This window comes from Panthera tigris, chromosome D4 (assembly GCF_018350195.1).
Source record: "Panthera tigris isolate Pti1 chromosome D4, P.tigris_Pti1_mat1.1, whole genome shotgun sequence".
NCBI lineage: Eukaryota > Metazoa > Chordata > Mammalia > Carnivora > Felidae > Panthera > Panthera tigris.
In genome coordinates, this window is record NC_056672.1 from 22,554,090 (window position 1) to 22,698,268 (window position 144,179).

Below are 144,179 nucleotides of genomic sequence, written 5' to 3' on the forward strand. Positions count from 1 at the left end.
CCATTTCTAACAGACCACCTGCTTCGGTTACCTGTTGCTGTGTGATGAACCAGCCCAAACTTAGTGGTTTGAAGCAATGATTTATCAGTTTTCAAAATTCTGTTGGTTGGAAGTCTGGGCCATTGTTCTGCTGGTCTCATGCAGGTATGGTAGTCTGGTGATTTGACTGGGGCTATTGGTGCTGGCTGTCAGCGGAGCCCCTCATCCTCCGTGTGAACAGTCAGCCTCCAGAAGGCTGGATTCTGAATTCTTCATAGATGATGATCGTGGGCTTCTCAGACTGTGAATGGAAGCTGAAAGGCCTGCAGAGAAACTAGCTCAATGTCACTTCTGTCATGTGCTATATATTGGTCAAGGGGAGTGAGTCCCAAGACCACCTCAAATTCAAGGGCACAGAAAAATAGACGCTGACACTCGATGGGACTAGCAGCAACATCACAGTGCAAAGAGGTCACAGGGAGCAATAAAGCATGGGGCCATTATGATAATGACCTGCTCCCCCATTGGTTATGTGGGGGTGGGGTGGGGGACAAAGAACTCCCATGTACTCCCACCTTGAATCATTTAACACAAGAACGCAGCACATGAGGTTAAGGCACATCCTTAACCAGAGTAGATGTTAACCTCTCTCTTCAAAGAGTCTTCTTGTTAATTTTGAATTTTCCTTCTGGACAAACTTCTTGTGAGATTCCCCCTCTTTTTTTTTAATCTCATAATTTATCTGACGAAGAGTTCAAAATATTCCAAGCAGAAAAAGGGTCAGCACAGACATTTTGGGTTGTGCATGTTTGTATCACTAATATTATTTTCAACCTCCAGCTCCACTGCTGAAAGGTTGTAAAGTCACCTCTACAACTGGTAAGAGTGAGTTGGCTAAAATTAGGTGCATTTGTACAGAAATCTATTTCACCTGAACATGGAATTTGCAACACATTGCAATTTGCTATGAGGACACCACGGTCAACCCACACTCCACTGGCCCTGCCATTTCTTGACGCATCTTCTCATTAACTGAACGGGACACACGGCCTGCTGACATAGATGGACTCAGTAGGGATTATAATGTTAAACCTGCTTTTAGAACCTACTTTTAAATATCAGTAAGCTTTATTATTCTATAAGTAAATAAATACTACTTCAATTAATATCTCTATTTAAATTTATAAAGAATATATATCAAAGTAGTAATATTTGTATATACACCCATGTATGTATGTAAATAGTAAATCTATGTTTATAATTGACGCTATATTTCCTTCCCGTGCCTCTGGCGGAACATCTTTCATACCTCTCTTTGGCGACTATAACAATTACCTTAATGGAATATATCATTTATTACCTTATTTTATAATTAGCTGTGTGTATGACATCTGTCATACTCAGGGCTGAAATTAGGGTGAGAGGCATTCACCGTGGCTACAAAATTTAAAGGGGTGTCGGGAAACTCTGTAATCAAAAGAAATGTTTTAAAGCAGTACTTTTAAAATATTGATGCAAAAAATCCATAATGAACAGTGTCAAAATTTTAAGCAAAGCCAGGATCCAATATGATCAAATGTAGGGTAAGGTGAGGGGTAGGGGGCAATATTATGCAAGGATAGGGTTAGATATGCTTTGATTTAAAATCTTCATATTGTATTGATTATGGATTTTTTAAGGAGACTTTATTTTTTAGAACAGTGTTAGGTTCACCATGAAATTGAGTGGAAAGTACACACTTTCCATACACCTGCTGCCCCCACACAAACATACCTCCCCACTACCACCATCCCACACCCAAGTGGTACATTTGTTACAATTGGTGAATCTATTGCTTCACTTATTCATCCCTCCCTCTCCACTACCACCTTGGCAACCACAATCTTTCTACTGTCTTCATTGTTTTGCCTTTTCCAGAATGTCATATAGTTGGAATCCTAGGGTACACAGGCTTTTCAGATTGGCTTCTTTCACTTAGTAATGTGCATTTAAGTTTCTTCCATGACTTTTCATGGCCTGACGGTTCACCTCTTTTTACTGCTGAGTAATACTCCTTTGCCTGGATATGCCAGTGTTTATTCATCTACCATATTGGTCCAGGTTCTTCAAGGAAACAAAATCAATAGGTAATATATACATCTATGGATATATGTAAACACACACACACACACACAGAGAGAGAGAGAGAGAGAGAGAGAGAGAGAGAGAGAGATTTATTTTATGGAATTAGCTCATGTGATTATGGAGATGGAGAAGTCCCAAGTTCTGTAGTCAGTAAGCTGGAGACCCAGGGGAGCCAGTGATGTAATGCCAATCCAAGTCGGAGGCTGAAGGCAGAAGACAGTCCCAGTTTGAAGATAGGCAGAGAGTGAATTCTCTCTTACTAGTCTTTTTGTTCTATTTGGGCCTTCAAATATTGAATGAGACCCACTCATTAGGGAGGGCAATCTGCTTTATTCAGCTTATTCAACTCAAACACTAATCTCATCCAGAGATGCCATCACACACACACCAGAATAACATTTTAGCAAATATATGGGCACACCAGGGGTTAGTCAAGTTGACACATAAAATTAATCACCATATCCACTCACTTAATGAAGGACATCATGGTTGCTTCCAAATTTTGACAATATTGAAGGAAGCTGCTATAAACATCTCTGTGTGGGTTTTTGTGTGGACATAAGTTTTCAACTCCTTTGGATAAATACCAAGGAGCATTGATTGCTGGACTATATGGTAAGAGTATGTTTGGTTTTCTAACAAACTGCCAACTGCCTTCCAAAGTGGCTGTAGCATTTTGCATTCCCACCAGCAATGAATGAGAGTCCCTCTTGTTTCAGATCATCACAGTTTTTTTTGCACTAATTTTGATATTTTAAAAATTAAAGCAAAACCTTATTTATCTTGATCACTGAGTTTTTTGGTGCCACCTTAAACTTGGGAGCCCAAGAATAGTTCTTCCTCAACTACCCTAGTGCTGGCCCCAACTCAGCTCCTTTAGGGCAGAAACCATGTCTTATTTTTAATGTTTATTTATTTTTCAAACACACACACACACACACACACACACACAGAATCCGAAGAAGCCTCCAGGCTCTGAGCTGTCAGCGCTGAGCCCGACATGGAGCTTGAAATCATGAGCCACAAGATCATGACCTGAGCTGAAGTCAGAGACTTAACCGACTGAGCCACCCATGTGCCCCACCAGGTCTTATTTTTAAATGAAATTTGGCAAATAGAGTACTTAGTGAAGTACCTGATATACAGTAAGTATTCAATAAATGTTAACCATAGTATTATGTCCCTCAAATAGCCTTTCAGAGTTACCTGAACATAGTAAATGTTTATTGAATGAAGTATGGCTTTTCATACAATTGAAGTATCCTCTAAACTTTCATGTATTTTAAAAGTATGCTATTGTCTGCTTTGTCAGGCTGGGCAGATTTGGTGTTTGGGGCCTGTCCACATCTTTATGTTTACTTCTAACATTTCAAACACTGGAAATCAAATCTACTGCTTTTAGGTAGTAAATGCTTCCACTGGGTTCTGGATGGAAAAAAGAAAATATTTTCTATCCAGGCTGTAAAAAAAAAAACCTGGTTTCCTTTGCCTTTCTTGTTATGGAGTGCAAAGTGGATAGGTATTTGCTCTGGGATTCTACTGGTGATTAAAATAACATTATGATTCAATAAAAAGTGCTCCAGGCAGTGTCACTTACACATGGCTACATGTCACTGTGGTTATTTTCTATTTAAAGTTCAAAAACTGAAGTGTAATTCAGCACTGACTTTAGGGTTTGCTCTAATGATTTTATCAACTCTAGTTTTACTTGATCAGCGTTTACTTCTTCTATGATTTTCCTCACATTCTAGAATCATTGAAATGTTGATCCAAAGGACGTAGAAGCTTTCAATTACTGGCAAAGTACAGAATTACAATTCCTAAAACTGAAATCGCCATAAACCAAAGTAGCTCAGAATATAAAATAATGACGAGAGAATCTTGTGAAATAGTCTATGGAAATGCCAGGAGAAACATTTCCCATTCAAACTGGATAGTCACTGATATTTTTGTGATTGTGCCAAGAAGTTATTCCAAAGGTTCTCACAACTGCACAAGGCAAGCTATTTAATAACCTGCTTTGAACAGCTGTTGATTGACAACATAAGGAACCATGGCATTACAGACAATGAAATTTCTGTTCAAATCAAATGCACATTTTTTTTGTTTATACGCATTTCTATATCTCCCAACCTAACTCAAAGAAATCATGTGTGTGTCAAGGGCTTCAGTCAAGCCCAGGTGGGATGTCAGCCTTGCCCATGACACAACGTGAAGAAAGATAGAGGAGGAGAACAGAGAAAGTGGCAAGCTTAATTTTTTTTTAGCTTGTGAAAATATCAGCTCACTGGTGTCTTATCCTAATGTTTCTCTGTCCCCAGGAGTGGGGAGAAAGGCCAACACCAAAATCCATGTCAGCACTTTTCCTGTGTGAGTCACTGAACCAACTCAACTAACTCTCTGTCACCTCGCCCCCAGAAAACGTGTTGAGTTGTCTAATGGGAAAGCTTCCCTCAGCTATGAATGTTAAGAGGAACGTGGCTGACAAGGGCAGCACGGACCCAGGGCTGAGCTTGGCATACGTTGGGACTGCTCTACAGATGTGTTTCATCAGACAGGCAGGTATGTGCTAAAAAATTTAAGAGTTTTATATATTTCATACCACCATTAACAGCAATTGATATTTACTAAGTGCAAATAATCCATTGATTTAAAACTTAGTGAACATCTAATTGATTCAGTCTAAATAATTTAAGTCTAATATTACTAGAGGAGCCCAGAGAAGATGGGATGCGAAACTAGAGGAGCCCAGAGAAGATGGGATGGGAGCCCAGAGAAGATGGGATGGGATTTTAGCAAAAGCCAACGGAAAAGGCAAAAATTCATAATGTAAGTGATCCAGCATCTCTACACAATGGTAAGGGCTGAAATCCTTTTGAAGCCCTCTATTCCTTTTATTTATTTATTTATTTATTTATTTATTTATTTATTTATTTATTTTTTAACGTTTATTTATTTTTGAGACAGAGAGACACAAAGCATGAATGGGGGAGGGTCAGAGAGAGGGAGACACAGAATCTGAAACAGGCTCCAGGCTCTGAGCTGTCAGCACAGAGCCCGACGCGGGGCTCGAACCCACAGACCGCGAGATCATGACCTGAGCCGAAGTTAGCCGCTTAACCGACTGAGCCACCCAGGCGCCCCCCTCTATTCCTTTTAAAGAGTCCCTTCTGCTACTACTTTGCCCATGTTAAGAAATAGCCATCTTGTGTTGAAATGTTCAGTTGGATTATGGCCATGACAAAGCATTCTTGAATAGTATGTTGCTTACCTGTGAGGGATTCAGCCCCTCATATGCTAGTGACCACCTAGAGCTTTTTAACTATTTAGATGTGTACATTAATTTCCAACTATTTCATCCTGAGAGTCCATGTCTTCGAGAAGGCAAAACATCCACAATGGATATACATTAGTAGACAATATGACCAAATGTTTAGGCACCACTGCAGAGATTAAAATCAACACTAACATTTACATTCTATATGCTAACAGTCCAGAAAGTCCACACATATTGAGGGTCAGAATATCCAATCTAACCAAGTACAGCCCGGAGGAGATGCTCATCATGCTGTTACATGTTAGTCCAGAAATTAGAAAGACAAACACGGTAGACGCAAACAAGGTTTGCACATTGACAAAGTGGCTATCACGAAAGCAACAGTAATCACCTGAACAGTATGCCTGATTTATTTTTTGTCTGAGAGAAGTTAGAAGGACAGACATCTTGGCTAGGTGGATTCTATTTTATTCACTCTTCAAATAAGAGTCTTTCCAGCCCAATGATATGTCATGGGATTGAACAAATTGGCATTTACGGTTATCAAAAGGATGCCTGCCACCTAGAGAGACACGTGAGTTTACTGTCAGTTGCTGGCTGTCAGGGGCCTTTCTGATCTTGTTGCCATGGAAATTGACATTAGATAGTTGGCGAGAGGGGGAGTTATAGGTTGCATTCTTATTTCATTATTTCAAATAAGATGTTTGAACCTTTTGCCTTCTTTGCACCCATCTGAAACTGGTTTCCCTGGTAACAGAAACAGGGATGCCGCCCCCTAAGAGCTGAGAGCAAGAACTCTTTCTTTGCTGATCTCAGAAGACAGCACTGAAGGGGAAAGCCAGCAAGGCGAGGATTCCTGGGATCAGCTGAGGGAGTGGAAAGAATTGGAAGTCACCTGTAACTTCCTAAGGTTAAAAAAAAAAAGAATACAAGGTTTTCTTTAATTAAGGATCTAGTCATTCAAGCAAAACAAATATACAGGTAGTGGTCTGCCATTGACCTTAGAAACTGCCGCCACGCGAGGTAACTACCTAAACCCCACTGGTCTACACAACTCCTCTCCCTGTAGCTCAGATAGCCTGCTCATGCATTTTCATACACATCATGCTCATTTTTCTCAGAGGGGAAAAAAACAAAAAGGGAGGAAAATTCCAGACAAGGACTCACTGGATCATTTTCCCCCACAGATCAATGTTTTCTCATCCTAAGTGATTTGCTTTCCAAGCGACTATAAGTTGTTTTTAAAAGGATTTTCACCGCAGAGGGTATGTTCAGTGGAGAATGTGGTGGCACTGAAATGGCTGTCTGCTTAAAAAAAAATAATACACAAGAAACCATAGGGGAAAGAAAAGAGTGGCCATTAAACTAAACTATTAAGAATGGTTGCACTTTACATTCCAAATGTGAAGTTATGTATTGGGGCTATTACAATTGCAGAGTGCTGTGCAGGGATTCAGTAGAATGGCCATGTAAATTGAAAAGCAAACTAATGTCTCTTCAAGCTCTGGAAACCACAGAAGGAATTTGCTCCCAAGTGGAAAACTCTAGGCAATCAACCAATGAATCACTCACCCAAAGAACAAGAGCTTTGTCTTTCTCATCAACTGTCTTTTATGCACAAGTAGGATATGGGTCACTTCATACAGTATCAGAAAGAAAAGCCGAAGGGCCTAGGTTTCAGCACGTAGACCTTATATGAGTGCTTGATGGTTTGTATTATGGGAAAGGAAACAGTGTGTTCCTTTCTTTAATTTTGCCATCGAAAACATTCCCGTGAAATATTATACCCGAAATGCTTGATAAAAATAAAACTCTTGATTGAGATGCTTGTGTTGGGTGGAGGTAACAGATTTTACTTTTGTGCAAACAGGAAAGCCAACTGCAGAAATGAAAAATGGGCTTCTAATACATTCACACCCTACGATCCAGCAATCCCATTCCTGAGATGATTCCAAGGAAATAGTTCAAAGGAAGAAGAAAGCAGTTCTATCTGTGAAGCTGCTTAATGCAGTAGTTATTAGAGTTAAAATGTGGTAAAAAAAAAAATAGTCATGAAACATTGTAGGAGGAGTCTAATAAAATGGTGGTGTATCATTTGATGGAACCAATAAAAAGAACTGAAGACTACCCAGAAATATGGGGAAAGGACTCGTGATAGCTTAATGAGAAGAGCAGAATATGAAATGGGAGGAGCGTTGTGCTCGCATATGAATGAATGCATGGGAAACACATCAAAAATAGAAACATTAGGATGGAGGGGTTTGGGGTTTTTTTGATGCTTTGTAGCCCCTTCCCTCGATGATACATATATATGTAAGGCAGTAATTGATTTTTGGACCCTTCCCACCTCACTTTTGCAAGTGGCTTTGCACATTGGCTGTTGCTTATGGCTTCAGCTTCACAGCATACAGTAAAGCTGGGTGTTACACTGGTTACTTTCCTAACCAGACACAGACTGAGGAAAGTAGGGAAATAATAGCATGCTCTGCTTACAGCAAGGGCAATGGCCACATGCATCAAAACATTGCTGACACACTGACAATTCATGGGGCAGGTAGAGTGGTGGGGATATATATAACTCAGTGGAACAGCATTTGACGGCATGGGGCAGGTGGAAATTATGCAAGCCTCATAGCTCACTCCTTTTGGGTGAAATGCATAATAGAGCCTTTAAAATGGCAAGAGGTACATACCACCCAAACTCTAACGGACATGGAAACACACATTCACCTCCTAGAGAGCATGGTCTGAATGATCAGTGTTCCAAAAACATGAAGAGAACCCTCCCAAACTAACCCATTAAGCTAAAGTTCATTCATCAGCACCATCAACATCTTTTTCCAGAGCACAGAGTGAACAAACACCCACAGCATGGCCCCCTCCCGCCCCGGCCCCCCAGTCCGAGCATGCTGCAAAACAATTCCAAGTTTCTTTACAAATTGCCTTTTCAGAAGGTGACATTTGAGTGGGGTTATTTCTAGGGGAATCTTCTAGGGAAAGATGCCAGTTCAGAGGGTCCTGGACACAGAGGCGTGACTTGACAAGATACACACATGTACCTGAACAGACTGAACTGGAGCCTCCAGTTACTGTTGTGGTTACTGATGTACAAGCTTTTGTTAAAGTCCACCCCAAGACCATCAACTCTCTGCTCAAGGCATTCACAATTAAAAGCCAGCTGATGAGTTCAATGGTCAGCTAAACTGGACCTAAAGCAGCAACTAAAAGAAAAACACAGCTAGTACTGTTAAATTCTCAGAACTGTTAAAATCTCAAAAAACAAAACAAAAAAAGATACAAATCCTTTAAAACTGTTCAGAAACTCTCAAATTTGTTAAAATTGTTAAATTCTCAGAAAATGGTATCTTGTTTAATCCCTTCAACAGCCCTGGTAAGATAGGTATTTTTATTTCCATTTTCATAGTTGTCGAAAAGTCCTGAGAGGGGCTAAGGAAGTTGCCCAGGGCCATACACAAATGATAAACACATATCGCGCCCGGGATCTGTGCCAGATTCCAAACTTGGTGTCCTTCTAGCACATCGCCATGCCCGGTGGGCTACTTCCAGTTCACATTCTCCTTACAAGTAGGGTATCACACCTGCAACTACAAAAGAGCCTTTCATTTCAAACAACAAAAACAATATAGAAGCAAGTTATAGTTCCCTACTTTTAACTCATTACTAAGGTTTACCATCATTGGGGTTTGTAAATTACCTCTTTGAAGCAAGCAAAGGAACACGGTGAAAAATAATGAACACACTTTCTTAATACTGAAAATAGAACACATAAGTTTATATAATAGAAACCTATCCTGAGAAAATTGGACATCCACTTTAGGTGTCTAAAAGAAGCTATCAAGGCTCTAGGAAAGGTTTCCTAGGAACCGTTAATGGACAGATATCTTAAGTATGAGGCTCGGATGGTCAATGAGCTGACCTCGTCACGATCCTTTCAAAGAACAAATCCAAGCTAGAGCAAAACTAAATGGGAAAATGAGGTATCACTTATTGCCTATCATTAGCAAATACTTTTCAGAGTAAGAACAATGTGTCTGACCTGAGGCAAGCCAGCATTACCATGCTCTGCTGGGAGTAACATAAATAGGCCCAGGATTTCTGGAAAGCAATTTGACAGTGTATATCAAAGATCTGAAATAACATTTTATCTTTTGATGTCATAATTCCATTCCTCGGGATTAATCCTAAGGAAAAGGACAGAAATAAGGAGAGAAAATTATATATGAACATTTTCTTTCCAAGGATTATAGTAATATCTCAATGTTTGAGATAGCCTACCTACCTAACAAATGAGAAATGAGCAAATTATAGTAAATGCAACATTGTAAGTTGTTTGTGAATAAATTTTAATGAAGAAAAATAAAGTCAACCAACTAGCAAAAACGAGAACAAAGGGACAAAGGACACAAGTAGATGTTTTTCCAAAGAAGACATACAAGTGGCCAACAGATACATGGGAAGGTGCTTAGCATCACTAATCATTAAAAGAAATCGAAAACAAAACCACACGGTGATACCACCTCACACCTGTTAAGACATCTATTATCAAAAACACAAGAGATAACAAATTCTGGCAAGAATGTGGAGAAAAGGGGTCCCTTGTGCACTGTTGGTAGGAATGTTAACTGGTAGAGACACTAAGGAAAACAGTACGGAGGCTCCTCAAAAAATTTAAAATAGAACTATCATGTGATCCAGTCACCCCGATTCTGGGTTTATATCCAAAGGAAATGAAATTATCTCAAAAGAGATATCTACACCCCATATCAATGCTGCATTGTTCACAACAGCTAAGGTATGGAAACAACCTAAGGGTCCATAAGTAGATGAACAGATAAAGGAAATGTCACACACACACACACACACACACACACACACACACACACACACACACACAGAGTGATTATTCAGCCTTTAAAAAGAATGAAATGCTGGCATTTGTGACAACATAGATGAATCCAGAGGTCATTATACTAAACAAAATAAGTCGAGAAAGATAAATATTACATGGTATCAACTATCACCTATGTGCAATTAACAAAAAGAAGGTTGAACTTCTAGAAACAGAGTAGAACGGTGATTGCCAGGGGCTGGTTAGTGGGGGGTAATAGGCAGAGGTTGGTGAAGGGTACCAGCTTTCCGTTTTAAGGTGAATAAGGTCTGAGGATAATGATACCGTACTGTATAAGTTAAATTTGCTAAGTAGAACTTAAGTGTTCTCACTAAGCCCCCAAAAATAAATATTTGAGGTAACGGATATGTTAATTAACTTGGAGGGAATCCTTTCATAATATATTCTTATATCAAATCATTACACTGTACACTTTAAATACCTACAATTTTTAATATGTCCATTACACTTCAAGCTAAAAACAAGAAAAGTGAGAAACACATTATAAAACCATGTGGACAAGGAGGTAGAACAGATTTATTTTTAATTTTTTTTAATGTTTATCTTTAAGACAGAGAGAGAGCATGAGCAGGGGAGAGGCAGAGAGAGAGGGAGACACAGAATCTGAAGCAGGCTCCAGGCTCTGAGCTGTCAGCACAGAGCCCGACGCAGAGCTCAAACTCACAGACCATGAGATCATGACCTGAGCTGAAGTCAGACGCTCAACCGACTGAGCCATCCAGATGTCCCCGAACAGATTTAAAACAATTGGCTTTAGAGTCTGACCAAATGGGTTAAAATCTGACTCAACTAACAATTAGCCTTGAGCCTCCAGCCAGTTACTGCATCTCTGTGCCTCAGTTTCCTTATCTGTTAAATGAGCATGAACCCAGTAACTACCTCATTGGGCTTTTTTGAAGATTAAGTGGGATAACACAAATTGCTCAAATGTCCTTGGTATGTAGTAAATACCCAACAAATGTCTGTTATTCTGAATCATCTGTATTATATTGAACATATTTGGTAGGAAAATGGTAAAATATTGTTTCTAAGTGGCACAATTATGGGGCTTATTTTTCTTCTTTGTACCTTGCTATATTTTCCAAATTGAAATCAGAGGTATATGATACTTTTGTGAATAAAAAAAAAAAATTATCATGTGAGAACATCTGGAAGCCCTTGGCCCTGTGCCTGGCACACAACAGTTCCAAACACTTGCTGGAAGGGCACAATTGGTTGTCCCAGACAGCTGATGTCAAATGAGTAATTTACATCCAAGACTGTTAAGAGCTGCCTGTCCATCTGTTACTGCTGGGTTTCCTTAAGGCAGCGCCTCACCCATATCCCTCTCCGTTACCATCAGCAGATTCTTCCCCAGTCAACCCTCATTAAAAAAACTGCACCTTAGCCACCAGCCCCAGTGGCCACCTTGCCCCGTGCCGACTTCACATCCTTAGTAGATGCTGGCTGATTGACTGAATCTAATAGGATAATTTGAAGAACAAAAACATTCTATAAAGTCAGCAGTTTATTGTTCTACACACACCAAGTATTCCAATTTTCAAAGAACAATTTCTAACTTTTAATTATGCATCACCACTCCAATTAAGCATGGCTTCCACTACATTAGGTCATTCTGGTAGGTTTTCTAACCCTGATGGGAGACTCACATAACTCAGATTAAGTTATGACTAAGTAAAAAAAAGCAACTTTTTAAAGAACTCAATTTGCATTTAGATGGGTTGTAATAGTCAGCTTTAAAAGTTAGTTTGGCGAACAAAGACTAATGCAAGAACAGCCACTTCAAAACAGTATGTCTTGCACTTTGTTATCATTTTACTTTTTATCCTCACCAACAAAGATGGGAGAGTTCCAGTCTTAAGAGAATATGAATATATTCTAATAGTTTTTGAAAACACTGATAGTTCTATTGTAAAGATTATTGCTCTACATTAGCAGCTCTCAAAGTGTGGTCTCCAGACCAGCAGCCTCATGACGAAGTGGGAACTTGGGAAAAATACAAATTCTCAGGTCCCACCCTGATCTACTGACTCAAAAACTCACAGACTGGGACCCAGAAATCTGAATCTGATCCTCCTGGTGATTCTGATGCAGCCTGAAGTTTGAGAACAACTCTTTCTAGAAACAGGAACCCAACTAACAAACATTTAACTAAGTGCCAGCCCAGAACTGTGGTGACCTGACCATTTCGTTGCTGAGAGAGGAATGAAGATATCAGAGAAGAAAACAATCCATGGATCCACAGTAGAGTGGAGGGTTTGAAATGTCATCACTTGATTTCAAGCTGATGACAGAGGCAGCAGTCTCCTGATGGCATGAAACAGCATGCTGAAAAATTTGATCTCTCTCTCTGATTTGTTGGAAAACTTTTGGGAAAGTCACCACCTCTGTGTACCATTAGCAAAAGTACAATTTGAAAATCCCTGTATGAATGCTCTACGGCTTTAGAACCAGATGCTACTTACAGTCATGAAATCTTAAAAAAACAAAACAAAACAAAAAAACCCGGGCCATCAAAAATCCTATCTCTCGGGGCAACCTGAGTGGTTCAGCCGGTTGAGCGTCCAACTTCTGCTCAGGCCATATCTCGTGGTTTTTGAGTTCAAGCCCCACAGTGTGGAGCCCACTCAGATCCTCTGTCCCCCCCCCCCCCCACCATGTTGACCCCCCCCCCAAATAAATAAAACATTTTAAAAAATCCGCTCGGGTGCCCAGGTGGTACAGTTGGTTAACTGTCTGACTCAATTTTGGCTCAGGTCATAATCTCACGGGTTTGTGAGTTCAAGCCCCACATGAGGCTCTGCGCTAGAGCATACAGCCTGCTTGGGATTCTCTCCCCTTCTCTCTGTCCCTCCCCTGCTTGTTCTCTTTCTCAAAATAAATTTATGAAAAAGGCATTCCAAACCTAATCTTACCAGGATTTCAATTTTTACCCAGTGAACTTCATTCCATGGGAGAGCTACATGGCAGAAATCTGCATTACAGGATGCAAAGACTGTGAGTGATAAAAAACCAAGATTAAATACATCTAGGGATAATAACAATCATTTCCTAACATTTTGTAGGTGAAACCACCAGCACAGGTCTTGGCAAATACAGATGATCAATGAATGTCTAGTTGAATCCGAATTCACTGAACCCAAATTTGTAATCCATATGCAAGGCAAGGGGTACACTAACATTTGGTTCACCAGGGTTTCAACAATCCCAGGATTCCAGTCTCCTTGGAGGCAAGACTGTGACTCCTAATCTCAGTTTAGGAAAAAATTGTTTTCCCACTCACATCCTCCAATTGTGAAACAGTTGCTACTCAGTCCCGCTTCACATACCTGCTTCTGACAGGACTCTGAGAGGCAGGCGTGACTACGGTATTGTTCCCATTTTACAAGTAGGGAAGTACTTGTCTCCACAATTCCCCAAGATTCCAAACACCCTGACTCGAGGAGCAGAACTAGCTCTGGAATGTCTCTTCCAGCACCAAACTAGCAAATACAAGTGGTTTCTTCAGATCCAAGATAATCGAGGAGTTGACAAAGTCTAAATCCTCAGAAAATCTCATTAGAGAAACAATATCAGAAACTTGGGAAACAAGAAAACATGGAAGGAAAAAAATACACCAACAGAAAACGGGGCTATTTCTTTAACCCAGAATCCTTTGACATGTGCCCCCCTCTTTTTTTTTTTAAGTTTATTTATTTATCCTGAGAGAGACAGAGAGAGCATGAGTAGGAGAGGGGCAGAGAGAGAATCTCAAGCAGGCTCCGCACTGTCAGTGCAGAGCCCAGCGTGGGGCTCAAGCTCACAAAACCATGAGATCATGACCTGACCTGAAACCAAGAGTTGGATGCTGAACCGACTGAGCCACCCAGATGCCCCTGTGCCCCGCTCTTCTTAATGGGCACAGAGCTGCACAGCAAGCAAGAGACCTCATTGCCCAGTCTCCCACGTGACTAAGTCCCAGCCAATGGAAATAATGGCCAAATTATTAAGTCATCTGCTGGAAAGCACATCTGTCCCCCTGGACTTTCACTATCCCCACTCGTGGCTGGAAGTGGTGATGACTGAAGAAGCAGGAGAGCATAGAGCTGTACTGCTGGCCTGGGCCTCTAAGTGAGACACAAGCCCCTGTGGTTTCTGAGCCACTGTATTGTTGGGTCTCTGTTCTAGCAACTTGACTTCTCCCCTTCTATTACAGAATATAGGGAAGTAAGGCAGGAAAGGAAAGAGAGAACAGAAAAGATAGATACTACAGTAATAAGTCATCAGCGTCTATAATACAGAAACCTACTTCATTAGATTAGGAAAGGATGAGAGAGAAATCAGCTTCAGTAATTAGGGCTTTGCCATTCACTCAACGAGAAGAGAAAATATTTAACAAACTGTACAAACAAATATTTTGGTAAAAAGCAAACAAAATACTGTTAAATGTATAAAAACAAGAAGGTCTGGGTAACAAACGAAAAATATTAAGACAAACTGCCAACAACTTGCTGGATCATAAGAAAACAAGAACATTAAAAATTCCTTAGGTTCTATTTTTAAACAGCCAGGAAACTTGGTTTAAAAATTTTCACCATTATTTCCTAAAACCTAACAGTAAATAATAGGTATATGAAGAGTGAGACATGGAGCATTTTGGGGAAGAAACATGCATAATCAACTTATTAAAAGCCTGGGGTTACAGATTTCATCTAATCAAATCAATGAAAGCTTGTCCACAAAGAGGAAGACCACACTAATGAGAGATCGAAATGCCTAGAAGCTTCAGGGAAAGCCTTAAGGAAAAGAACGGGGCTCAGTGCTAGGTGTGGTTGGCTAAGTCATTCCATATAATAGATCAAATTATAATGAGTATTATAATGAGTATTAATGAGACAAAACCAGTTGGCATCCCAACCTTTCTTTTACAGGTTAACGAATTCCATAGCTTTGTGAATATCGTCAGTCTTAACACTAAACCCAAGTCACCCACATGTCATGAGATGTGATGCTTGCCAAGGGAGAAAATAAAAATTTGAAGATGCTGGGCTTTCATTCAGAAGACAATGTTCTGTCTCCCAAGGATTCGCCAAGAAAAAGGAGAGCTTTAATCTGTGACCTCCAATCACAAGAGTATCTTAGCAAAAACATGAATCCTGATGAAGTCACTTTAGCTTCCCAGATAAAACTGCCATTAGTAAACCTTCAATTACTGAGGATTCCTAGTCTTGAGTTCCCCATAACTCAGGCGTGTTGATTAGGTTCCAGTGTGATGCAAGGCGACGTCCAAATATATTTATAAATTAAGAGGTGCATTCATTTTAAACTTCTTCTGCAAATGTGTGAACTTTGCTTATAAAACCCCCATCAATGATCCCAAAGCTTTGATTAAAAATAACAAAGAAGGAAAAGGAAAACCACTTATTGGTACTAAAGCCTTTACTGTAATAAACCAAATATATTTACAATTTATACAAATGTTTAACCTTCAACAAAAATACAAAAAAACATTTCACAAGATGCAAAACCAAGAAACAAGTTCATTGGAGACACCACTGCTCTACCAAGCACAGAACATTGAGGGGAACTGCAAGGAACAGAAAGGTAATCTCGGCAGATCACACAGAAAGAAAAAAAAACAAAACAGGCTCTGCCTACCCCTTGGCCCCTCTGCCCACTTTGCTTCGGTGCTCCATTTGGTCTAGGTAGATAGGTGACCTTCAGTTGATGGACTCGTCGCCTCCTCTTTATAGACTCAAAGTAGTTTTGTGTCAAAGTTTGGAAATAGGTTTTCATGTTGTTTTTTTTTCCTTTTAAAATTACAACTTTTCTATTTCTACAAATTCAAAACATTTTGGCCCAATTCAACTATAAATGTGAAACCACATAATGTTTTCAGTAGATGACTTCGTAGACTGTAGCCTTCTTGTCCCCTGAGCCAGTGACTATGTACTTATCATCCACAGAGATGTCACAGCTAAGCACGGACGAGGACTCTTTGGACTGGAAGAGAAAACAACAGGCTCACGTTTAATGTGAATAGAGATACTCAGGGGCCCTGCTCCCCCCCCAGGCTTCTGAAGGCACCTTCGCTCCTGGAGTCACGGCGAATGCCGTGATCAAATTGTCATTCTTGGTAAGGAGAGCTGACTTACCTGGAATATACTAGCTCCGTAGGGGGTCCGCCAAGCATTGAGGAGGTTGTCTTTGCCAGTACTCACAAACCATTTACCTAGAATTAGCAAAGGAACATGTAGTTCAACAATATTAAAATTCCTGCTATACTATTAGCAACCTGGACTTAACTGAACTCCACGCATTTCTAATCACGAACTATCATGTCCAACGGGTTAGGCTAGAACTTGAGAGAGCAGGTTTTGAATCTGGGCTCCACTATGAACCATCTGTGGTCTTGGGTTTTGTCAAAGCAGTGGCAGGGACCGTGTCAGCCCCATTAGCCACTAGAAGGATACGCTTCGGGTAGCATCACACCCAGCACACAGCGGGTCCTCAAATAGTGAATCAGTGAAGCTGCTGTTCTTTCAGTCAGTCTCCTCTTGATGAAATGGGACTAGGAAGGAATAAATGATGAACTTAAGTAAAATGCCAGACATGACGCATGGCACATAGAATGGGCTCAGTGACTAATGGCTACACATCTCTCCATCCATCCTGAGAACAAATATTTGACCCTACGTGAACTTCTTCATCTTCACTGCAGAGTATAATGGTCTGGGGGGAGCTAAAAATATTCTCTTCTCTGACCCTACTTCCCTCTCCTCCTCAGTCCATAATGACTTCCAACGTGGCTGCCCCAGGCTTCTATAAATCCTGCCCCCCTTCAGAGTGGTAACTACTTGTCCTCCACCTCTGCCTCAGACTCCCCCGCTAAAAAAAAAAAAGAAAAAAAAAAAATCTGTGTCAAAACATCATATTAGGCAACTGCATCACCTGCTGACCTTTCTCCCATTACGAAAACAGGCCGAAACGGACATCACTATGCTCTGAGGGACATATTAAGACAATAGAATGATTGCATCCAGCTGCTCAGAGAACATTTTTTCCAGACATGATCTCTACTGTAATTTTTTTTTTAGAAGTATTTTCCATTGAGGCCATCGGTGTCCTCCCGTTTCCTTTCCGCTAAACTCACCACAATAAGCAAATTTGAGGGACAGCACACAGCTCTCATGGAGATGCAGCTGGTACTTGTCGGGTTTGTTTACGTGAAGAACTTCCACATTGCTACTCTCCATGCCCACGGCCAGCCACTCCCCAGTTGGGCAGTATCCAAGGGAGAATATCTGTAGGAAGCAGAACAGGCTCACTAGTGATTTTGCCCAATGAACTGAGAAGTGATAAACAAGAAATGGGGAAAATAGCAAGAAGAGGGGGATGTAATCAGCAAACTCCAGATTGTAGCATAGTCCACAGCACAAGAGACGGAACCCAGACAAGCCGAGTGTGGAAAACCTTTATGAAACAATCGGAAAACTTGGAACACTTATCACATGTGATTAAGAAATTATTCTTAATAATAATGGCATTTGTGTATATGGCATTTTAAAGTGGTCCCTGTCTTTTGCAGATACTAACTGAAACACTTGCAGATAGTGTCTGAGATTTACTTTAAAATAATCCAGTGCAGGGGTGCCTCAGTGGCTCAGTCAGTTAAGTGTCTGACTCTTGATTTCAGCTCAGGTCATGATCTCATGGTTCATGAGTTTGAGCCCCGCATCGGGCTCTGCACCCTCAGTGCGGATTCTGTCTCTCTCCTTCTCTCTCTCTGCCCCACTTGCACTCTCTCTCTCAAAATGAATAATAAAAATAAACTTAAAAAAAACCCCCAATATTTAAAATAATCCAGTGTTTGGAGGCAGGGATGATACATGAGACCAGACTGGTCATGGGTTAGAAACTATAAAGCTGGGTGATGGGCATTTTAAGAAGCTTTAAAAAAAAAAGGCAGACCAAAAATAGTACCCTCCATATATTTGGAAAAAGACTGGAATGAGGAAGACTATAAGAAACTCAACAAAAGATTAACAGGGACATGAAATTTAGTAAAACACATGCTTGTAAACAAGTCGTAATCAAAAGAACAATTCTACCAACAGAAGGCACTTAACAAGGCAATGTCTTTCCCAAAGCAGGTCTAGATTCAGATTCAGATACTCCACATCCAGATAGTCTTCACAAGCCATAAAGTTGCCATTTTATATCACTTCAAACTTCCATAAATCTAGTCAGCCATTGAGTCCATTTTCTAAGGGTTGAATAATAAAATGGGCCTCCAGTGAGATACTGCTGTCTTTTTTAAGCTCCCTGATGCAAGGGAAATGAATTAACTCCAGAGCTGTTGTGATTGTTCTCTACTCCTTATAATAACCCTGCATATTTTTCAAGCTCTATTTATATGTGAATCAAATAATCTTCTCTCACCCCCACATTAGATGGTGGGAACATGTACAACAGGTCCAACCGTCTATTCTTCACTGAACAAATTCCTTCAATGAACTCCTGTAGAAGTAAACAACTAGCAGGTCTTAACCAGTAGGGTTTTAGAAACCACTCTAAGCATTTCAGGGGTTCTGCTTGTCTGTGGGTTGTTGTTTTTAATCAGTATCTCAAATTTAAGCCTGGTCCGTTGGCCCAGTTGTTATTACCATGAGATGTGAAGGGAGGGAGCAGGACGCCCCACACAGAGATTCCTGGTGGGGAAAAGCCCGTCACCTGTGAGGTGAAGTCATGCTGCTGTAGCTGCCGCCCTTCGCGCAGGTCCCAGGACCTGACCGTGTTGTCCAGGCCGCCCGTCCAGAGCTTGGTGCCATCATTAGAAATGTCAATACAGCTGGCCCCATCTGTGTGGCCCTGGAATTGCCTGATAAAACAAACCAGATTGAATAATGATTTCCTGCCAGAGCTCAAGGTAAACACTGTTGTGTTGTTAGTTTTGGACTCAGTGTGTGTGTGTGTGTGTGTGTGTGTGTGTGTGTGTGTGTGTGATCTCCTCAGTGTCTTCTGATGTGCAAGATCAAACTAACATCCCCCACCCCGAGGAGGAAACAGCACTCGTGGATTTTCTTTTTTCGCAATCCAAGCGTTAAAGAAATGGAATGCCACTTTAGGTCATCATACGGGAGAAGCTAAATACACTCTTACAGCTCTTCTTACAAATCCGTCTGGAAGGGAAAATTCCTCCCAGGTCTGGAAAAAGTGTTTGAGTGTTAAAAGAAAAAAAAGAAAAGAAAGAAAAGAAAAGAAAAGAAAAAGGACAAACACACAAAATCCCACGTGTATTCTGTAAGGAAAGAGGTAGGCCTCCATCACTACATTATAAGCTCAGGGTCCAGAAGCACTCCTTTTCCATGAGTGAATCAACACAGCAATGCCCTTCATGCCAACAAAGCATGAGCTCACGTATTTACTCAACCTTGCTTTCTGTATTAGAAAGAGCCCTGCATTAGGAAATCTGGACTCCCAGAGACAAAGGGTCATGCTGGCCTCCTGACTTAGGGGCGCTGAACAGAGTCAGAGCTAATTGCTGAGGCGGCCCCGTGGGCACCTCTGCAGGACCCTGCCTGGAAGCTGAGCACATGCTTGTTCTCTGAAAGGGAAACCTTGTGCTTTGGAAAACACTACCAAAACCAATCAACCAACAGGGACTCACTGAGCACAGATGCTTTGCCAGGCCAAAGCAGGGTTTGCTGAGGGGTAGGCAAAAGTGAGCTACCGCAGGGTTGGTGATCTGTGGGTCCCGGACCTGGTTTTGCATGCCAACAGGGAACCGGCAGGGAAGTGACCAGAACAGGCCCAATCACTATGGTGAACTAGGCGGGATGCATTCGAGTGGCTTGGGAATTCCAACACTCAGAGGAAGGTTTCTATGTCTGTCCTTCCTCTAGGTGCCCTTCCCCCCCTTATTCTTTTTCCCACAGATCTCCAAACTTTTAAACTGGGCTTGGAATTTAAAGAGCATGGAAGATAAGACAAAAGCACCACTTGCTGTGAATTCTGAGACAAGGTGAGAGCTATCATTTCAAAAATTGTTCCTCCAAAAGCTATTCCGAATGTCCATCTTAGTTCTCTGCCCCCACCCCTGTCCCATGCACACACACGTTCCCCCAACCACCCCAGCTTGCCTCCAAGACTCCCCCGCGGGTCACGCCAGTCCCAGATGCAGCTTTTGAAAGCTGATTTGCTCTTCTTTCCATCAAACTGCTCTGGAAACCCAGTGACCTCCCTCTGCATCCTCTAGAGGTCATAAAATACTTTCTCGCCTTGACTACAAATGCTGTTCTCTTCTGACTTCAGGTGCTTGGTGGTGGCTCCTCCACCCCCCTGTCCGCACATCGCAGCACTACCTCAGCCTCCTAGAAGGCAGATACCAGGACTGTCCAGGCTGTGGTGGGTCTCAGTAGATACTGAGATGCTCAGCAGACTCTGTGCTACCCTCTCACACAGAGTAGCCACTAGCTGCATGTGGTCAGCCCACACTGAGCAAGACATTTGTAAAGCACTACCCCATTGTATCCAGCAGGTGCTTACTCCCGGGAGCCGGCACAGAGCAGGGGTTCAGGGCACAGACAGGAGAGCAGCACGCCTGCACCCCATCACATCTCCCCCACGCCCGAATGTGTGAGCAGACAAGCTGACTTTTACCTTCTCTGTACCTCGGGTTCCGCATCTATAAAATTAGGATAATTACAATGCAGACATTATGAGGATTAAAAGGATTAGTGTTTAAAAAGCACTTAGAATTAAAATTTTGAAAGTGCTATTTATTAAGATTTTTTTCAAAAAAAGAAGAGGAAGAGGGGCACCTAGGTGGCTCAGTCATTCAGCTTCTGGCTCTTGGATTTGGCTCAGGTCATGATCTCATGGTTCGTGGGTTTCAGCCCTGCATCAGGCTCTGTGCTGGCAGTGTGGAGCCTGTTTGGGATTCTCTCTCTCCATCTCTCTCTGCCCCTCCCCTGCACGCTCTCTCTCTCTCTCAAACTAAATAAACTTAAAAAAGAAGAAGAAGAAAAGAAAAACAACAAACACTTGCTAGGCTAAAAAAATCTGAAGTGGCTGTCAGCTCCAGCTACGTTTGTCAATTTTGCTCATTCTGAGTTGCCCAGTGCCCTACAAGGGAAAAATTACTACCAGAGTGCCACCCGTACGCAGGGACAGAGCCTGGTTTGGTGACACTGGATTTCTACAGAAGAGGTCTGAAGGGAGACGAAGCTGCTATAATGACTCCTAAAGTCTGTCCCCTTCACTGTGGCACTTGGGCCCAAAGCATGAGAAGAGCCCTGCTAAATAATCTACACGCCTAAAATCACAATATCAACAAAGACCATTTCCGAGTGAAGATGAAATAGAAAACAAAAAAGCAAATGATGACAGGTTTTCCCTGGGATGTTTAGCTAGCGCTTCCCTTCACAAAGACTTTGCTGTAAGTGTGGACTTCGACTTCGGCAGAGGGAATGAGGTGGCCAGAGCCGAGGAGAGACACAGAGATGGCAGGACTGCAGCTGTCAACAGTTCAGAGGAATGATTCCAGGAAGCCAGGCCCATTCCTGGGTGGAGTAACCCCTGGAAAGGGCTGATTTAGTTACTGAGAAACATGTATACTTTAATATAATTTTTGTGGGAGCACCTGGGTGGCTCAGTCAGTTAAACGTCAGACTTTGGCTCAGGTCATGATCTCACGGTTCGTGGTTTTGAGCCCCACGTTGAGCTGTCTGCTGTCAGGGCAGAGCCAGCTTCTCTGTCTCCCTCTCTCTCTGCCTCTCCCCTGCTCACGCTCTCTCTCTCAAAACTGAATAAACATTTAGAAAAAAATAAATAAAATCATTTTGCGAGTAAAGTTCATGGAATCTCCTCTTCTCATGTCCTTTTGTTGGTTTTCTGTTCTCCTTTATCACTCGGCTCCTGTTTGCACAAAGTTCTAGCCAAAGCCAAAAACATCGAGTATTAAGGACCCTTGATACTGCCAGGTAATCCATGGTGCACGTGCTGCCCCTTGGCAAAAATCAGGAATACTTTTTGGACAGGTCTGGCATCTGTAAGTGGCTGAAGAATGGGGACATAAGGGAGGTAAATATAAATTGTGGGGGACACTGAGCATAGCAGCCAGACTGTAAACCCCCCAGAGGGCAACTGCCACAGTTTTGTCTTCATACTCCCAATACCTGGAACTCCCAGCCTGGCACACAAGAGGCTCTGAACATGGGCCGAGAGCCTGGGTGCAGCCAGAGAAACAGAGGGGACAGGAGGCCTTCAGGCCCAGGTAGCTAAGGAGGGAACCCCCACCATAGACAACCATGTCTGCTCACCTCACCAGCGTCTGGTTGTGCAGGTCCCAGACCGCGATGTTGCCGTCACTGCAGCACGAGAAGCAGACCTTGGAGTCGGGGCTGATGGCCAGGGCGTAGCACGCAGGGGCCGAGGACGTCAGCTCCGCCTTGATGCGCGGGGTCGGAGCCGCCAGGTCCCAGATGGACAGAGTGCTGGCTTCCCCTCCCACGATGAGGGTGCAACCATCAGGGAGCAATTTGCAGGAACGGATGTAGTTATCTCTGTTCTGTGAAATAAATGTAATTCAATTGCTATGATGCATTAGCCAGCACTAACAATACCATGTTCTCTAACTGCTATCTTGGCTTTTGACTTGAAAAATAGTATTTCATGGACACTATTTAATAAAGCAAGAGTTCTGTTGTAAAAATTGGGATCGAGTTGTAACTGTTCCCTTTGAAACGGTAAATAAAACAAACTCCTGGGCTTGCTCGGGCATGTGCAAACATTTGGATAGAACTGTTCCCGACGTCCAGTTTCCTGCTGAGTAGAAAGAACTGAAATGATCAGTGGATGCAAGATAGGTGTACATGTACCCCTCTATGAAGAAACCACTTTTCAAAGCTAGCTTATAAATGTCCGACCTCATCACCCTCCATTATTTACTATTTGGAAACTGCAGACCTACTGCCTAGGTTTTGATTTTCGTTACTGTTAAATCTCTACCTAAGGCTTGCACTAGTCATGTGGATCCTTATTAAGAATTTAACAGAGCTGCTTTCTCAAGCGATAACATGGCTGCTACCATATTCAAGCCTCTCAGTCCAAAGAAATCGATAAAAGATGGCATCTTCCTATCGAAAGCAACACACATCAAAAAAGTAAGGTGAGACCTAAAATAACCCTCCCCTCCCTGAAAGAAGTAATTGCTATTCTTCAACCCAAATAGACCGAGCTGAAGTTTTCACTATGCTTTGACCTATCATTCATAAATTTCAAAAGAGACGATGAACATTACAAAACACTCCTACTATTTTAGAATGTCCGGCTATGTTTCAGCGTGTTTCAATTTCATTAATGGAGATTTTTTAAAGTTATTTGATTTGGGGAGCCTGGTGGTTTAGTCAGTTGAGCATCGGACTTCAGCTCAGGTCACGATCTCATAGTTTGTGAGTTCTAGCCTCACATCCGATTCGCAGAGCCTGCTTCAGATCCTGTGTCTCCCTCTCTCTGCCCCCCCCGCCCCCGCTTGCGCTTGCTCTCTCATGAATAAACATTAAAATAAAAATAAAGTTATCTGATTAAAAAATAAATCAATGGGGCGCCTGGGTGGCTCAGATGGTTAAGTGTCTGACTTTAGCTCAGGCCACGATCTCTCGGTTCATGGGTTCAAGTCCCATGTCAAGCTCTGCTGACAGCTCGGAGCCTGGAGCCTGCTTCAGATTCTGTCTCCCTCTCTCTCTGCCTCTCCCCCACTTGCACTCTGTCTCTCTCTCTCTCAAAAATATAAACATTAAAAAATAAAATTGAAAATAAAATAAATCAATAACTACTCCAAAAAAGGCTTTTGTATCTCAAAAACACCGTTCTTCTTTCTGAACACTGTCTCTGGAATCCTCACCAGTCACTAGGCACGCAGTGGGTGAACTGTTCCACCCATCACGGCGAAGTGCAAGCAAACACCACATCAGGGGCAAGGTGGCCTTTAGTCTGCTTAGGGCCAATGGTACGTGGTCTGTAAATTCTGGGGTTACAGTTCAGAGAAGAGAACATGTCCCAACATGGCGTATGGGTCCTGAAAAATGCAAAATGGCATTCTCATACTCTGGGAGGAGGTGGCTTCGGGTGCCTTGGGAAAGCGTTCTCACCGTTCCAGTTTTGCGGATGGCCACCCTGTTTCCTTGCAGTGTGATCTATTAACCTTTCCCGAAGTTAAGGTAATAAAACCCAGCCAGCCCTCCCAGGTCTCCCTGAAAACACAGGCCCTGTTCAGAACGGTTTTTATGCCACATTATGAAATGTTTACTATTCAATATTTATGCAAAGGCTGTAGGGAAATCACAAGTTAAGTGGACCGCAGGGCTCAGAGTCCAGGCCTAGTTCAATGGGAAACCCCCTTCTGAGTACACGTTCAAACAAGGACAGCTTCTGTAAACCACTGTAAAATATTTTGTGAAAGAAATCCATCAACTCTGGGATTTAACCACTGAAACAGCAACAAATGAAACCTTCACATTTCGGGCAGGGTGGTGGTGGTGCAGGGGCTAAATAGCTAACGCAGGAAACAGAAAGGGCTTCCATTTCCTCATAATGGGAATAAAACCCAGGCCCAAACAGCTATTTCCTTATTGAGTCTCCAGGGAGACATTACCCTTGTGCACCAGTTCCTGTTCGCTCACCAGACAGTCGAGCTGAGACACGGGGCTCTTGTTGCCGGGGTGGCTGATGTCCCAGACCTTGACGCAGCCCTTCCCGCCCGTGTACACGTGTCTCGTGGGGTTGCTGATGGTCACCGCGCACACCACCTCCCCGTGGTTCAGGGTGTTGATCTGGCGCGCGTGGCGGGGGATGCCGGGTCCGATGAGGGCGTCGGGGGGGAAAGGGACGGGCTGCATCTGACCGTCCGCGGTGACGTGGAAGGAGTATGCACTTTTGGGGAAGGGAACAGTTAGAGAGAGAGAGAGAGAGACAGGAGAGGAGACAGAGAAAACACGGATCATAAAGCAGTTAGTCATCACCTCAGCAGTCTCTGTGAGGAAGAAGAGGAAAGAACGATTCTCCTCATGATTCTCTGAAATCAACAGAAGCTGAAGTATTTACCGAAGGAACAAATTTAAAATACATAATAGCAGAAGTCTAGGGTGTACGTATATTAAACTGTATTTTTTAAATATTTAGAAATTTCTCAATTGTGCCTAACCATTCCAGAAAGCATCCCTTCAAATCCCATCTACGACGCTAACTACGCTTCCTAATTAACATAAAATACCTCCTTCCCAACACCCCTGTATAATTGTATGATTTCTTACCATAATTTTAAATGATTATTTTTTATGCTTCAGATGAAGCCCTCAAGAACTCATAATAATTTCACACAGTAAACACTCTATTCCAACACTAACATATGAAAACAGTTCTAAACGTACCAGTTTCAGGCTTGAAGTTACTCTTTTGCATAATCAAGAAAAAATAATAAAAGATTCTCTCTTTTTTTTAATGTTTATCTATTTTTGAGACAGAGCGTGAGCAGAGGAGGGGCAGAGAGACAGGGGGACAGAGGATCTGAAGCAGGCTCTGCACTGACAGCAGGGAGCCCGGCGCAGGGCTCGAACCCACAAACCACAAGGTCATGACCTGAGCCGAAGTCAGATGCTCAATTGACTGAGCCACCCAGGTGCCCCAATAAAAGATTGGCTTTATGATAGATTTTTTTTTTGATGTATATTTTTATTTTGGGGGAGGCTGGGGCAGAGAGAGAGAGAGAGAGAGACAGAGAGAGAGACAGAGAATCTGAAGTAGGCTCCAGGCTCTGAGCTGTCAGCACAGAGCTCGACACGGGGCTAGAACCCACGAACCGTGAGATCATGACCTGAGCCGAAGTTGGTGGCCTAACCAACTGAGCCACCCAGGCACTCCAACTTTATGACAGATTTCAAGTTTTCTCCTCAACAATCTCCCTACCTTGGCCACGAACCCCAGTTTTATCTAAGGCAGCAAAGTACTCTTTGGTACCCTCCCCAGCTTCCCTTTGGCTAGGTATGCCACGTTTTCAGCAGTAAGAGGTACATGCTCAACATACATGCGCTGCTGGGGACATGTGGTTCATAACTTCAAAGAGAGGGACGCCAGGGGATCCAGAAGCTCTCTGTACTTTTGGCTCAATTTTGCTATGAACCTAAAACTGCTCTAAAAAACAAAGGCGATTAATTAAAAGAAAAAAAAATTTTTTAAGTGAGGAAGATCAGGATTCCTGTCCTCTTTTCTTCCTCCTTCCACTGCCTCAACTATGAGCAAGATGCCTTGCTCAGCCAGCCTTTTGGGGTCACCTTCAAGGTGACTCTGAAGATGGAAATCAATTGCGGAAGGAAGTAGAACACAAAGATAGGATGCAGAGGCCCTGTGACACTGTGGGGCTGTGAGACCTGACCTAGGCTACTGACAGCCAGTATCTTTTATGGGAGAGAGAAATAAACCTTCATGTTGCTTAAGCTATTGTTTTCCTCTCCTGTAAAATACAAACCTAATCCCAGTACATATTTATTTCCACCTCAAAATCTTAAGGCATATTTTATGTTTTGTGATCTAATGATTTAAACTCCAAGCAATAATATATTACAGATATAAAACATGCACAAAGAAAAGACACTTTAGAAGGTGGAAAATGCAGGGGCACCTGGGTGGCTCAGTTAAGCGTCCAACTTCAGCTCAGGTCATGATCTCATGGTTCGTGGGTTCGAGCCCTGCATCGGGCTCTGTACTGACAAGCTCAGACCCTGGAGTCTGCTTCGAATTCTGTATCTCCCTCTCTCTGCCCCTACCCCTCTCGTGCTCTCTCTCTCTCTCTCAAAAAAAGAAATAAACATTAAAAAAAAAGAAGGTGGAAGGTACAGAAGTGCTAATACCCGCCCCCAGCATCCAAGCAGATGGAATTATGCACATGACACTTTTGAAGAGACCACTACATTCACTTTCTTCTTATCTGAAACATCACTAGGCAGTCTAGAAGTTCAACATTAAGCCTTTTCTATAGGTCTGCATATATAATAAATAAAGGATGTAGAGTTTCCATAACCCTCTGGGATAAGTCTGGGGCACTTTCTGGAACTTGTCATTGGCACCTTACATTCCCTTTACAGATCTAAAGACCATGGGTATTACCACAGAACTCAAATTTTCATTTAAACGTTCACTCAAATTTTGTAAAATAACTTAGCACGCACAAAATTGAAAACTGATACAAGGTTATTAGGTTTCCAACATGCCTGCACATAAAACCCACATAATTCCCTAAGCTTGAGAAGAAAATTAGGCTATTATTTTCTTTATGAACGCAAAATATCATATACGTGGAAGGCTTGAAAAAGAACTGCCTTGACCCCAAACCAAACAACACAATCTTAGATATATGTTATTTCCTGACAGACTGGTTCCAGTAACTAATCTTAAATGGCTAGATGAACCAAATCCTTAACATTACTCTTAATTTGAATAATTGAGCACACATAATGGGAGCCCTACAGAATGTCCTAGAAAATAAATATGCATACAAAACAACTACAGCTCCAAGCCCTTACAACACCACACGACTAAATTCCCTGTTTTTTACCCAACGGTATCCTTTGGTGTCCTTAGTAACACATCAAGCCCACGTGATATTCTAATTCTAATACAAGCACACTGTAGTTAATTGAACCTATGCTATTTATTACAAGATATTTGGGGTTGGAATCAAATAACATTCACTGTATTGCCCTGAAGACAGGACCACAAGAACTGGAGATTAACTCTATTCATGTTCTGGAAGAATTCTTCAAGGTCCAGTAGTAAGTTGTGTGACCCAGACATCAGGTACCATGAGTTGAGTCTGAAAATAACAAACAGCCAGGTGAAGCTTAGAGAAATGACCAGAGCGTTTTCATAAAACAATTGAACTGAACGTATTTGGTTAGAACAATGGCTGACGTGGGGAGAGAACTTGCCTCTTAAAGCTTTCTATGCTGTGAGAATAATGGCGCTGTGTGAAGGTTAGTTTCTTGGTCTGCCATAAATCAAGGTGGGTGCCCCCAGGTGGGCAAACTTTCCATCAGGCACCATTATAGCATTTCTAGATTTTTAGGGGAAGACAATTTTACCTTGTTTCAACTGGAAGCCCACTTATTATAGAGTTAAATGATCCAGATTAAAATCGATGCACAAAGTGTAGACAGAGAGCTGTACATTCATTTTTGGAAGATACCCGCCTCTCTCCCAGGTGTACCCTTCTTTAAACCACACAGGTGGGCTGTGATATCATACTGAGGCAATTTAAAATGGATTCACAGAGTAGTGAACTGCAGCCAGAAGCTGTAAACACTGCTTGGTCCCAGGAGAAACCCATATGGATGTTAATACATCAGTCACAGGGGGCCTTGCAGGAAGCTGGTGCTGCCCGCTGTGCTGGAAAGCCTAATCAAATGAACAAACCAGACCGATGCAAAGGGCTGATAGGTCTCAAAGAGGGATCAACTGGAAGGAAAAATGAGGGGAGCAAATGAGAGCCTGGAATTAGTTATTCACCTACAGGAAGAACAAGAATCTTGTTGAGAAAAGGCCACATTGATGGCATATCATGGCAACGTTAAAGACTTCCCAGAAGGAAACTTAGATTTCCTACTTATTGAAGAACCAGGAAAAGTAAAATCAACCAGGAAGGGGAATTTATAGAGAGTGAGGATTTAATAAATACCTCGCAAGCCTGAATTCAGAAAGAGGCCAGCCACCAAAGAATGTACATGGAATGACTGGATTTATAGAGTTTCAAATACAGGCAGAATTCATCTGTAATATTAATCCAGAGTGGTGACTCCCCACAGCTACTGCAAGGAACGTGAGAGGGGCTTTGTCAGTGTCCCTGGTGAAAAGTCACTGAGCTATACACATATGATTCATGCACTCTTCTATAGGTATATCTCAATTTTAATATTTTGTAGTTTTTTTTTTTTAAGTTTATGTATTTATTTTGAGAGAGAGCACGAGCGGGGGAAGGGATGAGAGAGAGGGAGACAGAGAGAATCCCAAGCAGGCTCCACGCTGTCAGCATGGAGCCCAACTCAGGGCTCAAACCCATGAACAATGAGATTATGACCTGAGTTTGGATGCTTAACCAACTAAGCCACCCAGGCACCCTTATGTATATATCTCAATTTTAAGATAAAGGTGAGATTTATTTGTTTATTCAAGAAAAAGTCAAGAGGGCTCCTGACCCATGATCAAGTAGACTGAGTCCACAGCCAAGTCGAGAGCCCTGACTCTACTGTTAAATATACAGGAAATGCCTGGCTCGCTGACCTCACTAACTGTGGTCGTCCTTACCAGCCTAACTATCTGCAGCCTATAATGTGTCCATTCCTGATCCACAAGATAGTTAACAAAACAGAAGGGTTGCAAGGATTGCTATAAGGATGAAAGGAGCTACAAAACCATAAAACATCGAACACCACACTCCACACCTGCAGGGGCCTTCAGAAAATGGGAGCATTGGTATTAAAAAGAGGAAAGTGAGGGTATGCTCCATCAAGGGCTCTTTTATCAGTGGACAAGTGTACGAGCCAGGAATGCACAATGGGAGGAAGGTGCGGATGGGAGTCGAGAAAGCATACAGCAGTGACTAGGCAAAGAAAACCAGGAAATCCATAAATCCCTAAGGACAAGAATGGGGAGACAGTATTTGGCAAAGAGGAGAGGAAAATGTTTAGCTAGGACTGGGGCAAACTGTGAAGTGGAAAGAATAAGTCCCTGGTGCTCTTGTTAGAGGCCACACTGCTGGGGCCACCCACCTGCACAGAACTGAGCACCCCCCTCAACCCAGCTTTCTGAACAAACACCTGTTGATGAGGGCCTAATCCTGTGATCTAGTCGGGAGAACTGAAAAGAATAAAGCCCCCTGGACAGCACAAATGTAAAAACGGAATAAAATCAAACTCTTCCAGAGCGGATGACTCTTCCTTTATTGGACACACAGCAGAGGTGCGGGAACTCAAACTCAGAGTCCCCACTGGGAATCCTCACAGGGAGTGGCAGGCTAGAAAACAAGACTGTGTTTTGGAGAAGCAGGTTTTTTCCTAGCAGACAGACTCCTGCTAATAAAACTATGCTGTGTTCTGAGACCAAAGGAAAACAGGTGTTTACAGAGTTGCTGGTTTGCTGGAAATAGGAACAGCAGCATGATCCGGTCAACAGTGATGGAGAACCATGGACCCCGGAGGTAATGGCTGTGGCCAAGACCTTGCTGCCTGTGGACTTGGCGCTCTCAGCGGGGACTCTCTTGCTGTATTACCAGGTTTAGTGTCACTGGGCCTCAGTTCACATGACTGTCCTGTATCCTAAATTCCCTGCCATGTGGAATGATGGGCCAGTCCCCTAAAATATCATATGCCGTCACATCTCTGAGTTGTGCACAAACTGTTCCCTCCTGCTTAGAATAGCACCGCCTCCCTCCGACGTGCTCGGGCACTTGTTCTCTCTCCTCCTCGGTGGGCCACAACTTCTGCAGGCAGGAGGGTTCTTTTCCAGGGTCCTAGCTCTTCCTGTAAATCTCAACTATGGCACGTATCAGAACTGTGGACCACTGCACGTGTTGACACTTCTCATTCATTGTTTTTCTCAGTGGACTTTGCCAGCTCGCATACAGCTGGCACTCAGTACATGAATCTCAATTCCCCAGGTCATTTATCGCTACCCTAATCACTTATTAAACTGAGGCACGAGAGGTCGCTCTGGCAAGGAGAGAAAGCTACAAGAAAGTGGAGGAGGGTCTTCTAGCCACTTGGGTTATGCCAACCAACCTTCCCTAAGAATTTTCCAGTAGTCGTACCAAATGTCGCTGGGAGATGCTATCAACATTCCTGGGGAGGGGAAAAGTGGTCCCTAGAGAGGTATTCTGGACCAAAACAAAGAACAATGAAAGCAACTATAGTAACGGAGTAAAGTCCATGGCCCTTCCCTAAGTCAGCAGAGCCCAGTGGATGCAGGACCCTTCCTTCCAAAGCAAGACATGGCAGAAGCTGCCATAGGTCACATGCAAAAAAGCGCAATCCTGTGTCTGGCCACTGAAAAGCATAGCTTTAAGTAGGGGCACCTGGGTGGCTCAGTTGGTTGAGTGTCCAATGCTTGGTTTCAGCTCAGGTCATGATTGCATAGTTCATGGGTTTGAGCCGCGAGTCAGGCTCTCTGCTGACAGAGTGGGGATTCTCTCTCCTTCCCTCTCTGCCCTCCCCCACTTGTGCACACAAGCACGTGCGTGCTCTCTCACTCTCTCTCTCTCTCAAAATAAATAAACTTAAAAAGTAAATGGAAAAGCCAAGATCCAAGTCCAGGACACCCAGGGAAGGCCTGCCACAAACGTAGAACTTTTAATCTTCGACCTAGCTTCACATTGGCACTACCTTGGACACCTTCCCCTGAAGGGGGAGAACACATGCCCATCAGGATAGAAACATGTAACTTACACAAAAGAGACCTTCATGTCAATGCCACCAGTGCAATTTCATTATAGAGTCCTGGCACTGGAGGCTTTGAGGGCTGGAGCATGTGGGTCATTCTAAGGTAGATGAGAATAATTAATTTATGATGGTGGAGATACTCTTAGCCTCAAGAATGAGTGCAATGAAGGTGGTGACTGGGGGGATTGTAATGTGAGGTCATAAGGAAATCAGAGCCATATTATTCTAAGATTTCAGGGGAAAAAAAACAGGTCCTTGGGAATATAATTCATCTATTTATGTTAAAATCTCCTTCACCGCCAATATAACAAGGTGGATCTTTAACTCTTCTTAGGGTCTGCATCTCTCACCCATAACATCTATAAAATGCAGAATTTTTCCAGCTTGGCCTCCTGGCCTCCTCCCAAACAGCAAATATGCAGATCAGGGTACAATTCGTACCCTATTTGGAAGACAGCATTTCTACATGAATGGAGGGCTTTGCTAACAATTCAATTACACGGTGTGAACTTAAAGCATTAAGATGAGAGCCTTTTTTTGTCTGTTTCCTTATTTACTTTAACACATGGCCATTCTCGTTTCTTGAAAAGGCAAATGCAGAACTTCTTAGAATGGACATGATAAGGAAAATCACTAGACAGAGAAAACAGGAGACTGGCTACTTGATAAAACTAGGAGATTCTCTAGCAAAGTTAGCATTCATGATTCTGAATTCCAGGCCCTACTTCTTCCACCAACTAAATGTTTCAAAATGTGTAAATGTGTTAGGGGAGCAACGAGGCTTCCATGCAGGGCAAAGATTCAAACCGAGAGATTCCTGGATGAAAAATAAGACAAAGAAAAGTTTAAAATACAGTCATTTCTAAGCTGAATTTGAAAAGTCTAGCAGAGGAACCAACTACTATGGGCAAAGAAGCATTATCTGAGCAAGAAATAAACTACATTTCTATCTGATAAACTGAAAGGCATTTCTGAGGAGGTGAGGAGGGAGAAGGGAGATATGTGCAGGGAGGACAACTGTCTAGAAACTAAACATAACACACATCAAAATAAAGGGCCTCACATTTCAACAGATTCTCAAGAAATTAACTCTGCAATCCCAGAAGATCAAATAGTATAAAAATAGAAATTAAACCAAAACCCAAATGTGGCATCTGGGTGGCTCTGTTGGTTAAGTGTCCGACTCTTGATTTCGGCTAAGGTCATGATCTGGGAGTTCATGAGATGGAGCCCCATGAAGGGCTCCTTGCTGACAGTGCAGAGGCTGCTTGGAATTCTCTCTCTCTCTCTCTATGTCCCTCCCCCCTGCTTACGCATGCTTACGTGCTCTCTCTCTCCAAATAAATAAATAAACTTTAAAAATAAATACGTGGGGCGCCTGGGTGGCTCAGTCGGTTAAGCGGCCGACTTCGGCTCGGGTCATGATCTCGCGGTCCGTGAGTTCGAGCCCCGCGTCGGGCTCTGTGCTGACAGCTCAGAGCCTGGAGCCTGTTTCAGATTCTGTGTCTCCCTCTCTCTCTGTTCCTCCCCCGTTCATGCTCTGTCTCTTTCTGTCTCAAAAATAAATAAACGTTACAAAAAAAATTAAAAAAAAAATAAAATAAATACGTAAAATAAACCAAAACCCAATGGTGATAATATGGCACAAAACAGGCAAGTTACTTTCAGCATTTAATAGACAAAAAATACCCAAAAACCATGCCAAGTAAAAAGAGGGCTGAATTAATTTTCAAATCCACTAAACAAGCCAGTTGTGGATTCTAGACATCTAGACATCGTCAACAGAGGAACCAGAAGCAAGATCAAGAATGGAAAACGGAGTTGGGGAGGGAGGGGGGACTGACCACGGAAATGTCTCCTTGGCTAGCAGCAGGGATGGCCTCTATTCACTGCTGCAAAACATGTTTTCCTAAGAGGCAATTTTACCCCATATGTAGTTAAGATTTTCTTTCCTCTTTAGGCTCCAACTCCAAAAAGGTACTTTAAAGATTTATTTAAACACTAAACGAGTGGGTGTAAGATTTCTCAATTACATGTCTAGCATTAAAACACAGGGTGAAGGAACTTGGAACTAAGCTGGAATCTTAAGCCAAACTATTATTAGTCTGAGTTATTACTGACCTCTAGGTGCTACTACATGAGGCAGGTAGAGCCCAGCTCCCAAGTATTTATGGGGAGGAAGCCAGTACATCAGGGCCAAAATGACGTCCTGGGGGTAGTGCAGTGGGAAGCATAGCAAAGAGATGTTGACCTGACTAACCTTGAGAATTTCTCTTACCGGGGATCTCCACAAAGCTCAGGGGAGCACATTTCCTAAAACTAAAAGTGAGTTCACATAAAGCTGACCAAATAATACCAATTAAATCTCGCCTCAAGGGTTTGAAAACACAGTCGGGGTTACCTCTTATAAATCAACAGTGCTGAACTCTAAAATGCAAAATGTGAATCTCCTTTGGAAAGGATGAATCATAGAGTCTTACACAATCCTGGACTCATCTCCCACCTACTCAATGCACCAAATATGTGTTTACTGGGTATATGAGCTCAGAGGGACAGAGGGACTTCAGAAGCTTCAATTCTACTGGGGAAGAAGCAGGTACAAGTATGACATGCACACATGATGATAACTCAAGGCCATGGTGTGCAACATGTCACAAGATGTTACAAGGTGCTCCTGGAGAGGGCTCACATTTAACAAGGCACCAGTGAAGGCTTCGAGTTAAGGCCGCAACAGAAGTTGCTAGACAGGAAGGACAAGAAGTATTCCCACAGGAAGAGGTAAGACTGGTAGAAGGGTCACTGCTCCAGAGAAAAAGGAAAGGCTTTCAGGGAATGGAACGTTATCTCTTTCATCCCAAGCACAAGATGCAAGGAACACATGACATGAGGCTAGAAAAGCAGGTGGGGGTAATACTACCAGAAGGGCCTTGAATGTCCCCCATCATGAGTTTATGTGCAACTCCTGAAGATCTCTGAAGCAAGAAAAGACCTAACCAGGTAAGCACTTTAAAAGGGGGAAAACTTGGGGTGCCTGGGTGGCTCAATCAGTTAAATGTCCAACTCGTGGTTTCAGCTCAGGTCATGATCCCAGGGTTGTAGGATCAAGCCCTGCCTCAGGCTCTTTGCTGAGCATGGAATCTGTTTGGGACTCTCTCCCTCTCTCTGCCCGTTCCCTGCCTGTGCTCACTTTCTCTCTCTTTCAATCTCTCTCAAAATAAATAAATAAACATTTAAAAAAATAAAAAGGGGGCGCACTCACCTAGGATCTTACTGACAAAAGTGAGTAGGAAATAAGTGGGGATTTTAACGAATAAAATTGGTAAAATGTGACTTAAAAAAGGAAGAATTACAGGCTACAGTTTGTGCCAGATGTCAGAGAGAATGGGGAAGATGCCTTTAACAAACTGAAGTTCGGAGACACTGTTATGGGGGTGAGGGAGACAGGGAAAATGACCAGGTTGGCTGGGAAACCCTACTGAGATCTTACATCACTGTGACACCAACAACAAGTACAGAACAGTGGCAACACAAGACACCTACCTTGCTCTATTCCACTTTGATTAAAAAAAAATAAAAGTAAGGCCACAGGGCCTTTGCATATACAGGTTCCTCAGCCTAGAGGTTTAAGTCCAGCCCCTATGGAGTTAAAGCAGCTCAGAACACTCTTTCTTGACCCTCTCAGAAAGGATCAGCCTGTCACATGCTTTGATGGGATAGTGTTCCTCTCAGTCATAGCTCTTCTCTCAATTATGATTATGCACTTATTTTTGTGATTATTTGATTAATGTAGTCTCTCCATCACTAAGCTGTGAGCTTCCAATAGGGGCCCCCATGCCTATGTAGCAGGTCTCAATGAAATCTATGAAAGAGGGGACAAGAGAGAGGTGACTGTTAGATTTTAGTGAGCAGATGGTGTGGGGACCTGAAATCACATCCCACAAGAGAGGGCTGAAGCAACGGACATATTCAGCCAGAAGAGAAGCCTCATGGCAAGCTGGTGGTCTCCAAATATCTGAAGGGCTATTGTGGGGACGATGGATTAATGGTGCACTGTGTGGTCTCCAGGGGTAGAAAAGGACCAGGACTGATGGATAAAGGTTCCAAGGAGACAGATCTCAGCTCAAGGGCTGGAGCAATTTTGACGGAGCCAGGGAAAATGGCTTCCTTCAGGCACCCGCAAGTCCCTGTCACTAGACATGCTCGGTCAGAGGCACACAGCCACCTGGAGAGGCTATATAGGTGACTTGATGCACGGGTAGACATTTACGCTAGAGGCACTTTGAAGGTCCCTCCAGCCCCAACTGAACTCTTCTGGCTGTACTGCCCGCTCTCGGGAGGCACCCATGCATTTGCACATGAATCCCTAGGAACAGGTCATGGGCTGTCCCCTCTACCTACAATGGCCCACCTTTTCCACTTTCTCTGCCCTGTGGGCTTGTTTCTCTTGCACAAGCCTCAGCTTTCTGTGTATCTCCCTCACCCCAAGGAAGCCCTTCCCGTCCTAACTGTGGTCACTCTTTACACTGCTCTGCCTTCACAGCACCTCTCACAAGTGTAATCACAGCATTTGTCCCTTTAATGTTTCCACATCAGTAGGCCCCCAAAGGCAGGGAAGATGAACATTCTCTTTCCTAGAGCCTGCCCAGCATCTAGCACAGAGTCTGACACGTGGATCTTGCTTAAATGTCCACGGACAGCCATCCATCACCCTACCCAAATATTACTTCAATTGGTATTTCTCAGAGGGTGACACCTACAAACTTTTACCACACCTTGTCCACCCTCACCCTGGCCATGCTGGTTTTTCCACCATTTCTCTTAAGTGCTTCACACCAAAGCTGCTCAAAGTGTGGTCTGCAAACATCTGCTACTCTCTGCACTGACATCAGCTCACTCATGGAGAGTAGGTGTTGAAAACGTTTCTACAGCAGCTTGACAAAGTCAGTTCCTGACAGCTGACTCTTGTAATAAAAAACTTGGGCTTGTATTTTCTAGCTTTCTTCCCCTATTCATCTGTACTTGTCTGTTACCAGAGTACCAATCTTGGTCACATTGGGAAAAAACTGGAGAAGCACTGCCTCAAGAAGTATTCCTTTACTCAACAATGAGGACAGGAAGTCCTCTCACGCTAATTAATGGACCAAAACAAGGGGAGTAATATGTATAGCCCAGACCCCAAAGACAATGGTGAACTCCCATTTTTCCCTCTGATATTAACTCGATCATCCTCACATAATATAGCTCCCCTCAAACTTAAAAGAAAATCCTAAAAAATGTATTTTCACTGTGTTGGAGAGCAGTGACCACTCTGACCCAGAGACTCGCCCTCACAACTCTGCTGCTGAACCCACTGTCATTGTCCCTGAACACGTCGTATCTTATAATGGAGCTGTGAACACAAAGAAATCCAAGGTGCTCACAAGCCAAGGACGTGAATATTTTGGCTTTCGTAAATGACACCAGTATTACCATTCACACAAGGTTTAAACTTGGTGTCTAATTGCATTATGAACACACACACCACTGTAAGGACCTAGTTAGGTCTGAGTTAATAGTCCTCTGCACAGCAACCTCCAACACCATCATGACAGCTCATTGCTCTTGTCACCCCACCCCAACTGCCTCACATATCCCATTCAGGGTGGGGTCCTGGCAGCCAGACGTACCCCCACACCTCCAACTCTTGAAACCGGCTTTCCCTACTGGTCAGTTGAACTTGGCATTACTTGTGGATTATTCCCCTGAAGATTCATCAGTTACTATTAATTATTGCCTCTTATTCACATTACTCATTTGCCCTTTATCCTCTCACCAGTTTGTAGGACACACAACAGCCACACTGCCAGAGACGACAGATAAATACCCATTACGTGCCCTGGGGCATCTCAGGCTGGATGCAGAGGGGCATACCCAACAAAATACATGACATAGCAGTTCATGGTTATTCAATCAGAAGAGATCTACCAGGTAAGAAAGCATTTGCAACACTCCTCCCCCTGCCCCAGTCCTGCTCTTCCCTGGGCCTAGATGTCACTGTAAATTCCTAACATCTCTACCAGTTCCTACTGTAGACAAAACTCTCATTTCGTCATGAATCAAATTACCATGAAACAGACATTACAATGCATGTGAAGTACAGCCATGGAAATCTGCTTTCCAAAATGCAGGTGATGGGAGTAAGGAATTCCATTCTTCCTCACGCTGCTGGTTAATTTGAAGAAAGGCTCCAATCAAAATCACACAAAGATGAGCAGGTGGTTGAATGGACCACTCAGAATAATGTAATATACAATACACAGTGGACACATAAATAAAAGCTAAAAGCAACCACACAAAGGTAGAGAGTATAAGAAAAATAAACTGGGGGCGCCTGGGGGGCTCAGTCAGTTAAGCATATGACTCTTGATTTCAGCTCAGGTCATGACCTCACGGTCTGTGAGTTCAAGCCTCACATTAGGCTCTGAGCTGACAGCGCAGAGCCTGCTTGGGATTCTCTCGCTCTCTCTTTCTGTCCCTCCCCCGCTCATGCTCACTCTCTCTTAAAGTAAATAAACATTAAAAAAAAAAGAAAGAAAAAGAAAAAGAACTGAAGGCCTATGACACACAACCCTATTTGGAAAAACCAAAATTGTAAAAGGTCCTAGAAAGGCAGAGTGCACGATGGCAGATAAGACAGACACCCGTAGTTTACTCTGCTTTGTACAAAAACTGAGAACTTTCGGAATTCTTTAAAATCACATTTCTAATTACTAACATATGGAAGCAAGTGATTTTAAGTGACCCTGGGAGAATAACCAACAGGGTTTTCCAAATTCTGAATGCTCTTTTGCCCCTTTAATCTATCTTTCTTGTTTTCTGTCAAAGCCATTCTGTGTTTTGTAGTTCTGGACCTCTCAGAGTAAAGCACGCACCAAACTTCAGTGGGCGGGCGGAGAGGTCCAATAACAGATGCCCAGATGCCACAACTACCCTTTGCACAACTCTAGTTTCCACCAAAATAACAAAAAGGTAGCGCTGAGCTGGGTAAAAAGACAACTCGTTTCAAGTTTGAGATTTCAAGAGTTTGTGACAGCTTACTGCTCACAACACAGTCCTGTTGGAAATCTCCAGCAGCTACCCTCTGACCAAAGGCAAAGCAGGGCAGCTTTCTGAAGAAGGGTCAAGCAAGGAGGGCCAACCACCCCCGGTTCTTGCCTTCCTCCTGGTCCCTGTCTACAACAGCTTCTCTCCAGAAATAACTAAATGCATGAGATCACCCATAGTGAGAAGACAGAGGCATGACACCTACAAGGTGCCTATTTATAGAAAGTGTTAACACTCCTCAGGAAAAGGCACTAGAAATCTCCTTGGAAACGCCCAAGCCTGTGCTCCCTTTGGAATTCTAGTCTGCTAATACCCATGACTAAGTAATTGCCTTTAAAACAAAACTGAGGAGTTAGAGGTACTTACGGTTTCCCCCCAGGGATTCCTGCCAGGTTGGGAGGGATTGTAGGTACTCTCATGTGAGGGGGAGGATCAAACCCAACCTGGAAACAAAATAAGGCATTGAAGACTCAGTTTATATAGCGTACGTACTTTGTGAACATCTATAAAGACTTTTCACTAGAAACTCCTAGATCTCCAAAGCAACATAAACAGGAACAGGAACATGTGCTAACATTTTTCAAAAGAAAAATTATAATGCAAGAAGTAATACAAGCACCTCTAGATGACAAGCTACGCATCTTTTTGGGGAGGTGGGCTGGAGCATGGTCTACTTGTACGTGGAGATCCAGCTTCCCACAGTAAATACTTCCTGTGGACTTAGGATGGCCTGCCTTGCCCAAACAAGTGCAGAGAGCAGTATGCTGCCTGAGTCAGGACTCCTTGACCTTGGCACGATCAATGTTTTGGGGCCGGATAGTTTGGGGCTGTCCTGGGCATGGCAGGACGTTTAGCAGCACCCCTGGCTTCTACACAATACGTACCAAAAGTATCAGTGCTACTGATCGTAAAAAGTGTCTCCACATATTACCAAATGTCCCAAGGGGGCAAAATAACCTCCCAGTTTCACAGTTACTGCTTAAACATTCATAGGTTCCCTAGTTTGTGCGCCCTAACGAAGATACCTAGCCCCTTGGCTGCCCACTTTGCTTTAAACTATCTTGCCCTCGGGGTACCTGGGTGGCTCAGCTGGTTAAGCGTCCGACTTCGGCTTAGGTCACGATCTCACAATTCGTGGGTTCAAGACCCACACTGGGCTCTGTGCTGACAGCTCTGAGCCTAGAGCCTGCTTCAGATTCTGTGTCTACCTCTCTCTCGGCCCCTCCCCTGCCCGTCAAAAGTAATTTTAAAAAAAGCCAAAAAAAAACTATCTTGCCCTCTACTGCACAGCCGTTCCTACTAGTGCAATGTAAGAGAAAAAAACACAAACTTCACTCTCAGCCCCAACTACTGGAGGTAACGCTATCTGAAGAGGGGAGAGGAGAAATATGAACACAACATATTCCGGTCAAGAGAATATATCGGGACTTCTATTCGGTATAATCTATTCCCTTTCTCCGATGCAGTCAAGGATTACAGTTGATTTTACCCTTTACATGCAGTTTTGTATCTTCTGGATCAAAAAGGAGGTGGTTTACACAGTGGCAAAAGGCAGGGCAAGAACACGGCAACATGCATGAAGGCTTCAGTCATCCCTGTTTTCTCCCTGTTGCTCTGAGAGATCCCTGCTTATACCTGAGCCACACTGTTGGGTTTAAAGAATAATAAAGGCACAGAAAGAACAAGTTACAGCTTCTCAAATATTTTTTCCTAATAATTAAAGAGGGGGGGAAAAAAAACCTCAAGAAAATGCATGAAAAGGCGTCTGTAAGCTATTTGAGTCATTCCATCACCTTCCAAAAAATAAACAAATAAAAAAAATCTACCTTGGGGGAGAAAATCGGACATCCCTGGAGCCATCAAAGCAGCTCCTTAACACTGCCTCATTTCATCCACAAAAACAGTGATCCAAGACGCGGTGGGCCCTAACGTCACGAAGCGGCATGCTGAGGGCAGCAGGCGCGGGGACACTGGGGCTCTGTTCCGCAGGCGTGGGCGGGGACACCTACCATCGGGGAGCGCCCGTAGGCCACCACGGCGGCGGCGGCGGCGGCCGCGCTCATCTGCGGGGACATGTTGTGCAGGCTGGCGTAGGCAGCGCCGGGGCTGGTCAGCTCCCCGTTCATGCCGGCGTGGGGCACCATCCCGAACGGGGCAGGGTACGGGCCGGGCACCGCCAGCGGCGTCCTCAGGCCGGCCGCTGCAAGGAAGCACAAGCCGCGCGCGTGACGTGACTCAGCCGGCCGCTGTGGTCCAGCCTGACTGTCAGCTCCGGGGTCCCTTCTAGCGCCGTTCACGAGAGGCGAGGACAAGCCGGGAAAGCTTGGGTGGGTGGTTTGATCACCACCAACTTGGCTGAAGTCCTCTCCAGGGAAAAAGAGACCCCAAGGAAAGCACTGCCCATGCACTTCCTCCTTGGTATAGGCTTGGCACCACTGAGAAATCAGGGAATTAAAATGAAGCAGCAGTATCGTACCCAATTCATAGATGGCAAACCAAGGCCCACACACTACCTGTCTACTTGACTTAATCCCAAAAGAAGGTTTGGATAAAATCCAAGATTTCTCCTTCAGTTCAAACTTTCCGCTCCTTGGTACCAATTCCAAACAAAAACCTGACCCTGGGTTTAGTAAGCCAAAGCATAGGTTCAGGAGGAATATTCTGGGGCCTACTTTCCTCTGGGCCCAAGATGTTAAGGAAGATAAAGTCAAAAGTTACCAATTTATTCGCTCGACTCTCAGCGAAACCCTCCCAATTTCTCCTGCCAGAGAGACCAGTGATTCCTGAGGGATGAGCCGGCAGAAAACCCGCCAAGTAACGTGAGCAAGCAGCACACTTGGGCCACCCGTTTCAGTCAGAGTTAGGGAACTCAGACACACAGTGACAGTTCGGGAAGGAGCTTACATGTGGAATTATTATCGGAAACTTCATCGAAGTTCCTAGGATTTGGATTATTTGGAAATAAATTTTTTAAAAACGCCAAATGTAAACAGTCGGAGACCGAACAGGGTGCAGCTGCTGAACCTCTCAGGACAAACATCTGTTTCTTATCATGGCTTTTCAGGGATAGGAAGGAGGCAGGCAGGCAGTAAGTGCATTTCATATTCATGGGGAAATGGCGTCAGGAGTGCACAGACAACGAACCAAGCCGGGAAAGGGAAAAAACAAAACAAAGCACAATAAGAGGCAATGCTCTACCGGCTTGGTTAACGAGGGGGTCCATGGCTGGAGGCTTGCCGAGGCCTGGACGGAGTCCTGGAGTGGCGCTGGTGCCCGGCGTTGGCATGTCGCTCCGAGGCGTCGGTGTGCTGGATTTCAGAACAGGCGTGCTGGCTTTTTCATGCTGGTATCATTAAACAAATTAAATGAGTATTATTTTTAATCCAAGCCATATTACACAATTTATCACAACAGCAGCTGGGACACTGGGCACCTTCTAGCTACTCCCTCAGCCAATTTCCATAAATCCACACAATGTTGACAGCATTAACTTGTGAGCGAGAAATGTTGACCTTTCCTCTTCCTGCCAGAATTAAAACTCTAGCTAGAGACACAGAACATGATCACACTTCTTCCTCCGCAGATTTTATTTTAAAAAGTATTTTTCCATCAGGCGTGTGGACTTTGGAACTGGGCCAAGTTAGAATGATGACCACCCAGAGAAAAATTCCCAGTCACTCAGAAACAAATGGCCCGGTCACCAAGAATGTCAGAGGGAGGATCTCTATTTTCTAATCTTGCCTTTTAGTAGCAGTGGAATTGAGATGAATGGTGAGAGGCAGCAGGGCCACTGATCTGATGAGAAGCAAACCGGCATCTCAAAGGCAAAAGCCCGAGAAGGAGTCTTATCAGTTTGAGAGATGTGTGTGGAGTTTCACACGGCCACCCGCTTGCCTACATAACCGGTGTGGACCCGCGAGCACAGAGGCCTTCAGGAGTCAGTAACGGGGTTACAGGGCATCATCCTCGTCATCTCAACCTTTCATTCTTTAAATCCAGGCCTGAGAAGTGCTGTGGGGTAGCAAAGAGCATGCACGGGCTAGGGAGAGACCCCAGCCCCCTCTGGCCATGGATCTGATGGGCTGTGTAAACTTGGCAAGCTCCTCAGGCTTTCCTCCCCATCAGTGAAATGGGATAATGCCTAGGAAGACTGTGTAGGAATCAAACACAGGGTTGTTATGGCTCGGTTTTTGTGAGTTATGAGATGACACACTCCCCAGTATTTGCTGAACGGTTGAAAGCATGAACAGGCTCCAAGGCTCTGCCCTCCCCATGCCAGTTCCAGGCTTCCCCTGGGCCCCGGGGCCATTTGAGTACCTCCCCACTCTGACCCCAACCCAATTCCAACATGCCCTGACACAATGGGTCAGTTTAATACAAGGCAAAATGGACAGCTTAAGAAAATGAGGATTTCTCAGGACCTATGAGGTTGCCCAGTAAAAGGGTAATGGACGTGGAAGCTCTCTAATCATGGCCCAAAAGAGCCTACTGAGAGGGAGAAAGGAAAACACTGTGTGGGACAAAGAGTACGAGGAGCAGACTCACTTTAAACACTTAAAAACAGGACTCTCACTCAGTAAAAAAAAAAAAAAAAAAAAAATCCCCACGTTTCAAATACTTGAGGGTCCTCTGAACCACAAAGGATAAGTAAACTGCTAAATGGGCAAGTGATGGCTCTTATGACCTACCAAGCTCATTTCTTTGGATTTCAAAGAAGTGGAGCTTCCCGAGGAGGCTGTGGATGCTGGGCTGCTAGAAGCATCTTTCTTCAGCAGACGGTTTTTGTCGATCCCGTTTTCCCTGGGTGAATGGGCAGGGCTTGCTCGCGGAGAAGAAGGGTCCTCAACAAGCATAAGTAAAGTTTTCGTGATTTCATTTACAATGGACGGACCTTGCGCTTTACAGACTCTATTTCCACACCAATTCTCTAAATTAAAGGAGGGCGCTCTAAGTCCTTTAGATCTGGGGGACTTGGGGGTGTGCAATGTTGTTATCATTACCAGGATGGTATTTGCAAACACACCCATGAAGACAGCACAGAGGAAGTTTTCTAGGAACTATCATATCCTCCCCTCATGCTCATACTTTGCCCAGAGGGCACAGGAAAGAAAGGAGCACCAGATATCCAGCATACAAATCCAAAATGATAGGGAAAACAGATTTTTCTTTTTAAAGGAAACAAAAGTTCTCATCAGGTAGACCACTGTCGTTCCACCCGTGAACAGCCACTAAGTTTTTAACGTGTAAAGTTGTAAGAAACCAAACACCATGGCTCCACCGTTCTGTTTTCTCAAAAGTCACTCTGAACATAAACTCTGAGAAAATGAATGGTTACCTCGTTAGACACATCCACAACTAAGTTGTCATCGCTTTTGTCACCATCGCTGTCCTGGAAAAAGACATTTTAATGCCATTTATTAAAGGGTTGGAGGCCCAGTTAAATTTCAAGAGTTCTTGGTAGCAGACAGACTAAAAAATGGCCTAGGACATGCCTACAGGTTCCATTCCAGATTGCCAGCCCCTTGTCATTAACACCACCTCCCCGCTACTTATCTGACCTGGGGCTACGCAAAGCTCCAGCGAGGAACTGTTGCAGTTGCATACCTGCTACATATCATACTGGTGAGCGCAAGTTGCAAACACTGGGTACCTAGTAAGAGCTCAATAAATGCTTGTAACAGCTGAATCTCTTTTATAATCTAAAATCCGCCATGTCTTTATAAGTATAAGAGGACTCTTTCCCACTGGATGTTAAGAATACAATTTCATGTCATTGCTTTGTGTGTATCATTCTTGAAGACAGCCAACAAATCTCGTGTTCATAGACAATTTGTAATTACAAAGACAAACTTAAACCATGTTCCCATTGGGTTACTAATTACTGAGGAAAAAAAACAGCAAAAAACTAAAAACAACAAAGCTATCCACTCAACTGGAATAACGTTAGGACATGTTAAGAATAAATCTTGTTGGCAATGAGTTTGGAATATTTTTGGAGAGATGGAAGGAACACAGGACAGCAAAATCTGGAGGCGCTAGAGTCCTGCCCTTGGGCTTTTATTTTCTCTTCATAAAGCCATAAAATTTGCTAATCAAGGAAAACTGCAAGGTTGCACTAAGTTTGAAAAAACTTCAGAAAGGCTATTCAATTATGTTATCATTCCTACATCAAGTTTAGGGCAGACTGAAAAAGTCTACTTTCTTAGCCAAAAGGCTTTGCGTCCTTTAGTACAGAGTAATACAATGGGTACATGAAAGAAGTATGATGTCGCCATGGGTCCCGGTTCTCAAAAAGTAGTAGGTGACGAATTTATTTTTAAATTTTTTTTTCAACGTTTTTTATTTATTTTTGGGACAGAGAGAGACAGAGCATGAACTGGGGAGGGGCAGAGAGAGAGGGAGACACAGAATCGGAAACAGGCTCCAGGCTCTGAGCCATCAGCCCAGAGCCTGACGCGGGGCTCGAACTCACGGACCGCGAGATCGTGACCTGGCTGAAGTCGGACGCTTAACCGACTGCGCCACCCAGGCGCCCCTGGTGACGAATTTATGATCTAAACAATCCTTTTCCTGATGTCACTGTTAATTACGAATACACAAGTGTCTGACAATTTGTACTAATAAGTACGAGGGCGAATATTAGCCACAATGGCTTTCTAAGGGGCTTCTATGTTCAACTAGAAAGTTATCTTCAACTTTAAATTCATACCTTTTAAATGTTTTCTTCTTTTTAAAATGTTTATTTATTTTTAGAAAGAGAGGGAAGAGAGAGAGCAGAAGCTGGGGAGGGGCAGAGAGAGAGAGGGAGGGGCAGAGAGAGAGAGGGAGACACAGACTCCGAAGCAGGCTCCAGGCTCTGAGCTGTCAGCACAGAGCCCCACACAGGGCTTGAACTCACGAACCGTGAGATCATGACCTGAGCTGAAGTCAGCTGTTTAACCAACTGAGCCACCCAGGAGCCCCTTAAATGTTTTTTTCTAACTGTACCTAGAATGTTACATGTGGAAGACCCAATTTACTTTCTTCCAACAGTGTGTTACTAGATTTACTTTAATCATTGTTGTTAAAGCACCATGCAATTCACTGTAACAACATAAAATTATAACCAGTGAGGAAGCCTGGGTAATTCAAAATAACAGCCTATTGAAAGAAATATTTTTATGTAATAAAAAAAAAAAAAAGTTAATACTAAAGAAAATTTGCTTTCTCTCTTAGTAAAAGACTTCAGAAAAGCACAAATGTTTTTCAGGCGTTAAGAACCCAAAGACAGCGGCAGTGAAAAATAGAAGCCAAAAGGTTTTCCCTTTTAGAAAAACAATTACAAAAATGGTTCACATATTGTACAAACTGGCAAAAAGTAGCAAATAACTCATTTACTACAATGAGCCTGTGAAGTCCTTAAGGAGTCTGTAATTTCAATCAGCTTTGCACTGGACGCTTCCGCCAATGTTAAGCCTTCACAGTACAGTGTGAAGGTCATCAAAGAGCTAAGGTCTGAGGACTTCGCCCCAGACTCTCCAACATCATGTCAACACATCACCCTGAACTACCTATACAACTGGCCATACCTAATATAAGCAGGTTATAAAACAGTAAGGCACAGCTATGGATTCTGTTCTCGATCACTTGCTACTAAATATCTACACAAGCCTCATGCAGAACTCAAAACTGTATTATCGGCAACCTCCAAATTTCTGCATGTCATGTCCTGGGAATGTTATCATAGTGCAAAGTGTGGACCAATACAAGGACCTCTGGCAAAATATCCATTCCTAGACCCTCAGTTTGGGAATCTTAGCCTGGTGAAGACAATGCATTCTGGAGTTAGACTGCCTCCAGGCTCTGCCACTAACTCTGACCTTGGGCAAATCACTTACAAGCTCTGTGCCTCAGTTTCTTCCTCTAAAATGGAAGTCATGGCACTGAACTCACAGAGTTAAGAGCCCAATGAAACAATCCATGTAAAAGCACACAGTACCTGATACTAACAAGCTGTTGCTCAGGAAATATTACCCACTGTTGGCTCTTGGCTTGAGCCGGCCAGAAGGAGGCCGAGAGGCCTAGCGTGTAAACCCCCATATAACCTGCATGCCAGCCAGAGGCGGACACTTCTTCCACAAGCAACAGGAAGTGGCCTAATACAGCATTCTGGTCTCATGCTGTTCCCAGGAATGTGTCCATCTTGAAATAGACACACTCAGGGACACACAGAAAACGCCAAGTCATCTATCAGCTGCAGTTTATGACCCTCGGACCTGAGCCAATCGCCATGTGGCTTGGTTTGCTCTCCTTGTGAATGTGGTTGCAGCTAGATCTGAGTCAAGTGCCCTCCCTACACAGGCCTGTGTTCTCAGTCTGCAGGGTCTGATTTAGATGCCTTCAGAGTTTTTCCCATTTTCACCAACGGACTTACATCGCTAAACTGCTTGCTGTTCAAGAGGATGAACTATACCTCAAGACCGAATATGAGTCTGAATACATCAACAGAACAGCATCCCAAAAGGTATTCTGTAACAGTGAAATTCTTACCCTGATTATTTTAGCAGGACAGGCTACCGTATTTGTAGGGCCGAGGACAGAAAGATGCAGGCCCTTGTTCAAAAATTGAGAATTTGAAGATGATGAGAGCAGAGCATTAAACCAAGGGCAAGGTCCCTTTAAGAGCAGGGCCCTATGCAAATGCACAGGCTTCAAGTCCACAAAGGTAGTCCTGCATGCTTAAATCCCCTCTTAGGAGGAACTTAGGCAGAAAGCCTAAAATGTAATAGTGAGCCTGACAGAGCATAATTTACAGCTCTAGAGGGAAATAGTACCTTATAATGTAAGAATCTATTCTCTTTATAGTATTAGAAATTTAAAGGATGTGAGATTATCACTAAAATCTTAGAGTACGCTTGTATGTTCACTTAGAAGTAAGCAAACAAATACTGTTTCAAGTCCTTTATTTACTTACATAGTGGCTGGAGTCCTTGTCATCCACCTTTCTTTTTTTGATGTCATTGGAAAATTCAGGCCCATTTCTGCGTTTATCTGTGCCCCTTAGACTGTCTGGGACCAAGAGGGAATTACTCTGCAAGACAAAAAAAAAAAAAAAAAATCAAGGATTCCTTCCCAGGTCTCTTTGTACACATGAAAACCCAACCTGGATGTGACAGCTATATTAGAAAGGTGATACCTACACAGCCTTTCATTCCATTTAATTCATCTTGGCTGAAGACTTTGATGGCAAACATTTATGGAGGTTCAAGCACTTAAAAGAGAGACCCTGACTATGCAATCAAACCATCTGAAGCCTGGTGGATCCTTCAGGCCCTACTCACTTAAAATGTTCTTCCGTTCTTTTTACTGTTAGAGAAATGGGAGCTTGCTGTTTACATGAGGATGTGTTTTTTATTCTTTCCCACTGCAATTTCCTGGTCAGGAATATAAATGGCCTATGAGCAGAACCTGAGATTATTCTATTAGACGTATTCTGTGACTGTAACAGTCAATGTGTGCCCCTCAAAAAACACACACCGAGAGAGCAGGTGAGATTAACAGCGTGGCTTCCTAAAAGGCAAATCACATTCTCCACAGCAACAATGAAGGACTCTTTTGAATTCTTTTAATTTACTGTTGAAAATAAGATTTGGTGTTCCTTGCCAATAGCACTGAAATTTAAGACCCAAAGCGGGCATTTCAGCCAGTGAATCTTCAACAGCTAGGCCAGCTCCCCCACACAAAAGCAGGAGCAAGGACTAATCTTTTCTACCAACCACACAGGAGACTTTCATTCGCAAGTGCCAAGTAGGAACTGTTGACCCAAAGAAAACAAGCATTTTAGGTATTTGGGGGTCACATGACACGATCTGCCATCCCTTCAATTCCCATCTCCCCTCAGGCTAAAGCATCAGAACAAGTTACAATGAGTCCTTTTAAGTACGGGATTAGCATATGCAAGGGGGCAATTTGTTCAGTGATGTGTTACTGCCTTGAACAATACTGAAGGAGCTGTGCAAAAATCTCCTTCACAAAGCCCAGATAACCCCAATTTCTGCAAGATGTAGGAGAACTAACAAGAGGATGTCCAGGGCCAACAGACAATTATGTAACCTTTCTCTGCCACAATGTAAAATGGAAGGGGCTGGGGAAAACCGTTAAGTTAGACCACCCCTAATGCAATGGCATGTACCAGAAACAAATTTTTAAAAGCCGGGGTCGGGGATTGGGGGGGGGGGGGTCTTCACTCCTAACCAGTCCAAGATGATAGCCAGGTGGCTGGCTCTCAAAGCCTCCTCGTGAAAACTGTGGACTTCACCATGGGAGCATTCCCAGCTCAACCACACACAGGAGGAAATCAAAACTGGGGACCAGGAGGCAATCTGAAGCCTCTTTGCCCACTGCAGGGGCTGACACCAAAGTGAGCTGAGCTTTGATTCATGACCATTCAAGCTATACAAATGCAGGAGGCTTTCATAAAAGCAGAAGGAGGGACCCATGCAATTCAATACAGAGTAGCTCCGAGTACTGTCTTTAGCACAGTGTGTGGGGCTGAAAGGTGAGCTGGCTGGATCCCTAAACTAATTACCTTAGTAAATGTCTGCTAAAAACTAACCCTTCCGACCCAGACTCACCGCCACCCCCCCTCCCCCGCCGCCCCCAATAGGACACAGGAGACTTAAGAAAACTCCTGAAAGTGTTAATGCGTATTCCTAAAAGCTGAGCCATGGAGGGGAGGAGCAGCTTGTGCTCAGGTGTAAACAGCGTCCAATAAATGCACCTGCCTGTGTTTTCGATGTTATCAGCTCTGAAGTCTCCTTGTCCAGACACTGACCAGATAGATGCATTAAGGGCAGTGCCACAGCGCACTCAACTTTACAGCTGCCCCAGTGCCCTGAAGAATGCAGCATAGGCTTGGTGTCCACATGTAATTTTAAAGTTAAGTCTCTCCATAGCCTTCCTGCTATAACCAGCACTGGACATCCAAACCGCTCAGCCATTCATAGACAGTTTTTTAAGGATCCTATTATTTTTTTTAATGATGTCAAGTGGTATTGTAAACATAAAAGTAAACTACACTTCTGTTAGCAACAATGCAATTTGTCAGAAACAGTGACATTTCTATAGCCGGACCCATAAGCCTGTCAAGCTTTGACACCTCTGCTTCTCTACACGTTAGAAGTTACTACTGTAATTCCCGCATGAAGGGCTTCAATGAGGTCTATAATCTGAATAGGTTTTGAAAAGCTCTGGAAGTTCCTCTAAATTTGGACACAGCTAGTAATTAGCACCCCTACTTATGTGAAAATTGGCTCCATTCAAAATGGCAGACTCAGACAAGTTACGAAACACAATGTCTCATGGTACCTTTGATGCCATAAAATGGATTCAAAACAAGGCCCCAAAGACTGTGGGTGGAAAGGCCTGGGAGAGCCACAGTCAGGAGCCAGGGGGTAGCTGGTTCATGCCGCAACCCCACCAAAAACAGACCACTTCCTTTACCCTTGTTCCCATGAACCCAGTCTCCTTTGTGTAACTGTCCCCGACATCTTCCAGCTCTGACACTGCTTTCCTTGTTTTTCCTGATTTCAGCAAACAGTTCCAGCCTAATGAACTTCACTGTCGGCAACAACAGCTGTTTTGGTTAAACTACTGCCTAGGTGACCCTAATCTTCATGGTCCCCTTGTGCACTCCCCAGAAACCCAAAAGTGACTTCACAGGTATTAGTGGCTGTCTGGTGATACCATAAGCTCCCCCTACCCCCCAGAGCTCTGTGCTTTCCTCACACACCAGCTTCTGTTCCTCACAGCTCAAGGGTGAGTAATAGTCATTAGGAGCCATTTTATACACACTGTAAGAATAAAAAGATTATTCCTGGGTAGTGACTGAGTATCATTTGGATTTTCAAAATTTAGAGTTCTATCTTGATTTGTTAGATCTGGACTTGGATAAGATAGTATCACATTCAACATTAACATTTAACATTTAATCAACATTGAAAAAGGCCAAAGAACGAAACTTAAGGCTGCTTCACTGTTTTTTTAAACTTGTACATGGGAAATACAGATGGTAATTAGATCAAACCTTTGAAGAGGCCAAAGCAACCTTAAACAGACTTACTATTCATCTTCTTCATCCCCCTCCTTTTATCTGGAGGCTGACCAGAGAGGGGAGGCAATTTATCTAAAGTCACAAAGCTCTTCCTATTAAGTCAGTGTCTCCACTCCCAGAGGAGTGATTCTTATATGTAACTTATGTACATTGAATACTTCCCCCCACATACTTATCACTTAAAAGTCACACTGGCTCTGTTAACCATTAACATTTAACCATTTAACATTCTTTTTTTTTTTTTAACGTTTATTTATTTTTGAGAGACAGAGAGAGATAGGGTGCAAGCAAAGGAGGATCAGAGAGAGAGGAGGAGACAGAATCTGAGGCAGGCTCCAGGCTCTGAGCTGTCAGCACAGAGCCCAAAGTGGGGCTCAAACCCATGAACCTTCAGATCATGACCGGAGCCAAAGTCGTTGCTTAACTGACTGAGCCACCCAGGCGCCCCTACCCATTTAACATTCTAATATGACAGAACAATACCTAATGCAAGCTGCATGCTTTCTCTGACAACCCCCCCGCCCACACTCAGATTCCTTAACAGTCTCTGTCTCTGTCTCTCTCTCTCACACACACACAAACACACACTTGGTTTTATGCCACCATACAAAAACTGTGAACATGTTTTAAAAAATTACATTCTATATTAAAATGACCCCAAGACAGTCCCAAATTCCTGCCTTTCCACTCCCGAATCCTGCCATTTGCAACCCAAGATGCAAACTAAAACAGGCGTCGGCAGAGGGCAACTCAAAGTAGTCCAGGGACCCACAGCATCACTTCACGCGATGTCAACCACGGCCACTAGCCGCTGTGCAGACTTAGTTGCCACCAGACTTCTCCCAGCGTTCATATTTTGAAAGGCTTTAATCTATTAAACAGCATTCATCACGTAAAGTTCATTTTCAAACATTTAATCTGCCAAATAAATATTTAATTGCGAATCAGAGTTTTTTTAATCCGCATGAGAACTAGGGTTATCACACGGACTGATATACTCTAATTCTAGCCAAGAAACTCAGTGTTTTATTTCACCTTGCAGCTGGTAAAATTTAAACATCTGCCAGAAATTTTCAAAAATGATAATTACTGGGCAAATTTCTATTACAAATGTCCTGAGGTCTGGGATTTTTGAGACTGCATGTAAGTTTCCCTTTGTTTTTAAAATTCTGTTTTAACTAAACAAAATCATCTTATTTACTCTGTATCTTCCACAAGAGCTCGAAATTGGGAGATTTACACAGCCACAGGGGAGATTACAAATCTGAGCAAATCAAGGTCGAAAAACACATTATGACTTCAAAACAAACTGAAATTCTAAAACCATGGGGTGCCTGGGTGGCTCAGCTAGTTATGTGTCGGACTTTTTGTTTGTTTGTTTATTTTGAGAGAGAGAGAGAGAGAGAGCTAGCATGTGGGGGGGAGGGGCAGAGAGACAGAGAGAGAGAGAGAGAGAGAGAGGGAGAATGAGAATCCGAAGCAGACTCCAGGCTGTCAGCCCGGAGCCCGATGCAATGCAGGACTCAAACTCACAAACTGTGAGATCTGACGTGAGCTGGACACTTAACCAAATGACACACCCAGGCACCCTGGTTAAGTGTCTGACTCTTGATTTCAGCTCAGGTAGAGATCTCACCTGAGCTTGTGAGATCGAGCCCCGCATCGGGCTCCCATGTGAGCACGGAGCCTGCTCAGGATTCTCCCTCTTTCTGCCCCTCTCCCCAGTCTCTCTCTCAAAATGGATAAATAAACTTTAAAAAAACCATTAAAAATAAAAAAAAAATTCTAAAACCGCGATGATTTTCTGTACATGTGGCACACACTTATGAGAAGAGAGCCAAGGAAAACAGTAAAGGGAGAGGTACATCTGACAGGTCTCTAGAGAAAAAAAAAAGATCCCCCTCCAATGCTGACCACCAGTCAGAAGAAAGAGGGTCCACAAGACCTGTCAGCCCCATGGCATACGGTTCTCTCCATCTGCAGGTAGAAAACTACACATGAAATAAATAGATGAGGTGCAGGGACAAAGAAAACATGTGCCCCAAGGGAACTCTCCCTCTTAAAAAATCTGGAGAACATAAAATCTCAGTGTGCACCTTCCCTGACAACAGGCGAGTTGTTCACTACAATTAATATACACTCCCTGAGGGTCGTTTCTCCTCCCATTCAGTGATGTGATGGTTAAGAACAGTCACAAGAGTAAAAGAGCTACTCAGAGAAGAAAAGAAAAAAAGTGGCAGATCTATTACAAGTGGTATACACTCCCTTGAGCTGCTGGAGCCTGATCCCATCATCCCAACTGGGTGAAACACGTTTTCTAAAAACACATACCAGGACTCTTCCCTGCTGTAGCTCTCTGGGTGCAAGTTGGCACCTAGAGAGTTGGCAGAGTGTTTGAACCTCGTGGGGAGAAGTGGACAATGTATTATTCTCGTAAATCAAAAATAAACATCCACATGCAATTATTAAACCATGCCTTCATTCAAGAACTTTTGATGTTAAGCATTAAGAGCCTGCTGACCTGGAGACTGTTCATTCAGTTGAATCAAACAAGTACATCAAGATTTGGACTTTGTGTGACCTTTATTCTCACCACCCTGGACAATGACGTTTCTATTTCATGCTCTAAATATCTACTCAAAAATGAGACAGAGACCCAGATCCTTCAATACAGATGAAAACCAGTCTTTATACCCTTTGTTCCAAAACTTGCACTTTTCTTTAGCAATTTAACAGTAATGGCTGTTCATGTCGGTGGATATTCTGGAAGGTAAACTCCAGAAAATATGAGAGAAAGCGAGTTTAATGGAATGTTACACTGTCAGTGTTACCAGAACACTTGTTACAGAGCCTTCATGTATCCTTCATCGATTCTGAGACCTCAAAGCAACTCTTCTGCCAACCGTGTCTAAACCTTGAAGCCACCAGCAGCAAATCTGAAAGGAAAACTCACTCGTGGAGAAAGCAAAAGCTAGACAGCTTTCCCTAATGTGAAAATAATGCACATTATTCAAATGGATTTCTTGAGCTGCCATGCTGATTCCCCTTGGGAACTTTCTCCTCCCCGCAGGAAAAGTGTTTGTGTCAGAGGTACAGATTGGAAACTCATGACACCTCATTTATCCTCAGTTACACTAAGGCATTGGGAACCTAATTTGCTAGCACACTCTACACTGACAATTAACTTCTCGGTGAATATTAAAACAATTAGGTAGTGACGCACCCCCATCACATCTGTGTGCCTTCTCCAGCTACACCTGGTGCCAATTAAGCCATCACCCTGCCGCTGTACTTTTTGCGGCAGTCCAACGGGTCATTCACAGATTGTGCCTGACATTTCAACAAATGCATTTTTAACCCCTAAAACTAACAGGATCCCCGCTTGTCAACGGCGAGAAGTGTAAGAAAGTGAAGATGTGTGGAAATGTGTCCACTTGGCACCCTCATCGCGCCCTAGGAGCGCTGGAGGGTCTGAAGGGTATGCGTCCATTTTTCATAGGGTTTGAATGCAAAATGTGGGAAAGAAGCCGCGTGTTCTCGCACCTCGATCTAGGAACTCAGCGCTGTCGGAGGCAGATGAGCGCTTCAGTCAGGAGAACTCTCAGAAAGGAAGGTGGCCAGGTAGAAGACCCACACACCCAGTAAATACGTGGTCTGGAGGAGGCACTATATAGTCACCCTTGGCCTCTCTTGCTAAGTCCCCGGGTTGCCCTTCCACTACTGCGTTCTCCAGGTAAAGCAAAATAAAACACACCACGCGTACACAACAAATACGATTATTTCAAAGTAACTTTTAAATGCCCTCATGACAACTTCATTCCCCCTGATCAGGACCCTGGTGACAGCAAAAATCAAATCCATATTTCAAATCATTTTTAAAAACACTTTTTGTACAGCCACTTAGCTCTGCTTAGCTGTTAATGTCCCCCTTCCTTCTCCAGTCCCAGATGAGGTACTTTCTAATATAAGAAATTAGAAAGCACTGGGTCAGGACTTGCCTGTGAGTTACCTAAATATCTGATGGCACTCACATCCACCTCTTCTCATCTGAAAGACGGACACACAGTTTGTTGCTTACTACGTTTCAGAAGGAATGGTAAAAATGATCATGGGGCCAAAAGGAAAATAAAATTTTCAAAAACCTACTCGAAATGATGGGCATTAAGTTTCCTACTTGCAGAGCACAAACTGAAGTCTGAAAACAGCTTTGGAGGGAGGAAATATTCTCCATCTGCTTTTTGGTTTTTTAGAGTAAAGATGCCTGATGGCCGATCTTCACTGTAAGCACAGTGAGATAAAACCTGAACATTTCTCTAGTTACACACAGGCTCTAGTACCCACTCAGTGAGTTATGGCATCCACGGTAGACAGACCCCTCCGCCCGGTACAGGGATGGACCACTCCCCACCACCTAGAAACTGCTGGAGCCTTCCATTCTTCAGGGTTCACCCTTCCCACAGCAGTGATGCAGTGAGCAGTTTTCCCAGAGGATTTTTTAAGCACATAGTTTTCAATTTTGCCAAAAAGGAAATCTGCTGAGACAACTGCTTAAGAAAACTTAAGTGTTTTCCACAGTGCCTAAATATTGAGATTTTAGGTGACTCATCTCAGTTTTATCCTTAGTTTCCAGGCAATCCCTTGAAATATGCCAGGACATAAATTCATAAACGTTTAGGTGGAAACACCTCCTCCTTTCATGAACTGAATAGCATGAAACCAATCAAGTTCATAATAGTCTCAGGTCAGTCTTATCTCGACACTGAGAAACATCAGTAACGGCCCACATCTTCACAACTGCCTTACATTTTTTAAAGTTTATTTATTTAAGGGGCGCCTGGGTGGCTCAGTTGGTCAGATGTCCCACTTCAGCTCAGGTCATGATCTCATGGTTGGTGAGTTTGAGCCCCGTGTCAGGCTCTGTGCTGACAGCTCAGAGCCTAGAGTCTGCTTTGCATTCTGTGTCTCCTTCTCTCTACACCTCCCCAGCTTGCACTCTCTCTTTCTCAAAAAAGAAGTAAACATTAGAAAAAAAAATTAAATAAAGTTTATTTATTTGAGAGAGAGTCAGCCCACATGTGTGGGGGAGGGGCAGAGGCAGGGGGCTGGGGGAGGGGAGGAGAGGGAGGGTGGGGGAGAGAGAATCTCAAGCAGGCTCCACCCTGTCAGCACAAAGCCCAATGCAGAGCTTGATCTCTCCTGAGATCATGACCCTGACCCAAAGAAATCAAGAGTTAGCTGCTTAACCGACTGAGCCACCCAGGAGCCCCATGCCTCACACATTTTAAAAAAGGAAAAGAAACCAATAGTCACTACATTGAGCATGACTAATAATGCATTTATTGCTGTCCTGCTACTCTGCAGGTAGGGAGGACAGGGAGAACATTCTTAAAGGCTATGCTATGTCTGATGACTTTGCATTTGTGGTCCCTAAAACCCCTCACCCTGTGAGGCAGACTCCATCACCAATTCACAGATGAGGCTAGGGGAATGTTCAAAAGGATGAAAAACCTTGCCTGTGCAGTGACAATTCCACTGAGATCTACTTAAGTGCAACAGCCACAGAAGAAACACAAAGACACCACCTCATAGGAGATAAAGTGATGGCTGTCATCATTATTTTTAAGTAAGTTCTAAAGATGAACTTGGTAATTCCAGAAGTCAGTTATGGGAGAGTGACAAAACAGTCCCTTGGGCAAGAAGACATAATCTTAATCTCTACCTCCATTAATTAACTACACGATTAGAGGCACCTAGCCTCCTTGAGCTTGGTGTCTTACCGGTAAGATGATGGTGTTGCACCGTTATGACCTCTAAACAGATCCACAATGATTACGCTTTTCTGGACCAGGAGCCCCTTTTGAGAATTTGATGAAAGTAGAGCACGAACCCAGAACAATGTGGACACAACTGGAGAGGGATTCAAGGACCTTCTGAAGCCCATCTGTGTGCCCCACCTAAGTCCAAGACTCTGCTTCTGCTCTGGAGTCTCTCCCAGACACCTATCACCATCGTCTTCTCCCTTCCCCAAATGTTCCAAATAGTGATCACATGTGTGAGGTATCCCAGTGTTTTTCATTCAACAGATATTTGACTGTGACATTAAAAGGCATCACTGCAAAATGGCAGCAGGTACAGGTGACGCATGAACAGTGTGGGGATTTGGGGAGCCCCCATCTCAGTAAAAAATCCATGCCTAACTTTTGACTCCCCCAGAACTTAAGTACTAATAGTCTAATGCTGACTAGAAGTCTTACTGATCACAGTTGATTAACACATACGTTGTATATGTGTTATATACTGTATTCTTAAAGGTAAGCCAAAGAGAATGTTAATAATGAGGAAGAAGAAAATATAAAGTACTATATTGTGTTTATCAACAAAAATCCATTGTTCAAACCCATGTTGTTAACTGTACATGCAGTGCCTTACACAGTGCCTGGCACATAGAAAGTGCTCAATGAATGTTTGTTAAAAAAAAATAAACACATGTTCTATCATACTTTTTCAAAAGCCATACAACGTTTTGTCAATTCTCTGATTCCAGATCTTTCAAGCAGACTTATTAAATACTTCCTTCAACCAAAATTGAACACAATTCACCTTTAAATTAATTGAAATATCTCAAGTTTTTATTACTACGTAAGAAATAAAGTCCTTTTTGTTAGGTCATATTTCTTTGCTCAACTGTAGCATTCGGAGAAGCAGCCTTATGTTTAAAAAAAAAAAAAAAGCAAACAAGTTTTGCAAATTAATAAAAACAGTAGTCAAATCTTAATTTAAAATCAATAGCCAAATAGCAAACCCTCTTAAAAGTTACCACCTTTATCATTCATCCCTGTCAAAAAGAAGAAACTTAAAAAATAGTGTCCATATTTTCACTGTCCTTAGTACCTTCATTTCCTAGGTTTTACATTCAAACAGGCCACAGTAGGGCTCATTTGTTTTCCTACCAACAAAACTTTAAACTAGGGAATGAAATAATTTTGTCACTAACAATAAACAAACAAACTATCTACAAACCAGTTTTAGACTCACAGATGAAAATCCATACATACTCACATCCCCTCTGGATCTATAGAAGTCCCTGACTTCTGCACTTGACACATATAATTATCGTATTTGTTCAATACAGAAAGAACAGCAGGAAAAAAATAAGACTATATACCAGCGTGGGATGTTTCAGAACTCCTTAGCCTTATTTATGACAGAGGTTCTCAGGTTGGTCCAAGGGCCCCCTGAGGTTCCCAGAGACTGTTACAAATCTCTATGGGGGCAGATTTTCTTCCTTATACTTCAGCCAAAACAATGTCTTGCAAAAGATTGGATGCAGATGTGGACGAGAATATATCTATCCTCTTTTTAGTCAAGCACTGAAGATGTCTGCAATCGTGCAAAACAAAGCCATTCTTCCCACTATAATTTTTTGTTTTGGAAAATAGTTTTCACTAATCATGTTATTTACGGTAACCCAAATTAAGTAGCTCTTTACCTGTTAAAGTGATTTTTAATTTTTTTTATTTCCAGAAAATTTTCAAAATATATGATCCACATAAACAAAAATTCTCTGGGGTCATCAATAATTTTACTTTAAGATGTAAAGATCCTGAGACCATAAGGTTTGAAAACCAGTGCCCTGTAGCAACTGCCCTTAACCCTTCACTGGTTGGGGCAAAAAAACAAAAAATAAAAAACAAACCACAGCCACCATATGGTGATCAACTGACTTTTTCTGCCAAGTAAAATACTTCATAATTCAAACCACTTTATTAAATAAGTAAGTACTACAATATTTTAGGCAACTAATAGTACACATCATCTCATTATCCATTGCTTTTCATATTCAATTTTACACAAAGTTTAAAGAGCTACTTCATTTTATACAACTGCAGCGAAATCCCACTTATGTGGACAGTGAACAATTTCATTCCTCTCTACAGACTGAATTAAATGTTTAGGTTACAAATTAGTGTCGTTTTCTCATTTTATATCATCATCACCAAGAGATGCTTGTAGGAATTAGGCAGGAAACACAGTACCTATACTTATTCTGAAAATACCCATTAAAATTATCATTAAGAAACTTGTGTAAAATTTGTTGTGAAAGAAATATGCAAACAACACATTAACCATTTATTTTGTGTTATTGCATAGATTAGTTTATGCAATGTATCCACCATATTTTGACTTAACAGTCCAGACTGTGAACTCAACATGAGGACCTAGAAACAATCCACAGCTGTCTGAAATTCAAGAACTGTTTTGTATTTGGAGGGTAGAACTCCTTACCCTTCCTCCACCCACCCTCACTTCCCCAATGAATTAAGTTCTTGCTTACATTTGTCAGCCAAAAATATAAATAGGAAGTTATTCGATACACTCAAAAATACACACGCAGCGGTATGGAAAACACCAGTCTTGCGACGGCATCTCAGATACATACCATGGTACCCCTTTGACAATTGTCTAGAACTCCTGCTGAAACTTTCTACAGGCTTAAATCTTGTAGTATTTTTGTCACATTTCCTCAGTTCTTTGAGAAAAGGCTTGTAATATGTGTGCCTACATATCTCTAACTATAGCTGCATTTCCCATGTAGCCTTACATATATAGTAAGTACTCAATAAATATATATTGGTTTTTAGATGAAACAGTCCTGAGAACAGAAAGCTAAATTAGAAATATAGTTCTAAACGTAGCATAAGCTCAATAAATTAAAACCTGCAGCAGACTACAGGACAGGAGCTTTCTCAACATTTCCTGCCATCTCTGTTCTTTGGTCTAGGATTAGGGTTTTTAATCTGACACTCTACTAAAAGAACATGGTATAAAAAACTATAACAATGACAACCTACAGTGACACTGAACCAGCAACAAACATAAAGGTCACCTCCATCAAAGTCAGTTTACTTAGGTTTGTACTTTGGGAGTAGGATATTTTATTCCCTAGCTGTAATTTTTCCTCCCCTCTTTCCTTCCCAACGTTTTCCAGAGAAAACTTATAGTACAAGGATTTTAAAACTAGCTACCCCACCCTTTCACCCTTACCCAATGCCCCCAATGCATCCTGATACATAAAGTACACTGAGATCAGTCTCAAAGAGAATTTTAAAAGTGCCACTATTCTACACAGAAGAGGTAAGGGGAACTTTTCAAACTCAAATGACTTACATATCTTCCCCCAAACTCATTAAAAAAAAAAAAAAAAAAAAAGGATCAGAATGATTTAAAAGTTCAGTATCCCAATTTTGCTACCTTATTTAGATTTAACATGGCCAAAATACTGCCGTGTTTAGAAGGAAAAAGGAAAGGGGGCAAAAAACTGTAGGTCATCCCAGCTGAAAGGGGCCAATTTCTCACTCCATTTGCTCCACAACATTTGAGAGATGCATTTTAGGTACAGATCTCCCCACAGCTAACTGGCAAGTGCATGTACAGATTGAACGTGCAGTATGTAAAATGGCTAAGGTTTAGGCTGGTGAAAAAATGGAACCGTAGAAGCCCAGAACCTCCGTCCACTGAATTTCCTTGTTTTTAAGAACTTACTCAGACACACGGTTCTTCAGTTGAAAATAAATTAAAGTTCAAGTTCACCCTCCAAGGACAATTACGGAAGGAAAACCAGATATGGAAACCTAGCAACTAAGATGCATTTGTAGAGGATAATGAATGGTTTAGGTAGAAATAACACATTACTAACCAATTTCACATATGGATTGTGACCTCTTGCCTGTAAAACTGATTTAAGATAAAAATGAATACTCTTTTAAACTAGAGGCAACCTGGACTCGGAATGCAATGATAAACATATTTTTAAAGTGGGTTCGGAGCACCTACAGATCAAAGCATATTTCCAAGTGAGTAATCATAGCAGACAGCTTTGCCTCCAAATCATGTCCCTCTCACCTAACGAAAGTTTTATTTAAAAAAAAATAAATAAATAAAAGACAAAAGGCAGGGGGAAATGGGGGATAGTCCTATGAAAAAAAAAGAAAAAGAAAAAAACCAGGTCGCTGAGAGAGACAGGGAGAATATACGTGTCTGTGCCTGTTTCACAAAAGGCAGCTTGGGGTGCATTGGAGGAAGGGAAATGTATTATGTGCAGCAGGCGGTTGAGTACTTACTGTGCCCGGTTCTCTGTCTGCTCCCGAGGTTACCAAGAAACGCACAGACATGCCCGTTCAGACACAGAGGCAAGAACAGAAATAAAAAAAAGGGGGGAATAATTAGAACACAAGCCCCAAACAGTTTTAAAAATGGCTTTTATTTATATAAGTCATTGCACATTCCTAATACAGTGATTTCCTGAAAATTACAGTATTTTGTAAACATAAGATTTACAGTTTAACCATACACAAAGCCTATTTTTTTATTTCTTGACAGAATAAATTACTTTTCTTCAAAAAATTAGTCAAGTGCAATTTTGCCCAATATTTTATGCATACTAGAATTAAAGCCTATGAAACTAAGTAGTAACAGATGCAATTATCAAACCTTTCATTTGAACACATTCACTTTCAAATTTAACTTCTTATTTCGCCCCATTTAACAACATTACTTTCTTTGAAAATTACCCAATTAAGCAGTTAACAGTTTTCCATAATATGGTACAGGCCACTGGCATTAACTAGGCAGTTGCCAAGATGTCAAGATGCCTGCAATCTAAAGAGATCGGGAAATCTACAGATGCCCACGTTAAACCCTGAAAACTTCCAGGGAGGACTGTGTTTCAGTGGCCAAGCTTTGCGACAGTTCCTCTTAGCTCATTGTTTGCTCTCTGCATGGGGTGGGGCTCTCTTTAGCGGTGCACACAACTTTGCAGCACTGTATGAGTGTTAGGACCAAGTCCTAATCTGGCTTGCCCGGCCTCTCACCTCTGTGGTGCTCTGCATCATGGTGCTTCTTGTCATCTTTTATTGCCAAGTGAGACTGCCCACTCAGAGCACTAGACAGTGCCAGGAGGCCAGCACTGCCCCCGAGGGGCGGGATGCCAGGAGGCTGAAGTCCCGAGGGGTGAGGCGTTAGGGGCACTGGGGGTCCATGGCCGTGAGAAAGATGCTGAGCTTGCAACTGCTGCTGCTGTTGGTGGCAGTGAGAGAGGAAGGGGGGGAGGAGGAGGAGGAGCAGGGAGGAAGGAGGAGAAGGAAAAGATGGCGGGAAGGGGAAAAGGTAAGAGAGGAAGGGGGAGGAGAAGGAGGGAAGGAGGTGAGAGATGAAGGGGAGGAGGAAGGGAAGGAGAAGGAAGAGATGGGAGGAAGAGGAGGAGCGGAGAGAGGAAGGTGGAGGAGAAGGAAGGGGAGGAGGTGAGAGAAGAAGGGGAGGAGGTGAGAGAAGAAGGGGAGGAGGTGAGAGAAGAAGGGGAGGAGGTGAGAGAAGAAGGGGAGGAGGTGAGAGAAGAAGGGGAGGAGGTGAGAGAAGAAGGGGAGGAGGTGAGAGAAGAAGGGGAGGAGGTGAGAGAAGAAGGGGAGGAGGTGAGAGAAGAAGGGGAGGAGGTGAGAGAAGAAGGGGAGGAGGTGAGAGAAGAAGGGGAGGAGGTGAGAGAAGAAGGGGGGAGGAGGAGAAGGAAGTGATGGGGAAGGGGAGAAGGTGAGACAGGATGTATAAGAGGAGGGGAAAGGAGGGGGGAGGAGGGGAAGGAAGGGGAGGAGGTGAGAATGGAAGGGGAGAAGGAAGGAAGGGAGGGAGGAGGGGAAGGAAGAGATGTGAGGAAGGGGAGGAGGTGAGAGAGGAAGTATAGGAGGAAGGGATTGGAGGAGAGAAAAGAAGGGGAGGAGAGGGAAGAGGAAGGAGAAGAGGTGATGAGACAGCAAGGGGGAGAAGATGAGGGAAGAGGTGGCAGTGGCACAGCAACATCCAGAGGACAAATACCCACGACATGAGAGAGTGGAGGAAACAAAACAGGAGGTTCAACAAACACATGAAAAGAACAAAGACACAAAAGGGAGAAAAGGAAAAAATGTGATTAGTGTTTTCAGTTCATCAAAAGCTTCCACTTATACAGTTACCTCTCCCCATCTTCCCCAAACAGACTCAGAGCTCTATCTACACTGCCTCCTTCTGGCACGGGTCCTCCTGGCACAGTGTCGATGACCAGCAGTGAGCTGGCCTAGTGGGTAGGCACTCCAATGTTAGATCCACCTCTCCACGCCTCCAGGGACGAAACCCAGTGTGCTGCTGAAGGTGAGACTCTTCCTGATTTCAGGAAAGTTAAAGCAGGGGAGGCGCAGATGTGCACCCCGCAGACCGTAACTCTACTCTCGACCAGTCACCAGGGACTGGTGACATGGGGTGACCCTGTTTCCCCAATATTCTTGTGCTAAATTACCACAGCGGTATGAGGAGACATAACCAAAATACTACCTTAAATTAATGGAAGGCTGAAGAAAGAATCAGCATCTTAGGCATATCCCCTCCCCTCCCAAGTACTCCTGGGTCCTCATTTCACAAGCCCTCACACAAGTAGGAGGAAGTACTGACATTCCCATTTCACAGAAGGAACGGAGGCTCAGGGTGTTGACTGAACTGCCAAGGTTGTCCCACCAGGCGGGAGGGGAGTGGGGTCATGTAGCAATGCCCCTCAAGGCTGCCCTCATTCCACCACACACAGAGGGAGGCACCAAGGGCCACACTGTGATAGCTGGAAGAAACCATAGCATGAGACTTTGTTTATTGCTTCCTTTCCCTAAACCCACCCCTGTAGTGTCACAGAGGACGACACTGAGAGGCCTTGATGAGGAACACACTCTCCCCTGTTGTGTGGACTCTACCCACGGTGACCCAAGCCCCCACTCCCAATGCCTTTGCCTCTATCCCTTAACCCATTCCAGAAGTTAGAAATCTGTTCACACTGAAAAGTACCATTACTCTCATACATTATATTTAAGAGCATGTTGTAGTAAATGAAAAAGTATCCAAGAAATGGCCCCTGAGCCATAAATCTGGCCACATTTCAGCTGTCCAACATAAAACTCATTTTTGATGAGACAGTAAAAACGATTAAAGCTCAATTTCTAAGGTGTAATGTTAGAAAATTCTTAAGATTCTGATTTGTGCTCACTTCCCTGGGACTCAATTACTCGTTTATTTATTACCCCCTCGCGTGTACTGAATACATTAAATCTTCACGCCAGATCTTCAGTAGTTTCTACCCAGACCACTGGTCCTTAATTGAATCCTAAATATGCTTCCCGCCCTCCAGAGTGAGAGAAAACAGCATCTTAAAGCCAGAAATTGGTGTCTCAGTCAGTTTACAATAAATTTTCAACCACTCCTAGCGTCTTTTAAAAAATCTTTGGGAGCCAACCTTCTCTTGACACTCCCAATCCTTCCGAGGGGAGCACAGTGCTAAACAGAGGAAAAGTGGAAAGGGGGAGAGGTCAGAGCAGGCGGCATTGATAGTATCCTTGCAAAGTATTTATAAACTCCTCATTCACCATCTGAGATCATAATAACAATTTCTTTATGCATAAAATCACCTTCCTGTCATCCCAAAGACACTAATTCTTGCTCTGTCACCTTTTAAGAGCTTGGCAACAGCAAGACATAAAACTGGAGGGGCTGGCAGCAGGCTCATGGTCCACTAGGCATGCTCATTAGTGCTTAATTAGGAACTAGACACCTGCCATAAGAAATGTGCTCGGAGAAGGATGAGGAACAGGTCTGCCCTACCAGCAATTGCTATCATTACTTGGAGAATAAGAGCTATGTCCGGCTTCTGGGAGGGAAAGGCAATGATGCATACACAAGCAAGTGCAACGGGGTAATTAAGCACGGCACGGATTACAAGATGAGAGAGGCCAAGCAGAGGGGAAGGGATTTAACTACCGGGTGGAGGCCACCACCCTTTCACCCCTCCCTGCACACCCCGTTCCCCCAAAAATCCAGAACAGAGTCACCAAAAGATGTTCCTGGAGGTGCGATTTTATGTCACAGCAAAGGCATCCTTGAAGCAAATGTCTGGATACCCGAGAAGTAGAGCTTTTCTGCCAAACCCAAGTTGGTTTTGAGAAAGATGAACTAGAAAGCATTGTCTGATATGTCAGTGAAAAGAAAAACTAGCTTATATAATAAAGGGGCTTCACCACAGCTGTGAAGTAGACCCACGTGATTAAACCCAACATTTAAGCGAATAACTATCAACAGGGATATCCAACAGCCTAATAGGCCCCGGGGAAACTCCCCTCCTCTTGAAGAAAGCTCCCTGTTCATTACTGGAGGCAACCAAGTTCCTCCATCCCTAGCTTAGCCACACTTCTTCCCTCTTTTAAAGCAAAATCCTATCAAACTGGAAGGAGTACTAAGCAGTGACAGGATGGATCACAACTACCGAAGATGCTGTGGATCCAGGGAACGTGGATTCTGTGGCCTCACATTCTACTTCTTTTCCTGCCATGCAGCACTCCTAGACATCTTCATGTCCACTACATGGCCTCAGCTCAGAACACACCCAAGGCAAGAAGGGTGGGCATCACAGATCCCATTTCACAGAGAAGAGAGTGGCTTACACGGGGCTCACAGCCGCCATGAGGACTATAAGCCTTTCATTCCCTAGAACAGTATTTCTCCTATGACCCAGCAGCCCAGCCCTGTTCGTAAGCAGTTAGATAGAGTGTTCTGCCAAGCAAGAGGAAGGAAGAGGTGATCTCCTCCAACAAAGACCTCCCATGTCTCTCCCTTCCCAGGTAAGGGGATGCTCCTGTGGGCATATAATGCCACATATCCTGAGACAATCCACCTTCACCACTGGACGTTTACCAGAGATAAATCCACCTTTACCATGAAGCCTTAACAGCAGTGACAGATGGAAATGTGTTCTTAGATTTGTGCCTCATGAGCCCCACTCTCTAGTCTCCAATCCCCAATCCTCCATCCCTGTGTTTGAAAAAGAAGGATCTCGGGGCGCCTGGGTGGCGCAGTCGGTTAAGCGTCCGACTTCAGCCAGGTCACGATCTCGCGGTCCGTGAGTTCGAGCCCCGCGTCAGGCTCTGGGCTGATGGCTCGGAGCCTGGAGCCTGTTTCCGATTCTGTGTCTCCCTCTCTCTCTGACCCTCCCCCGTTCATGCTCTGTCTCTCTCTGTCCCAAAAATAAATAAAAAACGTTGAAAAAAAAATTTAAAAAAAAAAAAAAAAAAGAAAAAGAAGGATCTCTTTTGTTCCAGCTCTCTTCCAAGGAAGCTTGCAAAGAATCAAGCCTGAACAGTGGCAGCTACGGCTTCTTGCAGAAGAAGATGCTTAACAAATAAAAAGTGTTATTTCTGAACATCACACACATATTGGAATGCACACAAGGACCACATCCAGGAGAGTAAACAATTAAGTCCAAAAGAGCAGCCCACCTGCACCGTGTGTCTTTGAAAGGACATTTTCTCTCAACAGGGCTCACTGGAAACAATCCAGTGACCGCCACCTTCACCAAAATGGGGGGGTGGGGGGAAGAGGGGTGGGAATGGGATAGCATGAATGCTACCTGAAAAATGTATTTTACAACAAAAGTGATACTGACATTGCCATACAGCCAGGAAAACCTCAAAAAAACAAAACAAACAAAAAAACCCCAAAGGCTCTACCAACTACAGGAACCTACATGCATCGGTCTTCCATAGACCCAAACCTCCACAGATCAATGGGGAAACTGAGATGTTTCTCAACATGACAGCAAGGGTGAGAAAATCCAACCTTCCACTTCCTGGTTACCTTATACTAATTAGTAAACCTTTTTTCTTCTTTTTTTTTAGTTAATGCTTGCAGATTTATACAGCACAGGACACACAGGCAAAAAGCTTGTCAAGCTACCAGAAAAGATATTTTGGATGAGCAATGGTCGTTTTTAGCAATGCAGGTGGTTTCTCAGACAACCAGTGGTTCTCAAACAGCAATTTTGACACCCTCCTTTCCCCACCCTAGGGACATCTGGCAATGTATAGAGACATTTACAGTTGTCACACCTGGAGGAATTGTGGGGGTGGGAGGAGTGCTGTTAAATATCGTACAATGCATAGGACAGTCCCCTCCCACCCACCACAGAGAATTAACAAGCCCAAAATGTCAACCGTGCAGAGGCTGAAAACTTTTAGTCTAGATCGAAGCTGGAATCCTGCCCCATTACATTAGAATTCATGTTATTATACAGCAAGTGACCTGACAAATTGTTGCTTAAAAAAATAAAAACGCTTTCCAGCATTCAATTGTTCACTGTCCCTTCATCGCCATGAAATACCCTGTCAAAACTCACAAAACAAGCATCTGCTTCCCAGAGCTGACTAGTATTTTAAAATAAAACAATGGGAAAAAAGTTCACATTTCATCAAACAATTTTAAAAAACTACACTGGGGGGAAAAAAGGCAAAAAAAAAAAAAAAAAAAAAAAGGTACAACAGCTACACTGGAAACTTCCAGATACTGGTGTTTTTGTGCCTCTCAGGTGGTTCTGTAAAGGTTTCGGTGTTGACAGAAGGAGAGACATGCACTTGCTCTTACCCAAACAATGTGGACAGGCTGGGAGCGAGACAAGTAAAACAAACACGAAACCCTGAGTTAATGATAATGAAAACCCACAAAGAATAAAGTCACCTCATCCATGTCAAACAACAGCCACGCACTCAGAATTTTAATTCCCATTTTACCTAGTGCAGCCTGGGTCAATTATGTTACTATAATGAAATTGACTTTGCTGTTTACATTCCCAGCTTTAATGTAATGCTGTAGTGGTTTCTACAGTTTTCTTTCTGAAACAGCTGTAGCACATGCTTTATCGCCACAGAGCTGCCTGTACAACTGGAAAGGACACCCAGAAAGAAAAAGAAGGCTAACACCCACCTTAACCTCACCAGATTGCTAAGCTCTTTATCACCGACCACAGAATCAACTTGAATTTTTGAAAGTTAACCCGCTTTATAACCTTAGGGAAAACCACGTCACAAGATCACAAACTGAACCCAACCAGAACTAAAACCATGGCCCAAAATAGCATCTCTAATGCTAAAAGCGTGACAGTAAGTGGCATTTATGGTGTTTGGTATTTAAACACTTTTAAAGGGAAAAAAAAAATGTGAAAAGTAGCATTTGTTGACAGTTCTCTCCAAATCATTCTTCCTCGATTTCTATTTCCCTGTTCTTTAAAACACTCAGTTCTTATCTTGGGAGACTGCAGAAAAAGAAAATTGGCATGCTACAGTAAACAAGCAGGGAGAGTGGGAAAGAGCTGTATGGGAGCAGAAGCATCAAGGACACTACTATAGGAGCCACCTGAAATCCTCCCATTATGTGAATGGCCTCTCTCGTGAAGAGGGGCAAGGGTGATAAACAGGCAGAAACTGCTTAGTGGGGCCAAGAATTCTCAAGCCACTTGAACACAGTTTAACACACACACACACACACACACACCACCACCACCACCACCACCACCATCACCACCACCATCACCACCACCAACAACAAAACCCAATCCACTTCAAGGCCCCATCTCAATGCAGGAGCGCACAGAAAATGATGCAGGCAAAATGGACAGCCCATATGAAGGCAGGCACCAGGATGAAGAGCGAAATTTCTAAAGAGGATCTGAACTCATCTTTATTTTTTCTGCATTTCAGAGAATCCACAAAAGCCAACTCATCCTGCATCATCACCGACTTACTTGTTCGTCCCACCTGCCCTAGATGACGGTTACAGTGGTGACAATACTCAGAGAGCACTAGGACTGAAAGGCCTGAATTAGAGTAAGTTTTAAAACACCATGTTTATTTAGGTAGATCCACTTCTTTTTTTTAATATTTATTTATTTAGTTTTGAGAGAGAGACAGAGAGAGGAAAAAAAACAAGTTGGGGAGAGGCAGAGAGGAGAGACAGAAGCCCAAGAGGCTCTGCGCTGCGTGGAGCCTAATGTGGGGCTTGAACTCATAAATCACTGGTGAAATCATGACCTGAGGAGAGATCAAGAGTCAGATGCTCAACCGACTGAGCCACCCAAGCACCCCTAGGTAGATCCACTTCTAAAACCATGTAAAGTTTTGATGAAAAGATGTTCAATGTCAGTAGCCATCAGGGAAATGCAAATCTAAATCACAAACAAGATACCATGTTACACCCACTGGAAGAGCTAGCATCAAAAAGATGGACAAGAACAAATGTTGGAGAAAATGTCGAAAAACTGGAATTCTCATCCACTACTTTAAGAAACAATCTGGCGATTGCTCAAAAAGTTAAACAGAGTAACCACATAACTCGGCGATCACACTTGTAGGCTTAGACTCACAACAGAAGAAAATGCGTCCACACAACATGTACACAACATTCACTGTGTTTTATTCGTAACAGCTAAAAGGTGGAAACAACCTAAATGTCCATCAACTGATGACTGGATTAATACATGTGATATATTGGTACAATGGAATATTATTCACGAGTAAAAAGGGTTACAGTACATGCTACATGAATAAACCTTGAAAACTTCATGCGAAGTGCAAGAACCCAGACACAAAAGGCCACATGTTATAGGATTCCTTTTCCATGAAATGTTCGGAACAGGCAAACCCATAGAGACAGAAAGATCAGTGGTTGCAGGGACTGGGGGGTGGGAGGCATGGGGAGTAACTGCTAATGGACATGCGGTTTCTTTTTGAAGTGATAAAAATGTTCTAGAATTAGCAGTGATGGCTGCACAAGTTTGTGAATATACTAAAACCCACTGATTCGTATGCTTTAAAAGAGCGAATGTTATGGTATGTAAATTATACATCAACTTTAAAAAAAACACCAAAATCTAACTCTTAGCAGTCCATCGCCTTAACCACTCGGCTACCTCGTCTGCTCAAAATTCGAACTCTTAACATGGGGTGCTCTACTTTCTACTCTGAAAAGAGAGAAAACATGATGATGTCTTCTTCCAAGGAATCAAGTACAGATCACATGAATAGATGCGGGTAAATGAAAAAGTAAACAATGCCTCAACAAGTTTTCTAATAACTAAAAAGCACACAGACTATTCGGAAGAACCCAGACTTTGAAGCCAAGCCCTGCATTTGGCAGACATACCTACATCAACTCTCAGTAAAAATCTAACCTGAACCAAAGAAGTGGGATACATGTAACAGACTTTGCAATATTGCTCCTTCTCCTTGGAAAATTAATAAATGGGCTGGACCACTAGAATTTAGGTGGAGGGTATATCACTAAATGTAAGTTAGCAGAGCTAGAAGATCCATGCTTGTTGTAGCCATTTCATTTTCTCCTCTTGGTAGCAGGCTATGCATTATTCTCCTAGGGCAAATTTGCTTTATAAAGAAACTTACAGCTGGGTTATTGATGGGCTTTCCAGGGATTAACTGCATACTCATAAGAATAAGAGGCTAACCTCATCCTCTTAAACTTCACACACTACAATCCTATAGATAGCTGACAGCTACAGCCGGAGGAGAAAAATAATCCTACATTTTACTAATCCTTAAACCAATCACCTCATGCAACAATGGGGAGCCTGTAGGTCTACAACTCAATCTCTTAAGGACAGGAAGTCTACTACAGACACATCAGGAGTTTGTATTCATAGCCATCCCCTACACAAACATAGATAGTCAGACATCACAAAAGCCCCCAGACTTCTCTCGTTTCATACTGAGTTGTTTCAAAATATAGAGAGTTATAAGTTTGCCTATGAAGCAGGAATATACACATCTGACCAATAACTGCAGCTTCAAAGGCCTTGGCACAAGTTCTATTCATGGAAAATTAAGTCAGACAAGATCCAAATAAACAAGAAAGGAAAAACAAGGTGGCCTACATTAACCCTAAATGTTCGGAGTTCCTGAAGTTCACAGGCATTGCTACGGGAAATTGCTCAAATGTTCTTACATCCAACACGTCAGCACTCGGGCAGCTATCAAATATCAGGCATTCTGTGGTATGGGAAGGGCAACCCCGCCCCGGTCATCTGGTCACCTCTTCTCTCTCTCTTTCCAATTCCATCACAATGATCTGTGTAATCCCTCAGTGCCAGCAAAAGCCTTGTTTCCCTTCCTCTTAAGGAAGCCAACGGGGTCTTATCCTCACTTTTGCTTCTCAATTTTCTCTCCATCTGTTCCCCAAATTTAACTTTTTCCTCTGTTTTGAACCTTAATTTTGCTCATCTAAAGTCAAATAGCCGACATTTCTTCACTGCTGCCTCCTTATTAAAAGTCATTCATGCACGACAACGGAATGGCAGGAGCAGAGCGTCTGGATGGGTCTAATCTCAAACACCGACACCCCATGTAACCACTAGAGAAGACAAAAGGGGAGGTGACCCACTACTTGCAGCCATCACCCCTCATGGGCACTTAGCCAAATGGACTCACAGATCTGCTGCAGGTACTTAGAGACGAGGCAGACAGAACTGCAGTTCAAGGAGTCAGGACACCATGCTGGGTAAAGGCTGCCAGTCAAGGTCTTATCCCCACAAAAGCCATGCAGGGTAGAAGGTATTATCCATCTATAGATGGTGACACTAAAGGAGGTTAACTGACTGTACAGGGTCATAAGGCTACAGAGTGGCAGCACCAAGTGTCCTACTTAAGTCCATTTGATCCTAGACCTATGGTCTGTCCAAGGTAACACAAGGCAAATGCTCTTAGAAAGATGAGTACAGAACACCATGAAGTTGGGCAGCCAGTACTCGGATGGAAGTGGACATACAATCATGCAGGGTTTGTTTTGTTTTGTTTTAAATTACACTTGGCCAATCAGTTTTTATTTTTCAATCAAAAAGCAACTGGGGCACCTGGCTGGCTCATCAAAAAGCAACCGGGCGCCTGGCTGGCTCAGTTGGTGAAGCGTCTGACTCTTGATTTCAGCTCAGGTCATGATCTCATGGCTGTGAGATGGAGCCCCGAGTCATGCTCCATGCTGTGTGAGGAGCCTGCTTTAGATTTTCTCTTCCTCTCTCAAAAAAACAAAAACAACAACAAAAAACAAACAAAAACCATCTTTCTTTGGGAGTAGAGAAACACTGGCTAAGAAAAAGTACAAGGGAACTTCCTGGGGTGAAAGAGAAAACTTGCACTGCAAAAGTAGTGTGGGGTACAGGGTATGTGCACACACCAAAGTGATCTATATGTGTAAGATAGGTGCAATTCACGAGCACCAGGGTGGCTCAGTCAGTTAAGCATCCAACTCTTGATTTTGCCTCAGGTCATGATCTCATGGTCCCTAAGTGTGAGACCCAAGTCAGGCTCTGCACTGAGAGCAGAGTGCCTGCTTGGGATTCTCCCCATCTCCCTCTCTCTCTGCCCCTCCTGCTCTCTCTCTCTAAGATAAATAAATAAACCTTAAAAAAAAAACAAAAAAAAAGACTGGTGTGGGTCACCTGGGTGGCTCTGTCAGTTGAGCATCCAACTTTGGCTCAGATCACGATCTCACAGTACATGAGTTTGAGCCCCGCATCGGGCTTGCTGCTGTCAGCACAGAGCCCACTTGGGATCCTGTGTCCCTGGTTCTCTCTGCCCCTCACTGACTCACTCTCTCTCAAAAAATAAATACTTTTTTTAATTAAAAAAAAAAAAAAAAGATTGGTGCAATTTAGAACAATATAAAATATACCTCAATTTTTTAAAAAGCCCATATGTACAAATATATATGTATCTTCGTGATCTATATTAATTACATGTGACATAAACCCATTAAAAGATAACACTAATTATCTGGACACTAATCTCAATGAAAATCAATTATTATTATAGCAAGTAGAAGAAAAGTTCTTAGTGCCAAACTCCCCAAATAATACAAGGAAAGGTGATCTTGAAGAGTCCTTGAATCATTTTCCCTGCCTTCAGGGACGTTAACTATTCCAAAAACTGTTGTCATCTAAAAACCTATTTTGTTTTGAGCATTTTTAACAGAATTCTAAATTGGAAAAAGAAAAAAAATCTTCTAAAATTTTTTTTAAATGTTTATTAATTTTTGAGAGAGACAGAGACAGAATGTGAGTGGGTTAGAGGGAGAGAGAGAGGGAGACACAGAATGTGAAGCAGGCTCCAGGCTCTGAGCTGTCAGCACAGAGCCCGATGTGGGGCCCAAACTCACAAGCTGTGAGATCATGACCTGAGCTGAAGTCGGGACGCTCAACCGACTGAGCCACCCACGTGCCCCAAAGAAAAAAAATCTTTTGAGGAAGACTGCTTACATCATGGAGACTGTCCTGATGTAAAAAATAAATAAATTTAATTGATTAAATAAAAAAAAAAAATCAAGGCCTCCAGTAAGTTTCCCTTCCCACCTGTTTTCTAAAGCACAAGTGAGCTGTGTCAAACCAAATAAACACTGTGCCTATTAAGATCTCTGCATTATTAAATACTTTCTATTGCTACAAGAACATAACTTGTTTAATAGCAAAAGAGCTTATAAAAAGCAAAATTCAGGAATCAGGGTTGCAATTATTCCACCAATTATCAAATACACTATCAGTGAAACTGTTGAGAAAAAAAAAAGTATGGCCAAACTATTTCAATAGTTTCTCCAAATATCAAGTATCCAAGAGACTTATCTTTCTTAAATACCAGTAATCTGTAAGTTAAAGGCAGGTGCTATCTGTAGTGGAAAAGATTTAAAATTCAGTGTTTTTTGTCAGGTACGAGAACTAAGTTTGCTACGCTGCTGAGAAATGGGCGTCATTAATTCACTCAACAAGGACGCAAAAAATTGTACCTCTCTCGTCCTTCTCCAAGACCATCCAGAGTCCCAGGACACAAGCTGAGCCTACGTTAGAAGCTTGGTGTCCTTGAGAAGATTTCACTTTTTCCAGGTTTGCTAAAGAGAAATGTCTTTAGCCCTGCCAAGCAAGCAGTAAGCCCCCTTGATTGTACCTTAAAGGGAATGAGAATGTTTCGGCTCATTTGCATTTTAAAGGCTACTCTTTCATGATCTTTCACACTTGTAATAGATGTCTAAACCGTTAAATTACTATTTCTTTTCTTAGCCTGAAAGTCGATGCAGACGAAGAGCGTGGCCTCTCCCATTGTTCTTCATCCTGAGTCGTTCCTGAACAATACTGACAGCTGCTATCAAACCGGGCTGCATTTACTCTGTGCGCAGCTGCTGCTTGTAGGAACAGACAGCCTCCCGGAGCCTCCTCCCCTCTGGGGAGACAGGTTGACACACTGCATGTTCAATGAAGGGGTGCAAAGGTCCACTGAATTGTCAACCCAATTTTATGCTACTTCAATTTTCCGGGACGCGCACAATTCCTTTCAAGCAAAAATCAAGCATATGCCAGAGCATGAAACTTACGGTTGCAGGATAATTATTGATCACTACGAACTTTAAAAGAGCCTTCTGACATAAATTAATATACTGAGCCAAAAATTACAATTATAAAAAACTGCACATGCTGGAGACATGCAATTGGCATTAAGTCTTGTGCTAGGCCCAATTCACTGATTTGAGTTATTGTTGCTAGCTATCAGAGCTAATCTGCCTTTATAATCTCAACAACATGTTTCCTGGATGAAAGCCATTCATAAAATTAGCGATTCATCTGCCCTTCTAGAGCAACCTGCTATTTTTATTTTCTGATTCAATTCAAAGTGGGTATTACCTATAAACATCTGGTTAATACAATTTCCTCCTTTCTAATGTGGAGGACTGGGCAGTGCCTTTGAGAATTTGTAGGTACGAGGATGATATGTAAAAATTGAGAGACTATCAGAAAACAAACATGTTCCACAAAGTTTAACTGGGTACTTGAGAACTGCTTTGCATATGTTTTTCTTTAATCAAAACAGGCTTTTCCATCCTCATTCATTTGGGTTAAAAAATTTCTGTGCTCGAGCTACAAGTACAATTTGCTATTAGTCTTTGCTAATCAAACACGGTACATGCAAAAGTACCAGCGAATATTTGATTTGATCTCTGAAATAAAGCAATTCATTACACAAGAAAAGGGTACAGAAGGCAGCCGACAAATGCAGATGTAATTGTGTTTTTTGTTGAAATGTGATTAGAGAGCCCACTAAGTAACAGTCAAAAATGTGATCTAAAGGGGGAGAAAGGCAGAGCCTGGGTCTGGGGGAAAGAGGAGGAGGGGAGAATTGTTTATGCAGAGCTAAGCTGTCAAGTGTAATAAAGCAGCTTGAATAAAATTTAAGCTGAAAATCCACTGAAGCTCCCCATTTCGGGGAGGAAAAAGCTATTAAAAGGAAATGAAGGTCACCCTCCCAGTTTATTTCACCTAATTGACTGCCAATAGCTTACCACAGGCAACCCGACTGCAGATCCGCAATTGAGAAACTGATGAAAGGAGAGTTTTCAAGCTGAGGCTCATTCTTTAATCCTCCTTGGCTCTTATGTTTTTTCTCCATCTCCAGTTGGGATGTAATTTTAAACCCTGATGGATTAACTGGTTCCATTGTCTGTGGCCGTCATTGGACTATGGCACTCTTAATCCGTAGAGCAGCATGTCTAATTATCATTACAAAGTGTCTGAGGGAACTATAAAGACCAGCAGGGCATCTTCTCACAAGCAATTAACATAAATTGATAAATGAGTGATTTGAATCCGCTCAAGGCAGTCACATATGAATAAAATCAGAAAGGATGGTCCCTTGTTTCAGCTACTTCTCTGGCTTAGTCTGGAAGGGCAGCAAACATGAGAACCATCCAGGGTCCTGCAGTGGCGGGGGAAGGGCTCATGCAGGGGATGGACCGCATGGTTCACTGGGCTCATTAATGCAGAGCAAATGACCTGTGATTGACAAGCAGTCGCCAGCATGGAGTGCTAACTGAACTCAAGGCAGGAGAGCAGAAACCTGGTGAAAGGCTAGAGAGCACTGGGGCAGACAATTATCACTTCTTCAACGGCAAGAGAGCGCTCTTTTCATTGGGGTGCCACTTAAAAATTCATGAAGGAGGCACAAGAAAGGGAAAGAGCAGTTACATTGGGTCTAATACCCTAGATGACCAAAGAAGGGATAATTCTGAGACCTGTCTTGACCTCTCTGTGATCCAAAGGTATAAAAAAAGGTATAAAAAAAGCCAGAAGTAAGGGAAGTATATACAACTCTAACCTGAAGCTCTGATTTAACTAATAGAGCAAGGGTGATTTAAGTGTCAGAGGATACACGGCACTTATGTTCCCACTGAAAAGTAGGTATTTCTTCCCCTCCTCAACATGTTGCTATCACCTTCCTTATGCTCCTCTGTATTTCCCCTACACACCTTGCCATACCTAAGCCCCCCTCCCCCATACTTATCAAACAGGCCGTTAAACCACATAACACTATACAGATAGGTAGACAGATTAAGCCATCAAATTAATAAGAAATGAAAGCTGGTTATACACACTGTAGGAGGTAGACCTGGAAGGCCACGTACCCCGATGATGGCATTCAACTCTGCCATGGTCACCTGTTTGGCACGCTCGACGGCCTGGGCCACCTGTTGTTGATGCTTCGAAAACAAAGAGAAGAAAAAGTGTTAGCAAAGAACTTCACTGTACCTTCCAACAACAACAAAAATACAAAGGCACATGCAATGCAGATCAAGGAGACTATGGATTCAAATGTGAAGGTTCTCAAGCACTTACTGCTATTTCACAGAACACAAGTACAGCAGGAAAAGGAAAACAGAGAAGGGCACTTCCCTATTTCTAACCAACACTAGTCCCCGCTTAACTTCAGATGGGAATTTGGGGCTTGGAATGATAGAAAAGTCAAAAAGGATATCCAAACTGATAACCCGAAGCCTTAGAAAATCAATAGTATGGGATTCGGAAGATCACCCTGGCCTGCAAAAGGGGTTTGTTGTAAGTTTGAACAGGTAAAGTTTACAGCTAGTTTAAAACCCCCATTTCTATACTGAAAATTTAAACTTGAAATCTTCGATTACTTCTCTGGCCAACAAATCTCAACCCACCAGCAGTTTTTGGGAACTCTGGGAATTCCTCTCCTTCTTTAGCCTTTAGATTTTTCATCCTCCTGAGGGGAAAACGAAGGACCCCCACCCCCCCCTCGACAATTAGTTCACACACTGGAAACACCCTGCATACCTCCCAACTCCACCCACAAATAAAAACAAAGCCACATCTTTGTTCTGGGAAGCATGAGACTTTAGCAGAAACCAGGATTACTCAAGTCTAACAACATGATGCCAAAGGTTAACAAATCGAACTTGTAACATCAAGTAGATGTTTTAGGCAGGAAAAGGCAGAGGGGTGCTATCCAGCAAGGAGCAGCAGATACCAACAAGAACACACACCCAGTATTCTAGCTGCGGGCCCAAAAAGCTTTTACAGCTTTTCTGTCTCAAGACACATGCATCCTGTACACACTTAAAACAGTTTAGCATTTATCGGCATGTATCCGAAAGTAAACTTGAAGAGTATGAACATCCGCTTCCTTCGTGGACAGCATGAAGTCAACCTGACTTGAGGTACAAGGACCGACCAATGAGACACCTGCTTTCATGGTCAAGTCAACCCTGATGGAACTATTCTGAAAACGCAGCAAAGGAAAAGCTCTCTAGAGAAAGGACACTTGAATCAGCAGCAGCTACCAGGCTTATACTACTCGTCAAAGAAAAGAAAAGCTGTTCTGTTTGATCGTCATTTTGCAGTCTTCCACCGGAAAAAAAAATTAATTTGGGGTTGAGCTATTGTCACCACTTTTACAGTGTGCCCTCAGATCTGAGATGGAATAGCAGGGGGTTTACACACTTCAGCTGTAACAGATGTTCTTCACACTTGTTCCTTGTGATAAAATTAACATCTTAAAACTAGCTAATTTGCAAACAGAGAAGCAACATAATTGCACTTTAACAGCTGAACAGTTTTACTTACTTCCTGAGACAGAAATGGAATGACTTGTGCACAAATTGTATTCAATCTCTTGGCGATTTCAGTCTATAAAGACAAAGCCAGATAAATGTTTAGTATACTTCATAATCAGTTCAGAAAGATAAAACTTCATGCCCAACACTTGAGCCCTCCACTACCTCACTCTCAAGGGCATAAAACTGGCTTTTCCCGGCCTGTGCTGCTAATATTTATCTGGAGATAAACAGCAGATATTAATCCCACTTGCAAAGTAAGACATAACCACACGCTTTATTGGTCACTTAAAGAAAAGATAATGGGTAGTTTAATTGAGTTGGGAAATCTGCATGGTTTAAGGCTGTATGATCCTTTAACCTGGTGATTGCCAAGCCCCTTGTACGCTTATTCAATTATGGTGTACCAACACACATTTACACTGTTACAGCAAGTTTATTCCTACTGGTGTCAGAGGCCAGCGGGGCAGGGGCCCGGTCAAACACCATCTAGCTTTCAAGACAAAGTCGAGAGCGAGAGAGAAGAAAGGAGCCCACAGACCTCCTTCCTGCTTGTCCCCACTCTTTTTTTTTTTTTTTAATGTTTATTTTTGAGAGAGACAGAACACAAGCAGGAGAGGAGCAGAGAGAGGGAGACACAGAATCTGAAGCAGGCTCCAGGCTCTGAGCTGTCACCACAAAGCCCGACGTGGGGCTCAAACTCATGAACTGTGAGATTGTGACCTGAGCCGAGGTCAGATGCTCAACCCACTGAGCCACCCAGATGCCCCCTTGCTTGTCCCACCTGTTATACAACTCATATTCGACTTCAACGTTAGTAGCCTTCACTGAGTCTCGCTGTCTCAAACAAGCCAAGAAAAACATTGCTGAGACAGAACCCAAGTCCAACATGAGGGTCATATTGAGATGTTCTAGGTATTTGTCAAGTTTGCCCACAATTCAGCATCAAATGCAAACACCTCCCTGACTGAGCCCAAGGGTCAGCTGAACATAACAAAATGTGTCCTGAGTGTCTGTGGCACAGACTATTGTAAAGAAAGCAGAAGTCCCTGCCTCGAGTCCAAATCCACAGCAGTCCCTCTGCTCTAAGGAACAAACTGGCCAAGAGAAGAAATAAAGGTGCTCTGCTTCCAGCCTAGGGGAGAATCTACCTGCCCACCCCACCTCCAACATCCTCCAGCACTGCAAAGCAGCTATGCTTTCTTCTAACTCTGAAGAACCAGTTCCGCTTGGGAAAAAAAAAAAAAAAAAAAAGTCATCTTAAAAGAGTCCCAGCGTTGACCTTATTTATTTCATCATTTTCTGTCAATGCTTACTAATGCCACCTCTATTACCGAATTAGGCAATGAAAAGGAACATGAGGAGAAGAAAATTATGAAGTGCACAGACCATGCCCTTGAAGAAAGCGAGAATGGAATAAGTAAGATGAAGTAGAAAACTCGGGAACTGTGTAATCAAGTACATTAAAAAGAGCTGCCTTTGTCCTCCAAGATGATTCCAGTTAAATGAGCAACAAGGCCTTTGGTTTTATGGGATGGGATTTAGGCCAACCCAACCATTCTCCCTGACCACCAATGAGATAGGGTTACATACAGACCTTGCCTTGGAAGAAAGGGGGAAATGACTAGCACAGAGAGCAAACCCGTGACCTTGCTTTAACCAGCGGGGCAAATAGATCTATGCAAAAAGGCTGAAGCTGTACCAGGTGCAAAAACAGAACTGGGTGAGCCCCACCCAGCTCGTTTGATCACAGCCACACACTCAAGCTAACTCAAGGTCATGGTTCTCCTCGAAAGTATGGGCGGGCTTCCCTTTCTTTCACAACAGGGTTCTGCACTATATGTTTGGGTACGTGTGAAGGAGTAGGGATGCCCTTTGTGGACTTGTAGGTCGTCAGCCTCCACTCCATACATTCCAACAGTATTCTGTATTTTCCCCTTCTCAAAATTTCTCCTAAGATTTTCCACTTTTAGAGATGATATATGCTCACTTTGAGCATACACAGGCACACACACAGCTGTATATACAGAAATAAAAAAGAAAGTTAAAATAACCTTAAGTCTATCATCCATGATTAGTTAACATTTTGGTGATTCTGGAAAGCATCATTCCAGACTTTCATTATATATGTGCACACAAGCCCAGAGGGGAAACAGCTACTTCTACACGAAGAGGTCCCATTATAAACACTGCTTTTCCATAATATGTTATGTCTAGGAAAAAAAAAACGTATATGGGTACCTTTCCACTCAATAAATACACATATGACGGGCGCCTGGGGGCTCAGCCGGTTGAGCATCTGACTCCTGATTTCGGCTCAGGTCATGATCTCACGGTTTGTGTTGGACTCTTCGCTGACAGTTCAGGGGGTGGGGTGGGGGAGTCCTGCTTGGGATTCTCTCTCCCTCTCTCTCTGCCCCTCCCCTGCTTGTATGTGCTCGCTGGCACTCTCTCTCTCAAAATAAATAAATGAACTTAGAAAAACAACAACAAAAAAAGAACACCATCCACTATACAAGCATGCTAGTGTTTAAGCACTCCTGGTATCTGTAGATATTCATACTTCACTTAATTTTCCGTAATTACAAACTCTGTGTGGAATAACCCGCTACATAGATCTCCAAAAGGCATCGCTAGAAGTGAAACTGCTAGGTCAAAGTGTATACATATTTTACATTGTAATGCATGCTGATAAAGTACCCAGCAGAGAAGGTTACAATTTACAGTATCATTGGTCTATGAGGGGGCTTGTTCTCCTACCCAATGTCAATATTGGGTTTTGTTGACCTTTCTAAAATCTTTAGCCACCTAGTAGATTTTAAAAAATGACCTCATTTTTATTTGCATTAGATTCTCCCTTAAGTTAAACATCTTTTCATATTATTTATTGATCCACATTATATGTCCTTTTCTCTATTTTTCCTTTGGTGTTTCTTCATCACTTTTTGTAATACTCCTTTCCATATGACAAATACTGACCCTTTCCCATAGTTTTTCCAGCTTGCCACTTGTCTTTCAACCTTGCTTACTATGGATTTTTTTGCCGTAACTTTAAATTTTTATGTGGTCACAATAAAGAATTTTTTCCTGTGTTCCTGGCTTTCAGGCCAGGGTTAGAACACCCCAAAATTATAGAAGCCATTCTTAATTTTCTTCTAGGGCTGTTAATGGAATTTATTTTGTTTAAGAAGATGTAATTTGTAATAATAATTATATGTGTTATTACATAAAATGGCTTTAAGGGAGAACTAAACTTAATTGCCAGGGGACAGTTAAGACTCTGAATGGAATGAACTCACGAACCTTTAATAATATCAAAGTTACTAAACACAAAAGGAGAAAAGTACAGATTAAAGCAGAGACAATATAAATTAGGGGAGAGTAGGTAAGAACGAAAACAGAAGAAGGTTAAAGATCAAAGCTCAAACCAATGAAGAAACATCAAAAGCCATACCATCTGCCCCGGGAATTCGCAATAAATGATCTGGAGAAAGAATGGAAATAAGAAAAACAGAGGAGGTTCTTATCCTAGCTGTCCCCTCCTCCGCCAGGTCTCAAAGCCCTCATCTTAAACTATCCTCTGACACGTGAGCTGGATTTTGAGCCATGAAGCTGAATTCAGATCTCACCTCTGACTTATTGACATTCCTCCAGCTGCCCTGGTTCTCCACAAAGAGAGTACCTACCCTCCCGAGGATGCCACCTGCTTCCCTGATAGTATGCTCTGGGCGTTCTAAAATATCCCCCCACCCCCACCCCAGGACGGTTTCATAAACATTCTTCCCAGCCCTTAAATAAAACAGTGTGGATGATAGCATAAAAACTGACAATAATTCTTCAGTATTACCTCTTGCCTGAATGCAAGGATATTCTTGATAAGACCTTTCATTTAGCACAAATTAACAAGGTGCAGTTTTCCACTTGTGCTTCTAATTCCTAACCACAGAGTTTGCAAGCAGGTTAAACTGGACGTGTGACCCTGCTTCAGCAGGGATTGAGAAAGTTCTGTGACTCTTTCAAGACTGCCTTCTACGTCTTCCGAGGGCTGGACAACTCCGGGGGGGGGGGGGAGGGCGTTGAAGGGGGGAACCTGAAGGCTAACCATATTTTCCACCTAGAAATCCTTCTCCTGCCCAAAGCTGAAGATTATATTCGGTCCCTGCTAATAGTCATAACGCTTATAAATAAACTTTCCCTGTGCTTGTATTTCTGACACCACATAAGGCAACAACATTAAGTCAGCGTTCAAGAGCTTTCCCCAAACCAGATTTGCAAGGAAACTTAGTGCCCAGAAGCTTAACCAGCAGGTGAAAGGCTCCAGTATCAAGCCTTACTTCATGAACAGCTGCCACACTGAAGCAGCAAGCAGGAAGCAGGAATCCAAACTGCCTGTCCAGAAAGATCTTCAATTCTCCTTGTCAATGCCAACTCCCCATACTGATTTGGTTATAACAGGGTTGGCTCTCCTAATCCAAAAACTTGGGTTTGCATCTCAGCAAATGAGTAGGAGGTGTCCTCAGGGAAGTCACTTCAACTGCTGGGCCCCAGGTCTCTGCCAACCTGCTTTAGTGTTTCATCAGAATCAAGTGAGCAAATATGTCAACTATAGCTACACTACTACAAAGTGCTATGCTCTTGGGGCACCCGGGTGGCTCAGTTGATTAAGCATCTGACTTCGGCTCAGATCACGATCTCACAGTTTATGAGTTTAAGCCCTGCATCGGGCTCTCTGCTGTCAGCACAGAACCCGCTTCAGAGCCTCTGTCTTTCTGCCCCTCCCCCACTTGCTCTCTGTCTCTCTCAAAATAAACAAACTTGAAGGAAAAAAAAAGACAAAGTGTTACACTCTTACCCCAACTCTTGAAGGCCTGTCTCAAATCCAGTCAGAAGCTGCCCCATAACACCAAAAACACTTGTCTAGGCCCTTCAAGATCTTCCACAGCATTTACTGTCATTTACCAAACTAAGCCTCTATGTCAATTTATTTTTTAATTTTTTTTTAACATTTATTCATTTTTGAGAGACAGAGCATGAGTGGCGGAGGGCCAGAGAGACAGGGGAAACACAGACCCTGGAGCAGGCCCCAGGCTCTGAGCTGTCAGCAGAGCCTGATGCAGGGCTCGAACTCACAAGCCATGAAATCACGACCTGAGCGGAAAGGTGGAAGCTTAATCGATTGAGCCACCCAGGCGCCCCAAGCCTCTATGTTTAAAATCACATTTACATGAAGCTTCTGTACAGTTTCCTACCAGCTTTTCTGGCATTAAAGTCTTCTCCGTGCAAGATGGGAAGCATGAGAACAAGACATCCACTGAACAGGGACACAGCTCCTCACCATACCTGCCCCACCAACACTGACCACACGGTATACATTCAACACACTTTGAAAGGATGTTTCACTAAAACTAAAATGGAATCTTCATACACCCTAAACTCAATGACCAAGATGCAACCAGATAAGATGTGTCTGAACAGTGTTTGAATAAGGCTTCGTTCACATGAAGAAATCATATCTAAGCAAGGAGAAGATCCACGTACATGTATTTTTTGACTGAGTTAAATATGGTCAAATACTTCCAAGGCCAGCTATGAACCAAACCCTGGTGTATCTTTGCAGGGCTTTTGAACTGAACACATGTTCTTCCGGGCATCTGAACTTAAAAGTTGTAGGATCTTATGATTCCGAAGAGCTCGGCTCTCCAGTTTTTCATACTCCTTATACCTTCCATCTACTTACTAGCCTGAAGAGTCCACTCCCCAACGTCTGCCCATTTCTCCACTACACAGAGTAATACAGAATGAGTGTTGTCTGAAGCACAAAACAGGGCGAAGACTGCTTAAGAATAATTGTCCATGGGTCTCCAAGCAATCCAATGAATGGCACCTTGCCCAAAGTCTGCTTAGGGAGGGGAAACTCCACCACCATTAAATTGCAAATTGAAGGATCATAAAAAATGCTGCTTGTGCTGAGGGCTGGCAAACTGATCTTTTGGTTTCCTTGAACCAAGCGGGAAGCCAAGAGAAAAACACAGTAAAGTGTTGGTAAGAAGTGTCTGGCAACAGATAAACGGGCAAGAACATGAAAACAAAGCATACAAAAAAAGAAATAATCTCTAAATCCCTTATGACTGGAAGTTTCTGAGTCTGTGAATTGACAACATGAAATACAGAAAAAAAAAAACCCACAAAAAACAGTTCAATCTCACTGACAACCAAGGTGGGTCATTCTGCACCAGTTAAGTTAGTTTATTAAAAAAAAAAGAATTAATAAAACCCAACAATGATGAGTCCTCTGGGAAGCCAGAACAATCAAACATTACTGATGACAGAGTAAATTGGTATAGTCGTCTTGGAAAGAACTCGGCAATGTGTTTCAAGAGCATGAAATTATTCAAACCCTTTGGTAAAGCTTCCCACAGCTAAGAATTTATCCTAAGGAAATAGTTCAGATGAAAAGCATTCCATGCATGAAGCTGTTCACTGCGGCACTCGCTTCAAAGCAGAAGAGAAAAAGCCAGGTAAAGATATAAGAGCAGTTCAACACATCACAACCATCTGCAGAGTTTTTGAAAAACTTAACATTTGCCCTCCTGATATATCAGTTGTCTAACACTAGGAGAATGTTTAAATATACTACATCAACCCAAAGGCATGGCTAGCAACCATTAAAGTCATTTTTATGGATAATGATGCTTAAATGGCCAACACATTTACTAGGTGAAGCAAGAGGGGAAGAACAAAGATGTGGTGTTAGGCTGCCTATTCAAAAAAAAAAAAAAAAAAAAATACGCATGTGGCCAAGCACTGTAATTTGATACCCAAAATAAAAACAGTAATTATGCTGGGGTGGCAGGGTTATCTGTAACTTTTTTTCCCCCTCCAGTGGCCTTGGGAACACCACCCTTGATTTACTGTTTAAGTGTATGATTACATGGGGAAGGGAGAAAAGAACGGTCAGACCCACTCACTACTCCTGTGACTGACAAGTGGCACTGACTTAAACCCTGAAACCCTTGGGGTGTGCCCAGCCTCTTACAACCCTCTTATCACACATGGAAAAACCAATGTCTAAAGGAAATGATTGGCCCAGGATCATAAAGCAAGATTAGAAACCACTTTCTCTGCCTAGTCCTTTCTCTAAGAAGTAGAAGTGGGAAATAGGGACACACTCAAAACCGGAAACAAAGCTGATGAACTCAGCCTTGTTTGCTAAGCAATACAGCCAAACAGGACCACAGCAGCTCAAAGCCAAGAGCGTGTTATTCCTCAGCCAACAATGGTACCACAACAAGTGGCCCCAGTCTGTCACTGATACGGCAGAAGTGCTCTGCAAGGCAGAGCAGGAATTTCATAAGGGACCTCCGTTAATAAATTGCAAATAAAGAGTAGCCGCCCCACTCTGCATTTTCATCCTCCCCTTCACAGGCAGAGAGAATCAGTGCATCAGCCCTAACATCAGACAATCTAGCTCCACCATAAAGCAAACTCCACAAAAACACATCCACGAATACATTTCTATAATCCTAAAGATGACATCTGATATACCTAAGAAAAATTCAAGATGTTTGAATAAAAACTGCGTACCTAAAATGATATATGCAAAACACTGTAAACAATCTTTCAATACTCTGCCCTGTCCTTTACAGGAGGAGAAAGGCTCCTTGCCTGGAGACCTTCTTCAGAAGGTCGGCTATTTAGCAGACCTCCACATGCCATCCCAGCATGATGGCACCTTGCTTCACAGGTATGCTAATGGAAAGATAATTTTATCTTATATTCTAATGAATCAGAGTAGCTTTCTGTTTAAAATATAAATACGTAGATAAATGACTAACCACATTTTGGGGAAATCCAAATGGAAAGGGTCTGGTGTCTCTTTGAGGTTTTAATGGTTTAACGAGGTTGTCAGTGGTTTTCAAACTTAAGGGTGCAGTGAGATCACATGAAAGCCTTGTTAAAACACAGATGACTGGGCGCCCCCCCCCCCCGCCCCCAGACTGAGTCCAGAGGTCTGCAGCCCAAGCATCTGCATTCCTAACAAGTTCCCAGATGATCTGCAGCTATTAGACCAGGAACCCACGCTGAAAACATGGTCCACCAGGACAGTGGCTGCAGCGACAACTGCTTAGTGCACAAACAGGGCCGACCCTCTCACACCTGTCAATCTGTACAGGTTCCCAGAGAGAAGGGGCTGAAAGGTTAGCAAAACCTGTCTGGGGTCAGAAACAAGCAGGTAGGGAGGTCAGGCCCATCTTTCCCCCAAGGCCTTGCCACAAGCCACGGAGCCCTTCTCCACTCAATTTTACCAAATTAGAGCAAGACAGGAACACAACCGGGGGGGGGGGGGGGTATGTAGGAGCACATTTGCCTACTGTGGGAAACCTCAAACAATATTCATTTAAATGATTCCATCCCTGGCAATGTAGTCTCGCCCCTGCTTAAACCCTATGATTAAAACAAAACAAAGAGTACCAGATGACAGAAACCCTTTAGTGGCTCAATTAATCAGAACAGAAGTCACCAATTACTGGCAGATAATAACTTTTATGTCCTACCTCCCCCTCATTTGGCAGCTCCTACCGTGTTCTAAACCTGAGCCCTTTCCAACTGGGCGCATACTCCATCCTCCCCCCTCCCCATCTTTCACACTCCCGGCTCCTCTGAAAACAAGGAGGGGTTAAAAGGAAGGGGAGGGGGAAAAAAACCCCTGCTGAAGGCTGCTGGGGCTGAGATAGCAACACTAATTGCTCCCATTCTCTGGCTCCTCGTGAGGCAGATTGTAGGGGCCTGCATCTCCGGAGAAAGCTCTCAGCAGAGCAACTCAAGTGCCCTTAATTGTTTATGTTCTTAATGCAGAGCCTCTTGAATGCATTCATTTTTAATAGCAGGCTTGAGTGTGGGGCCCATCAAAGAATGACAAAGCAACTCTATTCATTGGTTCTCTGTCCTGCAATGATGGTCTTTTGATTTATTTGCAAATGACAAGCCTGGCAGGCCCCACTTGAGGGCTGCCCTCATTTTTTTTTTTTTTGTAAGAATTCAGTTGCATTTTCCAAGATGAAGTTGAGTCTGCAACACTGTGTATTTGTGTAAAAATTTTCCCCCTTCAGTTCCTTCTAATTAATGACTTAAATGTTTTGACCCAACTGTTGCCAAGCAGAGCATTTGGGCTTTAATTTGTCATTTTGGTAAAGATGCATCCTTGACAAAAGCATCGCAGCTGTTTCAGGGCTCAAACAGCACATTTCCATTATTCAGAAACCCTTGTTACGGAGTTCAGCAAGTGCTGCTCACATGAAATAGTACGGACTTGTCCCGTGATGGAAAAAGACAGCTTTTGGTGGCCCTTAAAGGAAAATGCACTGCTATGCCACAGAAGGTTTTCAAGATACATTCCGTGGGGTGAATCACAGAACACGACCATGAAGTCACCACCTATTGTTCTCGCTCTGGAAAGAGAACAAGCCTCTCCTGGAACACACCCAGAGCAAGCCCACACCTTTCACCCTCTTCACGGGTCTTAGTCATTAGGGAACTCATGAGAAATTAGATAATATCATACAATAGCAGGGTTAGTGGGAGGAAAAGCAGACTACATCATCCTGGCACGAAGGCTAAAATTACAATTACGAAAATAAAACATGCCTATGTAAAGACAAAGACTGCACAGGAATATGCAAAAATCCAGTTACCTCTGAAAATGGGGTTTAGGAGGCTGTTCTTTTTCAAAAATTGTTAACATTATTTTCCTCCCAAAAGAATGTAGTAACACCTACCTTTTAGAACTGTGTAACCTGTCTTTGGTTGGTACTGACTTCCAACCGTCTACAATCACCATCTCCACGTCTTCCGTCACGACAAAGCAAACAACCAGTGCACATTAACTGTATAAAGCCCTAGCCATCATTATTAGCTTTACCATTAACCATTGCCTCGTTTCCCACATCTTGTTTGGAGATCACTGAATAAATAGTTGGGCACTGAGTATTTCCCTAAACAGGTTGGAATCTTTAGCCAATCCAGATAGTGGGAAAGGAAATTCCAGCCCGGGGTGACCATGAGCCAGGGATTCCCAAACTTTAAAAAGCATGCTGCAGATGAATGACCCACACACATGCATGACGGCTGCTATTCTTCTTCCAAAGCAACTTCTTAGGGAAAGAAAGCAGCTACCCTACCGGGAGGCCTAGCCCATCAGTGCCATGTGGCATGGCAGCAGAATGGCCACAAGTTAGATACAGGTTTGTGATGGTGAGCACCCAGGCAAAGCCTTCAGAGCCCCAAATTCAGTCTCAACTGGGAAGTCCCACCTCTGGGCTTTATTCCTCACAGGCTGAGCTACTGGAAAGGTGGTCCTTTGGGAAGGAAGACAAGGTTCCTGGCCTTTCCCAGTTGGAACCTGGGATTCTCTTTCCAATCCACAATCGAAGAAGCCCACAAAGCTCCAGAATGCAGCAAGTATGGGAGGCAGGGGGAGCCATCACAGGCTGGGAGCCACTGAGGTAGAAAAAGAACCGTGCACAGTGAAATCAACAGTCAAGAAACAAATTATTTTCTTGAAAAGCATCTTAGATCATGATTAAAATGAAATGTGGGATGCTGGTGAAAATTTTCAACGCATACTCCTTTTGCAAAAGTTTTTAAATATTTAGAAGAGGGTAAGTACAAGGATTCTAGATGACAGACTTCACTAGTGTATTAAAGATTCACAGAGTATTTACTCAGCAATGCAAGTGGAGGCAAACAGGAATATCATTTTAAATATAAAATTAAATTACTAAAAAAAAAAACCAAAAAACAAAAAAACAACCCTGACCATAGCATCACAATGCAATCTGTGGAAAAATCTAAGCAACAAAAAAATTACCAACTCTTCAAAACAACAATCAAGCCACTTTGGGGGTAGGGGTGCTGCGTGAGAGATATTTTATTCAGGGTTACATGGATTGACCAAAAATATGTATAATTAAAAGCATGTCAAAGAAAAACCCGGAGTCCCCTTATACTGAGTTGTCACGCCAACTTGTAATTTGAAAATGAACCAGCGTTATGATGTCACTGTGTTGTCTAAGCTATACTGAGGAAGCATTACCTAGAAGGGGGAACAATCAGGGCCATGAATGTGAAAACAAGTTATAAGCCACAGGCCACCAGAAGTCACTACTCCTGTAACTCACCAGTTCTTTTACAAATGGACAAATCAATTTATATGCTTATGTGTGTTTTTAGAAAGCATCCCAGATACCCTTTCATTCATTATGTGGGTTTGGGACATGTCAATTCTTGTTTCCCAGAGCAGCAGAAACCAAACTGAACCCTGTATTCTGTTACACTGGTTCCCACCAGGCTGGGCTGCCTCAATAATGCTGAGCTCCTTCTGGAAGAACAGAATAGACTTCCTGCCATTTGGACTGTGAAACAGTAATCCACCAGGGAATAAAGGTCAATGTTGCACTTTTGGTCATTACTGAATCATTTGAGATGATCTGTGGTGAGGATGAGAGGAAAATCGAAGGCTGAGAGAACACTGCAAATGGCCTGACCTCAGACCAATTTTCATCTCCATCTGTCTAATAGACATGTGGATAAAAGGCCCTCCCCCTCCCTCCTTCTGGGCCACTCGGCTGTTTCCAAATCCGCAGCACAAGCCAGGAACCAGTTAAACAATACATTAATGAGGGGAAATAACCTCCTAAGCCCCAGACCGACGCTTACTCAGGTTTTAGGCCATCGGCTAAAGTTTGGAACGCAATTTTCCAGTCTGCACACGGCACTGCAAAGTAGAAATTTTAACGAATACGGAGAATCCTCTGCAGTGCAGGGGCATGTGCCAAAATCTCCTTGTTTGTACATGCAAATATATGCATACTTACACCTCCACCCCCACCAAAAGACATCCACACGATTTCTATTACATCTGCGAGCACACACACACAAAGAGGGAACAGCAGTAGTTCCAGAAACTGCAGGCTGCTATGAAATAAATCTTTCTTTTTCCAAGTGTCCAATTAATGCTGCTTAATCATTATTAAGGCATTTCAATCCTTAAATACAAAATATTTCTGGGAACGCAGACCCTAATTATCATTTAGGCCATGGAATAAACATTAATATCCTGACTTTATACTAATACCCACCCCTCCCACCCCCTCCCCGCTTCACTGGTTTGGCGGAGCTCCTTTTTTAAGGTAATGTTGCACCATATATAAGTTTAGGCCCCCACAGTATATCAATGTCAAACAACATCGTGTCAAGCTAAGATTCAATTCAGGTAAGTGCCACTGCCAAATTTTCTTGTTCCCAGACGGGCTTTAAGATTATTTTATTGCTTAAAATTTAATTTGTTCCAACTCGTGTCTCCATGACAACGTTGGCTAACCCTGCAAATCATTTGGGTAATTGGATATCTTATCTTTCTATTGCTCTCAAATCGAATGATTCTGCTAGAATTGTAACAGCCAATCAAATTTACAGTCCTCCTGAGTAATAGACTTGGAAAAGTAGCCACATTCATCTCCTCTTTACAGCCATATTAACCAGTATGCGACAAACAGTAGAATCTGGTCTTCAAACTATACTCCAAATTATAAATGGTGTCAATACCAATATTCTCACAGTGCAAAGTCTACTCAAAAGCTCCTTCTCTTTTATACTGTTTTAATTTGAGAAGCAACAATTGGGATTCATTCCACACAAACCCTGAGCAATTTCAGTACTTGGAAGGAAACTGACAAGAGTAATTCCACAAGCTAATCAGAAAAAATAAAAATAAAAATCACAGCTTTTTGGAGGTATCTGACCTTGTGATAAAATAATAACCAAACAATAGCTACGCAAGATTCTATCAGTGCACTGACATTGATCTGTCTGGGCTCTTTAGGTGGGTAAGCCATATTTGATGCATTAGTCAAGAATAAGAATGAATACAGAATTCAACAACTAGCTCAAAAATCTCTGTACCCTTAGAGAAAGCCAAACATGTAGTCAAAAGTGACACCTTTCTGTACTTCAGTTAATGTACAAATATTACAGCATCTTGGGCAAGTCTATTATGGAATACAGATTTCTTAGGAGATTCAAAAGTCAACAATTCCCCTCTTGAGTTAGTGGTATGCTTCTGGCCTTTGGTCAGCTAAAAACTACAGAAGCTGGACACATTTCAGCGGTCCAATTCCAATCTTCTGGGTAGCTGTGCAAGGAGACTGGCTCTGCAGGCAGGAGCTCGTGGCCCGAGCACTGTAAAAGAGCCAGCGGCTCACAAATGGAAAAGGCTCCAGAACCCAGGCCAACTGGCAGGCTGAATGGGTTGTGGAGAACCTCGTGCTTCCCCTGCAGATATTCAGGACTTCAGGACTGCTTCTCTCAAGCTCAACACAGAGATAGCAACATGGGGCTTCTCAGGACACAGATGTCAGCAGGTGGCCGAGCCTTGAATTAAGTGTGAGAGCAGGTAATGGCACAACTGGAACACAATTTGAGCAGTGCCCTCCTCTATCCCAGACACTTATGATGACGTCCAGTTTCTACTGCATCGTGCCTGGCAGTAAGAGCCAACAGCCTAATCTTCCACTGTGTCTAATCCCAATGGCCCTGATTTCCCCTCATGTGTTTTTCTTTTTCCTGCTTCCCCAAATACCAGCACATAAGCAGCAGCTATGAAGGTGACAGTCCACAAAAATCCCAAGCCCAAGGAGTACGTGGAGAAAATAAGACAAGTGTCTACTCAAGCTGAAAGGACACTGGTCTGTATGTATACCTCACCAAGGCTGGTGACTTTTTCCTTCTCAAACCGAGCAACAACTGAACCTGGTAATCCTGACCTCCCTTTTTTTTTTTCAGGATGACAAAATCTCTCTTCCAATTAAGAGATGAACTTTCACACTACATTAAAAAAATTTTTAAAAAATGAAGCTCTCATCCTTTTTTTTCCCCCAAAACTCACTTCCACAAAATGAACCAAATCCTCTCTGTTTCTTCTCCATCCCCTTAAATGAAAAAAACTCCACATAACTCTATTCTCAATGGTAGCTGTATTAAATACTTAAGACCGTTGCCTTGCAAGGAGACATTTTGCTGCTTAGCCTAAATAAGGCATTTTAATTCCTCTAGATTCCTTAGACAACAGAGGTTACCAATGGGTGACTTAAAACAAAACAAAACAAAACAAAACAAAAACATTTCCTTTTGAGCCTAAAGATAAATTCTTCTGATCTTAGAAGGAAACAAATAAAAACCTTTGTAATTGAGGGAAATAATGAGAAGTGAATGATTCAGATGTAGGGAGGAAGGAAGCTGTTGGGCTTTGGAAAAACAAGATGGGAGCATGGCCTAGAATTCCAACAACAGGGTATAGTTTCAAAGCGACCAATAATATATTTAATCAATTTCAAGAACAGGTGTTCTTCCCTCAAAGTGTCCAAGTCAGGCACCAATGTAATTGCTCCCATGTGAGAAACTCACTCCCGACAACTAACCTACATGGAGTAGGCACTGTTGCCATCCCCCACCCCACTAGCCTTCCTTCTCTTTTGTAAGCAGGAATAATAACCACACAAAAGGAGGCTGGGAGGACTTATACACAGCTCCTAGGGTACATGGGCACTCAATGGATGGGAGCCATGACTGCTCACTCTGATGTCCCAAATCAGCTTACTCTACAACAATCAGCCCGAGATGCTGACTTTTGAAATCCAAAGCGCTGAAAAAGACAACTGGGAACCGAGTGGGCACCTGTAGCTGCAGGCTGCTTGGACACTGGATACCCTTCCTCCATCCCGGTGGCCCAACCTTCCTTCTCTCCATTCCAGACCAAGATGCAGATCAATGTTAAGACCTCCTTTCCTAAACTGAATTCAACCTTTTTATTTTCACTCACTAATCCATAGAAGCCTTTCAAATGGCACAAATAAAGGCGGCTGCATTTTGTGCTCTAAATCAATTTTCTCCCCAGCCATCAACTAGATGTTCCCGCACAGAGAAAGAACAGCCCTTCCCTTCTAATTCAAAAATCCATACTGCCATTGCCCTTGCAAACTGCTAAACAAGCAGTATCGGCAAGTCACTTGTGTTCTGTAATATATTTACTGCAAATCCCAACGGCTTGCCTCCTAATGCAGTTTTCTATTGTGTCTGTGCGTGTCAATACACTGGCTGGTCACCTTACTTGTAAGAGGCTCTGACCGGCTGTTTGCTCAAGGCATCAAGTAGGTGCCTATGAGAGACAAAGACTGTGCTCCTGGAGGGCCCAGCCTTGGAGAGCCTCCTCCTCACGCTGGGGTCCTCAAAGAGGTTTGTTTTTTGGCACTTCTTATCCCTGCACCACCCATGGCCTCTGAGACCAACTTAAACTCTCTAATAGGACAGTTTCCAGTCATACAAAGTTCAAAATCAGAGTCCTTTAGCACAATTATTTCCTGGTTTCCTACCTAAGGACGCTCAAACTATTCCCCACTGCAAACATGCTGATGGCACCTTAAAGGTACATTACAAAAGACTAAAAAGTAGGAAGGCTTGGGGAGAAAGGGAGTCTGGCTTTTCTGTTAAGTGCAAATCTCTGCTTCCAGGTGACAGCTGAAAAAGAAAGCACCCTAACACCATATAATGGTGGATCCCCCTAATACAACCAGGCCAAAACACAAAGGGTGAGTCCAGGAGAAAGTACTATAAAATGCTGTAAACACCTGTTGAGATGGAAATCTTAAAATGTACCTGGAGAAAAGCCCTTCTTCATCTACCAGTCTAAAACAGGGTAGGTAGCTAAAGAAATGCCTGGCCCTCCAACAAATCCTTCCAAGTTTTCCAGAGTTATTTGCTTATCTATTGGGGAGAGGGGAGCAAAAGCTCTTTGTAAGGTATGCAACAGGCAAATAACACAAAATGTTAATTTATAGACTCCTGGCATCATACAAGTGGGGATAGCATGGGTGTTCACTCTGTATTTCCTTCTTCTTTTCTGTATATTTGAAATTCTCCAGGGGTACCTGGATGATTCATTCAGTTAAGCATCTAACTTCATGAGTTTGAGCCCTGCATCAGGCTCTCTGCTGTCTGCGCAGAACCCGCTTTGGATCATGACCCCTCTGTCTCTACCCCTCCCCCACTTGTGTGCACACTCGCTTTCTCTCTCTCAAAAATAAACATGAAAAAAAAAAAAAAGGAAATTCTCAATAAAATGTTTGGTGGGGTGAAGGAACCATGCAGCGGCCAAAAGTAAATCATCAAGGGGTATGATCATTATTATTAAATCTGGCAACTAAGGCAAGTTAAATGCCTTTATACTTAATGCATTACAAGCAACTAATCCACAACTCTATTTAGGGGCTGTGGTCATCCTGAAGAGACACACAGGGGCTTCAGGGACAGAGATGCACACACACACTCAGTTCACACAGAAACCCAGGCCTTGGCCACACACTACTTCTGTTTTCGCGGTCTTTTCTTCAGTACAAACCCAAATATATCACTATAATGAAACTCCCCACTACAAAGCCTCTGGATGTGCGCCTGAGTAGCTCAGTGGGTTGAGTGTCTGACTTCAAATAGGTCATGATCATGCAGTTTGTGAGTTCAAGCCCTGCATCGGGCTTTGTGCTGACAGTTCAGCCTGGAGCCTGGAGGCTACTTCAGATTCTGTGTCTCCCTCTCTGCCCCTCCCCCACTTGTGCTCTGTCTCTCTCTCTCTCTCTCTCTCTCAAAAATAAATAAACATTAAAAAAAATTTTTTTAAAAAGCCTCTGGATATTCTGACCATAAATCACTTTTCCAAAAGAAAAACAACTGAGCAAAAGTGGTTCTGTGAGAACTAAAGTCCTGTAAAACATCTAGTGATATCAAACAGACTTCATTTTTTTTTTTTTTTATGTTTATTTATGAGAGAGAGAGTGCAGGCAGAGCTGGGACAGGGAGAGGAAGACACAGAATCCAAAGCAGACTCTAGGCTCTGAGCTGTCAGCACAGACCCCAACGTGGGGCTCAAACCCACAGACTATGAGATCAGGACCGGAGCCGAAGTTGGATGCTTAACCAACTGAACCACCCAGGTGCCTCAAAGAGATTTCATTCTGAATTTCAGCATTAGGACCCAGACTCGTACTCTTGGCTCAAGTTTTCAATCTGGATTCCACAGATTTACTGAAGGATTGTAAGATGTCCACAAACGGCCAAAGTTGTTGTGGAAAAGCTATGTTGTGTATAAAAACATGTGGGATGTTTTTTTTCTCTCTCTCTCAAAAATAAATAAACATTTAAAAATTTTTTTAAAAATTGGGGGGGCGCCTGGGTGGCTTAGTCAATTGAGTGTCCGACTTTGGCTCAGGTCATGATCTCATGGCTCATGGGTTAGAGCCCTGTGTCAGGCTCTGTGCTGATAGCTCAGAGCCTGGAGCCTGCTTCAGATTTCAGATTCTGTTTCCCTCTCTGCCCCTCCCCAGCTCGTGTGTGTGTGTGTGTGTGTGTGTGTGTGTGTGTGTGTAATCTGAAAAATAAATAAACATTAGGGGCATCTGGGTGGCTTAGTTGGCTAAGCATCCGACTTGGGCTCAGGTCATGAACTCATAGTTCATGGGTTCAAGCCCCGCGTCAGGCTCTGTGCTCACAGTTCAGAGCCTAGAGCCTGTTTCAGATTGTCTCCCTCTCTCTCTGCCTCTCCCCTGCTCATGCTCTGTCTTTCCCTCAAAAGTAAATAAACATTAAAAATAAATAAATAAATAAATAAACATTAAAGAAATTTTTTTTAAATGTGTGGGATTTTTTTGCCAAGCAACTTCTACCTGATTTTCATACAGGCTCAGGATCCGCAATGCTTACAAGTAGCACCCTCCATAGGAAGCACATTAAACACTACAAAACAAGTGCCCCCTCAGTCCAACCCACTGGCAAGGGTACGGAGGGAAGTCTTGAATGCAAGCTTCAAGCAGTCCGCAGCCTCCTTGGGAGTAACAAAAGACACACATGAAAAAAACATGATTACAGAACTTGGAGCAAAAATCAGTGGTGTGACAGGCCACTGTTGGAGCTGTCGTGGAAGGCCTTGAAGTACACATGAGTGTTGTTATTTGAACTGGACCTTGAAGGATATTGAGAAAGGCCATGTGAAGCTTCACAAAAAGGCCTGGACTTTTTATAAAGAAAACACAACAACACACAACACTTTTTCAGGCACGAAGAGGAGACCCACTGGCTGGAATAAAGGACTTGTTAAGAGGAGGACAAAGCTGACCTGGTAAGACTACCAAGGACAGTGATCAGGGCAGACACACGAAGCTGTGTGAGTGACAGGCAAAGAGGCCATTACTGGAGTAAGAAGTCAAAATCAGAAAGAACAGACATAACAACATACCCAGAGACCCTAAAGGGGTTTTGCCTTCACTACGTTAAAGATGCCCCAATACCAGGGCTGGAGTCATGAGCGTCTGGATGTAAGCTGGTGGTCTCTAAAGTAGAGTGCACATATGCCAGAGGCCGCCCAGGACATGCCAATAGGGGGCATGGAGGATGTGATGAGAACTTGTATTTTAACCCCTTGGCTTAAAATTTCCACTTATTACAAATGTATACAATATATTAGTACGCAATATATTTATAACTTATAAATCTGTAAGTATAAGTCTGGTGATACATTTTCAAGCGTTTTACTGACATGTTGCACAAAATACCACTGGCTAATAATCCAGTTAGACCAATAACAGCACTAATACCAAACCCAATACAGTACTGCATGTATTTCGGCAGCTATACAAATCATATGATTTGAACGTGCAAAACTCAAACATACTTACATTCTCAAAAACTGATTCCACTTCATCAAGTGAATAATGAAAATCTAATGAATATCTACCAGTACACAGGAAATAGCTGTACACACAACTCTACCTCTCCCACATGTACGGTGGTATACACACACCACACTTCACAGTTTTCTCTATTTGGCAGATGAAAAAATAAATTCAATGGATGGAAGTCTCCGTTTGTTTTTTCCTCCCAGTCTTTTCCTTATATCCAAAATGACCTTCACCCTACCCTTTCTTGGCTAACGTTTTGTGGTCAAAGAACATCTAAGCAGCAAATAATACTTCCAGAAAAGCCAAGATTTGTTTGTTATACCTTGTGCGAGAACGCGTGGGGGAAGGTTATAAACATTGTGCTCTGAGTTGCTTTCATGTTGCTTCAAAGCAGGCAAACAGAATTAAACTCAGTAATGATTAAAAACTGAAACGTGAGGGGCGCCTAGGTGGCCTAGTCGGTTAAACGTTGAACACTTAATTTCGGCTCAGGTCATGATCTCACAGTTTGTGACATGGAGCCCGGCGTCGGGCTCCACACTCACAGCACAGAGCCTGCTTGGGATTCTCTCTCTCTCCCCCTCTCCCCCCCCCCCTCTCTCTCTCTCTCTCTCTGCCCCTCGCCTACTCACGCTTGATGCTCACTCTCTCTCTCTCAAAATAAACTTAAAAAAATTGAAATGTGAAATGATGAAAATACAGGTTTGTGCAAATTCACAGGTTGTATGATAACACTGTGTCAACATTTCTTGGTTTCATAAAACGCATGGCAAGTGGGTGGTCTATAAACTAAACGATTCTGTGAACATCATCATTTTGCAAACAATTTTAGAAACTGTTTTTTTGTTAAGCCAAGTGAATAACAACAAATGAATATCTTAATTTATGTTAAACATTTCAGTGTAAATTTTTTTCATTTTTCAGATCAAGCTACGTCTCAGAAAAAAATTAGAAAAGAACTCCCACATGAGTGCCCACACCTACACACACACACACACACACACACACACACACACACACACACACTCGGGCATGCACTCTAACTCAAAACACCCAACTACAGTCATAGAACAATACTATGGCATGTTTCATATTGCAAAACTCACCAATCCCATTGGTGAGGACTGTTTTCTATCTATAAATGCCTACTCTTGTCAGTTATTAGCCACCCTCTGAAACAACTGCCTAAAACTTAATTAAAAATCATTATACCAAATATTCAGCATTAAAGGTACTAGAGTTCTAAAAAAAATCTCAATTTTCAAAATCTGAAGTAACAGTAAGCAACAGGGATGGGGGTGGTAGGGACAATCCAGCCAATCCAAGCCTATGAGAAGCCCAGTCAGTTTCTTAGTTTCGTCCAATTTAATCCACTCCTGAAGACCACAAATATTTAATAACAGAAGAGCAAAGACTCAAAATCTATGGAAAACTAAAATGGTTCCATGAGCCCAAAACTGAATATATCATTAGTTTAACTACCACATAAGATGATTTACTTAAATATTTGCTAAAGGAACAGATTCTTTCTGTGTTTCTTAATAAACACAGAAGAGGAACGTCTTAAGCCCTCTGGCCAAAGACTCTTCTCAATGGATACACAACCCAAGCACTGGGTTTCAAACACTGGTTGCAGGTGAGGTCTGGAGGGATGACTCTCCTCTCCTAAGAGAAGCCATACTTGAGAACCTGCCCAGTCTAACCTCATTTACAGAAAGGGAAACTGAGGCCCAGGCAACTAGTCAATGACTCACCCAGTCACTAATCAAAGTCCCCTAAATGAACTGTATTTTACACCAAGGGCCATCCTAAATAAAGATCACATATTTTGTTCCTCACAGAGTTTGTTTCTGGGTTGTTGTTTTGCAGGGGTAGGGGCCGAGGGAGAGAGAGGGAGAATCAAGCAGGCTACAGGCCCAGCACCGAGACTGACACGGGGCTCCGTGAGATCATGACCTGAACTGAAATCGAGTCAGACACTTAACCATTGAAGCACCCAGGCACCCCTGGTTCCTCATAGTTTTTTGGCATTAATTTTGAATTTTAAAAATATTTTTATCTTAAGGACTATGTTTTGTGAACCCTCCCTTAAATTCTGTGCCCAAGGCAAGTGCATACCTCACCTCACCCTAGTCCAGGCTCTGGAGAGAAACCGTGAACTAGTTGATTGTTGAAGGGGTCGGGCAGGGTGACAGAAAGTAGGGAGGAATCGCCCTGATCGCCAATAAAAAAACAAAGGCTAACCTTGTGCCTCAAAATGTGGGTTCTAAATACACAGGGAACTTTCTCTGTTTTAACTGATGCTTATCAAGGGCAGGCCTGGCTAGTGAAGTAAAGTTGGGGACCACTTCAGTCTTGATGACAGCTGCTGTATCACAAGGTTACTAACACCTGGTGGAGCTTAACTCTGAGTGCAAGTACTCCAGCTAGTCTTTTCCCATTCTGAGACGTGGACTTAGAAAAAAAAAATCTCAAAGTGAGAACAGTAGACAGAAAACACACATGGTTAAAAAGCAGGAAGAAAGGTAAGACTTGCAGACAAATAGTAAGTCACATCTAAGGGATTAACCCACAGGTGAACCCTTAACAGGGCCACCTAAGCACTTTTAAAACACTACCAGAGAACAATTTATTTTTTAAGGGAAACTTTAAAGCACATATCAAAACGGTGGAAGCACTGTCACTCCGAAATTTACGTGGTCTGAGACACCACGCTGGCTGCAACATCACATGGAGCTTGGTTAGGCTCTCATCTGTTTTTTTCTCTTTCTCCTCTCCTTCCCCACCCCACAACCAGCACTGCAGAATACCTCTTTCCTTCCAGAGCGAGTCCTTTCATTTATTTTTAAATTCTTGGCCGCCCTGGAGAGCCCCGAGTGCCTACTCTGCCCGCTCTTCAGAAGAAGAGAGGCACAGAGAGACAAAGTGACTGATCACACTCGCTGGCTGTGAGCTCGGCCTCAACCAGGAGTCCCGACAACAGTTTCAAATTTTCTTTTGTTCTTAGACATATTTTAACCTGCAGACAGTATTGCTCGGTTGGCTACAACTTTCTACCGACCCATGGCTGTGACCTCCACAGACCAGTCAGTACTGCTGATTTTCACGAACTCCTAGAACATGCACCGAGGCCCGATGTGATTGTGTATCATGAAGCTGTCAGCACAAAGGGCGAGAGAACAGGAGAGACACGCAGCCAGGCAGACTGGGCCACCACACAGGCCTAAAGGTGATTTCATCACTAGCCTCATCCTCCAATGGCAGCGGGGTGGGTAAAGGAATGAAGCCCTAAATTCTAGGGACGAGGTGACCCAAATCCAGCTTCAACAGAAACTTGGGCTTGACAAATCCCACACTCTGAACACAGGCCCAGAGCTGCAGGCAGATCAAAACACCTACCCAAAATACCTCATCACAGGATGGGGCTAATCACTTTTCAAAACTGTTAAGTGCTATATAAATTCACACCACTAAAGACAACTTATGGCATGGCTTCATCAGCAGGCTGAAAAGATACACAAGTAGAATAAATAAGGCTTATGTATTTACAGTGAATCTTGTTCCAAAACTATCAAATGAGGTAATACCACACACCACATGACAGAAAACAAAACTTTAAAGATCACACTGCCAAACACACTAGCCACAGCCCTCAACACAACTAGATTCACATTAACCTGCTATTTTCTAACGCACCCTAACACTTCGGTGGTATCAAATTGCCTCAATTTTTCATGAGATGTCTCCACCTCTCCTGTAGAGATATACCTAAAATTTATGATCTACCTGGAGAGAGAAGGAAGCACAGGCAGAGATCTATAAAAGACTCAAAACAAAAAAACCCCAAAAAACTGTCTTAGCGCTACAATAACAAATTTAAGTACCCATTACCATCCCTAGTCCGCTGACTTTTCAGTAACCAGCCACAAATGGGAACAGAGAAAGTAAGGGGAAGGCTTATCAGGAAGTGTTGACACAACATAAACATGGACCATGGGCACAAAACCAAGTAAGGAAACCACAATTATACCATTCTCGATTTGGACGCACTTCCACTTTAAAACTTCCAGACGGAAAAGTCGGTGGTGAGATCTGACACTGAAATCTCTACAACTCACTCTGTCGACAAACCCGCTGAAAGGTGGGGAGAGAGAGCGGTAGTCACAGTGCAGACAAATCTTAACAACATTAAAGCTCTCTCCACGGAAAGTTTCCCCATCGCTGTGTTGTTTTTTTTTTTTTTTTCCAGTAACAAAGATGTTGTCAGAAATGACAATTTTTTGTGTCCCTTGATGATGCCTTGCTAGCATTTGGTTATAAGCCATAAAGCAGGACTAATTCCAGCCTGTCAGGAGTCTCGCTAATGCCCAGTTTCCCCCCAGAGAGAATTCCTGTCAAATCTAATGAGAGCTCCAAAGGCTCTCTCTACAATATAATGAGCACTTAGGCCATGCTGGTGATCAGGCGGCAAAAAGCATCAATTTGAGCCTGGCTACACCCTGGGGGCCAGACGTCACCAGTTTTAATAAGAATTATGATTACTAGCTGCACCAAATGCCTCCTCAGAACTTATTATTAATGTGTGACATTCAGAAGGATGTTTTTCAAATGTAAGGCCACTTTAAACTGAATTATAGCACTGCTTTGCACACCACTCTAGTTAAGGGTCTGTCAGCATTTACAGTATAAACTAAATTTCAGGGGACTTAATACCCTACCATGAAGAACATGGCATCTCTCAGCTTTTCACATTTTTCAAATTACTGAGCCAATTACACACAGCATATTATTAATGCATACTGGCTCATGGATGGACGATATACACCCACAAATGCCCAATAGAGTATAGAAACTCATTAGAAACCTATTTTCACACCATGGGGCTCCTGACCCTCTTCACCCCTTCTTCCTTTTTCCTACTTGATAACGAAGAGGTCATGTAACCTACAGGAACCCAGAAGAATTATACACCTCCTTTACCTCCCCAATAAATCCTGCACCAGCATACAACATCATATGGAGGTGGTGCTTCCTTGTAAAGGAGTTGGTGAAGTTATTAAATTCTTTGAGTTCATGAGTTTAAGAAAAAACTCAGTCTCCTCTTACCCTTCTACGATATTTGTTAGCAAAATATGTGCCTTTAGGGTAACTTACAAAAAAAGTGGCAGGTTACAACTCTTCACCCAGTTTATTTGCATAATTCATTTAAATGACCATACAACTTCTTGCCCAATTACTATCAACAAGTTACAACTGCCTCAATCAGACATTAGCCACTGAAACACACAAAAAACAAAGGCACAAGCCCAACATAATCTAGGCTACCAACTTTGCAAATCAGAATAAAATCAGCATTTTAAAGGCCCAATTATATTATTAATGAAAGGCCTTGAACTTAACTATCTCTTTCCAAAAACATATCTGAGAACAGATCTACTGTACAAGACGGTAACTTAACATTATGAAATCTATGATGAATTAAAAATCAAAGAGTGCGGAGTTACAAAAGCAGAATTCAACTCTGAAACACACTTGCTTAATGAAAGTCTTTGACTATAAGGAAGATCTGAAGGCTGAACTAATCAATTTCTCCACTGTGCCCCAGCCGGTCAGCCATGCTCTTTAATTTAATGAAACAAGGGTTTGAGATGAAATAGCACATATACATCAAGTAAGAATTGTATTGTTGCACTTTGAAATGTGTCCAACTGTGCAACTTCATCTGATGATAATTTTTTAAGAGGCAATCGATTTCTAAAAGACTTATTGTACCAGCGTCTTGATGAAAAAGTGAATGTCAGCATATCTCCAGAATACTTACACCCTGCCATTAATGCTTTCTTTGGCAGACAATGACTACTCAATCGAGGGTCCTTTGGGCTGAGCAATCATTTAGCTTTTCTTCTCTTATGAGGTCCTTAGTGCCTTGTTCCAGCTCAATACTCTTTTTATACACCATTATAGTAGCCATAAGTGTGAATTTTATGGGAACTTGCAAACTCATAGTCATAGCTAGAGCTTTCCAGTCACTAATCTTTTCATGCTTTTAAAACCACTAGGACTGAAGCAACTCCCAACATATGCTGTGGCCATAAAAGAATGCTTTTTCACCTCCAAATCCGCATCAATTGAGAAATTTTTCAAAAAGATGTCTGCTAATAAGCCACTAACCTTGAGTGTCATTTTATGCAACCCCAAAGCATAAAAGAGAACCCCATAGTTAGTCATACATTTTTTAACCTGATTAGGGAACTCCCAAATATCCTTCTTTCCCCCAAAAGACCACACTGCTTCCCAAACTAGCAAAAAAACATTAGCTATTCTGAATTCCAGAATGCTACAGGATACCCAGATCTTTCAAGAGAAGAATAAATCTATCCAGGTGGAAAAGTCAACTCAAGACTCAATTTCTATCAGTTTGTAAACAGGTTGGTTCACATTTTCAAAGCACCTCTTATCTAGTCATTTAAAGATTCTGTAATTGTCAAGAAGCAACCCTTGCTGCAAAACACTGTCACCAATTCACAGGAAGGGAAACCAAGGCAGAAAACCAGCATACAAATCCTCCCACTATTGAGGATAAAGCCAGTTTTATAGAATCGTCACTAATTTCTCATTTCAACTTGATTTAACTAAAGCTTACCTGTTTATGCATTTCTATGTTTAATCCATAAGACATTTCATAATACTGCAAAAAGAAAAAAATCAAGCATTTCGTTAACTCATGTTTTATAACGTTAAGAACACATATTTGCTAATATTACATAAAAAGGAAAAAAGGACAATCTTTGATACCTACCATCACATAGTGCCTCTGCATTTCTGTCTTTTCACTTGCCAGTTTCTCACATTCCAATTTAAGGCTACGAAAACAAAACATGCAACTTAATGTAAACATTATGTCACTTGTTTTAACATCTGCCTCACATATTTGCACTTCAAGTAAAAACACAGACCAATGTGGAAAAGCCATAAACTATCTAGGTAAACATCCAAAAGCTTTGTCCTTGCATTTAATAGGGAAAAGGGATAAGGTGAACAGTATAGGGTATCCATTCAGCTATTATTTTCCTTCTTAGTGTATACCTGGTCAGATGCCAAGAATGAAGAATCTGTCAAAAAAAAACCTCTGATCTTCCCAGAAGACCAATTCCTCCTCCTGGTCATCTGTTCCTTCCTACTTCCCCACACCAGTTTGCTCCTTTGGACTCCACCAAAATCTGGCCTTTGCACAATTCTCAGCCTCAGACATAGACTGTACTACCTTTGCCAACTCAAATAGTCTCTAGGTTTGAAAACGGTACTTATAAAGTTACTTCTACAATTGTTGGTCCGTTTTAAAACCTTTGGTTTTTAAATCCCTGCCAAAATATGTTAAGTAGCTGCTGCAATAAAGTGCTTTGAAGTCCTCCTTGCTTGGTAAACACTAGTGGGCAGGTATGCCTCAAGTTCCAGAGATAATTATCTTGAAGCAGACAAAAGGTCAATAATCAGAAAGCCTCTGACAAAAGAAGAAAATTCACACCCAAGTGTCTGTGTGCTTTTTCTCAAGCAGGACAAAAATAAAAACTGTCATTACAGTTATCTCTTAGCGCTAATCAGCTAAGACTTCATAGAAACAAGGAAAGAAAATAACATTTCTGGAAAATTCACTATGGACAGGTGTTTTAAATCATTTTTCATTTATGAACCTCTTGAAGTAGGTCTCATCAGGTGAAGAGACTAACCTGAAATGTATATAAATGAGACTGGAATCCCTTGTTCTACCCAAACCAAGGAAGAATGACGCCAAAGCAGGGAAGCTTTACCCTACACATATCCACCCCCATCTTCACCACCAATGATGGGCACAGCTACCAGCATCTAGCCTTCCATGATGGACTTTGCCTCAGACAAACCAATCCTTTAGTATAGCAGAGCGATTTCAACATTGGCTCTGCCTCCCTAAACCTGCACTCCAGGGCTGGGGCATCGATTGAACCAAGGTTTCAGCTCAGCTTGTTGCAAAATAAATAAACGAAGTGCAAATATTGACGGTTCTCATGCAACTCCTAAATACTCGAAAAGACTCCCTGGAACAGCAGCAAACGGGCAAAAGGGAAACAATGGTAGGAGGAGGAGACTAGAGAAGAGGCGGCCCGGGAAGAACCTGGAAAGGGGGTAACTTGAATGACAGGTCTTAACTGCGACTCCACACGCCACCGCCTGGACGCAAGTACTAAGTACAGCCGCCACCGCCACCAGGCAGGGCGAGGAGGGGCACCGGGCTGCCCCCGGGCTACTGCTCGCCCAGCGCGGCCGGACACGCACCTGTGATACTGGGCCTGCAGAAACTGGAATTCCTCTTTAATCCGGTCCAGGGACTCCGGGATAGTGAACTTGAAGGGCTGGCCTGCAGCCTGGTGCGGCGTCTGGGGGCCACCAGTGAGGGGAACCGAGGGACGGGGGTGGGGGCAGATAGATAAAACAGTAAGTCAGAGAACGGAGAAGTGGGTGGGACATAAAAAATAGTTAGAAATGACAAGAAACGGAGCCCCGAACTCGAGTTTGCTCCGCACTTTACAGAGGCAGGAAGTGGTCCTTCGCCGGTGCTCGAGCCTCCAAAGAGATTCAGAGCTTCTTCCAGGCTTCAGGGCGGGTCGCGATTACGTGCGCCCAAGTCGCCCGGCTGGAACGACAGAGGCTCCCGGGCGGCCGGGGAACACCCGGCCAGATTGTCATCGAGGACACCGCCCCCTCCCCCAAGGGAGCAATAATGACCCCAAGGATCAGAGTAGAAAAACAACTCCCTAACGCTCCCCGTTCCCAGAATCGCCGGGGCCATCTCCAGGAGCGCCGGAACGGGGGCTGCATTGACATGTAAATAGGCGAGACGAGAAACAAAGGGGTGGGGGCGCCCTACCCGCCACAGGGAGGCGGGGGGGGGGGCGATGTCGCTTCGAAAAAGAAACCCCAGCCTCCCCGGGCGCCCCCACCCGCCCTGTCTAGACATCAACTTCGAGGGGGTCCATAGTAAAGGGGGGAAATTGAGAGTTTCAGCTGATTCCCCAGCCCAAGAGGGGACCTAATCAGCCTTGCACCCCTAGAGGCTAGGGAGTCCTCCAGAAATGTAACAGAGACCCGTCTCCAGCTCGGGAAAAGCGCCCATCCCTACCCCACCCCCTATCCCACAGCCCAGACCCTCCAACCAGCACCCTGCCGCGCCTCACCGGGTGCCGGCTCTGCGGGAACATCGCTCTGGCGGCGGCCGCAGCTCTGTTTCCGGACAACTCGATTCTCCGCTCAATTTCCAACTTTAATCCTGCCGAGGAAAATTTAGCCGAGAAGCCAGGCAGAAACGAGGAGCGCGGGGAGCGCGCTGGCCACGCACGCAGGCGCGCTCGGCGGGGCGCACCGGTCACTTGGCGCCCGGCTGCTCCTGCTCCCGCCGCTGCGGGTTCCCTCGCTCAGGGCCACATTTCGGGGCGCCCCAGGCCCGGCTGCACCAAGAACCTGCGCGGTGACGCCGGCCCCCAAGAAAAGGGCGCGGGGGCTGCGATCCAACCCGCGGGCCTCGGCCGCCCCGGCGGGGAGGTGAGGGCGCGGTGATTCTGGCCGCGCTCCTCTCGGCGATCCGCGTGCGCGGCACTCTTCCGGGGCAAACAAATCCAAGCGGACTGCTTTTCTTCGCTCTTCCCCCGGTCCGCCTCCTCTCCGGGTTTTCCCCGCGGCGCCGACCGCGGGTGAGGTGCAGGTGGCCCGGCGCCCCCGGCTAACACCACACAAACAAACCTGGCGACGTTAAGGACCGACCGCTGCGGGTCCGGGCAGCGCCTTCAGCCGGGCGCTCGCGGGCTCCGGGGAGCGGCAGAGGCTCCGCGCCCGGCGCTCCGAAGCCTCAGCCCGGGCGGAGGAGCGCGGGATGACGATGAGGCGGGGAAAGTGCGGAGGGCGCGCCGGGAGGCGGCTCGGCACGCCCCGTGCGACCAACACTCGGTGTTCTCCCCGGTTGCACAAACCCTCCTGGCCCGGCGGGGCTACTCCACGGAGGGTAGTCCCGCAGCCGCCCGCTGCTCCTCGATCCCGGGGCGCATCAGGGCGCCGCGCCCCGCGCGCACTCGCCCCGCACGGCCGGCCCGGCCGCTCTGGACTCTTCCTCCGAGCCCCTTCCTCGGCCCTCTTTCCTTCCTTCCCTTCGTCTGCTGCTCCGCAAAGGGCGCTCCAGCCCGCTGCAAAGTTCTCTCACGACCCGGGGGGCGACATCCACGAGATGATGGGGGAAAAAAGCAGGAGTGCGCTCCGAAGCTCGGCCTCCCTACCCGGCGGGCAAACTCCGCGGGCGGGTCGGGAGTAGTCGCGGCGGGGGTTAGGTCGCCACCGGCCGGCGGAGGTCCGGGATGGTGGCGCGGGTCCCGCCCGGCCGTGAGAGAGTGGGGGTGGCGCAGTCGGCCGCCTCAGGGACGCGGGGCACAGGGTACCCGCCGCTGCTGCTGTTCTGCAGCCGCCGCTCCCGCCGCCGCCGCCCGCGCCTCTCGCGCCGGTTACATTAACACGCGGTTTCACACTCCGGAGCTAACCAGCGCCGGCCCCGCCCAGCCCCGCGCGGGCGGGGGGCGGGAGCGCAGAGCCGGCGGGGACGTGGGCCCGGCGGTGACGGGGGGAGTTGGGGGGGGGAAGCAGGGAAGCGTCGCCAGCCAATCGCGCGCGTCGCGCCCAACGTGGGGTGCTGACGCGACGCGTCCCCGGAGCCTATGGCAGGAGAGCACCGGACGGACCGTCCTCCCCCTCCTCTCCTACCCCGTTTGCTTCCATCTCCGCCGTCTCCTCGGTCTCCCCTCCCACCCCTCTACCCCTCCTCCGCCAGCCGCGTCCTCCCGGGCTCGGAGAGGAACTGTTCCTGGAGGAGCCGCGGGACGTCGAAACCAACCAATGAGAAGAGGCGAGACGCGGAGATTGGCACTGTGGATGGGAAGGTCGGTGGGAAGGAGAGCGGCGGGGCTGGGCTGTCAATCAAAGTAACGTGGGGCCTGCGAGGGAGCGCGCGGGAGCGCGCGAGCGGGAGGGCCCAGAGAGTGTGTAGTCGCGGAAGCTGGGGGCTCGAGTTTGCAAAAAAAAAAAAAAAAATCTTGCCACTTGTTCACTTTTCCCTTTAATGGAAATCCTAAAATATCAGTGAAAGTAACTCAACTAACCGCGTAGTTTCTTATGGGGTGCGGGAGTTGGGGGTGGGAGGGGTGGTAGCTCGAGCCAAACGCGTCTTTCAGTGTTCGCCCCTTGTTTGATGCTCCTCTTTTGAAAGTGAGGTCACATTCAAAAATTTCTCTGAGGATTGTTTTTCCTTGAGCTGCCTTTTCGTGAGAAGGCGTGGACTGTGCACTTGGTGGAAAATGCGGCAGCGCCTTGGCTGGCGTACGTACACCGGCCGTCTAAGACTAGGCTTTTAATTTTAGTGCTCACTCCCTTCTTTGCACCCAACGTGGTAGAGATTGGCTTTTATTGGCGCCTTTCAAAGGACTTTGCAAAAAGGTTGGCCTGTTTTCGTTTGGCGGGAAGGCTACCTAAGTTACTGCCGGGGTAAGGCACGCGCGTCCCAGTCTTAAATCGAGGCTTTTGCCCGGGTTCGAAATCTCTGGTCCTTGTCTTCAAAGTATGGACTTCGCGGGCTTGGAGTAGGGGACTGCTGAGAGTTTTAGGGGCCTCTCAGCAGCTTGAGCACGAGTCTGATTCCAATTACTAGAAACAAAGGGAGACAATGGGATAAACCAGCTTTGACCTGGAAACCTGTCCTGCCCACTCTTAGCCCCATGCTTCGGGTGGTTTCCCCGGGCTGAGCTGCGTAAGGAGCTAAATGGGAAGCGTTGGGTGCATGACATGGCTAAAATTCTTATGAGTGGAATTTGACCTAAAAGGTTTTTTGAGATTTTAAATAAACGGGGCACACTGTGTAAATCTCCGGTTTTTGTCTGATTCTCCAAATATACCACCCAGCAGAAAACCTTCAGTATTGCCGCATTTATATTTTTGTTTAAAGAATAGTTAGGTTGAGCTGTTGCCACACACACACACACACACACACACACACACACACACGATTGGTGAATGAACAACGGTGTTGTAGCCAAATGGTGGTGAATTCTTCTATAAGAAAGACACATCGACAAGCATTGATCCTACGTTGGAATATACTTAACACGTTTTTGGTATTAATAGCCCCCGTGTCCTCATTATTTTACTTTCAAGAGACTTATGAAAAGGCATTTATTTAAACAGAAATACATTTTATTCGAAGGTTTGCTTTCTCAGAGACCTTTTTCTTGAAATATTAAAAGAATCATTTTAGATAATACATTTCACTGTTGGAGTTGATTTTAAATATGTATGATATTGATTTGTCTATAATTGCATCAATCCCAAATATCAATTATAAATGAAAAATTAAAGGAGCAATTTTAGCCAGCTTGTACAAGGCCATAGTAAATTCTTAAACAAGTTTCGGCATGCGGTTTTCCAGTGTTCTCATTAAGTGGGTTTGGGGAGGGGGTTATATTCATTTTGCTAACTTGGAGAATGAAAAGGAAGCAAGCACTGCCCCACTTTCCTGAGTTAGATTGATTGATGACTCAAAGCAGGCTTGCTCCACATATAGGACTTTTTGAAATAATATGATCCATGGGCAACTAAGCTTTGACTTTGGCAACCTGCGTTCCCTCGAAAACTTGGTCTCTTGAGTGGGCCAGTCTGTGGTCAGTTCATCCCATAATCAGCCTCAGGACTGTGTAAAAAGAACTTGGATGCCACAAATATGCCTGTGCCTGCTCGTCCAACTGAAACAACTGAGACTTCTCCCTGGCTTACCCAAGCTTTACTTTGATTTACTGGCACACACTGGTAATTAGGTTTAAACAGAGAAATTAAAACGGTGTATTTTGAGACAGGAGCCTTCTGAATTCCTTATAATGTAGTATCTGGAAAAAAGAAAGAGTAATGATTTTAAAATTGGAAGACCTTTAATTGTGTGCATAAAGATGGTTGGTTTTCGAGTGTATCCCATCCTCCTTGACAGAGGGAGAAGGCTGGGCCCCTTTTCAAGGTCATATTTTCCTCTGTGATTGTCATGCTGTAATAATTATACTACAAAACTCTCATCAAACTGCATTACAAATGATGGTGTTTAAACAATCAAGTAGCTTTAATCTTATGTTTTAAATGATATATGTGCAGATTGTCTACAGCCTGTTTAGAAGAAAATAATCCTACTCATGAAATCTATAATTTTAGTCTTCTATTTAAAGTCTGCTAACCATAGTCTTTTTTACCTTTAACATATTCATATGTTGGTGATGTTTTAACATAAAATGATATTAAGTACTGTGCTTCCACAGAAAATTGTCTCTGAAAAAAACAATCCCCTTTTTATCCTCTGCAAAGAAACAAAAAGATTGCCAGATTGTTTATTTTATCGTTGATGTATATATGGGTATATTTCCATTCATTTGTTGCTGACTATCAAATTTTCATAACTCATGAAATGGCACAAGTCATTACAAAAACTAGATGTTGTATATAGTATAGATTCTGGACAAAATAGAAAACACTGTGGATGCTGGTCATAGAAATTATGCATCTTTTAAATCTATTACTTTTTTATTTGAAATGAATAATATCTAAAGTTCACTTGTTATTTTCTCTTATAGCTGTGAATTATTTCTTATATGTTTTCTCATCTGCCTTTTTTTTTTTAACTGAGGGTTTTCTTAAACCTGAGAATGTAGGGTCCAAAAGAAATTTTCTCAGCATTGCTATATAACCCTTTCCCCCACCTCTTTACCAAAGAAAAGGGCAGTACGGGCGTGGGGCATGGAGGAGAGAAAGCAAAGAAAGAAAAAAAAAATCAGTAGCAGATCCATGCAGCAGTAAAACCTCAAATAAAATCACATCCAAAGAATCTCTTGCGGTTTCACACAATATGGTAAAATTAGAGATTGCAGGAAACCAACTAAATTAAACTGGGAGCATTTGAAGAGAAACGAGCAGAGTTTATGAAAATGACACATTGACTGACCAGTATGCTTTTTTATCAACAATTTCTTTGTTAAGATGCAGATCAAAGGAACCTGCATATGTTTTCATTTTGTTCTAACTAGAAAATTACATCCAGATGTTTAATAGGCATTTGGTTGGTTTTTCAGCATTGATTAGATATGTTGGTTCTGTTTGCTTACAAGTGTAGCCGGATCATTAGCTAATGCAAAGAAATGTTTGCTGTGAGTTGCTAATTAGGGCTTTTGGAAACCCTCCATGCTCAAGAACAATTTGTACAGTGGCCAGATGAACTTGAGGGACTTGAGGAAGTTGTTTTCCTTCTCTGGTAGGGTGGGGAGTAGCAGACAGCCCCATTCCCTAATCTCCCTTTGCCTATGGGGATTGGGATGCTATCCCTGAGGATTAGAGTACAAATAAATTAGGAAGAGACCACACAGGCACTCCCAAACACGGAGATCAATGTGCCTTTTCTGGAACCACCATGTTGTCTTTGGGAGTGGGGAAAGTGAACATCTAAAACGCTGAACATTAACATGTGGAAGATGCTTGGTGCTAATGTTATCAAATACACAGCCTTTTTAAGTATACTTTAGAGACAGATGGGAAAGCCCTTTATGATAAACGAGTGTACTTGAATTCATTACTGTAGTACTTATAATTAAAAATGTCTCTTTTGCAATTTCAGTACTTGCACAGGGTACAAGAGACCAAGCTTGGGAAGGGGAAAGCTGGGGCTAGTGGGAGGGTTGGAGGGAACAGAATTTTGGAGCCAAGGATGAGCCTGAGAGGAAATGCAGTGTTTACTTTCACAGCCACTCATTTGTTTACCTTGTTAAAGCCCCAAAACTTGTAGGAGATTAGCCATTCACATGGTATTCAAATAAACTGTTTGAGAATTTGAGGCACCAGGCGGATAAACTTCTTAGCTGGCCAGTCACGTTTTTCAAAACACTTGGCCTGCAGAAGAACGCCACCTCCGTGGAGGCTGAACTTTTGTTTATTTAAGTCTGTATTTCTAGAGAGGTATCTGTCCAAAATAGCCTGTGTCCATAAGCCGTCATGGAAGCACAGATACAAACCTCACTAGAGCATTTTCTCCCACATACACATGCCCCCTCGGCCTGTTTCCATCTTATGTCCATGGATGGCACGCTCCTATGTGTTCATAGATTCACGATTAGTTTTCCTTGAAATAGTTCAAGCAGAGGGCCTTTCCGTCAGAGCGCTCCAAGTCTTTGGGGAGCTGCCCTTGAAAAGCAAAGACAGTATTTTGAGGCAAGATCAGATAATTCCTGGAGCTCAGACCATAACATACCAGTGTGTCTCAGTGAAGTTAGCAAGCCCCTGCCTCTTTTAGCCCATTCCAATGTCCGATAAAAGTTTAATTTCAGTTTACCATTTAGCTCAACAGAAGCTGAAGAGTCAAAAGAAAAAAAGAAAAAAGTAGTTAAAGGAAGCACCTTTGCTGGTCCTTCTGACATGTTCACCTCACAAGAGCCAACCTTGACCCCTGAATGCTGTCTGTGATGACCTACCTTGCTGTAGGCCCTGGACTTCCTAGGAAATCAACATGAAACCGGGACACCTCTCTCTTGACCTTAAAAGCTTTTGCTTTGGCAGTATCGTTTAAATAACTTTTCTTCCTGACACTAGCAATTGTTTTTGAGGAGTTGAAGCTGGAGTTCAGCTAATCTCTGATCTCTTGGTGTTCCTCATGGTGGAAGGCGGGTGAGCTCTGGGAATAGATAAGGAGCTAGAAGCCTAGGCAATATTCCAGTTGGCTTCAAGGTCTCTAGATTGGAAATTCTATGCCTAGATGAACAAATCATGTGGCATAAGTACAGGATGTTGGGACATTTCATGAGATAACTGGCCTGGAGGCTCCTGGGTGGCTCAGTTGGTTAAGTTGGTTTGGGTTTGAGCCCCACATCTGGCTCTGCATCGACAGTGCTGAGCCTGCCTGAGATTCTCTCTCCCCTCTCTCTCTGCACCTCTCCTGCTTGCTCTCTCTCTCTCTCTCTCTCAAAATAAATAAACTTAAAAACAAACAAACAAAAAAAAACACCTCAGGGTACTAGGTTGAAGCCCCAAGTTGGATGCGGAGCCTATTTTAGAACAAATAAATAAATAAAAATTAAAAGTCAATATTATGGGTGTGGGGAAGGGAATGGGGAAGAGTATTCCCTAAAAACAAAGACATAATCATGGAAATGCAATATGTTAATCTTTATTGTCTCCTTGTTCAAAAAAGAAAGAAAGAAAGAAAGAAAGAAAGAAAGAAAGAAAGAAAGAAAGAAAAAAAAAAAAGAAAACCAGCAACTAGGAAAGACTTTCTTGGGCACTTTGAATGTGGACTAGATATTAGGTTATACGGAACTATGGTTAATTTTCTTGATGTGAGAAAATTCTGGTTGTATAGGAGGATGTTGTTCTGAGAAGATGCATGGCATGTAACTTCAAGTGATGTCTGTAACCACAAATAACGAGTGTGTGTGCAGAAAGAAAAAGCAAATTTGATGAGGGTCTGCAGTCACAGAATGTAGGGATAGAACCTGTAGCTACCCCTTTTAGCATTTCAACTTTTCTGTATGTTTGAAATTTTTCATGATAAAAGATGGGAAAACCACTTCAAGATCAGTGTTACACCTTTTTCTTCATGTGTTAAAAAGGGGATTCCGAAAAGATTGATTCATGATGTTTCCAGTTTTAAAAAGTACGAGAAAAAATGGTGTGTATTTTTTTCTTTCTGATCATGGAAAAGCTGCCATACTGATAACCGAAGTATTACCCACTATCTCTGCTCTGGATCTTTTAGTTCTTTTATTATTTATGTTACTTTATTTTTGTTTGTTTTCTCTACAGTCTCAAATGAACCTTAGCAATCAATTAATATAAAATGGAAATCTTTAAATAAATTAGCACATTACATTAGTAATCCTTAAATGCATCGTTTTGTGGGCCATCAAGCTCAGAATCACCAGAAAATCTACTATAAAACAAAGAAAACTTTATATATTAAAAATAAGGTAGCAGCAAATAAATTTTAAGTATTATTATTTTTTTTTTTTTTTAATTTTTTTTTTCAACGTTTTTTATTTATTTTTGGGACAGAGAGAGACAGAGCATGAACGGGGGAGGGGCAGAGAGAGAGGGAGACACAGAGTCGGAAACAGGCTCCAGGCTCCGAGCCATCAGCCCAGAGCCTGACGCGGGGCTCGAACTCACAGACCGCGAGATCGTGACCTGAGCTGAAGTCAGACGCTTAACCAACTGCGCCACCCAGGCGCCCCTTTAAGTATTATTTTTTATTCTTTATTTATATTTGAGAGAGAGAGAGTGCTAACAGGGGAGGAACAGAGAAAGAGGGAGACACAGAATCTGAAGCAGGCTCTAGGCTCTGAGCTATCAGCTCAAACTCAAGAACCATGAGAACCATGGCCTGGGCCCAAGTCAGATGCTTAACCAACTGAGCCACCCAGGCATCCCTGTTTTAATTTCTTAATTCCCATTATAAATAGTTGTTCTGCTGTCTGTTTCATCACTTGAGCTTCACAGTGAAATTTATAAATTATTGGTTTGATGTTGAAATTTCCTTAATATTTTCAAATTTAATGCTGAAACATATGATTGTTCTATGCTAACCTTTAAATATTAACCATGAAAGAAATGAGAATAGCACTAAATCCCAGACACTGATGTTATGCTTATCTAAAACCACAGAAGCACATATTTATGATGCGTTAAAAGGAGTTTCCCAGAAAGTCGTGAAGAGTGACAAGGAATTATCTGAGTCCGCAGTTGGAATGTCCCCTCTATCTTTTCTTTTTCTTTCATTGTAGCTGTTTAGCGTGTTTTTGTTTTTCCTATCACCATTATGTTTATTGAAAGGAAAACTTTCTGTGACAGTGGTAAGCAGATTCTGGTTTGTGTGTGAACAGATGAAATCCATGACTTTCAATGAAAACCTTGAGTACCTTATAGGGAGGCAAAATAGGAAAATACAGGGACACCGGGACTTTTCACACAGGGACAAATCAGTCCATCCAGTGTTTCTAGCCACCATCCACCTAAGTAATGACTGTAAAATGAATATGATAAAAATTACTGCTTCACTCTGATGGAAAAAGCCCCCAGGGGACAGAGTTACCATTCTGGTTTCCCCCATTCTCAGCCTCCACACTTCAGAAGAACTGGCAAGCTACCACTGGCACTTGAAAAAAGTGTTACAAAACACTGACAAGTATTACAGGAATGTTGATTAATGTAAACAGCCTGCCTCAAGGAATAATATCTTTCTTAAGAAAACTGGTTTTCCAATTAGCATTTCTATGGAGACAGGTATCTCCAGGTAACTCAGGGGAGTGTTTCAAGAAGTTATTTGTCTTTGTTGGGGGGGGGGGGGGGTTGTCATATTGACATCTTATTTTCAGAAAACTTGAAAAGAAGCAACTGATAGGTTAAAAAGTCAACAGGCCTTAAGAAGGAAAGAAATTCTGACACATGCTACAATATGGACAAACCTGCAGAACATTATGTTAAGTGAAATAAGCCAGACACAAAGACAAATACTGTATGATTCCACTTACATGAGATGTCTGGAGTAACCAAATTCATGAACAGAAAGTCAAGTTGAAGTTGCCAGGGACTGGGGAGAGGAAGGAATGGGGCATTACTGCCTAATAGGTTCGGCATCTCAATTTTGCAAGCTGTAGAGTCTGCCGGATGTATGGTGGGGAGGGCACCACAACAGTGAGAATGAACTTAATGACACTAAACTATGCTTAAAAATGGTTAAGATGATACATTTTATGTTATGTATATGTTACCAGTTTTGTTAAGTCAATAGGATTCCGTTCTGTTGTGCACCAGTTAGTTTTACAGTGGATTCTCATCCTATTCATTTCCTAAATTTGTGTATACATTCCATTGTTTATTGAGCACTTACTATGTGTCAGACATTCTTCTGAGTGCTTTACTTGTTTGTGTTACCTCATTTGATCCTCACATCATTTTTATGAGTCAAGTACTATCATTATCCATGTTTTATGGAACAAGAAACCTGAAGCCGAGTACAGACGAGTACAGAGTCACAGTTGGGAGGGCTGGTTTTGAACCCTGGCACTCGGGAGAGCTCACTAGGAGCCACTACCCACAGCTGAGTACTTAGTTACCCTTTCACAGTGCCATTTCTCACTCTCCTCTCACTAGATTACATCCCTCATTGACCTACTGATAGAAAAAGGTTTATATGTCTTTTGCCCACAAGCTTGGTAGGATTTCTCTTGGCACTTTGGAGGTAAGGTTGATACTTTAAGAATTTATATTCCTGCAAACAGAGCTAACAGCTGCCTCAGGGCTCTGGAATTGTGCCCGCCAGCAGAGAAATGCAGTCACTTTCAGCTGTGCGCTTTCTGGCAGCACCCAATCCATACCCCAAATTGCAGTTCAGCAAATAAAGGCAGGCTCAGTAGCCAACTGAGCAGAGGAATGAGGGAGACTGTAAGTCTTCATTCAATTAGAACAGCAGAGCAACTTGTTCTTATATACAATTTCACAAATGGTAACACTTTTAAAAATAAAATTACAAAATTAGGGAGACCAAGATAGTTCTGTGATTAATAGTAATTTGAGATGTGCTGGTAACAGTAGACATACAGTTGGGGCCTTGATAACACGTCTGGAAACATTTGGCCTATCAAATGTAAATGGATTTATTTCTATCCTCCAAAGCCTTCTTAAAATCAATGGCTTTCAAGTATCTTTGACCATGAACCATAGTAAGAAATACATTTTTTAAATCTCTGTCTAGTTCTCTCTTTCACACACACACGCACACACACACACACACACACACACATACACATGCATACACAGGCCACAAGCATATAACACCTGGTTGACCAACACTGCTTTATTTATTTATTTATTTTTTTAAATTTTTTTTTTTAACGTTTATTTATTTTTGAGACAGAGAGAGACAGAGCATGAACAGGGGAGGGGCAGAGAGAGAGAGGGAGACACAGAATCTGAAACAGGCTCCAGGCTCTGAGCTGTCAGCACAGAGCCTGACGCGGGGCTTGAACTCACGGACCGCGAGATCATGACCCGTGCCGAAGTCGGACGCTTAACCGACCGAGCCACCCAGGCACCCCCCAACACTGCTTTAAATTACGCAGTCATGTTAGTGAAGGTTGTCTAGAGAAAAAGAAGCAATAGGGGACCGATGTTAGGAATTGGCACATACACTTTATGGAGGCCAGAAAGTCCCACTGTCTGCTATCTGCAGGTTAGAGAACAGGACAGCCAGGGGTATAATCCAATTCATGTATAAAGGCCTGAGAACAGAGGGGCTCCTGGTATCAGTTTTGGAAACTAGAGGCCAGAGAACCAGGAGCTTCACCTCCCAGCTCAGGAAAAAAGGAGAGTTTGCCCTTCCTCCTTTTTATTCTCTACTGAATCAAATGCTAATCTCCAGAAACACACCCGCAGACACACCCAGAAGTAATGTTTTACCAGCTATCCAAGCATCCCTTGGCCCAAATTGACCTAAGATGAACCATCACAGCTATGGAATGTTTTAATTCAATTAACACCTCAGGCTCATCGAAAGTCATTACCCCAAACAATACTCAGTAACATTCGGACAAGATTGTTCTTTCCTTTACACTTTTTACAATGATAAATCATAATTCTTGCCTTAAAGTTAGTCACAGTTCCAAATCAGTAGGATTCAAAGCTCTTCAGGGAATTTCCTGCATATTCTTTTGTCATTCCCTTTTCCGCTGGCCCTTTTCTTCCTTTCTGCATCCCCATCCCATCCCCCACATCCATGGTACCCCTTATCTACCTCCCTGCTCACACATACCCCCAACCCTAGAAACAAAAACAAAAATTTAACAAATGTGTAACAGAGTACCAGGCTCAGAGACAGGGAGTCCTGAAATGGAATTCCAGTCAGCTTCCTACTGTGTGACCTTGGACAAACCACTTCCCCTCTCTGGGCCTCAGTTTCCTCACCTATTAAGTCAGATGATAGCACAGGTTTCTCCTGGTGGTTGCTAGACTGAAAGAGATGACCTGAGATAACGCAGTAAAGTAGTTAACACCGTGGCTGGCCCTGACAGCCTTCTTCCCTTTCCCTTCTTTGCCTGGGGCTTGATGAAGGCCCTACCCCCTCGGAGCGGAGCTCGGGAAGTACCACGCTTGCTACTGTGCAGCATGGATTCCAAAGGTGTTTTCTGTGGAACTTTAGTCCAGTCATGGCCCAGTCCTCTGGGGCTCAAGAAGTACGTCATCATGTGCTTCTTGGGGACAGGGTAAGTGGATCTCAGGAAAAGGCAGGAGCCATTGACCTTGAATGCCCCCCCCCCCACTACATTCATAGGCTGTTTCATACCCAAGAAGAAATAACAATAATACACATATCTTTTGGGAAATAAAAATGGAATTTGGGGCGGAAGGGCTATGAAAAACAATGAACAACAGTTCATCACAACATAAAACAGTTACTTTTGGTGGCCAAATGCCTTGGATTGCCCAATTTAGATAATATAATAAGGAAAAAAAATGTAGCTAACCAGTGAGAGCTTAATGGAGTTAGGTCTCAAGTATGCTTTTCTTGAATGTCCCGCCATCTCACCCAATGAATATGAAGTTGTACATTGGAAAGACCTTGAGAAATACATACAGAAATTAGGAAGTCAGTTTGATATTAATGGAACTCTTTTTAGGAGTGTGATCTGGTCTAGGATTATTTTTGAACTGGGAACTTCCACTTTCCTCCCAGAGACTTCCCTTTCACATCATCTATTTTATTAGCGGTGGCCGAGGTCTCTCAAATCTGTGAATAAGGTTTAGTGAGAATTGATGAGCCCTGTCTAAGTAAGAATCCTAATGGCCATGGGTTGCTGTTATATGGTAGAAGTCAAACTCAATTATCTTTAAATTCAACAATTCTCTGTCTACCAAGAGACTGTTTAGGACCTCTTCTATGTGTCTTTCTTCATTTGAAATCTTTCATTTGAAATCAGGCCTGCCTACTTTAGAAAGATGGGAAAAATTGAAATATAAAACCTTTGTTTATAAGAAGAATGAGAGACAAAAGAAAAAAAAAAGGATTTTTCTCTGTAGGTTTGGCTGTTCCCAGTAAGGAAAAATTAGACCATCAAGTAAACAATCTTGGCTACTCCAATTAGACTTAAAAAAAAAAAAAAAAAAAGAACCTTATGCCTTATGATTTATAAAACACAGTATGCTTAGCATTGCTGTGTATGTACACCAATTCTATCAGCTTTTACATAGCTATTGTTTCCCTCCCCCATGGCAGCCATTTCAGGAAAACTTCTGTTTGGGAAGATAGAACAAAGCCTGTCTTTATTCTGTGAACAGTACTGAGCTCCCAGGATTGGAGGAGGGGAGATGAAGAAGGAATAATGAACAAGGAGAAGGTGGTACTCAGTTCTTCTTACATTTCACTCAATAGGAATTCCTTCAGTGTCAAATGGAGAGGCATATCAAGAATTTGCAGTCCTTTAAGTGTTATCCAATATCTTCAAGCAGATCTTTCAAAATATACCCCTGTTTTTCAATACATGTGTTCACATAATAATACATTCACAGACATTAGGACAAGCATGGACTGGAAGGTCCATAATTGCACTGGGCTAGAATTAGAAGATTCTTGTCTAGGCATGAAATATTCTCATTTCCATCATCCTTTTGGGTTGAGTATGGCAGCCAAGATGGTGTTGGGGAAAAGTGTGGGTGGGGAGGGGGTGTTCATCGTGAGTGGAAGAGGTTGATGGTGAGAATCTTTATTTCTAGTGCAAAAAGAGCCTAAAATGTTCCTTCCGTGAACCCTATCATTCACATTTCTTGAAAAATGTTCTGATAGCATGCTGAATAATTCCGCAGTCTCAACAGATACCCAATAAGAATCTCAAGCTGAATTTAGTTTCACTGAGTTTAGCTAAGTGGTCTGTATAGAAAGCAAAATAAACAGTTCTTCCATATGTAAAGGGAATCAGTAGAGAAACAGCCTCTTCAAATATTACACAGAAAAGTGCAAATCATTTTACAGTTTGGTAGTGATGGCCTCCAGCCAGCCTTTAAAGTGAGTGGCATTTCTTTGGGGGAGCGGGTTGTTTTTTTGTGTGTGTGTTTCTTTTTTCTTTTTTCCCCAGCCACAACAGCTCTTAGGGGCTAATGCCTGACTCATGAAGCTCCAGCTTCAGACTTCATACTATGGGCTGTTGGTCCTTAGTAGGTGGACATTTTCCCTTAACTGTTAAGATTTAGCTACCCCACGTCTCACTTTGGGGGTGATTAATGGAAGTTAAATGTTTCGAAGCATGATCCATTCTAGGTAAAAGGTTATTAACCAATGTGTTTATTTGGATATACACAAAAAATATGCCTCCCTTCTAGACACTGAAGACACAAAGAACTATATAAAAGTTGGTTCTTCTTTCAGAGAGCATAAGTACTACTGGGAAATAAAAACTTTTACTTTAAATGAGTAATAATTAAAAAAAATTTAAAAGCCTGTAAGACAGTACATGCTAACACTCAAATAAGTGTTACAGTCAGTGAGCCCTGTACCCAGTAGAGGAGCTCTGTGCCTGGAGATGGCTCAGGAAGCCTTTAGTACCTCACCTTGGGGACCCAGATTCTCTGAGCTGGCAGTGAACCTTGATGCTACTATCCTCTTGCCAGGGCAAAACTAAATTCTGACCTATTTCATTCTCTCATACAAATTAAGACTAATTTTACTAGCAGAAAATAACTCTTAAACCTATGCAATCTAGAACACAAACAGTGAGTACATCTTCATGAAAAATAATCTGGCTATCGAGCTAGGCTTAGGTGTCCATTTCTGAGCATTTCCAATAATAATTGTTTCCTTCCAAACACTCACTAGGCACTGAAGGTGTAAAAACTAATAGGATGAGAATATAAGTTTAAAAATTCTGTCCGTTAACTTAATTTGGTCTGCATTGGGTGGAGAAAGGGGCAGGATAGGCTATCATTGTTCGATTTAGCAGTACATTACTTTGGTCCATGGTCCAGCTCCTGAAACATGGTCTTGGGACCACTTTCAAATTATAGCAGTGGTCAGAGGGAATTTTAGTACTGGAAGGTTGAAGGAAGATGCCTTTTGGCACCTTCCTAGTGGCCACTGTCATTGCCATTATCATCACCTTCTCTCTTTTTTTAAATGTTTATTTATTTATTTTGAGAGAGAGAGAGCATGGGTGAACAGGGGAGGGGCAGAGAGAGGGAGAGAGAAAACCCCAGGCAGGCTTTGTGCTATCAGAGCGGAGCCCAAACTGGGGTTCCTGTGAACCAGGAGATCATGACCTGAGCTGAAATCATTGTCACCTTTTAACTATTGTTCCTGAGTTCACTGTTCTAAATGCTTTACGTAGGAATCCATTTATTCTTAACAATGACTCTGAAGTCAGTACTGTTATCACCTGTGATGGTTAATTTTATGGGTCATCTTGACTAGACTAAGGGGGATGGATGCCCAGAAAGCTGGTAAAACATTACTTCTGGGTGTAACTGTGGCAGTATTTCAGGAAGGGATTAGCATTTGAATCAGCCTGAGTAAAGAAGATTGCCCTCACCAATGTGATTGGGCATCATCCAGTCAGCTCAGGTCAGGGCTTGAATAGAACAAAAAGGTAGGAGAAGGGTGAATTGCTCTCTTTGCTTGAGCTGAGACACCCATCTTCTACCCTCTGACAGTACTGCTGGTCCTCAGACTCAGATTGGGATTTACACCATCACCACTCCCACTATCCCTCCTACCGTCTCAATCCTTGTCCTCTCGTTGGCCTCCAACTGAGTTACACCATCAGCTCCCTTGGTTCTCGGGCCTTTAGAATCAGAATGAATTCCAACACTGACTTTCCTGGTTCTTCAGCTTGCAGGCAGACTTCTCATCGTCCATCATCACATGAGCTATTTCCTATATTAATTCTCTCTCCCTCACTCACTCCCACTATATATCGCCTATTGGTGCTGTTTCTGTAGAGAACCCTGACCAGTATTTTAATTCCAGGATAGTTAATATACAGTGTTGTATTCCTGGCATTTCTTTCTTCACTTCTAGTCCTTAAGGATATTGAGATAGCTTATAGCAAGTCTTGTTCTTTCCAAGAGCTTCGTAGTGTCTTTTGGAGTTAGTTTGGGTGAGCAAATGTGGACTTTACATCAGGGAAGGGAGAGTAAACGTGGTTGGAGGGCATGCCTGGTAGTACTTTAGGAGAGGGAATCTCATCTCCTTGTCACAAACGATAACTCTACGGGAGTCTAGGAGAAGTCACCATTCTGCCCCCTTTCTACCCTCTTCTTGAATGCCTTTCTTTCCATCCTCTGTTCCCTCCACTATGCTAATCTGCACCACACATTTTTGGTAGATGTTATTACTATTCATCTCTGTTTTTCACTGCCATCCTGAGGCTAGCCTTCCCAGTACATTTTGAAGATGCTTAGACCAAGGAGGTAAATGCAAGTGGGAAGCCTTTCTTACAGGTTCTGGCCTTGGCCCCATCTTCCTCTACGAATGAGATACGCACTGACTTAGAGAAGGAGCGCTGAGTGGGAGCTGGTTAGGGTACTTGCCCCGCTAATTCTTTCTTCCCCATTTGGCTCTTGTTCAGAGTTGTGTCTGTTCTCTCCAACAGCAAAGATCCATGGAAGACTAGAGAAGACAGAGATAGGAGCTGTATGTCAGAACTCTTCCCCAAACTTCTATCAGGAAGACAGTGTTAGGGAATGCTGCTGCTTTAATATTTGCAACTGACACAAGCTGGGGGTGGAGAGGTAAAGATATATGGTCCCAACAGGGCCCACGAATGGACTGGTTGTACCTTTGTCAATATCGAATCAAGAGCCATAAAATATTTCATCTTCCTTAATCCAATAATCTCACTGCTGGAACTGTGTCCCGAGGGAACAGTTCAAAGTAAGGCAAGATAATGGGAGGTATACAGTGCCCGGATCTTAGTTTCTAAATACCATTAGCCAAAAAAAGATATCAGATATCCTCGAAGAAATGGCTGATTCAGATCTGGAGCAGGGAAACATCTTGTTGTTAGTGGATGAGCAGTTTTGAGCAGAGAGGTAGTGAATTGTGCTTCGGATGGAGTTTGATGTACCTGGGAGATAGACAGCTGGAGATGTTCAGTGGGTACTACACAGATATGGATGTGGATGTAGCTCTGTGTAGACATGGAGAAACAGATATAGACAGAGTGCAGATTGGTAGGAGGGCCCAAGAGTTCCTTCATCACTTTGCAGAAAAATTCTCTCAGATGCTTGATGAAAATGTATTTTTCTGGGTCCTACCTCAGGGAGCAGAACAAATGCATTTTTATGATACTCCCCAAGTTTTTTTTTTAATTGTTTATTTATTTTTGAGAGAGAACACAGGTGGGGGCACAGGGAGAGGGGGACAGATGATCCGAAGCAGGCTCTGCACTGACAGCAGTGAGCCTGACATGGGGCTTGAACTCACAAACCAGAGATCATGACCTGAGCCAAAGTCAGAAGCTCAACCAACTGAGCCACCCAGGCGGTCCCCACCCCTAAGTGTTTTCTGAAGCATATATCAGTCTAAGAAATATTTAAAGGATTGTGAAAATGCAAGGAGCTATTATGGGAAGTTGGAAAGAATTAGAGAAGCATGAGAAGTAAGAGGTAACTCTGGGTGATACGGGTGCCACACAGCCAAGAAGCAGAGTTTCACTACAGAGCCCTGGCCAATGTTGCTGAGAGGGCAAGAGGGTACTGAAAGCATAAATGTAAAAGAACAGAAGAAAATATATGTCAAATTTTACCCAGGCACAAGGTAGAGAACTTTGTAAGCATAAAAGCAAAAGAAGGAAACACAGTATTGCCAGGTTCGACTTCATGAATGTTAAATACTTCAGCATGTGAAAGAAAATCACACACACAAAACATTAAAATGAACATTGGAGGAACCCGGTAGCATATATGACCAAGTAAAATAATATCATTAACTTACAAAACTTTTATAATCCATTTAGAGAATTATGAATACCTGGGAGCCTGGGTGACTCAGTCAGTTAACCATCCCACTCTTGATTTTGGCTCAGGTCATGATCTCACGGTTCATGAGATTGAGCCCTGTGTCATTGCAGAGCCCCCTTGGGATTCTTTCTCCCCCCCTCTCTCTCTCCCGCCCCTTCTCTCTCAGAAATAAATAAATAAACTTAAAAAAAAAAAAGAAAATTATGAATACCCTAGTAGAAAAGGAGCAAACCCATGAATAGGCAATTCCAAAAGAAAATATAATTGGCTATATATGAAAAAATGAGTATGAAATACATATTAAAAATGCCTTTTTCAGGGGTCACTTGGGTGGCTCAGTCAGTTAAGTGTCTGACTCTTGATTTTGGCTTAGGTCATGATCTCACAGTTCATGAGATCAAACCCCATGTCAGTACTTGGGATTCTCTCCCTCCCTCTCTGCCCCTCTCCTGCTCGTACATGCTCTCACTCGCTCTCTCTCAAAATAAATAAACATAGAAAAAAATTTTAAATAATATTTGTTAAAAGTAGACTCTACACCCAACATGGGGCTTGAACCCATGACCCGAGATCAAGAGTTACATGGTCTACTGACTGAGCCAACCAGGACCCCCTAAAAATGCCATTTTTATCATATTTATTATATTGTATGTATGTATGTATGTATTGTGAGGGGGAGGGGAGAGAGAATCCTAAGCAGGCTCTGCTCTGTCAGTACAGATCCCAATATGCTCGATCTCACAAACCATGAGATCATGACCTGAGCTGAAATCAAGAGTCCAGTGCTCAACTGACTGAGCTACGCAGGTGCCCCTATTTTTATTATTTTTTTAAAATGCCATTTTTAAAAATTCCATGTATAAGTGAGCTCAGGCAGTATTTGTCTTTCTCTGACTTATTTCACTTAGTGTAATGCCTGAAATGCCACTTTTAACTCCCCAAATTGGCAACTACTTTTACCAAAATGTATAGTAATGCTATGGCACAGAGAACAGGAAATAAGCAAAGTCACCCCCTGTTACATTTGGTGCAACTTTTCTGAAAGGCATTTGGAAGTATATATCAAAAATGAATGAAAGTATTTCTGCCCTTCAGAACCAATTCTGCTTCTAGGAACTTCTTTTTTACATTTATGTAAAAGGATGTCCCTTTTAATGGTAATATCAACACACTGGAAACAACTTGAATGTCCAGCAGCAGTGATTTGGTTCAATAAATTATGGAAGTCACATAATGCTGTATTTTCTAAAGCTTTTATAAAACATGCTTTAGTAAAAGGATCCCACACCTGGGGGTTAAGCAGTAACAGAAGTGAGTGAAGTAGTCTGGATGTAAAGTGCAGACATGGAGAAGAGAAGGATTATTTCACGTTCCTCTAAGACTGTCATTATTATTATTATTTATAAAGAGTGCAAGTGAAATTAGAAATCGCAGTTACCAGTCTCAGATGGAGAACAATAGAGTAGTGGGGACTTCAGGAAAGTAGAGAGCACAGCCTTGTCTCACAGGCTTAGCTGTTCCTCAGCTCCACTTGGTTGACCACTGTGTGAGCCAATCAGACCTCTTCATTGGCTATCAGTTTACAACCTGTGCTTTAAGATTTTTACTGACAAGAAAATGTGTATAATTTTTAAGTGAAAAAGTACATAATGCAGTAGTATATCATAGTATGGTATTGAATTGGATGATACTTTTGTGTATTTGTGTGTGTATGCATGTTTTAATATATGCACAGAAAAAGTCTGGAAGGAAATAAACCAAAATATGGTTTTATGTAGGTCTTATGATCAATGCTGTTTTAATTTTTCTTTGCATTTTTAATATTTTTAATATTTTCCACAACAAATGCATATATACTGGGGCACATAGGTGCATTAATCGGTTGAGTGTTCAACTCTTGATTTTAGCTCAGGTCATGATCCCAGGGTCATGGGATCAAGCCCCACATCAGGCTCTGCACTGAGCCTGGAGCCTGCTTAAGATTTTCTCCCTGTCCCTCTCCCTCCCTTGTGTTATTTTTCTCTAAAAAATAACAATACAAAAGTACATAACACTTCTTTTAATAGCAACCAAATAGGGGCACCTAGCTGGCTCAGTCAGTAAACCATGAAACGCTTGATCTCAGGGACATGAGTTCAAGCCCCCACGTTCTGCATGGAGTCTACTTAAAAATAAATAAATAAAAATAAATAAAAACAACCAAATCATCAGAAGTTTATTGTGAAAATACCTAGGCCCAAGTGGTTTTGTTTTGTTTTTTCCCCATAGGCTCAGGTTTGTTTTTTTTTCCCCCATAGGTTCAAGTTTTGACACTCAAAAAGAATATTTCTGAAAAGCACAGTTGGAGTCTTATCTCTAACAGTAGCAATGTCAGCTCTTGGCCTGGAGGCAGGTCTGGTAGCCTGGTTATTATTATTATTATTATTATTATTAATATTAATATTATTACAGCTACTACTATTCACTGTTTTTTAAACACTCACTGGCTTTTGGCACCCTTGTGTTCATCACCATTGCCAAGAAGTTTATGGTAGTGTGACCTAGTGAGAATTTACCTGTTCCAAGTTTTGGGAAAAGTTCTACTTCATAGTTATTGACATACACTTAATAAAGACAGCTATAGAAATATGTAATATCCACTCAAGGCCTGGCAGCGCTATTAGTTTAAATAGCACAAATCCATGCACTACACTTCAATTGTTCAAATGTCCTTATAAAAACGGTTATGAAAAAGTTGCTGTTCACACAGGTACATGGGCAATCTTAAACATTGATAAGTTGGCTCTTATCCTCTGAGCTTGAGAACAACGGCCGATTCACACTTTGGAAGTCAGGCCAACAAATCTAGCGAATGCAAATAGAGAGAAACCTGTGAGCGCTTTTATTCCCTTCACAGACTTACATAGCAAAATGGATTGCTTTGCAATTGTGAAGGAAAAAAAAAAAAAGAATAGGGAAGCGGAGAAGAAAAGAATGTGTTGGCTTTGTCTGCCAGTGGTTTGAGTAGAGGTTTTTTTTTTTTTGGATGAAAAGTAGGATCTTAATGGGCGCTCAGTCAGCTCAGGCAGCCTCTGAAAACTCCTCTTGTCAGCTCCCTAGATAGAAGGACCCATTGTTTTCTAAATCTAAAGTTATCACTCTTCCCCTTATCCTTTCTTCTGGTCCTTTTAGTGTTTGCTTTATCAGAATATTTTAATCCCTAATGTGGTGGCTTGGTGTAATTTATCTCATTAAGCCTCTCCTATTTTCTTCTGTTTACATGACTAATATTATTGTGTTTTATAGAGCTTCTACCAACAAGCCACTCCTTTGTCCCATTGTTTCAGCTCTCGGCCAAAAATCAACAAATGAAGTTTTATCTTCCCAATCTTGGGCCTCACCTACTTGTCATTCAGTTTGTATAGATTGCATGAAGAGCGTGTTCCTTTGAAAACAAAGCAAGGATTCATTTTTATGACCTAAAAACAAACAATTACCATTCTCGAAAGGTCCTGGTCATCTCTTTTTATGAGTATAGACTGGCAAAGACTCAACTTAGGAAGGGGAAAAAAAGCATATACTTCCTTGTGTGTTGAAAGCCCCAGATCCCCTACTAATAATGCCCTGCCCCATACCTTATATTTCTTTCACAGTGTATAGAAAATCCTAGAAGCAGAGAACCTGAGCCCTGGAAGGCACCTAGTAGGGTTATCTTGTTCAGACCCCTGCCAAAACCACACCCAAGCCAGACAGAGGAGTCTTTTTTCTTTTTCTTTTTATTTTTTAATACATTTTATTTATTGTTGAGAGACAGAGAGAGACAGAGCACAAACGAGGGAGGGCCAAAGAGAGAGAGAGAGAGAAACAGAATCTGAAGCAGGCTCCAGGCTCTGAGCTATCAGCACAGAGCTGGATGCGGGGCTTGAACTCACAGGGCTTGAACTCACATCCGAGATCATGACCTGAGCAGAAGCCGGACGCTTAACCGACTGAACCACTGAGACACCCCTGGAGGAGTCTTATTTTTAAGGCATATGAAGGAAAGCCTTCTCTGAACCAATTATGTATTTGAAGTATCATGTCAGAAAAATTCCTTTTCTAAAAATCCAGTCTAATAAAGTTTCCTTTGTCATCTCCTCAATTACTTTTTCTTTTCCAGATTGAAAATAACTGGGTACTATCTTCAGGGTACTGAAGGGACTGTCTTTTGGGTACTATTTAAGAAACTTTAAATGAGCACTAACTTCCTACAAGGCAGTGGTTCTCAAACTTTAGAGACCATCAGAATCACCTGGAGCCTTATGAAAAACACAGATACTGGTCCCCACCCCTTAGAGTGTCTGATTACTGAGGTGGAGGAAGGCTTGAGAATCTGCATTTCTAGTATGTTCCCAGGTAACGCTGATGCTATTGGACCAGGGACCTCACCTCGAGAACTGGGATTCTGGGACTTCCAAAGAAGAAATATGAAAATAATTAGGAGGCAGAGAAGCAAGAAGATTAACAAGTTAAGCAAGTTAACTTCCATATAGAAAGTGATGTTAAACAAATCAATCTCTACATAGAAAATGCTAAATATCTACCAGAGAAGTTCTTTGTTGTCACAGAGCTCACAAACTCAGGGTCCAGTGAGGGAGGCTGGCCATGAACAGTTGGTGAGGATGTGTTAACCATTAACACAAGAAACTGTGTGAGAACAGAGGAGGAAGACAGCATTCAGGCTAGGTGCAGAATAGGCCTGGAAGGCTTCCTGCAGAACTGGAAGCCTGAGGATTAAGTCCTGAAGAAGGGAAGGTATCCTGACAAAAGGACAGGGGTGGCCTGGCTCTTCCAGCAGAAGGAACTGTATGGAATTGAAGAGGGAGTGGGGAGTTTTCATGCAACATCAAGTCATGCAGTTTTCCCAAAGGGAAGGGTGACAAAGTGGTGATGACAGAGCAGGCAGGAGCTAGACCAAGAAGGAACATCAGAGGGTCATGTCACTGGCTCAGTTGGTATAGAGTGTGTGACTCTTGTTCTCAGGATTTTAAGTTCAAGCCCCATGTTGGGTGTAGAGATTACTTAAAAATAAAATCTTAAAAAAAGGGAAAAAAGAAGGGACATCAGAGCAGGTTGAAGGAATTTGGCAAGATTCTGAAAGACTACTAATTGACGTTAAGTGTTAAGAACAATTTGATCAGGCTCCCTGTAAGGGGACATTAGAGATGAAAGAGAATAGACAGTACAGCTATCCCCAATGCTTCCTTCTCTATAACTAGGACTCCTCTACCAGGTTTACTTTGGTTTTCAGCTGATGTCTGGGTTTTGCTAGCCTTCCAGCCTAGGTGTAGACAAAATTCCATTTCCTTTTAATTTAGCCAAGAGATTTTGGAATTTCATAAAAGGAATTTGTAACAACACAGGCAAACATAAAACCAAAGTAAGCAAAGAGAATACAGAAGTTGGGTCTGGAGGTAAACAGAGTAGGCTTCTAGCTTCATTGTTTACTAGCTATACTGCCTTAAGCATGTTACTTAACTTCTTATGCCATAGTTTCTGTACTTAGAGACTTAATTCCCTAGTAAGATCCATAAGATTTTCCATAGTCTGGCCCCTATGTGCCTTTTTCAGCCTCATCTTATAGTCAGCCACTCTTTCTGCTCCAACCACATCACCCTTCTATTTCAAGCTTGTGTTTATCATGCTCCCTTCTACCACAGGGCCTTTGCACATACTGATTCCTCTGGAATAGTTCTTGCTGTCCTCTTCAGTAATCACTACATTTAGATCTAAACCCACTCCCTCTAGAAAATCTCTAATTTCCCTGAATAGGTAAACTCCTTCCTATTATAGGCTTTTCTATTATCAGGAACTTTTATGTGATAGCACTTCATGGTTATTATTTGTGAAATTATTTGCTTAAGTTGGTCTACTGCTGCACCAGGGATCAGCAAACTATAGCCAGCTTTAACCTGCACCTTGTTTTGATAAATAAAGTTTTATTGGAGCAGGAACAAGCTCACTTATTTACATATTATCTGTGGCCATTTTTGTACTACAGTGGCAGAGTGGAGTGGTTGTAGTGGAGACTTTATGACTTGCAAAACCGAAAATATTTATTGTCTTCTTTATCGCAAAAAATTGCCAACTTCTGTACTACATTATAATCTTTGTGAGAGCAGGTACAAGGTCTTTTTTTGCTTATTCATCTGTCTTCAGCATCTACACAGTGTCTGCTACATAGAAGATGCACAAAAATATTTGTTTTTGTTTGTGTTTTTAAATAAACGCAAGAAGATTTTTAAAGCATTTTTATTTAGTTATTTTATTTTTTTAAGTTTATTTATTTATTTTTAAGAGAGAGAGAGAATGTGTGCAAGCAGGGGAGGAGCAGAGACAGGAGAGAGAGAATCCCTGACAGGCTCCACACTGTCAGCATGGACCCTGATGCAGGGCTTGAACCCATGAACTGTGAGATCATGGCCTGAGCCTCAATCAAGAGTTGGATGCTTAACGGACTGAACCACCCAGGTGCCCCGCAAGGAGAATTTTTTTAAGTGTCTATTTTACCAGAGTGTTAAAAGGGTTAAATGAGATAATATATGTAAAGAACCCAGCAATATAGTGCCTGGAGCATAGCAGATGGTCAATAAATGTTAGCAGTTATCATCCTCAGTTGTTCCTTAGTGCTTGTTAGTCACTTTTCCCTGCTCTGGACTTATGCTGTCCCCTGGCAGTGGACTGAATTTCATTCCTGTCCTTCACCTGCCCTCCATCCCTTGTTCTCTTGTCTTGTGGCCTTCTGGATGAGAAAGAGATTCCCATTTTGGGCTCCAAGACTCCTTCCTTGGAGACACATTCTTGGCAACATCTTCTCCACCCTCCCTGGAGATTTCCTTCTAGGATATTCGTCTGTTTGAAGCATATTATTCCCAAGCCTTGTCACAGCCTTAGGGTAACACTCCTTTCACCTGCCCTGGGGCTTAGCTTCACCGATCATGTAAGTAATGGCAGTTCTGTCTTATCTGATGGCCACCTCCTTCAGGGACAGCAGACCACCTTTCTTCTTATTCAGTGGAAGAAACTATAGAGGTGGAGGAGTGCTCCTAATGAGAGAGTGATGTGCGGAAGCTCAGGAACTGAACATGTGTGGTTTTATAGGCGAGGGGAGAGAAGGATCAAAGCCCAGCCCACAGGCTGTTTGGCCTGGATGCAGGCCCAGCTGGACGCAGAACCCCAGAGGAGGGAGCATTTACTAAAACCAGAGGTCAGCAAGCTGTGACCTATAAGCCAAATCCAGCTGCCTCCAGTTTTTATGTGCCTCTTACACTGAGAATGGTTTTTACCTTTTTGTTGTTGTTGTTCTTTTTTTTTTTAAAGAACAATCTATATATTTTTTTATTTCTTTGAGAGAGAAGCAGAGAGGGAGAAGGAGAGAATCCCAAGCAGGCTCCACGCCGTCAGTGCAGAGCCCCATGCGGGGCTGGAACTCACGAATTGCAAGATTGTGACCTGAGCCAAGGTCAGGAGTTGGATGTTTAGCTGACCGAGCCACCCAGGTGCCCAGGTTTGTACCTGATTAAATAGTTGGAGGGGAAAATCAGAAGAATATTTTGTGACATGTAAAAGTTACATGAAATTCAAATTTCAGTGTCCATAAATGAAGTCTTACTAGAACCTAACAATGCTCATTCCTTTATGTCTATGGCCACTTTCATGTTACAAAGGCAGAGCTGAGTAGTTTGCCTTCAGAGATCGTTTTCGGCCCATGAAGTCGAAAACATTTACTGTCTGGCCCTGTGGAGAAAAGGTTTGCCAAGCCCTGAGTAACCCTACTAGCCTGAGCTGTGAGAATGACTTTGACCTGAGCTCAGCAGAGTGACTTCTGTGTTCAGTGTTGTGCTACCTGTGCACCCCCCACCGGGTGCAGCCCAGGGGGTGGTGGGGAAAGAATCAGTTAATTTGATAGATTAATTAGAGGACTTATACCTGATGGAGGTGGGGAAGGGATGAGATGAGATAACCAAGCAGTCTGGTTTCACCATCTACAGCCGGGGGACCTTGAGCCAGTGTCTTCCCTTCTCTAAGGAGAAATTCTCATATTCTGGAATCTGAACAATTATACTCGAATGTAGAGTGTAGAGTGATGTTGTGAGGACTGAATGGAGCAAGTGCATGCAACAATGGTTGGCTTATAGTAGGCACTCAATAAACACTCACTGCTATGACTAGGACTGGATGGAGTACAGCAGTGGAACAGTTGACCTTGGAGAGGAGAGGGTCACCTGTCTTAGTGCTGCGTGTAGAATAGAGCAAAAACAAAGGAGGTTGACAATAAACACACCTGGATTCATTTCTTTCTCGGCAAGTGATGCATGTATTCATCGCTGCTGTGTGACCTTAGTAACTTCGATAGACTTCTCTGAGCCTCAGCCCCTGTCCCCCAACCCTTGATGGAGCTCACATGACAAGTGGGGGCTTTCCTACTCTTTGATTTAGGAAACAAATCCTTCTGGTACCACCTCTCCCCAATTCAGGTGACACACACACACGGGGCTTCAGTTTCACCCAGTGCCAACAATCCCATTCAGAGAATTCTCTTTCGGCAAGCATTTCCTGAGGTTAGCATATTTATTAGAGATTTAAAGAGCTAATACTCTTGAGAGTGGAGTGTATTGTGCTCCTCCCCTCCTCCTCCTGCTCTCCTCTTGCTTCTGTCTCTTCTTTCTGAATAAGGAGCCCCCACCCGATCTCCCCCCGCCCCCAGTTCTCCACACATTTCCCCATATCCCTGCTTTATAGCCCAAAGAGGCTGATTAAGGCATTTCCCCACAAAGATGGTTCTGTCCCCAAGAGGAATTCTTCCACCAGCTGCTAAAAGAATAAATTTCCTCTATCCCCTAACAAGCAAAATAGGGATAATTATGCCTACCTCACAAGGTGTTTGTGGGAATTGAATGAGGTAATGTATCTGCCAGTTCCTGGCATGTAGTAGGCCTTCAGCAAATGTTACTTCCCTCCCCTCTTGATTCTTCCTTTGAGATTTGAAGGGACAAAGAAAAGCTGAGAGGCATTTTGAGGTGGGACAAGGGCAGATAAAGCAGCCAGGAAGGTCATCTCCTTGCCCATCACCCTCCGGTGAATTAGAAGAGATTCTTTGCCAAGAGAAACTGGAAAAAGGTGGAGGGGCTCGGGGCGGAAGCCAGACAAGACTAGTTTATCTTGGAGTCCATCCAAAAGGGTTTAGTTACTAAAACAGCAGTACCTCGACATAAATCCTTCAGGTTCTTGAAAAATATTATTAAATCACTCCAGCATCATAAATAATCCTAATTTTATTAATCTTGCATCTCAGACCGAAGCTCAGCTCCTACAAGCCTTCCCCCTCGCCTCCGGAGCACACAGCTGGGGGAAGGCCCCCAGGCAGAGCGCAGTACCTGGGCCCCTGGTGAAGGGCATTAGGTGGCCTGCAGTTGAAACTGACAGCCCCTGAGGTTTCCGGGCCCTTTCAGAGTGTGGCTCTTCCTAGTAACCTTTCATTAGGTGCAGGACTCAAAACAGGAGGTGCGTTAGCAAGGTTCTGTGTGCAGACGCATGGGAATTCATGGAATTCTGTTACTTGTCCATTTGAACCTGCCTCATGTGCTGTTTTTGGTAGTTTTTCTTTCTTTCTTTCTTTCTTTCTTTCTTTCTTTCTTTCTTTCTTTCTTTCTTTCTTTCTTTCTTCTCTTTCTCTTTTTATCTCCCTTTATCTCCCTTTCTCTCTCTCTTTCTATCCCTTTCCTTCTCTCTCCCTTTCTCTTTCTTTCTCTTTCTTTCTGTCTCTCTTTCTTTTTCTTTATTTCCCTTTCTCTGTCTCTTTCTTTCTTTCACCACAGATTTCTTTTTTTTTTTTAAACTTCTTCCCCCAAAAAACTGGTAGAGGGCTCTTTTCCATTTTCCTATAGGCCGAGGATGTTTCTATCCGATGTTGTGAAAACAACGGTTATGATTAGTTAGTGCCAAATTGTGGCCTAGTGTCTTAGGAAACCCTTGCTGTCCTCCCCCATGACCTTCGCCCATCTCTCTCTCCCTCCCTGTCTCTCTGTCTCTCTGTCTCTCTCTCGTTTTTGGGTTTGGTTGGTTGGTTGGTTTTGTTTTAGCCAAGAAATTTCTCAGTTTTTCTTTCCAAACTAAGTTGAAGAGTAGCAACACCTGTCTCTGCTATTTGGCATTGTTTCGGGCTAAAAAATAAATAAATAAGCCACAGAAAATACCTAGGAATTTAGGAAGCACAAGGTTCAGTTTCTGTTAGTCCACTGTGTGTCTTCTGAAAGATTCTCTAAGTTTTGGTTTTTTGGTTTTTTTTTTTCAATATTTATTTTGGGGAAGTACAAGCAGGGAAGGAACAGAGAAAGAGGGACAGAGGATCCAAAGTGGGCTCTGCACTGACAGGCGGACAGCAGCAAGCCTGATGTAGGGCTCAAACTCACAAACCACGAGATCATGACCTGAGCCAAAGTCGGACGCTCAACCGACTGAGCCACCCAGCTGCCCCTAAAAGATGCTTTATTAAAAAATGTTTTGACTTTATGACCTAATGTTTTCCTCAAATGTAAAATAATATGTGACACCAAAAAATATCAAGAAATAAAAACCAGGTGTAAAGTCCTTCCACCCTCAGAAACCCCACTGTAAACATCATGATACATTTCCCTAGAGTTTTGTTTTCTCTGCAGATGTGCATACACAGTTACCCAATGTGACACTGTTTTACATGTATTTTTGAGGCTGGCTTTTCCACTTTTATTTCTATGAGCATTTAGTAGTCATTAAAAATTCTTCAGAAGCACCCCTCTTAGTGGCTGCATAATATTTATAACATTATTTAATCATTCTTAGATTGCTCCACAGGTAGGCTGGGTCTGGCTTGTCACTATATAAATAATGCTGCAGTGAGCTTCTTTGTACCTTGTGCTTGCATATTTGAAAATTCCTGGGGCGTCTGGGTGGCTCAGTCAGTTAAGCGTCTGACTCTGGATCTCAGCTCAGGTCATGATCTCATAGCTCATGAGTTCAAGCCCCAAGTTGGGCTCTGTGCTGACAGCATGGAGGCTGCTTGGGATTCTCTCTCTCTCTCTCTCTCTCTCTCTCTCTTTCTCAAAATAAATAAACATTAAAAAAGAAAGAAAATTCCCATAGACAGCATTCCTAGAAGTAGGATTACTGGCACAAAAGACTAACAGAGCCTCTTGTTAGTCTTCACTGACTTCAGTCAGCCTGAGGTGTTGCCCGTTGGATCTCATAACAAAGCATTTAGGAACTGCAGTAGCAAAAGTTCTGGCTAATTTTTGCCTATACAGTGGTTTCATGGTATGCAGCTAGGGGACAATACTATATAATGTTGCATTGTAATTATGATTTTGCTATATTCCTAAGTGGTACTAATCATAGCTGACATTTATTGGGTGGTTAATACATTTGGGGCCCTGGTTTAGTGTTTTATAGATACTAACATGTTTAATATTCCCACAGCTGAAGGGTAGATAGTATTATCATCCCCATTTTACAGATAGGAAAGCTGAAGCACAAGGGGGTGAAACCACAGGGTAAGTGGCTGAGCCAGGGTTCAAACCCAAGCATTTTGGCAACACGCTCATGCCCTTAACCAGGAGAGACCCTGCCTGGGAATAACCAAGTGTATGAGATGCCGCACATGTTGAGGCTGCAGTGTAGGGTGGGTGGGGTGCCTAAGCTGGAAGGGGGACCATGACTTCACTCCTCACTGCTGAGTTACAGCCCTCCTTCCTTCTCCCTTCGCTAGCTGTGCTCAGGCCTGGGCAAGGACAGGAAAGAAATCAAGCTGCAAAGCACTCGATTCTATATTTGTGGGTTTTTTTTTTAATGTTTATTCATTTTTGAGATGGGTGGGGGAACAGAGGGTCTGAAGCAAGCTCTGTGCTGACAGCAGCGAGCCCGACGTGGGGCTCAAACTCATGAACCGCGAGATCATGACCTGAGCTGAAGTCTGATGCTCAACTGACTGAGCCACGCAGGCGCCTTATGATTCTGTATTTGAAAGGGGAATATATATCCACATAGTCTCAGGAAGCTGATTATTCAGGAAAGAAAAAAGGAAAGAAAGAAAGAAAGAAAGAAAGAAAGAAAGAAAGAAAGAAAGAAAGAGAAAGAAAGAAAGGAAAACACTGCTTTAGGGTTTGATTTTTTTTTTTTGCCTTCATTTTTGACAATTGTTAAGAGCATTAGGCTTACCTAACTAGAAACAGTATTTTCCTGACGTTGTTCATCAGTCCATTTCAATGGGTTCTCAGCTCATCTGTTGCTACCATGTTCTGAAGTGAGTCACAGAACAGGGGGCTCTGGAGACAGCAGTAACCATGAATTCTGAAGGAGGTAACTAATCATTTTGATCCTGTCCACTGCAGATCACCTTGGTTACAAATGACCTCCCCAAAACTGTTCAACTTGGATGGTTCTAAAGGCATCTGGTTGTGGGGAGTGCTGCTCAGGCCTGAAGTTCTGATTAATAGCCATTTTCTTTTGTCCCACCTCCTTGGGTTTACTTAAAATAATACTGGTGTGACAGAGATTACACAGGATGTTTCTGGTTGGGTAAGTGAAGACTGGTGATGTGGTAAAACAAAACACAACACAACCACCACAGCAAAAAACAAACACAGCAGCAACTACGTCCTGCTTCACCTTCCTATCTTGCCAGGCTCCTCCTAGGGAAACCCAGCCAGTCTCTGTTCACCTTGGCTCAGGATTGACATGGGTAAAACTTTGAAGAGCAGCAGCAGTGAACCAAGAATGACCCAGAGAACCTGTCAGGGAATACTGCCACCATAGAAATCTACCCAAGGGGTCTCTGCAGTGATCCCAAAGAGAAGGGGCCAAGGGGAAGCCGTCTCGCCTTTTATGACCTAGTCTTGAAGTTATGCAGTGTTATTTCTGTCTCATCCTATGTGTGGAGACACTGGATCCCCACAGGTTCAAATGTATCCATAGGTGGTCTCACTGGGTTTTATCCAGGAAACAGTGGGTGACTTCTATCCTTGATTCCAGAACCATCTTATATTTTATTTTACCATATAATTAAGGAGGTGGGACAAAAGAAAATGGCTATTAATCAGAACTTCAGGCCTGAGCAGCACTCCCCACAACCAGATGCCTTTAGAACCATCCAAGTTGAACAGTTTTTGGGAGGTCATTTGTAACCAAGGTGATCTGCAGTGGATAGGATCAAAATGATTACCTCCTTCAGAGGTTACTGTGTCTCTGGAGCCCCCTGTTCTGTGACTCACTTCAGAACATGGTAGCAACAGATGAGCTGAGAACCCATTGAAATGGACTGATGAACAACGTCAGGAAAATACTGTTTCTAATTAGGCAAGCCTAATGCTCTTAACAACTGTCAAAAATGAAGGCAAAAAAATAAAATCAAAACCCTAAAGCAGTGTTTTTCTTTTTTTCTTTCTTTTATTTTTTTCACCGTCTCTCAGTGAAGGAATATCAGTATCATGTTTGGAGAAGAACATGTACCCAGAATGTACATTAGCGTGGACATCTTTAGAAAATAGAATCAGTCATACGTGTACATAATGGAATCTTGATTCATACATGGAAAAATCACTGAAACTCAAAAGTTTCACACTTTTGAGGCTTCCAGATAATTAGGCCTTCCAGATAATTATCCAGCTTGTGATGGAAAATATACCGGTTGGTGGGTACAGTGAGAATTTTTTGTTTTTCTTCCTGCTCTGAATTAACGAACATCAAATTTATCCATAGGTGGTCTCACTAGGTTTTACCCAGGAAGCAGTGGATGACTTCTATCCTTGATTCCAGAACCATCTTATATTTTATTTTACCATATAATTAAGCATGGGTCAGGTTCAAATCCCTTGTTACTTATAGGAAAAGGTTTCTGGTCATCTTATTTTCAAATGTCATTTATGAGCATATCCTATCTTCTTGCTTGGTGAATGAGGTTTTCCCTCCAACTGGATTCTTCTCATGTTTTCAATAAATAATGATCCAGGGTTTCAGGATCCAGAATACTCCAGAGCTGTAAAGTAGGCACTGTGAAAGATGTATTAACTCCTTCAGGCCTCCCAGGTGCTATTTAAAATGTTATTGCTTCATATCCCATAATAGAGGCTTGAACCTTATTGATGGCCTTTCTCTTGATTGTGTGTATATTGAGGGTGAAGGCTAGGAGAGCAGGGGGTGATGAACTGGAGCAGGAAGCTGAATTAACTCTTTCAACAAGGCTTAAAAGAAATGATTTTGTTCTTATAAACTCTAAAGCATAAATGGTACTGAAGCTTCCAGAATAAATCAGTAGCTAAGGTAGTGTTCTTAGGTGTAATAATTACTAGAAGGATTAAATCCTTGTTTATGCTGGCTGAAAATAGGTCTCTTTTATACTTACTGTATAGCAATGTTTCCCATACTGTACTAAAGTAAACTATAAAAACATCTGCATTCTGATTACATATAGAAAGCTTCAAGTTGTCATCTTTTTCAATATTAGTAAAGGTTACTCAAGTTTGTGCAAAGATCTTCAATTCATAGGTTCAGCTGTTATTTGAAATATGGAATACAAAGATAAAACCATTGATGGCAAGTTTGTAAAATTCTACTTATAATAATGAATGAATCTGCTTGAATATAGGGGCAGCTGAATAAAAGGTGTATTTTGGATTTGTACAGCTAGTGGTCTGATAAATATTTAACGAACAGCTCTTGGGCAGGGAAGCCCTGACTTTAACGGCATTTTGCCAATTTCTGTGGTGTAAATGTTTCCACCAGGGTTGATTTCATGCTACCAATATGGCATCACAGAATGCAGAACTAAGGAGAGATATGCTCAGTGGGTTCTTGTGAGCTATATGAGCCAGTCCTGCATGCCAGTGTTTACGGTTTTTGGAAAGGTAGTCGGATGATCCCCGGATAACCCTTGTTATGATACAGGAGGAAAAAGACACATTTTAGGTGGCACATTCTGTGGCGGGGACGTTGAACACTCACTGAATTTCCATTTACTCCTTCACATTTCTCATTGGCTGATGGACTGGAAACAGAGATGGAAGCATTTACAAATTTATATTTAGGGGCACCTGGGTGGCTCAGTCAGTCAGTTAAGCGTGCGACTTCAGCTCAGGTCATGATCTCATAGTTTGTGAGTTCAGGACCCCCATTGGGCTCTGTGCTGACAGCTCAGAGCCTGGAGCCTGCTTCAGGTTCTGTGTCTCCCTCTCTCTCTCTGGCTTGTGCTCTCTCTCTGCCTCTCAAAAATAAATAAAAAACATTAAAAAATTAAAAAAAAATTTTAATTGATATGTAACCCCAGCTCTCTCTTGCCTTGATACTACAATAAAGGAAGTCACGCATTCTTAACAGTACAGATACATGATGTGAGATACAACCTGTATTAACATGGTTCCATGAATGTCTGTGTGGAGCCCAGCCCCCATACACCAATACTGGGATACATGCCATGCTTCTTTTAGCAATTGCTGCCTAACAAACCATCCCATACGGAATGGCTTAAAGTAATTTATTGTTATGTCTCACAATTCTGTGAGTTGGCTGGTCGCTGCTGGACAGTTCTGTTTTTCTCATTTAGGGTTTCATGTGATTGTAGTCAAACGGTGGCCGGGGCTGGAATCCTTGGAAGGCCTGAATGGAATTGAACTGAAGATGGCTTCTTTGGTCATGTCTGGCACTTCAGTGCTTCTCCACATGGAGTCTCATTGTCTCGGCATCTGCATGTGGACTCCCTTAGCAGTAGGATAGACAGACTTTTTATCATGAATGACTTCAAATGCAGAGGCTGTCAGGATTTCCTAAGGCTGAGGCTCGGAGCTGTCACAGTATCACTGTTGCTACATTTTCTTGGTTAAAGTGAGTCATGGGATCAATGCAGAAGCAGAGAAGGGGGTGACTATGCAAGGCGGTCACTCGAGGAGATAAGAGTCATTGGGAGCCCTCTTTGGAGAATAGCTACCACATACCACAAGTAAGAAATAAACCTTTGTTATGTTAAGCCACTTAGATTTCAGGGTTAATTTGTTCCCTAGTAAAACCTAGCATAATCTGACTAATCCAGAAATTGGTACTGTATTAGTGAAGATAAGGGAGGCTGTACTGTGAAAACAGACCTCAAAACCTTAGCAGCTTAACACATGGTCCTCTGGGGGTCTGATGGCTGGCCAGTGCTGCCTTCCTTCAGTGGTGATTCAGTGGTCCAGGTCACTTGCATTTTGTTGGTACACCATCTGGAACAGGCAGCTTCCAGATTAGTGGGACAGGACAAAAGAGGACAAGGGAGGGTCTAACTCATGGCTTTCAAGTACCTGTTGGCCAGAACTCATCACATACCTCTGGTGCCAGCTATAAGCAGGCCAGGAAATTTGATGGAGCATGTGGATATTTGGTGATTAATAAATATTTCTGCCATAAATTTATATGGGTCCCTTTGCCTCTTTTGTTTTTCCTCTCTTTCCCTTACCCTCTATAAGACATTTAAGAAAGGAAAGAGTGGAGGGGGGAGGGAAAAAGGAAGGTAGGAAGCAGGGAGGGAGAGAACTAAGAATACAGGAAGGAAAATACAGGAAGGCTGCAAAATACGATCATTAAAATTATCAACAAAACAAAACTATTAACAAGTACTGCTAAACAAAAACTATTAACAAATAACTGTAATAGCAGAGGTTTTCACTGTGCTTTTAACTTGTTTTTTTTTTCTTTTTAATCAGTGATAAGGAAACTAAACCAGATTAAGTGCTATCTTATTGAAGGTACAAAGGCAAACAAGGGGAAAGAAGTGATTGAAGAGCAGCACTTCAGAGAGCTTGGGACATTCAAATCAGCAGGGTCTGATTACTCGCATCCCAGGGTACTTGAGGAATTGGCAATTGTAATTGCAAGACCACCAGCCTTTATTTTAGAAAAGGAAGGTTGGACAGGAGAAGGTCCTGACAAGTGGAATCAGCAGATGGAGTACCTGTTTTAAAACACACACACACACACACACACACACACACACACACACAGAAAGAAAAGCACAACACAACGGTAGTAATTATAGACTATTCAGCTTATCTTGGATACCTGGGAAGATACAAGAACAAATCATCAAACAATCAATTTACGACCACCTAGAAGAGCACAGGTACTGGGTAGTAATCAACGTGATTCTGCGAAGCACAAATTATGCCAGACCAATTTAATTTTATCTATGAGAGAGTGATGAGCCTGGCAGAAGGGAAAGCAATACCTACAACTGGACTTCAGTAAGGTTTTTTTGTTTTCTTTTCTTTTTAAATTTCATCCCCTGACAGTTTCAGCATTCACTCTCCAAGAGGATGCTACCTATTAGCAGTTGGGTGGGCATGACTCTGGATCAGGCACTCAGATGTGGTAGAAACAAAGACTCTGCTCTAGACTGACACAGCCGTTAATAATAGTATTATTATTTTTATCAACTGATATGGACAAAGAAGATGACAGTAGTGAATTGAAAATGTTGAGGTCCAAATAGCTCCACCACTGATGGGAAATATGAGAGAAAAGAAGAGATATAAAAACCTGTCTCAGAAATCCAACAGCTAAGTAATATGAGATCCAGAAAGGGAGAACAGAGAAAATGGTAAAAGAGAAATTATATAAGAAAATTTCCTGGAAAAGAACATACATCTTTATCTTAAAAGAGTCTCCTAAGGGCCAACTACAATAAATGGGAGAAATAACCCAGTTGGATGCAACTTTGTAAATTTTAGAACTTTAAGAATCAATAAAACTTTCTAAAAGCTTCCAGAGGGAAATATTAGGCCACCTACAGAAGAATGAAAATTGAGCAACCAAATTCTCATTAACATCTCTGGCTGCTAGAAAAGAATAGAGTAGTCTTTTCAGTTCTGAGGGAAATTGAATTTGAAACTAATTTCCGTATTCAGACAACCTATCAATCAACTGTGAGATTAGAACATAGGCATTTTGCATAAGCCAGCACTAGGAACGTTTACTTCCCAGGACCCCTTTCTTGAGAAGTTACTTGAAAATGTATTCCAGCAGAATGAGGAGATTATCCAAGAAAGAAGAAATCAAGGGACCTAACACCGGAAAAGGAAGTAGAATAAGATATAAAATTTTCCATTTTGGAGGAAGAGAATGAAGAGCTCCAAAGGGAAGGACTCTGGAGCAAAGGAGATGTCCATGTAGTTCATAATGTCATTGAAAGAAAGAAAATCAACCAGCAAACCAACAAAAAACCCTTGAATGTAAGATAAAGTATGTATTTAGTCAATAAAAAAGATAGGCAATTAAGAAATCTGAAAACCAAAAGGCTAATTGAGCCTCTTATGATCCAGTTTTGAAGAATTATAGTATGTTGTATGTAGTATAAAAGAAAGATTAGTATATGATGCTAAAACATTCTCCTTTGAAGTAGATGAGAGGTTATGACATTGCCCTCATAGAAAAGGAAATAGCAGTCCTAACATGCTCCTTAGCTTGGCAGTGCATAATATTGATGTAGTCTTAATGAAAGTACTCTCACTGATTTTAAAGTCTTACAGTGACGCTAAGGACAAAGTGAGGAAGATCTTGGTTATGTTTCAGGAAAAAAAGGCAAACATTTTTATCTTCATAGTATAAAAATATAGTTGACAGAATGTGGGAAGTGGAAAGTGAAGGAAATAGGAGAAGGATAGTACCACTGATAACCCACAACTTCTATAATGGGAAGTCAAGATAGGGACTCAGGTTTTAGAATGAGAAATTGAGGCAAAGCCTACTACTTAAAGTTAACAAGGGTAACCAAGACAAACTTAAAAATAATGATACCAGTACCCCAAACTCAGAGGAGTTGGGAGGAAGAAGATAACATAAACAAGCTAAATTCTTATTATTTCGTAGTGAGGCCATTTACAACCAAGAAATTGAAAAGAGGAATGATTTTCCAAACACCCCATATATTCAAAGAATGCATAATTCATGTGAAGTTTTTCATAGGCATACATGTAAGATCCTGGGGCACAATCTCAGAGCACAGGTATCAACAATCTCTGTAGCTTAAGAACACATTATGGTGCTGATGATCTTACAGCCATGACATTTTTTCCCATTTCATTATCCATTCCCAATTATAACATTATGTTTGCAAACTTCAAGTTATGTCTGCTTTAATACTCTTAAATTTTCTCAGAATTATCTCTAATATTTCAAAGAGTACTCTCTCCAAAATTCATACTGTGATACATGGCCATTTGGCCTCCTTACAGTGTTTTATTTCATTTAACTTCTGTTACAAAAGAAAATTCTCAGAATTGGGTTTTTGCTCCCACTGAATGAAAGCTTAGATGGCCTTGTTATAGGATAAAAACCATTTTAAAATTATAACTCTAAAGATTAAAATAACATAAAAGTCACTTGAATCCCTTATGGTCGTTCCTGTGCATTTAAATAACAGCATGGTTCACAAGTTACTGTTAAATGATGGCTGGTGCAAGTAAAACTCTGCCGTAACTTCCTAAGCGAGATCCAAGAAATTCAATCACTGAACATGTGGAGTCAACTTAGTGCAAAGTTAATGAAATGAGCAAGGTGACCCAGCTGTAAGAGGACAGGAACCAATCACCAAACTTGTCATATCCAAATTCCCTTTATCAAGGAGTGTGTAATTACAAGTTCCACCGTACTTCTGATTACTGGCTACGGTAGCATGCCACATAGCCACACAGGTAAACACTTGCCATACACACTGCCTGCGAGCTTTAAATTATGCAATTTTTGATTACTCTTGGCAGGAGTTAAACTATTTCAAATTTTGCACAAAATGAGTACTTACCCAATAGGCCAATTACACTATTTCAAATATTCATTATTCTTATTTATCTAAAATATAACCGTGCTGTAAAAGAGCAGTATTTAGTTCTTAAAATTGGGGGCTGGGATGGGGTTGTTTACAGCCAGAAGAACTCAAAGCAGAAATGTTCCCCTACTCACACTCTGCCTCTCTCTCTCTCTCAAGAATACATAAACATTAAAAAAAAAAATTTAAAAAAAAAGCAGATTCCCTGGTTCCAAACATAGATTCCCTTTGCTGGGGCCCAGAAATCAGCGTTAGAGCCATTCATTAGTTTAGGCACAGATCTTACAAAAAGATTTGTTTGTTCATCCTCTTTAACTCTATTTCAGGACTGAGCTTGTTGTGAGACTATTACATGCTATATTGCCTTCTGTGGTGTTTACCGTATCCTAGCATTTTCCCTTTTTATTTCTTTACCACCAAGATAAAAGATGACTTCTGTCTTTTTACATACGGTCTTATCTAGTGGAATAACAATTCTTTTCAAGATCTTTTAAGCTGTGCCACCTCTTGAACATAGAACAGCTAAGAAAATCTGTTAAGTTTTAAAATTCATGACAATGACTGGTCTCTTAATTACATAGGGAGAAACATTTTGAGACTGTCTTTGTATCTTATTTTGGTGCTGATCATTTTTTCTCATTCCTGTGACTGCAAGAATATTGATCTCAGCTTTACTTTGACCATTAATGAATTATGATGGCAATAAGCAGAGACACACACACCTCCAGCCTCTCCTGGGAGCTTAATCTT

At 42.7% G+C, this 144,179-nt stretch overlaps 1 protein-coding gene across 4 annotated transcripts; it reads right to left on the reverse strand.

The window, feature by feature from the left end:
• Positions 1 to 15,710: 15,710 nt before the first annotated feature.
• Positions 15,711 to 107,101, reverse strand: TLE1 (TLE family member 1, transcriptional corepressor). 4 transcript variants are annotated; one of them, XM_042963720.1, is made up of 20 exons: positions 105,721 to 107,100; positions 104,822 to 104,922; positions 103,311 to 103,374; positions 103,155 to 103,199; positions 77,743 to 77,805; positions 76,251 to 76,355; positions 61,820 to 62,024; positions 61,070 to 61,086; positions 47,811 to 47,927; positions 44,193 to 44,246; positions 43,546 to 43,698; positions 42,056 to 42,200; positions 40,867 to 41,057; positions 39,224 to 39,300; positions 24,974 to 25,223; positions 22,613 to 22,860; positions 19,023 to 19,170; positions 17,443 to 17,593; positions 16,445 to 16,521; positions 15,711 to 16,292 (listed from the first exon to the last, which is right to left on the reverse strand). In XM_042963720.1, exons 1-20 carry the CDS (start codon positions 105,742 to 105,744, stop codon positions 16,185 to 16,187), a joined length of 2,343 nt encoding a protein of 780 aa, XP_042819654.1. In that variant the 5' UTR covers positions 105,745 to 107,100; the 3' UTR covers positions 15,711 to 16,184. The 4 variants fall into 4 exon arrangements, with proteins under 4 accessions (XP_042819654.1, XP_042819655.1, XP_042819656.1 ...); XM_042963721.1 differs by having other exon boundaries at positions 76,281 to 76,355; positions 105,721 to 107,099; XM_042963722.1 differs by lacking the exon at positions 77,743 to 77,805 and having other exon boundaries at positions 105,721 to 107,101.
• Between the last annotated feature and the right edge of the window lie 37,078 nt (positions 107,102 to 144,179).

What these genes read in the sequence shown, in the direction of transcription:
- TLE1 (XM_042963720.1), bottom strand. Translation starts at nt 105,744, where the DNA reads ATGTTCCCGCAGAGCCGGCACCCG. An exon ending in TCCCGCAGAGCCGGCACCCG is followed by an intron (nt 104,923 to 105,720) that starts GTGAGGCGCGGC and finishes GGTGGCCCCCAG; the next exon opens with ACGCCGCACCAGGCTGCAGG. An exon ending in CCCCCTCGTTAACCAAGCCG is followed by an intron (nt 41,058 to 42,055) that starts GTAGAGCATTGC and finishes GCTTCCTTGCAG; the next exon opens with CGGCCGGCCTGAGGACGCCG.